Source organism: Glycine max, chromosome 20 (genome assembly GCF_000004515.6).
Source record: "Glycine max cultivar Williams 82 chromosome 20, Glycine_max_v4.0, whole genome shotgun sequence".
Taxonomy (NCBI): domain Eukaryota; kingdom Viridiplantae; phylum Streptophyta; class Magnoliopsida; order Fabales; family Fabaceae; genus Glycine; species Glycine max.
In genome coordinates this window covers 25,778,337-25,922,515 of record NC_038256.2, presented here as the reverse complement: position 1 = coordinate 25,922,515, position 144,179 = coordinate 25,778,337, and the positions used below count along the sequence as shown (strand labels likewise).

Genomic DNA, 144,179 nt, shown 5'->3' with positions numbered 1-144,179 from the left:
CATAAGTCTTGGGATGAGTATCTTCCTCATGTAGAATTTGCCTACAACAGGGGGGTTCATAGAACCACCAAGCAGTCCCCTTTTGAGGTTGTCTATGGGTTCAATCCCCTAACACCGTTAGACCTCATTCCCCTCCCACTGGACACTTCTTTTATACATAAAGAAGGGGAATCTAGGTCAGAATTTGTAAAGAAGATGCATGAGAGGGTTAAGAACCAAATAGAGAACCAAACAAAGGTGTATTCAACTAAAGGCAATAGAGGAAGAAAAGAGCTAGTTCTTAATGAGGGTGACTGGGTTTGGCTCCATCTTAGGAAGGATAGATTCCCTACTAAAAGGAAATCCAAGCTTAGCCCTAGAGGGGATGGACCTTTTCAGGTTTTGGAGAGGATCAATAACAATGCCTATAGGTTGGACCTCCCAGAAGAGTATGGAGTCAGCACCACTTTTAACATTTCTGATTTAACTCCTTTTGCAGGTGGAGCTGATATTGAGGAGGAGGAACTAACAGATTTGAGGTCAAATCCTCTTCAAGGGGAAGGGGATGATGCAATCCTCCCTAGGAAGGGACCAATCACTAGAACCATGAGCAAGAGGCTCCAAGAAGATTGGGCTAGAGCTGCTGAAGAAGGCCCTAGGGTTCTCATGAACCTTAGGGTAGATTTCTGAGCCCATGGGCCAAGGTTGGGTCCAATTATCTTTGTACATATTAGACTAGGATGTCATTATATTTGGTCCTTGTATATAGGGCTCCATATTGTAGGTAGGGTACCCTAGAAATATAGGATTTTTCAGCCCTTGTATTTTTTGGGCACCTAGACTAGTTTTTGTATTAGGGGTAGTTTTGTAATTTCACATGCACTAAGTGGATATTTGATGTGTGTGGTTGGAAATAAATTTAATTGAATTGGTAGAAGCCCAATCCAATTAAATTTTAGAGGGGGAGGTGAGCATTCGCTTACTACACCCCATTGCCACATCATATAGTCACACTTTGTGCATGTCCTTCATGCTTTTCATGCCTCATGACACCTAAGCACACTTAGTGGAGAATCTTGTAATTGATCTTGGATTAGTGGGCTGAACCATAACTAAAATTCACTAATCATAATTAGTGAAATTTTGGCTCCAAAGTTTGGCTCCACAAATTCAATTTCAAATTCAAGTGAAATTTGAATTTCCCTCCAATTTTGTGTGACACTTAGGCTATAAATAGAGGTCATGTGTGCGTATTTTTTTCAACTTTGATCATTTGAATATTAACTTCAGATTTCAGAGCTCCTTTTGAGCACAAAATTTCGTGCTCTTCTCTCCCTCTCCCTTCATTCATCTCCTTCTTCCTCCAAGCTCTTATCCATGGCCTCCTATGGTGGTGAGCTTCTTCTAGACTCATCTTCTCCTTGAAGTGGCGTCTCCTCTCTCTCTTCCTTCTCCATTCCGCTGCCATTTATCTTCCAAGAAGCAAAGGAATCCATTGATGAAGAAGATCCTAGGCCTACAAGCTCCAATGGAGCTTGCATCATAAACTTTGTTATGTTATTGTGTTTGGTGTGTGTCTGTCTATCTATTACATTTGTAGCTAGAATTATTTTTGTTCTAGACACACAAGGCATCTACACCTTTGCACACACATTGAGATATTAGGCCCTATACCCGAGTCTATGTGAGCCATAAGGAGTGGAGGTCGATCTGTGGTCATGATGGGTCTCCGACTCGCTTGATAACAGTGAAGCCTCATCTAGAGTTTTCCTCTTTAGCTGATGCATTGTCACTGATAGTCCCTATCACCATAATGTATTATCTAAGAGGATGATATCTCTAGAGACTGGTAAGGTTACATGAAAGTACCCTTGGGAGATATCACTAGAAGTGGACTTTTGGATCCTTTCCATTAGGTTCCTGAATTAGGGGGCACATAGCAAACTCACTATGGCTTGTTCCTTGATCACATCATGCATCTCTTCATGACATCGTAATGGACATATCATTCTTGCATTTATCATTTATCATATTCATGCATTGCATTTGCATAATTCATTGCATTTTCATACATCTTCATTTAGCATGCTTTTGTTTTGCCAACTGGATACATTCTATTTTCATCGTTCACGTGTTATGTTCACTCATGCATGATCCTTGCATTTTCCTCTGCAAAAAAGAAAATAAACAAAAACAAAAAAGAACAAAAAGAAAGTCACAATGAAGAATGAAAGTTTACACCACATTCTTAGTTACATGTATTGGGTACCATGATGATAGTTATAAACAAACCATGTTGGGATTATACACTCATTTCTCTTAAAAAATGATTGAAAATCATATGAACATGGTACCTAATGCATGGATAGAAGACTCTAAGAAGATTGGGCAAGAGACGGAAGAGAAGGCCCTAGGGTTCTCATAAGCCTTAGGGTAGATTTTGGGCCTATGAGCTAAGTATGAGCCCACTTATCTTTGTACATATTAGATTAGGATTTCATTATTTTTGGGCCTTGTATTTAGGGCTCCATAATGTAGGTAGGGTACCCTAAAAATGTAGGATTTTTCAGCCCTTGTATTTTAGAGCACCTAGACAAGTTTTTGTATTAGGGGTAGTTTTGTAATTTTTCATGCATTTAGTGAATATTTGATGTATGTGTTGGGAAATAAATTTAATTGAATTGGGAGAAGCCCAATCCAATTAAATTTTAGAGGGGGCTACACCCCATTGCCACATCATATAGTCACACTTTGTGCATGTCATTCATGCTTTACATGCCTCATGACACCTAAGCACACTTAGTGGAGAATCTTGGACTTGATCTTGGATTAGTGGGCTGAATCATAGCCAAAATTCACTAATCATAATTAGTGAAATTTTGGCTCCAAAATTTGGCTCCACAAATTCAAGTGAAATTTGAATAAAAATTTTCCCTCCAATTTTGTGTGACACTTAGGCTATAAATAGAGGTCATGTGTGTGTATTTTTTCAACTTTGATCATTTGAGAATTACACTTCAAAGTTTAGACCTCTTTTGAGGCACAAAATTTCTAGCTCCTTCTCTCCCTCTCTCTCCACTCATCTTTTCCTACCTTCAAGCTCTTATCCATGGTTTCCTCTGGTGGTGAGCTTCTTCTTGACTCATCTTCTCCTTGAAGTGGTGTCTCTAATCATCTTTTTCCTTCTTCATTCCACTGCCATTAAACTTCAAGAAGAAAAGCACTTCATTGATGAAGAAGATCCAAGGCCTACAAGCTCCGCATGGAGCTACATCACTTCGGGCTTTTGATGTTGGTCTCATTATTACATTTGTCATGCATAGCATAAGTATGCCCTAATCATTCATCTCTATGATATGTTGTCGAAATATTGACAATCAAAATTTCTATTCCTTGGATTATGGGGTCAAGTATGGAAGTAACCAGCTTACAAAACTTTGGGGCAAAAGATGGATCGACTTAACATAGCTTCTTTGGCTACTGCCAACACATGGTTGAGCTAAAATAATTTACAAAAAAAACTAGGGACTATTGATATCCATGTTTTATTTCCAATTGCACTTTGACTCCGACAAGATGTAATGAACAATGTTGTTTTAATGAAAATCTGAATTGATTCGACCCTATGTTCTACTGAATGTCCTGTGTAAAATTTGCAATACTTCAACAATGTATCATTCACATACATCCATGGTTTTTTCTTTTTGGTTGCATTGCTCAACACATTTTTTCAATGAAATCAGAACTGTAATCATTGTAATCAAAAGGAACGAACGTGCTTTACTGTGCCCTTACCAAACGCATGTTAGAGCTAGAGTAATGAGTGAAATAGAGGAGGTGCAAGAGCAGATGAAGGCTGACATGGAGGCCATAAAAAAGCAAATGACCACAATGATGGAGGCCATGATGAGTATGAGAAAAATGATGGAGGTTAACATGGCTACAGTCGTTGCCGCAAGTACTGCCATTGAGGTGGACCCGACTCACCCATACGGCCTCAATCAAGTAAATCCTCCAATCTCGGATATGGTAGGGTAGGGAGGCGAAGTGTTAGGAAGTACGGGCGGTCCCCATTTTGTGCAAATTCAGAACAAGCATTCCTTGCCACCATATGGCTTTCCTCCCAACTATACGCCACCCAATGTTGCACACACTCCCGATGAGAATGTCGACAACTCCACACCCATGCCCCTTGAAAGCCAACAACCCCAATCTGATCATGCACATGCCTATCAACCCCTGGGGGAGACACATGAAGCACCCCAAGACCCTATTCTAGTTGACTTTGAGCCTCACCTCGGATATGTCACTAAGGGGCAGGCGTTTTGTGGCATACCCCTGCCAAACACTTTGGGGGGACCTCAGTATCGCCCACAACCACAACCCTTGCATTTTGCAATGGGAAAAGTCCCTCTTGCTATGTGGAAAGGTAGAAATTTGATCATATAGAGGAAAGGCTGAGGGTCATTGAAGGAGGCAGAAATTATGCCTTTGCTGACATGGCAGAGTTGTGCCTAGTGCCCAATGTGGTCATTCCTCTGAAGTTCAAGGTGCCGGATTTTGATAAGTACAAGGGGACTACTTTGCCCCAAGAATCACCTAGTACACAAATCTGGAATCCTCCTGAGTCCATTCCTGGAAGGACCTAATGGTTACCTTCACTAGGCAGTATCAGTACAATTCTGATATGGCTCCGGATAGAATGCAGCTACAAAATATGTGTAAGAGGGAGCATGAATCTTTCAAAGAATACGCCCAAAGGTGGAGGGATCTGGTATCTCAAGTAGTGCCCCCAATGATGGAGAAGGAAATGATAACAATGATAGTAAACACGTTACTGGTGTTCTACTATGAGAAGATGGTGGGTTACATGCCTTTAAGCTTTGCCGATTTAGTGTTCACTAGCGAAAGGATCGAAGTGGGTCTGAGAAGAGGCAAATTTGATTATCTTGCTTTGATGAATAGGAAACCTGGGGCAAATGGACAGAATAAGAAGGAGGGAGGAACCCATGTTGTGACTGGCGTTCCTACATGGCCAAATTTCCCACTAGCTCAACAATATCAATACTCAGCCAATATCATCCCTTCTCATTACCCACCACCCTATTAGCCAAGAACACCCAATCATCCACAAGGGCCACCCCTAAATCAGCCACAAAACCCGCCTGCTGCACATCCGATACCAAACACCACCCTTAACACGAACCAAAACACCAACCAAGGAAGGAATTTTCCAGAAAATAAGCTTGTAGAATTCACTCCAATTCCGGTGTCGTATGCTAACTTACTCCCTTATCTATTCAATAATGCAATGGTAGCCATAATCCCAGCAAGGATTCCTCAACCTCCACTTTCCCGAGGATACAACTCGAATGCAACATGTGCCTATCATGGAAGAGTTCAGGGGCATTCCATTGAGCATTGTATGACCCTAAAACATAAGGTGCAAAGTCTAATTGATGCAGGCTGGCTAAAATTCGAGGAAGGCAATTTCTTGTGAATTCTGACATTTGTCAAGTGACACTATGCGTGGGGCAATTTGAAGGTTGTTGTTAGATGTCTCCAATGACTCATTAGGATTTTCAAGTTTATGCCATTACTGTAAACAACAGTCACAATGCTAATGAAATGGATAAATTTGAAGTCCTTGCCTTTCATTCTCTCACAATTACATCTTTGCGTATTTAATTAACATTCACTAGAATGTGAATGTACGTTGTTGGTTTGTTTGCTCAACTGACATGCGCTCGTCAGTTGATCTCCAAGTTTGTTGAATCAGAAATTGCTCATTCTACACATTTGGTAGGGGTGTCGTAAACGACGAGTAAAGTTCAAAACAAAAAGAAAAAAATGTTCAATTGAATGCGTTACAAATAAGGAGTACAGACATTCATGTGACCTCATTTTATCATTCTTAAAGGTTGTCTTTTGAGAGAAAAGTGAGTTGTCAAGAACAAGAGTCATTCAACTTAATCTGTCAATTGAAAATCCTGTAAATATTTCTCGTCCTTGAAAATTCATTTTCGAGTACCTGCACAGTTTCTTTCTTTTTTACTTGCTACAAGGTGATGACAAAGGACACGAATTGATACCTCAGAGCCCTACACTGGGGCAATGAAAGGCATCATGCATAAGCCTCAAGAAAACCTAAGGGTAGATCAGTAGTTCTCACTTGGTAGGTTGAAAACCCAAAAGGGCAGCCTAAGCAAAAGTTAGGGTTAACAAAAAAAATATATGATAAAAAGGATAAAAAAATAAAAAGAAGAAAGAATAAGGAGCGTGTTTATCAAAGATTTTGTCCCAAAACCTAAACTACAAAAAGATCTAAGTCAAGATTTGAAATGACACATGGTCGTGCTTCAATATCCCAAACTCTAATTTATCTCTTGCTACCCCCTCCGAGCCAAAGCATGTTTGTTTTCCAAAAGCAACACAAAAAACAACAAAAACAAAATAGAAACCCTGAGTAGGAACCACCACTAAATCGGCGAGAAGAGAAATGCAAACAACACATGCATGAAGTTGGGCAACAATGAAAAGAAAAAGAAAATAAAATCAGCCAAAAGAGAGTGAAGAAAAAGAGAGATAAAGATCTCCAAATTTTACAAGGAAGGCACAAAAGTGCAATAAGGATTAATGTATAAGGCAAAAGGAATAGAGCCCAACCCAAGAGTAGAAATGAACAAAAGTACAAGAAAGACTCTCAAGGTACCTACTCAATATAACCCTCAAACACTCTTTGAGCCTCTCTAATCCTTTCTTTCATAGCCCTCTTACCCCTGACCATGTTACAAGCCCAATAAAGCCCATGTGGATCAAGGAATGACTAATTTTGCTTTTAAGTTAGGATTCTAGAATGAAACCTGCACACGCTTTTGATTGTTGAGAAAAGTATATATATAAGAATCCTCGAGGTTTCGCACTTGCACATTTGAGAAGAAAACTCATTCAACCAAGAGCTTGTGGAAAATACCCAAAGACAATTTTGATAGTAGGGTACATCTGACTGATGTTAGACGCTCGTGCAGACTCCTTAGGATTCCTTTTGAATCCAAGGGTAGCTTTGTTATATAAATTCTTTTGGGATCAGCCCAGGTCATCTAGTTTCAGCGGGACCGACAGACCCTTGTCATCACTCTACGATCTTAAATCAGGAAAGTTTCACTTGGTCACATACCAAACTGTGACAAACGGCTCCATTTCCATCACTCCAAAATTGTCAAGTTACTAAATCAAACAAAACATATACTCTGAGGGAGTCCCCAAAGAGATTGCAAAAAGATAGGATGAGGTCTCATGAGTTATCACGTCTTTTAGAAATAGACAGTCAATCTGTGTTTTCCACAAAAAAAAAATAAAAATCAAAATCACAAAAATAGGAAAGAATGTCATGAGCATTACACAATTTTCATGATTCAAAACCTTTTGCATTACTAGCATTTCAAGGTGAAGGTTGCATGCATCTACATCCCAAAACTCATGTTCATATTAGGCTATAAGTGCGTAGATTTCTCTTTATATACCAATTTCCCAAATCTAATCCTTTAAGTTTAGGATGAGAGGCCCTCTCAAAGAATCAATCTCTTGCTTTCTCATAAGGTTGAGCCTGTGGCGTCCCTAAATTAATGACTGGTTTAATAGTAATAATTTAAATAACAAAAACCATGGTAAATTTTTTTTCTTCTTTTTCTTTTTCATTTCTTTCTCTTTTCACCATAACTAGGTTTAGAAGGAAAATCCTCACTACAGAGTCCTGAATGGCCAGTTCACAACTCTATTCGGAGTCATTTCTTTCTTACCGCTCATAATCTCTAAACTATTTTGCTGTTTCAAAAGGAAGAATGTACCAGCCATTACTTTAGGTCGTCACATGAAAATAAAAGAATAAAATACGGTCGATAAACTCTTTTACAAATAAAGTTGCTAATGCTTTCTTTTCAAATAACAAGATCGATCATAAATGCATTCATCATTTAAAGCTGTCCAAAATATGGGAGTTTTACAAAATACATAGTGTCATCCAGAGCAAAGGTGTTCATAGTGGTGGCTTCAGCCACATGTATACAATCATCAAATTCCTATACATCAGGTCTACCCATACTGATGCAAGCTCCATTGGAGCTTGTAGGCCTAGGATCTTCTTCATCAATGGATTCCTTTGCTTCTTGGAAGATAAATGGCAGCGGAATGGAGAAGGAAGAGAGAGAGGAGACGCCACTTCAAGGAGAAGATGAGTCTAGAAGAAGCTCACCACCATAGGAGGCCATGGATAAGAGCTTGGAGGAAGAAGGAGATGAATGAAGGGAGAGAGAGAGAGAAGAGCACGAAATTTTGTGCTCAAAAGGAGCTCTGAAAAATCTGAAGTTAATATTCAAATGATCAAAGTTGAAAAAAATACACACACATGACCTCTATTTATAGCCTAAGTGTCACACAAAATTGGAGGGAAATTCAAATTTCACTTGAATTTGAAATTGAATTTGTGGAGCCAAACTTTGGAGCCAAAATTTCACTAATTATGATTAGTGAATTTTAGTTATGGTTCAGCCCACTAATCCAAGATCAATTACAAGATTCTCCACTAAGTGTGCTTAGGTGTCATGAGGCATGAAAAGCATGAAGGACATGCACAAAGTGTGACTATATGATGTGGCAATGGGGTGTAGTAAGCAAATGCTCACCTCCCCCTCTAAAATTTAATTGGATTGGGCTTCTACCAATTCAATTAAATTTATTTCCAACCACACACATCAAATATCCACTTAGTGCATGTGAAATTACAAAACTACCCCCAATACAAAAACTAGTCTAGGTGCCCAAAAATACAAGGGCTGAAAAATCCTATATTTCTAGGGTACCCTACCTACAATATGGAGCCCTATATACAAGGACCAAATATAATGACATCCTAGTCTAATATGTACAAAGATAATTGGACCCAACCTTGGCCCATGGGCTCAGAAATCTACCCTAAGGTTCATGAGAACCCTAGGGCCTTCTTCAGCAGCTCTAGCCCAATCTTCTTGGAGCCTCTTGCTCATGGTTCTAGTGATTGGTCCCTTCCTAGGGAGGATTGCATCATAGAGGTTGCCACATATTTCACCTAGAATACACTTTTTTTATTTAGTTATTATTTTTATGCTTTGTTAGCCTAATTGCTCCATGTAGGCACTAATTCTATTTTATGGCTTTTTGTGAAGTGTCTCAAAGTTTATTTCTTTCATCTCTTTACAGTCTTATATGTTTCCATTGTGTGCAATGTTTTACCTAAAAAAATAAAATTTATTGTTGTATCAATCTTTTTATGCTAATTCTTGGTTAAATTAATTTCCAACTTTTCATTTCCACATCTTTTAGATGTTGTATTTGTTTTTAACTTTTTGTAAAACAAAATTAACTTCATCATTAGTTATTATTATTTTTAAATTTGTTAATCACATGCAATTTTCATTACTAGAACTTCTTTTTCAAGCATTTCTTCTAATTTTCATGCATTCCTTTTTAGAGTAATGACAACGAAGCAAAAACTTACGTCTTGGATATGTATGTCTATTGTCTCCCTCTTTTCTGCTAAACTTTTATATTGACATGTATTCTCAATCTCACCCTCTTTGATAGAATCACAAACTTCCAAGTAAAATAAAATGAGTAAAATATTATTGCTTATAAATTTGGTGTAAAAGTATAAAATTTGAATGTCTCATTAGAAAGCAATAAACCTAATTTATTCAAAACCAATCATAAGAAAAACCACAAACATATAAATAATCCAAAATTGGATATCTAAAGTTTCAAAATGACATAATGATAAGCAACTAAAACCATTACCAACTAATTAAGTTTCAAAATGACATACTAACTTAAACCTTGAAATCCAGTATCTTCTAGTCTCAACATGACCTCAACCTTAAAAACCGTCAAATCCAATACCACATTAAAAAGAATAAACAAAAAATACTAAAAGACCATTAATCTTGAAAGATCAAATTTGGACAAGATTCTTCCTTTTTGCATCAACTGACTCCCAATTCTTAAATGTCTTTTGAACAACTCCATCCTTTATTTCATTGTAAGAATCCAGGACCAAATCAATGGCAGGACACATCCTCATGTTAGGTGTCACAACGTGCCCTTCGCGGGCGATCGAGGCGAGGCTCACGGGTGCGCTTTCCAAAGGAGGAAAGATGCGCGGAGTCGCCACCAACGTTTATTTGTGGAAAACGTCGGGAAAACCGAAGGAAACCGGTCAAAATGAAAATTCTAAGTTCGGGAGTTGTATTTACGTTTGAGGAAGGTATTAGCACATCTCACGTTTGTCTCAAAGGACAACAACCTATTTTTTAGAATTGTGGAATTGTGTTATCTTAACTTTTATTTCTTTTTATTTTTTGAGGTCGACAAAAGCGGGGCTTTTGCTCCTACGTACCCTCCATCGAAGAGGAAATCAGACCTACGTAGTTCTTTCTTATGCGTGAATCAAGTGATTCTTTTTACTTGAAGGGTGATCATTTTAAGGCGTTGGACCTTAAAAATGATCCATTTTACTTGGTAAGAAACTGAAATGATAAACTTTCAAAAACCCTATTTTTGCGGACGAGCTTGACTAGGCGAGTTGAATTTAGCCTTAGTTTCACTTTAGTTATTAGTCAATTCAATTAAGAATGACAAATCCCAAAGAGAAAACGTCCGATTGATTTTTCGCTTTATTTTACTAAAAGGAATTTTTTGATTATTTTATTATTATTTTACCTCTTTTTTTATTTCCAACGTGGTTACGGCACGACCGAACGGTCGGAATTCATTTTAACAGAAATTAACGGATGATACAATTCAAATGATCGGTGGAAATTTATTTTATTTTTAGATTAGGCGAGAAATGACTTAAATAAATGGCTGAAGCACGTCAAAAGGGGGTATAGAAAGCGAATGAAAACGAGAATAAAAATACATGAAACAAAATGTGGACCACCGCGGGTACATAGAATGAATTGAAAAGCTCAGTTTGAGGTACTTACCCATTGAAGACTGAAGAAAACGAAAAACGAACGATGAATGTTGAAGAACGGTCGAGAATCTTCGCGTAATTACTCACGGAAACGTTACGGAAGCGCCTCGGCTTGGATTTTCTTCACGGAAATAATTTTCCTCAGCAATTTCGAGAGAATAAGAAGTGCCAAGAAGGCTGAACCCCTTCTCCCTTCACTCCTCCCCCTATTTATAGCAAAATAGGGGAGGAGCTTGCCACCCAGCTCGCCCAGGCGAGCAAGGTTGCTTCCTCCAGAAGCAACAGCCTTCTGGAGGAAGAATCTGGAAGGCCCAAGTGGGCCTAATTGCTATTTGTACCCCCCCTTTTTACTAAATGCACCCCCCTTTACCTTTTTTGGTAATTCTTTTTCCGTAACGTTACGAAACTTTACGAATTTCGTAACGATACTTATTTTCCTTCCGCAAGGTTACGAATCTTCACGGATTATGTATTTACTCTTTTTTAGCTTTCGAAGAAGTTACAAAAACTCACGGATTGCGAAAAACACCTCCTTTCGATTTCCGTCACATTACGGAATTTTCACGGATCGCGTAAGCCTGCTTCCTTTTGATTTTTCGGCACGTCTCGGGACTTCACATATTGTGCAACAAAGGGTGCCCAGTATCTCGAAGCGGCCAATCAAAGGTTGTATATCATCAAATAATAATCCCCAGACGAAATTAGGGTATGACAGTTGCCCCTCTTTACTTACCTCTCATCGGAGATAAGAGGAAAGCAAAGATAGGATACTGATTTCGTCCGTCCTACCCTTTCCGTGATGACGACTCTCGTCTCTACTCCTTTTTTTTTCTTCTGCACAAAACAAAATACAAACAACAACAAGAACAACGAATATAATATACATATACACATATACACATATTTGGCGAAGGAACCGATCCGGAAAATAACAGAAAAACATATTTCCCAGTCACCAAAGGCTCCGTGCTTGATAATGGAGGACACATGAACAGCGCTAGGCAATAACATTCATGGGGCTCCGAAAAAAGTGGAGAATGGAGGATTGCACTAGAGGGTCCACACTTAGGCAATCATGAAGCATAGCTCCAAACTCGAAGGTGGAGGACACATGAACAGCGCTAGGCAACGACATTCATGGGGCTCCAAAAAAAAGGGAGAATGGAGGATTGCACTTGAGGGTCCACACTTAGGCAATCATGAAGCATAGCTCCAAACTCGAAGGTGGAGGACACATGAACAGCGCTAGGCAATGACATTCATGGGGCTCCGAAAAAAAAAAGGGAGAATGGAGGATTGCACTTGAGGGTCCACACTTAGGCAATCATGAAGCATAGCTCCAAACTCGAAGGTGGAGGACACATGAACAGCGCTAGGCAATGACATTCATGGGGCTCCGAAAAAAAGGGAGAATGGAGGATTGCACTTGAGGGTCCACACTTAGGCAATCATGAAGCATAGCTCCAAACTTGAAGGTGGAGGACACATGAACAGCGCTAGGCAATGACATTCATGGGGCTCCGAAAAAAAGGGGAGAATGGAGGATTGCACTTGAGGGTCCACACTTAGGCAATCATGAAGCATAGCTCCAAACTCGAAGGTGGAGGGTGCATGAACAGCGCTAGGCAATGACATTCATGGGGCTCCAAAAAAAAAAGGGGAGAATGGAGGATTGCAATAGAGGGTCCACACTTAGGCAATCATGAAGCATAGCTCCAAACTCGAAGATGGAGGACACATGAACAGCGCTAGGCAATGACATTCATGGGGCTCCGGAAAAAAAAGGGGAGAATGGAGGATTGCACTTGAGGGTCCACACTTAGGCAATCATGAAGCATAGCTCCAAACCCGAAGGTGGAGGACACATGAACAGCGCTAGGCAATGACATTCATGGGGCTCCGAAAAAAGGGGAGAATGGAGGATTGCACTTGAGGGTCCACACTTAGGCAATCATGAAGCATAGCTCCAAACTCGAAGGTGGAGGACACATGAACAGCGCTAGGCAATGACATTCATGGGGCTCCAAAAAAAGTGGTTGGCAGGACCGAACGGTCCACCGGGTTTTTCCACCTGAAAGGCAAACATGCTTTTTGTAAAGAAAAATAAATCATTCGCGAGAGCACCATATCTTAGAGAAACCATATACTTGTGCCAAGGGTAATCTTCCTTGTAACCGAGAATGAAGGGCAGGATGTCAACTTTTAGCTTTTAAATGAACATGCAGGGGAAACATCGGGCTAAGCTGAACATAAATCACTCATAGTGTATAAAACTCACACAGGCAAGTGTTTTATCCTATTCCCAAACCATAACTGCACCATGACTCTATTTTGCACGCGACTTCCTATCGAATCAAAGATCAAACGTACGATCACGGACCAATAGGATTTTCTCGAGGGTAGTGTTTTTTGTAGAGGAAGCTGGGTGTTTCGGTCTTTTCCTCTTTGTTCATGTGGGGTGGGATATCGCTAGTCGAGAATGGCAATCTGAAGGGAAGAGACACCAAAAATGGGTTTTCCTTTGCCGGCAGTCACTTACCTTGCCGAAAATTTATCTGGTCGGAAGGATCTCTGATCTTTTTATTTCATTGATCGAGAATTATTCTGTTTGCCTCCATTCTTTTCCGTTTTTACTTCCTTTCGACCTTTGATCGGGAATCCTTCTTTCCTTTCTTTTGTTCTTTTCTTTATTTTCATCTTTTTCTTTTTCTTTCTTTCCATTTCTTCTTTTTCTTTCTTTTCACTTCTCCTTCCCCATCCCTTTCTTTGGGAAATCGGGTTTTAGCATTCTATTCGCTCTCCCTTGAGGAGATTCCGCTGTCCTTTGTTTCGAGGAAGGAATGAGGATTCTTCTTTTTTTTTTATAGGCCAAGGTTCAAAAAGGTCTAAGGTTGTGTTTCAATGGGGTCTTTTATCGTGTGAACCCAATCTTGATATCTGGGGCGAAACAAATTTGGGTGTCAAGGTGTCGATTTCGGGCCGAACTTCCATATTGTTCCATAAGGTACACGTGACAATGATGATTTGAAAACAACGTGCAAAATTAGTCATGGCTACAGCCAGGTGGGCACTCAAGTAGCCCGTTTATGGCATTGTGATACTACGGTTGGGAATTTACACAAACAGACCCAATGTTTCCAAATTATGTTCTTTCATCAGTTCAATGAATTCATCCATTCTTATCTCGGTTTATTCTGGAAAATAAACTCTTAGCATCAGTCCCTTGTTTCCAGAAGATACGTTTGCTCTTTACGAAGGATTTATACTTCTTAATTATAACATGTCGACCTTCGCGGTCTTTCTTTCTTTTTCCTTTTTGTTTCATTCACAAAATTATACACCTGTGGTCCTTTATGAGGAAAACTTTTCTTTGTACATCTACATTCTTATACATGACAAACTTTTTCTGTACACGCATTGGAACTCTTTCTCTTTACGTCACACGGTCTATACACAAACCCTATTTACGTTCAAAGATTTTTTCATTTTTCCCAACACACACTTATGGTTCATACAAAAGTTTCTTCATATACACTCGTTGCTCACCCACACAAGAATTCCTTTCCACGCATCATTTACACACAAAAATCCTTTTATACACATTTTCATTTTACATATATATAAATAAAAACCTTTTTCTTTTCTTTACGAACATGACTTTTATTCACAACGCTTCTTTCTTTTTATTAGGATTTTTGGTTCATTTTATTTTTTAGGACGACGTTCCTAAATGAAAAACTCTACACGGTTCCGGAATTTCAACAAACATTATTGACAACAACGAAACTAGTACCGACGTAACAACTCAAACGATATGTATGTACAAAACAAAAGTCAATCAACACAAAACAAACATTAGTCCCTTAGTCAAACAAAAATAAGATGATATGTAACAGGAAAAAATGGAAACAAAAAGAAATATGGATCAAGGGATCTCCCAATCATGTGGCCCCGCTCCCTCCTAAGAAATCAAGTAAATCAGTCATCTCCTCGTCCTCGCGGGCCTCATCTGCCTCGTCTGGAGCCTCTGCTGGTGCCTCTCCTGCCCGGGCCTCAGGCCAATCTTCAGGCCATGCGACCTCTGCCCTGAACTGGTCCGGAGTAGGGCATGGAAAAGAAGTAAAACCCTGGCTCTGAAGGCTGAGGCTCAACTGGTAAAGACAATCATGGGTCTGTACATGCGCCCGGTGGTTGGCCGCCTGCTGGCGAACCAAATGCCGCAAATACTGCTCCGTATCAAACGATCCATCTGGGCCAGCTTGATGAGGTGGCGACGCGTCTGCGGCCTACGGAGCATCCCCCTGGGCCTGTCTCTGTGTGCAATACTTCTCAATGAAAGCTCGGGTGATGGGCGGCCGAATCACCTTGCTAGGTGCGACGGGGACTCCGAACGACTGGCAGAGTCCTGTGATCAAAGCAGGAAATCCCAGGGCCCTATTGGACTTATCCGGGTCCAAAGGGTGCCTGGTAGGTGCCATACCTACAAATAGATAGATGGCATCAGCGATTAACTGAGCCACGTGAATGCTCATCCATGTCAGGATGGCGTGCACCAGCTGACACTTCGGCAGGGGGAGGTCGGAATTATGATCGCTGGGCTGGATGTTGTTGAGCAGCAAAGTCATCCAGATCTGAGTCAAGGTGGTCATGTTGGTGCGCATGATCCGCACCCGTCTTCCAGCAGCAGTCCGGGCAAAATCCTGCCCCGGTATACATAGCAATTGGGTGATGGCCTCCTCATCAAACCCATCGGACCGATTCCTCCTCTGGCCATACTCGCATTCCTGGCCCTCCTCCAGCACTAAAGGGTATCCCAGGAACTGGCTGAGAGCATCCGCATCGAACGGGATCCACTGACCCCTCACCCAGGATCGCATAACTCGCACGCCCTCCTCTGTAGGCCAAGCATTAGCATAAAATTCGAGGACTATGTCTGGGTCGAACTTGGCCATGGGGGTAACCAGTGATGCCCAATGCCGGCGAACTATCTCCTCCTGGAAGTCAGTATACTCGTCGTCCCTGAGCTGGACACGTCGCTCCCAGAGAAATGACCATCCCTTGATGGCCTCGAAGCGTTGCTGGTGCTCAGCACTCCTAAAACGGTGGTTGTCATATTCGGGAGCGGAACTGGTTCCTTCAGCTGCTTTATCCTTCCTAGATCTCTTTGTGGCAAGCTTCCTCGGGGCCATTTCCTGCGAGAACAAACATTTAGAATTTATTTTTACAAGATAGTGTTTATCTTAACGCAAAAAATGTCATGCTAATCCCTCCGGTTTAGAACGAACTCATGCGCACGTTTAAAGTATCACATTTATGCACATGTGTATGTGTAGAATATCCTACTATTTATATCAACATAGAGGCCATCCAACACATTCTAATTGTCCTACATATATATGTATTTGAAAAGAACACACATTCTCACGCTCAAGGCATTGCGTCAAAATTTACACTTAACTATGTCCTAAACATTTGCTATCACAAACTACCTACACACACTCGAAATATATATACCATACAAACTTTCATTGTTTCACTCACACTTATGCATATTGGCAAGCTATTTACATTATGCACATACTTGCATTCAAAAGGGAATCCCGTGCTATCATACATTCATTTAGGAAGCGACCTCAATATTCCTTCACCCTTTGCAAAGAATTTCATGCCCCTTATATTTACCTATGTGTACACACTATTGCAAGGTGTTTTCCACGCTACCTCTATGTAAAGTATCAAACATGGGGCAGCCCAAATTTGAGCAAAAACTCTCACAAGCAAGTCCTAATTTTCATGCTTTTCTAATTCTAAAACCAAATTTTGGATTCCTAGCCATAAGCATGTTTCCTTGCATTGAAGCTACAAGTTTGGGTTCCTAAGCTTGGAATTGCATTTGGGCACCTATTTTGAATCTCCTATGCTGTACCTACATATAAGAAACAGTCCCACTCTCCCAATTTTACAAAATCATATTCATATATCATTGGGGCATTTCACCGAGCACTTGGTGGGCGCATGTTTGGACATAAATTGCAAGAGAATGGGGGCAATATGGCATGCCCCATTGCTTCAGAAAACAATACAGGCCTAAGGCTTTCTCACACAAATCCTCAATTCAACAAATCAAGCATCAAAGCAACCCAAAACTGCCTCACAAATATAAGCACGTTCTCACAATTTAGAGCATCAAAAGATGAAGAAAACACATCAATGGGAAGCTAAAAACTTAAGGATTGAATACTTACTTGTTGGAGTGAGTAGAAACACCAAAAATGAAAGCAAAATGCAACCAAAAGTGGCTTAGGGGAGCAAAAACCGCAAGCCTTCGTGAGTCCTCTCTTTTGAATGAGGGGGGGGGAAGTTTTTGGATACAAAAACGTTCCCCTCCCTCGTTTTTATATTTTGAATGCAGGGGTTGCTCGCCCAGGCGAGCTAACCTGCAATTTTTTTTTTAAAAGGGTGCATTAACCATGCCTCCCCCTACTCTTATGGGTTAGCGTTTTGCCTACTTGAACCTACTTAAGTTAGAATTAGGCGTCGATTACTTAAAAAACAAACAATAGTAGTAAAATACTACGAAATCAAAGGATACTGGGCTGCATCGCAGCGATATTCTCCGCTGGCCCAGCGCCGGGAAGAGGTGACGATTGGTCGGTCGCGATCCTATCCTCCATTCGCCTCCCTCCCTAAGTACCTGCAAGTAGGAGACAAACAATATGCGGCCAATCGTGACCGGTCATCGTCTTACCTTGGTTGATTTCTGCCATTGACTTGTCTTGACTTCTGACCGTGGCCTGAAACGATTTTGCTCCTTGCTATCACAAGATATGCATGTGCATGTGCATGTATGAATGTTTCTAATGCGATAATTTTATTTTAGTGAAGACTGGTTAGATTCAATTTTAAATAAGCATTTAGGGCACCCCATACACCGAGCGAAGAGGGCTCAAGCTATAACAAATCTAAAACACAAGGTTTGAAACCAAAGGGAGGACTGAAACCTCGCCCATCTTTTCTTTTCAAAGAAATGAGACAAATACAGTGAATGGGAATCCCTAGAGGAAACCAAGAAGAACGAGAAAAAACTCAGAAATAAAAACATGCAACGGCCCTCTCGATTGCCCCAGACTTCAAGCGTAATATCGTTTAATTACATCGGAGTTCACGGGCGAGGGCAGCTCCTCGCCATCCATGTTGGTGATTATCAGAGCACCCCCAAAAAAAGCTCTTTTCACCACGAAAGGACCTTCATAATTCGGGGCCCACTTGCCTCGATTATCTTTAACATCATGGGACATTTTCTTCAGCACGAGGTCCCCCTCGTTGAACTTGCGCGGGCGTACCTTCTTGTCGAATGCGTTCTTTATCCTTCGTTGATACAAACACCCATGGCTCATGGCGGCCAAACGCTTACCTTCAATAAGGTTGAGTTGGTCGTAGCGTGCCTGAGCCCATTCCGACTCTTCTAGGCCTGACTCTGCTATTATCCTCTGAGAAGGAACCTCTACCTCAAATGGGAGTACTGCTTCCATCCCATAAACCAAGGAATACGGCGTTGCCCCAGTAGAAGTTCGTACTGAGGTTCTATATCCATGCAGGGCGAAAGGCAACATCTCATGCCAATCTTTGTATGACACGGTCATCTTCTGAACAATCTTCTTAATATTTTTATTCGCAGCCTCTACAGCCCCATTCATCTTTGGCCGATAAGGGGTGGAGTTATGATGCTGGATCTTGAAATCTTCGCACATTTCCTGCATCATCTTATTGTTCAGATTGGTGTCAGTGATGATCTTCCTAGGGAGTCCGTATCGACAAATCAACTCCCTCTTTTTGAATCTGACCACCACATTTCTTGTGACATTAGTATAAGAAGCTGCTTCGACCCATTTGGTGAAGTAGTCTATCGCCACAAGAATGAAGCGGTGACCATTCGAAGCCTTGGGTTCGATGGCCCCAATAACATCTATCCCCCACATTGAAAAAGGCCAAGGGGCGGACATAACATTCAGAGGATGTGGCGGAACATTGACATTGTCCGCGTATGCCTGACATTTATGACACTTCCTTACATGGGCACAACAATCACTCTCCATGGTGAGCCAGTAATAACCGGCCCTAAGGATTTTTCTGGCCATAGCATGCCCATTGGCATGTGTCCCAAAGGAACCCTCGTGGATCTCCTCAATCATGAAGTTCACCTCTTTGGCATCTACGCATCGTAGGAGGGTCATGTCGTGGTTTCGTTTGTACAGAATGGTACCACTTACAAAGAAACAGTAGCCAATCTCTTCAACGTCCTTTTGTCATTGTCAGAAATCCCTGGTGGGTATTCTTTGTTCTCGACATATTGTTTGATGTCGAAATACCACGGTTTCCCATCCCGCTCTTCCTCTATTGCATAACAATATGCCGGCCTGCCTTGAGATTTGAATTTGATGTACGGTAGATCCCCGTGTGGGGCAAGTTGAAACATGGATGCCAGGGTGGCTAATGCATTAGCCATTTGATTATCTTCCCGAGGTATGTGGTGGAAGGAAATGTTGTCAAAGTACTTGGCTAACCTCAAGATGTGAGTTTGATAGGGTATCAACTTCGGATCCCTAGTTTCCCATTCTCCTTTCAATTGGCGTATCACCAAAGCTGAGTCTCCATACACCTTGAGTAGTTTTACATCAAAATCAATGGCCGCTTGAACCCCGAGGGCGCATGCTTCGTACTCGGCCATATTGTTGGTACAATCAAAACCTAGCCTAGCCGTGAAAGGAATACACTGATCATCCGGGGATACAAGGACTGCCCCTACTCCGTGGCCCAAAGCGTTAGATGCCCCATCGAAGCAAACGATCCATTTGTCTATGTCCTCGTGCGTCCGCTTCTCTTCAAACAGGGCCATGATATCTTCATCTGGGAACTCGGGGTGCATCGGCCAATAATCCTGGAGGGGTTGCTGGGCCAAATAATCCACTAAGGCACTTCCCTTTACCGCCTTTTGGGTGACGTAAATGATATCGAATTCAGATAATAGTACCTGTCACCTAGCAATTCGTCCCGTGAGGGCCGGTTTCTCAAAGTTGTATTTCACGGGATCCATTTTGGAAATAAGCCATGTGGTATGGCTGAGCATGTACTGCCTAAGCCGATGTGATGCCCATACCAAAGCACAACACGTCCTTTCCAGCATTGAGTAATTCATCTCACATGCGGTAAACTTCTTGCTCAGATAGTAGATGGCTTGCTCCTTTTTCCCAGAATCATCATGCTGACCCAACACGCACCCCATAGACTCATCCAACACGGTCATATACAGGAAAAGAGGTCTTCCTGTTACAGGTGGCATGAGCATCGGGGGATTTGCGAGACTCTGTTTGATCTTCTCGAAGGCCTCTTGGCAGTCACTGTTCCACAGGACCGCCTGGTTCTTACGTAATAGCTTAAAAATGGGCTCACAGGTAGGGGTGAGTTGCAAGATAAATCTCGCGATATAATTCAACCTGCCCAAAAACCCCCGAACCTGCTTCTCCGTGCATGGTTCCGGCATTTCAAGGATGGCCTTCACTTTCTCGGGATCTATCTCTATCCCTTTCTGACTTACGATAAATCCTAGCAACTTCCCCGACTTTACCCCAAAGGTGCATTTGGTTGGGTTTAGTTTTAATTGGTATTTCCGCAACCTTCCAAACAGCTTACGCAGATTGACAAGGTGTTCATCCTCAGTCCGAGACTTGGCAATCATGTCATCTACGTAGACCTCTATTTCCTTATGCATCATATCATGGAACAACGCCACCATGGCACGCTGATAGGTTGCCCCAGTATTTTTCAGCCCGAAAGCCATCACTTTATAACAGAATGTCCCCCATAGGGTGACGAAAGTGGTCTTCTCTACATCTTCGGGTGCCATCTTTATTTGATTATACCCCGAGAAACCATCCATAAATGAGAAAAGGGCGAATTTGGCAGTATTATCTACCAATATATCAATGTGTGGCAGGGGAAAATTGTCTTTAGGATTGGCTCGGTTCAAGTCCCGGTAGTCTACACACATTCGAACCTTGCCGTCCTTTTTCGGGACCGGGACAATGTTGGCCACCCACTCCGGGTACCGCGCCACAGCTAAGAAACCCGCATCAAACTGCTTCCTTACTTCTTCTTTAATTTTTAAAGACATCTCGGGTCTCATTCTTCGTAACTTTTGCTTAACCGGGGAAGACCCAGGATTCAAAGGCAACTTATGTTGCACAATGTCGAAATCCAGACCGGGCATGTCTTGATATGACCACGCAAAGACATCTTGATACTCTTCAAGAAGGGTTATCAAGCCTTGGCGGATAGGCGTGGTCATACCGGTTCCTACCTTTACTTCTTTCTTTTCCTCCGTGGTCCCCAAGTTTACCAATTCGGTTTCTTCTTGGTGAGGCTTCATTTCACGTTCTTCCTGAGCGACCAACCTCTCCAACTCTGGTGAAAGGACGTCCTCTTCTTCTTCCTCGTTTATCGTTTGGCTTATATCTCGATCGAAATCGATTGTCAAACCCTCGTTGTTAGGATCCTCAAAGAATCGACCCTCATATCTATACCAAACAAGACAAAAGAAACAAAAACATGCAAAATGATATGAGAAAAGGTGGAACTGCAAGAACAGATGAAACAAGATCTCTTTGTTTATTTAATAAGGTAGGTTTCACAAAACAAAAGAGAAAGGAAATCTATAGGCTCTAATTACATTGAATCAGCGGTATAGACTTCTGACTGGCTTATCACGCGCCAGTTCCCCACTTGGGAATCGGGGTGGCATGGTTGCACAAAACTTGGTGGGTCATGAGGGAACTCCTCTTCTATTGCGGCCACCTCCTCCTTGGACACCATTCCGGCACTGGTGAAACACTGGCTAATACGGCCGGGCCATACCCTATCCGCCCGAAGTCTTGACGGCACATTCCTCCTCCCCGGCATCCCGGGTTCATACCCTAATCCATATTTGTATGGATTTCCCTTGATATCGACCACGTCGGCATTTCCGAGGCCGTCCTTACCTAGACCCATTCCGGGCTCAAATTCGTTCCTGAGCATAACACACGCCACCATTATGGCCACGTTGGAGAGAGAAGGTAGCAACGGACTTGGTTCCACAGAAGCGCAGCTCACCACTTCGAAGGATTGGAAAGTCGTTTCCAATTATTCTTCTGTCGCTTCTACGTATGGGGCGGAGGAGGGGCAGCTCACTAACATATCCTCTTCACCCGACACTATCACTAAAAGTCCACCCACTGCGAACTTCAATTTCTGGTGAAGCGTTGAAGGGACCACTCCCAGCGCATGAATCCAAGGTCTTCCCAAAAGGCAGCTATAGGCAGGATTTATATCCATTACTTGAAACACCACGTTGCAAGTGTGGGGGCCTATCTGAATAGGAATGTCGATTTCCCCCATCACTTCCCGCCGAGTACCATCAAAGGCTCGCACCACCATTGAGCTCGGTTTTAAACGTGACGCACTAAAAGGAAGCTTTTCCAAAGTGGTTTTTGGCATCACATTCAAACTTGATCCATTGTCGATAAGTACCTTTGTGACAACATGGTCCATACATCTCACCGACACATGTAGAGCCTTGTTGTGTCCTCTCCCCTCAACGGGAATCTCTTATTCCGCAAACGCGATATAATTGTTGGTGGTTATATGATTAACGATGTCTTTGAAACCCTCCACTGAGATATCATGTGCTACATGGGCATCGTTAAGGACCTTTATCAACAGCGCGCGATGAGGCTCGGAATTTATGAGCAGTTCAAGCAGAGAGATCCTTGCTGGAGTTTTATTCAGTTGCTCGACTACCTTAAACTCGCTTTGTTGGATGAGGCGAAGGAACTCATGGGCCTCTTCCAAAGTCACTGTCTTACCTTGAAGACCTTCTTTCTTTTCAGCCCCTCTTACCACTGGAGGATCTACTTCTTTCGAGGGGGTGGCTACGTCTGTGGGCTCTTGGACCATGGGCGCTTTTCCCTTGGAGGGCAACTCCGCCGGGTGAGGGGAAGCGAACACCCAACCACTGCGGGTTATGCCACTGAGGCCGGTGATGTTGGTCACCTTAGCTGACAGGGAGTCAACTTCAGTCGCAACTCTTTCACTGAACGCGGGAGGGGTATACTTCCACGGAACGGCCTTATTACTTTGATATGCAAATGGCGTTGGCTTGGGCGCTGTCTGGGGATACATGGGTGTGGAGCCGGTCCCTTTCCTAGTAAAACATATCACTAGGGCCTTGGGGGTTAGAGGAACCTTCTTCTCTTCCGACTGCATGCAAATTTGTGGTTCTTCCCTCCCTCCTATGGACACTTCAAGCTGCCCGCAATCCATGAACCGCTGAAGCAATTCTTCCACCGCGGGGCAGGTTCCATGTCATGTGACTCCCCGAGGTGAAACAAACATTCATCCCTTTCGTCTCCACCACGGGAGACCATGCACGCCGCTTGCAGTAATTGATAGATGAAGCGTCTAGAAGTAGCCACCTCTCTTAATCTCTTTGCCCGCGATGGCCCATCCTCTTCGGTGGCTTTCACGCTAGCCCCTCCATGACTAGCTAACGGGTTGGTTTTAACATTTTGGCCTTCCTCCTGAAACGATAGCCAGCCGGCACTAATCAGGTGCTGCACCTTATACTTGAACGGGATGCAGGAGTCAATATTGTGTTCGGGAACTCCACTATGGTACGCACACTTGGCACCCGGGTCATACCACTTGGGGTAGGGTGGCTGGAGAACCTTCCCGGGTATGGCCACCACCAAGTAATTCTCCAATAATGAAGGCCATAACTCGGAGTATGCCATGGGAATAGGAGAGAAGTTATCTTTCGGGAGCGGGTGCTGTGCATATTTATAGCTCGCGCCGGGGGCTGTATTATTAACTAGCCGGGGAGCGGCTGGAGTTGTGCGTTGGGCCGGCGCTCTTTCTGCTACGGGTAGTCCTTTTACTTGAGTCGGGAGGGAATTCCTGGCTCGGATTAAAAAATTTGGGGGATTGGGCTGGTATGAGCTTTGGATATTTTGGGGTGCTTTCATCCACGTTAGGACGGGGGTGACCACGTGGGCGTCTCCTTCCTTTTTCCTCGCGCCCACTACTGGGGCTCTTCTGTTGTTGTAGGGGGCCACATTGGAAGCATATTTGAACTTGCCTTTTCGTAGTCCAGATTCAATCCTTTCTCCGGCGAAGATGAGATCCGCAAAGTTAGCTGGCATGTAGCCTATCAGCTTTTCATAGTAGAACGTGGGTAACGTATCTACCATAATTGTGATCATCTCCCTTTCCGTCATGGGCGGTATGACTTGGGCTGCGAGATCTCTCCATCTTTGGGCATATTCCTTAATGGACTCATGCTCTCGCTTAGTCATACTCTGAAGCTGGTTCCGATCGGGAGCCATATCCGTATTGTACTGGTACTGCCTAATGAAGGCAGTTGCCAAGTCCTTCCATGATCGGATCTGGGAAGCTTCCAGATTGGTATACCATGCTACAGCTGCTCCGGCCAAGCTGTCTTGAAAGAAATGGACCAACAACTTTTCGTCCGCAGAATACGCCCCCATTTATCGACAATACATCCGAAGATGCCCTTTCGGACATGTCGTCCCTTTGTACTTATCAAAGTCCGGTACTTTGAACTTGGGAGGAATGACGATATTGGGTACGAGACATAAGTCCGCTAGATCCGAGAATGGGTAATTGCCGAGGCCCTCGACTGCTCTCAACCTCTCTTCAAGCGCCTCAATCTTTCCCTTATCTTCCATGAAGGGAACAGATTCTTTTATGGGTGTGGGTGAAGTCGGGATATGGCGGACTATGTTTGGTTGGGGTAGTTCATGGGGGGACGGATCTTTGAGGTGGAGCAGGGGACCGAGATGGGTATCTCCTTCCTCATCGTCTTGCCCGGGATAGTCGTCATAAGGTGGGAGCTGCCCCTCGAAAGTAGGGGCTTGGCTTAAATCTTCCGGGGTGGCACGGGGAGTGAAGTCCGGAGGCAAGCCATAAGGATAAGCTTGCGGGCTATACCTTCGACCAAACACTGTCGTGTTTCTGTCTCGGCCCGGATTTAAGGCGGGCTGCAGCATCGGCTTCGCTTCCCTAACTGTACTGGAGGCGGTTGTCGTGGCTTTATCCTCTATAGTTTTCTGGAGTTTTAACATGACCTCCGAGATGGAAGCCATTTGATCTTTTAAGGCCGATAGATCGGCCTTCATCTGTTCCTGCACGCCCTCTTCATTATCCATTTTTCTGGATCAAGTGTTATAGGGGTGCCTTGGTGTTTTCTTAGTTATGATGAAATTCCTAAAGAAATAAACAACGGTGAGTATGCCACCAAAACATGAATATGCAAATGAATGATCGGAGCACTTGGATCCACCCCAAGGGTTTTTTAGATAACATGATGAGTTCAGAACTTCCCATTTTATAAAAAGAACAAAGCTTTCATCTAGCCAAGATTATACAAAGGTGTTACAAGAGAACCTAACGGTTTCTAATTATGTGGGCCATCAAATCTATCATGTGTTGACAGTAATTGATTAGCCCATGAATCTCCTCGGGGGCCGTACACACTTCGGCCATGGCTTTTGCTTTGGCTCATAGATGCGGGAGGTCTTGACTTCCATTCAAGGTCAAGGCAAACCTATCCATCCACATAGTCGCCTCTTGATGCAATGCATCAATCACCCTCCCTCTTGCTTCTTTTTCGGCGTACACTTGTGCAAAATCCTCCACTAGCTTTTGTTCATGGGCCACAGACTGGTTCAACTCTTCCTTGTATTGCCCTATAATAGCTAGCATGCTTTTCTCCGTGGCTTCCAAGTGTTGAGCCAAACTCCTCTTGGATCTTGCGCACGCAGCTAACTCTTCTTTTAAGATCATGCCATGCACCCGTGACCGGTCTCTTTCCTCTCTTTGGAGCTTGAGCTCACTGTTGCTACCCCACAATGCTCCTCGGAATTTCTCTCGGCCATATTCCTCCTTGCGGGCCCTTTTAGTTTCTTGTTCAAGGGCTCTTGCAGTGGCCGTGTTTTCCTTTTGTAACTCGGTGCACTTTTTCCGGATGTGTGTATTGGCTGATTTGAACTTCTCCTTGGCGAGTCTCACCTTCCCTAGCTCTAATTTGAGAGCTTGGACTTCTTCATCTTCCTCCGGAGCTTCGAAGTTCTCCACATTGATAACTTTCAATTTGGAGAGCCAATCTAACCCTCGCGTGTGAACTCTTAGCCATCCATGATAACCACCGATGACGCCGTTTCGGATGCCTCTAAGCTCCTTGTCTTTCTTCAACGGACTTCTCCACGCCTTGTGGACTCTTTGTATCACCTTGAGACTTTGCGAGCCTAGATCCCTCACAAGGAAAGGCGAGAGACTTTCTTTGGTTGGCGCTCCCCTCATGGGGTACCCTAGCTGTCTTATGGCGAGTACGGGATTATAATTAATACAACCCCTAGTCCCTATCAATGGAACATTAGGGTAGTCCCCACACGAGAAGAGAACTCCTTCCTTGCCTTCCTTCCAACGAGGAAACCAATTGATTGTGTTGCCTCCTATTCCATCCAAATGTTGGTCCCAATCGACTCTTCCTTTTTCGGCGCATGAGCGATAGCTTTGAAGCGGACACGGGTGTCTTGTGTCTTGTTGGAATAGGTGTGAAAACAACCACACACAGAGAGCGGGTAAACAACATACAATCCGTGCACTGTTTTTCTCACATCTTCGGTCAAAGGTATCAAACAAATCTGCTAAGATAGCCACCACTGGACTCTCTTTGCTGTGGTGATACGCGAGGAAGGCGTCAATGGCGGCTAAGTCCACCAAACCGTCCACGTTCGAAAAGAGGACAACCCCAAAAATCAACAAAGCTAGTATATCCACGAACGGGCCCCACTTCTCTTGGCTCACCATATCCCTTGCCTTGCCTTCCAAGTATTTCCGTGGAAGGCCCACTACGCCATTGCGAGTTTGCTTCATGCGATCCAACTCTCTTGCCGACTCCCCGACCACAATTGCAATCTTGCTCAAGGAGGGAAGAAACCCGGAGAAAAGATACGGTTTTCTCCCCCCAAGAGGGCATCCTAGTATCTCCTCAAACTCTTCAATAGTCGGTACCATTTGGAAGTCCCCAAACATGAAGTACCTCAATGGCTGGTCATAGTATTGGGCGAGGGATATGACAGCCTCCGTAAATACCTCCGCCGCGGTCAAATCTAGAATCTTTCCGTACACTTTGCGAAAGGCTTGCCTTTGGAGAGGTCCCATCGATCGTCCCAATTCCTTGAGGCTGGTGACATCTAGACTTTTAACCTTGACTTGATAAAACCTTTTGCCATTTTGATTTGTCCCCATCATTTACATAAAAAAGGGGTGGATCAAGACTCTGACATGAATGATGCAATGCGTATGCATGAAACGGAAAGAAAACAACACAAAGGGGTAATTCACACATACGAGACTGCAGAGATCCAATTTTAATGCTACATTTTGGGCATGATGGCGCCTCAACGTAGTATTAAAAAGGTTACGTATTCCTCTAAAGAAACCAAACATCACTAGCAAAACTATAAACTGGTGCTATTTACCAAAGAATGCATGAGAACGAATGGTACGGAGCGTGTTTGCTCTTTGCCCCTATTTGGGAACCTATAAGACAATATCTAGGGGTCTCTAATAACTATTCCCCAACAATTCATAACTCACACGGTTGTTTTCTAGAGGTATCATCACTTAAGATAACAATATTGTGGCGGTATGGAATACCAGCGACAACACATTATAAAGAGAGAAAGCTCTAGACGAGTTTTCACTATTATCAAGCAAGTCGGAGACCTAGCATGATAATAGATTCACCTCCACTCCTTAAATTCCCATGAACCCGGGTATAGGGCCCCTTTTTTACTCAAACCCGTGGGTGCTTAGAATGCAGTGTAAAGAATGCGAAATAGACAACACTTATTTACATTTTACACAGTTCAACAAATGCACACACGAAGTTTCACAAATCCACAATTCCTTAAAATAGGCCTAACTCACAAAAATAGTCCCCAGTGGAGTCGCCAACTGTCGCAACGTGCCCTTTGCGGGCGAGCGAGGCGAGGCTCACGGGTGCGCTTTCCAAAGGAGGAAAGATGCGCGGAGTCGCCACCAACGTTTATTTGTGGAAAACGTCGGGAAAACCAAAGGAAACCGGTCAAAATGAAAATTCTAAGTTCGGGAGTTGTATTTACGTTTGAGGAAGGTATTAGCACCTCTCACGTTTGTCTCAAAGGACAACAGCCTATTTTTTAGAATTTTGGAATTGTGTTATCTTAACTTTTATTTCTTTTTATTTTTTGAGGTCGACAAAAGTGGGGCTTTTGCTCCTACGTACCCTCCATCGAAGAGGAAATCAGACCTACGTAGTTCTTTCTTATGCGTGAATCAAGTGATTCTTTTTACTTGAAGGGTGATCATTTTAAGGCGTTGGACCTTAAAAATGATCCATTTTACTTGGTAAGAAACTGAAATGATAAACTTTCAAAAACCCTATTTTTGCGGACGAGCTTGACTAGGCGAGTTGATTTTAGCCTAAGTTTCACTTTAGTTATTAGTCAATTCAATTAAGAATGAGAAATCTCAAAGAGAAAACGTCCGATTGATTTTTCGCTTTATTTTACTAAAAGGAATTTTTTGATTATTATACTATTATTTTACCTCTTTTTTGATTTCCAACGTGGTTACAGCACGACCGAACGGTCGGAATTCATTTTAACAGAAATTAACGGATGATACAATTCAAATGATCGGTGGAAATTTATTTTATTTTTAGATTAGGCGAGAAATGACTTAAATAAATGACTAAAGCACGTCAAAAGGGGGTATAGAAAGCGAATGAAAATGAGAATAAAAATACATGAAACAAAATGTGGACCACCGCGGGTATATAGAGTGAATTGAAAAGCTTGGTTTGAGGTACTTACCCGTTGAAGACTGAAGAAAACGAAGAACGAACAATGAATGTTGAAGAACGGTCGAGAATCTTCGCGTAATTACTCACAGAAACGTTACGGAAGCGCCTCGGCTTGGATTTTCTTCACGGAAATAATTTTCCTCAGCAATTTCGAGAGAATAAGAAGTGCCAAGCAGGCTGAACCCCTTCTCCCTTCACTCATCCCCTTATTTATAGCAAAATAGGGGAGGAGCTTGCCACCCAGCTCGCCCAGGAGAGCTCAGCTCGCCCAGGAGAGCTCAGCTCGCCCAGGCGAGCAAGGTTACTTCCTCCAGAAGCAACAGCCTTCTGGAGGAAGAATCTGGAAGGCCCAAGTGGGCCTGATTACTATTTGTACCCCCCTTTTTACTAAATGCACCCCCCTTTACCTTTTTTGGTAATTCTTTTTCCGTAACGTTACGAAACTTTACGAATTTCGTAACGATACTTATTTTCCTTCCGCAAGGTTACGAATCTTCACGGATTATGTATTTACTCTTTTTTAGCTTTCGAAGAAGTTACGAAAACTCACTGTGAAAAACACCTCCTTTCGATTTCCGTCACATTACGGAATTTTCACGGATCGCGTAAGCCTGCTTCCTTTTGATTTTTCGGCACGTCTCGGGACTTCACATATTGTGCAACAAAGGGTGCCCAGTATCTCGAAGCGGCCAATCAAAGGTTGTATATCATCAAATAATAATCCCCGGACGAAATTAGGGTATGACATCAGGCTTGACCTACAATATCAACATAAGTAATGAATTTTGGTAAACTTCTAAAGAATTTATTTTTAGCAAGATTAACATTTATCCTTACACTAATGTTGGTATAATCATCAATGTATTTGCAACCAGACATCCATTTTGCTACCAACATGTTCCAGTCATTGCTAGCATGGTATATGTAATTATGAAGCATAACTATTATTAGAACAAAAAAAATATTTGATGTCTTAAAAATTAAGAGTTTGTAATCTGACTATCCGTTCAGCTATTGACCAAGTCCTTCAGGTTCAATCAATGGAAAGTTAGAAAGAATAGGCTTAACATCGTTGACAAGGTCATAAAATGAAGGGTCTTGTAAAATTTATTCTAAAAACATAGCTTACACATAATTAACATAATCAAGTATAATTCATTATTCATAACAAAATAATGTTTCTTTCTTTATCAATTTAAGTTACTTACAACTTTTCTAGCCTTTCTCCTCCGGAATTTATTTCTTGTCTCACTTGACAATGAATCTAGTATGATAAGTTTTTTTTTCCAATGATGTCAACGACAAATCTAATTGTTTATCACTTAAATATAAATGACTTCCAACTTTAACAAAAAAAAATTGCACAAAAAAATACCTCATCCAAAATATCAACATTATTCATGAAATCCTTCTTATAGTATCTAATAATAGTTTCAATCATTGTCTTGTTGTTGAATGCATATTGTTGCATTATGTATATCAACAAGAAAATTTAGTTCATATTTTTCATATAGCTGAATGGTAACATTGTATACCAAATGAAAGACAAAATCTATTATACCGCAAAAATTATAGGCAAGAACCAAGCTATCAAATATGTTCTTGCTTTTTCCTCACAACTTAGTTTGCTAGCAAGAAAGTTAAGCACCTACAAAAAATAACATTTTATAAATTCCAGCAAAATATAAAAGTTGTATTGCTTCATTCATATTGTCAAATATTCTTACTTCTTTGTCAACCTCCTTTTATGGCATCAAAGTCAACATCCTTTTCCTTTCCCCTTGAACCCAACATGAGTACTTCATCAAAACATCTTCTCTAAAAATAGAAAAAAAAAATCAGCTATATAAATGAGAACCAAAAGTTGTGGATAATAACAAATTCAATTACAAACCTAAGTGAATTATCAGGTTTGTTTGTTTGAAATATGTATGAAGGAACAACAACCTCCATCTTATTAAGTATAATATTTTTTGGGGGTCTAAAGGATACGAGCATCCACTAAAAATACATAAAAATTATGCAATTGTTAATGTATATAATTACTACCAATACTTTGATTATAAAAAAAAATCATTAAACTTACATTTGGTATCTTAATTCCAGATGTTTTGCCTTCATATTTCCCAATAGCAATTGGGTGGTAAGGAATGTTGTATGTATTACTTAAAATATGAAATATGGAAAGTTTTACAAATTAAAAGTCATTATCAATATGATAATTGAGAATTCTTACTTTGAGGAGATTTTGATGTGTTCACGCTTGCGGATAATCTTTTAGAACATGTCATAGCCTCAACTATTAGTCTATAAGCTCAAGTTTGATTTATCAATTGTTATACTAATATTAGTTGTGGAACATTCCTTATATAGTGAACACAAGAAATACGTAAGAAGATAAATAAAATATAGAAGTGGGGGAGAGAGAGAGAGAGAAGGACACAGATTGGAACATGGGAAACCTGCACCTAAAGTACTTAGAACACTTGTTTGTCTAATACCATATTTTATTGATGCCGAGTAGTTACGGGACAAAGTAACACTTATCCCAATTGAGTTTTTTTTTTTACGAGGTGAATTATTAAGCTACAAATGTGTGTATTTTAATTTATTTTAGTTGGAATAATTTTTATTCACTATATATAATTACCATTCTACTTTATAAGAATAAATCATCTATGTTATAAAAAAACCAACTTCAATAATAATTAATAGTGAGAACTTTTATATTTCATTTTTTTTAGTTATTTTCACCTATTATTCCTTTGTCATGCTTGGTTTTCCTTTTTTCCTATCTTCTTTTTCATGTATTTAATTTTATTTTTAAATTACTCAAATTTTAACATTTCAATTAATACATCAAATAAGGTTTAAATACATTTTTAGTCCTTACAATTTAGTGTTTTTGTATTTTTGTTCATGTAATTTTTTTTTTGTTTTTAGTCATTGCAATTTATGTTGGTTTTTTTTTGTCCTTAAATTACTTTAGATAACATTTTGAACAATGAAAAAAATGTTACCTAAACCATTATAAGAATGAAAAACAAAACAAACAAAATTTGCAAAAACTAAAAACAAAAATGTGTGTAAGACTATGAGTAAATATATTTTCACATTTCGAATATTGTATCAATTTGTTTGCCATTTTGAAGAACTTAATTAGCTTATTATGTTAATTTTATAAACAAATGTATTTGAAACATGCGTCAGAATGACAATGACTTGTGCGAATGCAAGAGTACCGTACTAGTTAAGCAAGAAAATAAACACAACCAAAATATTAGTTAATGTTTTACCCAACTCCACCCTCATTTTTTAGTGTGATTTATAATTCATCCACTGTTTGTCACAATTTTTTGTACATAACTCAATACTTGAGTTCAAAGCATAATTTATAAAAACAGAACAGGTGATTCATCCGATAAGGCACTTGGTCATTGGTCAAACTAGTGAGTCACTAACTCAATCACATGACCCAATTTTTTAGTTTATTTTTCTAATTATGGTTTTTTTAAACAAGTATAGGTAAATGGTCAAACCAATGAGTCACTAATTGAACAACATTACCCATTTCTTTAGTGTATTTGTTATGATGATTTCTTTTTTACTTCTTTAACAAATATTCATATTTAATCTCAACCATTGAAATAATTATTCTTAATCTAATTGCTCATAATGTTGGTTCAGCCATACAATAACTACTAATTTTTTTATAAAAAAAATCAACCACGGCCTTAAGATTACTATTACTATTTAAAATGATTAGGGTTAAAATATATTTTTAGTCCTTCTACTTTTTGTCAAATTTGATTTTAATCCATATACTTTAAAATTGACCATTTTGAACTCAAAATTTGAAAATATGTTGATTTAATCCCTCTCTATAATACAAATGGTCAATTTTAGGGAACAAAACCGCATGATTTTCAAAGTACATGAACTAAATACACATATTTATCTAACCCAATTTTCATTGAAAGTTCAAGGACCAAAATTGTTGATTAGAAATACAAGGACTAAAATAAAAATTTACTGGAAGTAAAGAGATCAAAACCATATTTTGCCAAAAAAATCTTAATAAACAACACAACTTTCATTACATTAGAAAATAGGAAACTATTTTCTGCATTTCCCATTAGCTTCATGGAGGTCTTTTCGGAATGTAATTTTATGTTATAGAAAGACCATCCCATAATATAATTTTCTGGAAAGACATTTCTGGAATGTAAATTTTTACCTTTGCGGAATGTAATTGTAGGTGGTGCTTGGTTTGAGTATTTTCTATTTTCAATTTAAAGAAAATAGAAAATAAGATTGAAAATACATTTGCTTAAAATTTAGAAAACATTTTCCTTTGAAAATATTTTAAAAAATAGGTCCAAAAGTGAAAACAACAAATCAACGTTTCAAGTTTTTTATGGAGAAGTGAAAATGTGGTGATACCTTATAATACTTTTTTCTCAATTCATGTTTTATAAATCTTGAAAAGTTTGAAAATAAAAATTATTTTCAAAAAATGAAAACATAAAATAAACACTCAAATCAAACATCACCTTACATTCAACATTCAATTTAGGTGCTCCGGAAGTTTAAAGCAGTAATAGTAATAATAATAATAATAATAATACAAAACATAAAAATTCATATGTAAATCATATCACATATCAAAATGAAATTCATTTATTGTTAGTGATTATTTTAACAAATATATTTTAACTATATTTGTCATGAGTAATAATTTTAAGATTTTATAATAAAAAAATTAAAAGCTTTAAATCTATAAATGAATAATATTTTGAACTTGAGTATATATATATATATTAATTTATTTCTTCATAAATATTTATATGTAATTAAAGTAAAATGATATCTTTATATGTAAAATTTTAAAAATTATCAAATTAAATTAAACAAATGTTTTTACAACTAACTTATACATATATACTTAGAAATAGAGTCTATTATTGTTAAATGTAAAAATATTATAAAATATTTATTCAAATCATACAAAAAAGAAAGAAAAAAACTTAGAAATTTTTAAAATATATTAAATAATACTTTTCATTTGAAAAATTTATTTAAATGATACTTTAAAAAATTTGTATGTATTATTCAAAAAAAAAAGTTTATGCTTGACATGTCGTGGGGGATTTATTTTTATATAGCAAAGAAGAAAGCTGAATTGTATTTTGAAATCTTAGTTAGGAGAAAATATTAACAAAATTTTTGTGTGCCCAAAAAAGTTAATTTGAAATCAAAAAATTAAAAAAATTCTTAAAAAGTTATCTTATTTATATTTATTATTAATACTTTATATTATATTTTTAATTTTTTTATCATATTTTATTGGTATTATATTTTATCTTTTTATTTTTGTTTTAAATCATAATTTCACCTAATTTTTTAAAATTATAAAGGAGCCTAATCTCACCCATTATTGATGGCCGACCAGGGTGGATTGATTTATATGGTAACCAATCTTAAGTTTACCGAGTAAAAAATTGTTACTAATTGAAAGATAGAAAATCTAAGATACAGATAAAAAAAAGGACAAGTAAAAAAAATTGAGTAACCGAAAATGACAAAAATGGTATGAAATACAGGTGTGAGTTCAATGTCCATATAACAACCTTTTTTTAATAAATGATATAAAAAATATACTCTAAATTACATTATATTTAAAAAAATGTATTTCATTAAGTATAGAATAGCCCTCATTTCTAATGTCTCACATTAACCAAATTGATAAATTTGTAGTTTGATTTTCTTATGTTTTTATAAAAAAAAATAGTTGGTTAAAAATATTATGAATTTTTAAAACTATTTTAGAAAATAATAAATTTATTTTTAAAATGAAAAAGAATTTTAAAAAAGTAAACTAATTTTTTGAAGAAAAAAAATTCAAAAACAAAAATAATTTTAAATTCAAAAACTCATTTTTGATTTATATTTATTAATTTTACAGCTGAAATTGAAAGTGATTTTAAAACTTTGATGATCACCTAAATGTTCAAGAGTGTGTAGTTACAAATTGTGTGGTTACTACACATCCCATCTTTCCAAGAGTGTGCAATTACCCATTAATTGTAGTTAAAAAAATTGTATACATACATGATTTTAGTTTATTTACACAAGAGATTTCACTTTAAAAAAATACTCAACATAAAATGCTAGATTTTTTCCATGTGTTAAGAGTAATTATTTGTCTTTCTTTTTAAAAAAAAAGAGTTTGTCTCAATTTGTATATCTCTATCTTCTTTTTGGTTAAACTAAATTAAAAATGACATTTACTCATAATGAAATCTTCCGTTTTAATTTCTTAGTTATTAAAAAATAAGTTGATAAACCTGTATTTTAAAAATTGGAAAAAGTACTATTTACATATAACTATAAAAAAAAAATAGTGTATATGCAACATTGATACTATTTGCATATCCCCCCAAGTGAGGTTTAGACCCAACAAAATGTTAAAAGACAACTTCCAAACTCCCTACACCAGACATAGATTTGTCCATCCCTTACTTTCCCATGCACAAAGTATGCATAGTTACACCTTGGTATCACCATTGATATTAGATGCAACTTATCATGTGAATCTAGTGAAGCTAGTATCTAGTTGATTTTATACAAACACAAAGTTCGGTGAATTAGATGGAAATTACTAAAATAAAATGAAACGTATAAAATTAGTTGTCTCACATTGCTTCACAACAAAAGTAAACATCCCTTCAGTTCAAGAATGAAGGTGAGAACCAAAAACAAAGAAATTAATATTATGCAAAAGAAGTAGACAACAAACCATTGAAGTCTCTGTCCATCATTGACCTCCAAAGTTATACTTTATACCATAATTTATACAATGAAACTTGTAATTCAAAATAGTTGAACTTCATCCCTCCCATGTGTCGATTGTTGTGAGAACAATCAAAATGGTCTTCTTCTTTTTCCTTCAATGCCACATTTTCTTCAATCTTTTCAGTAATTCTTGTTGTGAGGCCTTATTTTGTTCATTATTATAAGAAAATTGAAATATTCGACATGTGAAAAAGTTTTATAATAAAAAGATGAGACATTGCAGCATTTGTTGAATCTGATAAAAAAAAGTGTTATAGGATGATGGAATCCACCTATTCATCCTTTTTCAACATTGACATTGTTATGTTTGTGGTTGCAACACAAATTCCAAAAACAGAAAAGCGAGAGGTCTAGCAAAAGCATGGATTCAAAACAACCAAAATTTAATTAGTAGAGTCACATAGTTTCTGTCATACCCAAATTTCGTCCGAAGACGATCATTTGCACACATTTGGATTCTTGTCAGCTGAATTGAGCTACTTAACACCAATTGTCGCACATTCCGTAAGATTTTTCGATGTTTCGAAGGAAATGTGCAAATAACTCAAAAGGAGGGCAAAAGGGTCACTTTAGGGGCATTTTTCAGCCCCTGAGCCACCTAAATAACTTCATGATGAAGTAACCAGCTTGCCCAAGCGAGCTAAGCTCCTTGGGTGAGCTACCTTCAGCCCAAATGCTTCATTTTGTTATAAATAGGCATGGGAAGGCTGAAGGAAAGGGGCCCTAAGTTCCCTGATGTCCAGAAAGAAGAAGAAAAAAGAGAAAGGAAGAAGAAAGAGGAGAAAACAAGGCCGAAACGCTTCCGAATCACATCCGTGATTGATTCCTACACCGCTTGTCGTTCGTTCTTCGTTCTTCGTCCGGTTAGTGCTTGCTTTAAAGATTTGAATTTGATTTATGGACCCTTAGGGGTCCCCTTTATTGTTTGCGCATCTTCATCTCCTTCTTCAATCATCGGTGATCTTTTTCATTGTTCAAAGTAAGTTTCGATCGATCGTTCATACCGTAATCTAGTTTAATCACCGTTAAAATAAAATTCAACTGATCGTTTGTGTTGTAATATCACTTAATCACTATTTAAATGAATTTCAACTGATCTTTTGTGTTGTAATCTCACTTAATCATTGTTTAAATAAATTTTAACCGATCGTTCGTGTCGTAAACTCTTTTCATCAATGTAAAATAAGTGTTAACCGGTCATTAATGCCGTAAGTTATCTTAAAAAAGGGATTGAAGATTAGTGAGCCAAAACCAAATAAAACCAACTCTAAAACTTCTTCATTTCATCAAAAAATAAAGAGGTCGTTTCAAGGTCCAATGCCTTAACGATTCTACGCCTTTCAAACTTGAGAAGATTATTTCAAGGTCCAACGCCTTAACAATTCTCTCCCCTTTTCAAAAATCAAAAGATCGTTTTAAAGGTCCAACGCCTTAAACGACTTTTGTTCACAACTAAAATCAATCTTTCAAAAAAAATAAAATCAATTTAACCAACAAACCTTTAGTTCTTAAAGAACTACGTAAGTCTGATTTCCTCATCGCACTCAAGGATACGTAGGAGCGAAGAAAACACCCTTGTCGACCCCAAAAAAGTAAAAAAATATAAAAAGGGAAAATAAAGATAAAAGGGAAGATAAACAATATTGAAGTTATGATTTGTACACTCGATTAGAGGCTACCGTCCCTTGTGATGGGCGCGTGGGGTGCTAATACCTTCCCCGTGCGTAAATGACTCCCGAATCCTCATTTTCAAAATATGCAAACCCTTGACCTTTTCCAGTTTGGTTTTTTTAATGTTTTCCTCGAATAAACGTTGGTGGCAACTCTAAGAGTTTCTCCTTTCTTGAAAGACGCACCTGTGAGCCTCGCGTCGCCTTCCTGTCAAAGGGTAAGTTGCGACAGTTTCATTAGGTGCCCATCAAAGTATCACGTTAATTTTGTAATTTTATAAAAATAACTTCTAAATATACTTCAAATCCATTCAATTGTTTCTTCATAGTTAAATATTTCCAACCACACCACCCAAAATCATTTGACCACCGCCAAATTACATAAAATTTTATCATGAAGAAAATTAAATCCTTGAAAATAAAAATATTGTTGTCAAAGTTACCATTTTGTCTTCCACTGGTAATAACTTGTTGAAGAAATCCATTCCAAGATAAGTCATTGTTTTCATTTGGCATTGCACTGTAATACTAGTGGGGGAAATTAAAAATACATTATGTCAATGAAAAATTAAGAAAATTTCATAATAATTATAACCTAAGTAAATGTAAAAAAGAAACATGATTAGCATTAGGCACAAGAACAACAAGAGGTAGTTGAGTGTGAAAAGGAATTTGACCATAGGTTGGAAAAAATGGCACCTCTTGACCATGTGTTGGATAATGCAAAGACAGGCCTTGACCATAGGTTGGAAAAAATGTCACCCCTTGGAGAATGATTGGATTAACAACACTCACTAGAACATTATGTTGAGCAAAATAAAGCAAATTAATAAGGAAACATATTTGATGCAATTAACTTATATATAAGAGCCAAGCATTATTATAAAATTCATTAAATCATAGATATCATAATGATACATTATCGATGACTCCATTCATACTCTAACTGTATTAGCACCACTAGTACATGCACTATTTTGGGTCTTCTATCGAAATACAAATACAAAATATATTCAAACACTATAAAATCTATAATTTATTATCTAAAAACATATTTTCTAAAACAAACAAATCAATATCATACATACTTTGTCCTTCTCTAAAATTGGTTTTGATACTTTGACTTTCTTAGTCAACCATTTTGTAGAAATTTTCTTCTCTTCATGCTTCTACAAAATCAAAAGAAAAAAAAATCCTTACATCCAAAACAGTAAAATCACAAACACATAAATATTAAGTAAAAAGGACAATTACATTATTAATGTTAAAGGTGCTCTCAATAATGTCTTTAGGCAAGGGGTTGTTCATGTGTTCATGGCCTACACTTTCGTCTTCCTTATAAAAACACAAAACATCATTATCTTTATTTGATTTAAAAAATAAATCAACCAAAAAAAATTATATTCAAACATTAAACAAAATTACATTTGCTCTTATATCTGAATCTAACTCATCTTGTTTATCATCAATGTTCAATCTTTGACCTTTGGAAAGAAGCTTTGGACATCTCCTGATGGTGTTTCTAACTTTATTACACCTTCTATATTGTCTACACTTCTAACTCCCAAAGCTTTTCTTTTTTGGTGCTCCTTTGGTCTTCACCACAGTGGGATCCCTAACTTCATCATCACGATTAGTAGGTGTGATGCTTCCATCTACCATGGTGTCATAATTATGAGCAAGATTTAACATATCATTTCTTATTTGAAAAAATAAATCTCTTCTATTTCCAGCAATTAGGCAAAGCTTATTAGCAATGACAAAAATTGCCGCAAAATGTACATCTTTTATGACATGAATTTATTTCATTTAGCCTATCAGACAAAACTATGTTCCTTTCAGCAAACTTTGTCCATTGTTTGCAAATTAAACGGTTTAGAATAGTATCTATGTACTCATTTTTAAAGACAACAAAAGTGTGACCACAAGGAATCCCATGATACTCAAATAGGTGACACTCACATGATAAACCTGAAGTCTTTGTAGCATAAACAACATTGACCTGTTTCTTTCTATTTGAACATAAGCTCATCTTGAATAACAACTCTCCTTCATTTTGTACTCATTCAACAACATTTAATGCCCCCAACAACTATTAATTGTTCTTTGACTTCTTTGAACACCTCCCTGATGTATATTTTGGAAGCCTAGCCTTCAAAACTCTCCAAAGATGTAGTTAAAATAGGTTTACCAGAAGAAGAATCAAAGTTTGCTTTACTCTTATTATTTCTATATTCACATACTACTCAATCAAAATCTTGTATAAACTCACTTATGGTACTTCTATTCTTTATAACCTTCATTATTGAAACAGTTGCTTCACATTGAGACATCATCCTTATACGAGCAAAGAACTTTTCGCACAAGTATACAGTAGTCCACAAGTGTTTAATCTCATAAGTTTTAGACACCTATCTATTTCCTTAAAGGCCATATTTGGAAACAATCTTCTTCCAATAAGCTTCAAAATGATTTAGTGTCAACTTGAAATAGATTGTTTTACTGAAAGCATCTATAAATTCATTTTTCTTCACATTCTCAAATGCATTCTTATACAAATGCCAACCACACAAATGATATATTGCTTTTGGAAACATTTCTTTTATGACCTCCCTCAAAGCTCCATCACCATTAGTCACAAGTGATTTAGGTTACTTGTTGTTCATTGTTTTAAAAAAAAATGTTTGTAATACCCATTTATACGTCTTAGTGGTCTCATTAGCCAAAATAACCACCAATGATAGTGATCTAGGAATAATGATTGCATCCAAAACAAATGACAAGTGGATTATTGTATTTAGTCTTCTTGTAAGTGGTGTCAAAGGCAAGTGCATGACTGAAGCATTCATAATCCACTTTACTGCATCCATCCAACCAAAATAAGGACTTCAATCTACCATCAACTATAGTTACAAATGTTGAATATGACAAGGGATCATCAGCAGACTTGCTTTCCAAATAACTTAATGCAACACAAACATCTCAAACCTTCATCTTATCTTGTTGTTTCTAATGAAAATGATTGTATAAATCCTTTTTGGAAAAACCAACTCCATCATATCCATCGTTGAGCCTTTAAATATCCAATTATTTGGTAAGTTCTAACACCAAATTTATGCAAACTCTCCACCTGACTTTTATCCAAATCAGTCATTACACGGTACTTGGGAATATGATAGATATTAGTGGGTGAAGTCAGTTCATGGTTATGAGTCTTATGGAGTGAATCCACTTTACATCATTATGTCTTATAATCTAAATAAACACGATGCTTGGCTTTACAATTAGTATGAGTGATGAGTCTATGGTATCTTTATCTATCCACCCTCATTAAGTGTTTCTTATTTCTCAAACTTCATATGCTGCATACAAATTGATGTTTTATAACATTCCCATTCAAACCTTGAACTTCCTCATCTTTCCTAACAACAAACCCATGGCATCTAGCATATCTTGTATGGAATTGAAAAGCACTATCTTCATTTTCCCAATGTAGAACCTTTATCCCATTTCAACTCTAACTTCACAGCCAACATCACTATCATCTTTACTCTAATTGTCATCAAATCTAACACCCTCATAATCACTAAGACCTTTATCATCAAATTTATCCATTTTGAATTCATACATACTGAAAACATAGTCCCATATATAAATAAAGCTTTAACTCAAATCTTGCTTCTATACATACAATTTGTGCAAAAAACCTTGTATTAAAACACATAATTTATAGAAACTAGTATCAAATGCTCTAATTGCATATGAAATTAAAAAAAAAAACTTCTTAACAATCATATAGTAAGCATGTATATTAACTCGATTTAGGAAAATTATGCCACAATGAATTACCAGAAATAAGAGATAATTTGCAATTCAATTCTAATCATTTTGAAGTTTTACTAGAAAATTTGACTAAACTTTTCATGTATAATTAGTACAAGGTATGATGCAAGCTCAAGAAGAAAAAAACCTTCATAAAAGGATGATCATGATATGGAAACAAGTCAATGAAGTTCTCCTTTAGAAGCAATGATACCTGAAGGTACAAACCATCATCTAAGATCTTTCACATATTTACTATAAATGCTATATTCATCGCAAGCCAATGAAGGTGTTTCTTTAATTCATGCCTTTCATTTACAAATTTTTATATTATACATAATCTTGTTTTAATTAACTTGAGCATAAGGAAAATGTAGGCATCGATAAAAGAGGCTAAAGGTGACAGATAATTGTAGAGCATTAGATGCATTATCTAAGTAATACACCTAAGCTTATCTAGTTGTCTCTAGATATTGTAGGACTTGGGTCACTCATATCACTAAACTTGAAATTATCACCAACAAAGAACTACTATTAGCAAATTAGTTTGGTTATTGAAAACAATTTCGCTTAGCTTTCTTTGATCAAAGGAAGAATTATAAGTATGAGCTGATTTGAGTATGACATACAAATTAACCATCCCATAATAGGATAATAAGGAATAACCGCATAATATATAGTTAATCCTTTTTTACGGGTATAAATAAGACAAAGTCTAAGTTGCTTCTAAATTACAATTCTCAGTAAAAACAAATATTTTTAGAGAGGTACAAAATAATTGAGATAAATATCAAACTATCTAACTTGATTTGTTGGTGACACTAAAATTCAAACCTTATTGTCATTGGATTGTAGGGTGGTGATTGTGTGAGAACGAATGTTATAGTAAAAAGAGAATCCAAATAAGATCTTAACATTGAAAGAAACCCCTTCGCAACTTCAATTTGTAGGCAAACTAACACACAAGAATACACTTAAGTATGCATGTTTGCAATTGTGTAGCACTTGATTTGCTCAATGTTACAGAATTTTTTTTGAGGTACAATGTTGGGGAATTTAAAAAATAAATTAGTGGCTTTTTGAAATTTGAATTGGATTAAAGCACAAAAAAAGAATATAAAGCACCAAAAAACAAAAATATTTTAAAATAGGGTTTTTTAGTAAACAAGGCAGTTGTAAAATATATCTAGTGAAAACACTTTTTAAAATCATTTTTTAAAAGACTTATATATATATATATATATATATATATATATATATATATATATATATATATATATATATATATATAGTTTTAAAATATCATAGCACCACTTTGTCCATTTTCTTTTGGCTTATCCCCCCTTCTAAATCACCAACAAAACTAATCCTTTTACGCCCCGTCTTTTTATAATAACTTTCAATTCCTAGCTCACTATTGTAGTCTTTCTCTCTCTCTCCCTCTACATTTGACAAAGTTTAACATAGTATTCAATATTTTTTTTATTTAAAAAAAATTATATCAAAATTTATTGGAGAAGAATATAATTATGCTTTTTGTTTTATATATTTTAGCAATTTTCATGAAAACGTCTTGTCAAGGCTCAAGAGTCCATGTTCACACCACAAAATGATAGCAAAACTTCCCCGCTAGGTCATTATAACAAGTGTGATTTGTGTACTTCAATGAGCAAAACCCAATTATTATATACTCAAATTGTCAAAATCTTCAATTTTTGTTCACTCAAATAAACTAAAATATTCCTTAGGTTTATATTGTCTCCAACTATGTATATCATAGTAAGTTATCCTAATTATTATTTTCGTATTTATTATCAAAAACAACCATTCATAATGACATGGAATAATACTAAAGATGAGTGTAGAATTTAACTTATATAGTTATTTATTTGTTTTTTTACCATGAATAAATTTATTTACTAAAGTGTTTCTAGCATAACTCATATAGTATTTGTATTTAAACTATATGAATGATTGACCTCAGAATACTTATTACTTTATTGTGAGCAAAGAAAAAAAATGCAGTTTATTAATCATTACTTATTATCAAAAATGTTTTATAATTCATCTAATTTTATATTTGGTATTATTACTATTAATACTAGGAGGAAAAAACACTTTGCCTTTTAAATTTTTTCAAAAATAAAATAATATTCGATAGTTTTCAGGATGAGTGGGTGTGAGTTGGTTGAAGAAAGTAGTTATAGGGATAAAAAAGAAATTTAAAAAGGTGATTTTAGGGATAAAATGAAAAAAGAAATGTGGACATCAAAACATCTTAATAGTATAGATTATTATTATTACTAGCGAAAACACATGCTTTGTTATGCCTGTGTGTCCGCATTTCTATTTTGATGTTGCATTTTTCGCATTAATTTTTTTTTCAATTTATTGTACTATGCATTGATGTGTGTTACAATAGTCTAAATAAATTAAATTATATACAAAGGTAAAAAAGTTACAAAAATATTGCATTCATAAAGTCAAAGAAAAAAAATAATGTACAATACTACAATAATTGGTAACCATAGATCTTCCTTAATTGGTAAACCAAACAATGCATGCATTTCATGATGATCTTTAGATTTCTTGCAATTTATGAAAATAAATGTCAATATTATTATTATTTTTAGTTAACGTATAAGACAACATATTAATGAACCAATAATATTAAATTTGAATAATTAGTTACCTTTGAATGATTCTTCTTAATTCTTTGTAGAACACATCATCCATAATTTTTTGCCTTTTGAAAAAGTACAAAATAGGTCACACAATGTCATGTATATGTTGGGTGGTGATATTTCATGTAATTTAAAAATATTTAATTAAAGAAGTAATTACAACCTCAAGAATCAAGACATTTTATTTTACATGAAAGTTGTTAATATGACATGTATCACTTGATATTGCATTTTCAAGTCTCCTACTATAGAGAAGAAACTCTCAAGTTAGAATTTATTAAAACTAAAAAAATTAAAAATTAAATATATGCATGTATTAAATTAGAGTGCATTAATATTTTAAAATAATATTTAAGTGCATGATACTTATAGATATTTTTTCTTCTAATATAGCGAAAGGTATAGTAGCACTTGTGTGTCTATATATGTATTTCGTTCTCACATTTTTTGGCGTTAAAATTGATTTTTTTTTTCAATTTATCTTACTATGTATTGATGTGTGTTTGTATTTCGTAGGCATGGCAATGAAACCCGTACTCATGGGTATCTGCCCAATCCTGTCCCGATTTTGATGGAGAATACCCGAGTTGATTGGGTACAAGTTCGGATTCGGGGATTATCCAACTTTTTAACTCAGGGTCGAGGTTGGGGATGTCACTATTTGTCTCATACTCATTCTTGTACCTGTCCCAATGATGAAATTATAAAATTTTATTAATTACTTGTTAATTTTTTTATAATTTTTACATAATTTAAGATTCTTTTCTCAATGATTTTTGTAGAAAAATGATCTGCAAATACAAGTAGTTAAAAATAAATGTGTAACATTCAATTTTGTTTTAAATCAGATTTTCAATATATTTTTTTTACAAATCTAAACCAGGGACAGAATGGGGAGGTGGATACCCAACATGTATAGGGATGGGGTAACAAATTTTAACCCGTTGAGTATCGAGGTCGAGGACTGGGGAGGAAATACCCATCCTCGCCCCGTTACCATGTCTAGTATTTTGCTATCACATTTTTTTAGTTTTAAAATTGATTTTTTTTTCAATTTATCTTACTATGTATTGATGTGTGTGTATGAGTAATATAGAAAACTTTAATTATATACACAGGAAAAAAAGTTAGAAATATTATAAATAAAAAGTCAAAGTAAAAATACTATTTATGCATTATACTTTGATAACTGGTAGAGTATGTGTGTCCACATTTCTATTGTGATATATTTAATATATTATTAATTTATTTTACTATGCATTAATGTGATTATTAGTTTTAGTTTGTATTTTTTTTCATATATATATGTATGTGTGTGTGTGTGTGTGTGTGTGTGTGTGTTTAAATTTGTTCAAAATATTACTAAGACTATGTAATAATTAAAAGGTAGTTAAATTCATGTCCTACGAGAATTGTTAGCTAGCAAGCAAAAAATATGTAATATTTTTTTAACACTAATTCCATAAATAAATAAAAAAACTTCTTAGCATTCCAAAAATTGGAAAGTAAAACAGTTTAAACCTACAAAAGAAAAAATGGGTAGACATGTTTGAATGGAGGTATGGTACTGACTTGTAGTTCTCGATCAATGCCCGTTGAAGCCAATGGAAAGATATACTAATTATCAATGGTCTAATGGTTAATGGTCATAATTTTTTAGAAATGGGAAATATTATGAAATACTAATTATCAAACATTGAAATATAATGAAATCAAATAGAGAGAAGCATACCATATCATACCATAACTTGGATTTGACACGATAGATCTTGAGTAGTTCATCGATTCCTACCATGTAACTCATTGTTGATAGGTTGCATAAGCTCATTGAAATATAATAAAGCCATTTCTCAAACACAGTTAGTACCCTATAGTACAAGAATTCAAAGAGAAAAAATGGGCTAAACCTACATAAAAAAAAACACTACATACAACATGAACCAATTTCAAAGAGAAAATTAATAGCATTTAATCAAAGAGAAAATTGAACAAAAGACATAAACAACAACAAATGCACAATTTGGTTATTTTGTGAAGGCAAAGACATGAACTTGGTAAACACCTTTTCAAAAGAAAAAGGCACATTTAGTTTAATAGATAATGTAGAAACATATGTTATATGAAGTTTTGATGATGCCAAAGATAAGCGCTTCTCAAGTTTAATCCAAGTCAAGAACTCAGAAATTTAAGAAAAATGATGAACTTAGTCCCTAGAATCTTAGAAAGGATTCCTTAATTGATGATGCATAGGTTTAGCCAAAGGATATTTTACAAAAGCTTTTTGTGATTTCAAATATATGATATTTTCTTTCTAGTAATTGATTACGAGAGGATGTAATCAATTACCAGTGACCAAATTCATTTCTGAAATAAATTTGCAAATTTTGAATTTAAAATTTAAAGCCTATAATCGATTACCCAAGGCTTGTAATCGATTACCAGAAGTTTTAAACGTTTTATAACAGCCTTTAGAAATTTGAATTTAAATTTTAAAGCCTATAATTGATTACCAGACATGAAAATTCAAATTATCGATTACAACAGTTATATAATCAATTACTAGTAAGGAATTTTCGAAAATAACTCCCAAGAATCACAACTATTCAAGAAGTTTTTGAATGACCATCAAAGACCTATAAATAGGTGACTTGGGACATGAAATTCCTTAGAGTTTTTTTGAACAACATTGTCTTATCCTTTCAAAACAAAATAGTCTTATAACTCTCAAAATATTCCTTGGCCAAAACAATTGGAAATTCAATAAGGAATCTTGATCGATCTTCAATTGTAATATTCTTCTCTTAAAGAGAGAATTTTTCTTCATCTTATTCTTATTCAAAGAGGTATGTTTAAGAGACTGAAGGTCTCTTAAGTTGTAAGGTTATCTGAACATAAGGAAAGGGTTGTCTCTGTGTGGTTCAGACTTTATAAAAGACTTTTTATAAGATAATGGAAATCTCAAGCGGGTTGCTTGAGGACTGGACGTAGACACAGGGCGTGACCGAACCAGTATAAAAACTAAGTTTGCATTCTCTCTTCCCTTAAACTTCTTTTATTTATTATTGTTTATATTTCGCTTTAAAGAAGTTTGTTTTGAATTGTTCTTAGAGTAATTCATAATAAGGGTTGAATTGTTAAAAAAAATTAATTGGGGGATAGTTTTTGTATCTTAATTCAACCCCATCATTCTTAAGATAATTGAGGCCACTTGTTTAACAGAAAAGGGTGCTTACTTTTAGAGATAAGTGTGGTTACTTGTTGCACAATGTCTTCCTTTTATTGTTCACAATTTCGTTGTATTCTTTAGTGGAAATATATATTTCTTTTGCATTTCAATTCTAACCTGCCAAATGAAATACTACTCAAGGAATTTGTGACCAAAGGAATTGAGAATACACATGCTTGAACATTCATCAAAAGTAATGCATTTAAAAGATAAGGGCGATTACTTAATTTCATAGAGAACATTGCCTTTGAAAACCGAATCTATATAGCAATGGTACATGAGTAGAGAAAGCAACGCCTGAATGTAGAAGAATATATATCTTTCAAAGAAAAAACATGTAGAAGAGTATGCCTATGCAAATAAATAAAAATTTCATTGATAGAAACATGTTTACAACTCACATCATTTTGCGTGCTTGTGACATTATTTAAATCTGTAAATGGCAAATGGTTTTTAAAAATAACCATTTATTTCCGCAAATGAGAGGAAATTGGATTGAAGTGCAAACTAACTATAGAGGCCTAGTTCACCAAATTCTATCGAAAAACATTTCATTTTTGGAATGCAAAGGAAGAAAGAGAACTGTGAAAGTGGTTGCAACACTATGGATCAAGTTATTCATGTTGTGAGTGGTGGGAGTAGAGGTTCATTTTTTTAATAAAATTGGGGTATGCAATATTTTTCTTTCATAGCCAATGACAATGATATCTTATTACATGAGCGGTTGCAAGGCAAGAATAATAGATGATAATTTTCTAATTAATTTAGGGGCATAAGCGTCAAACAAAATGTGTACACCAAAAAGGAATATCCCCTTTATATATTGTAATAGATTATTATTATTATTATTATTATTATTATTATTATTATTATTGTCTAAAAATTAAAACATATTTTCAAATGATATATTAATTAAGCATTATAAGTCATGGCATAACTAAAAAACAATATAAAAGTTTCCACTATTAATTATTATTGAAGTTGTTTTTTTAACATAGATGATTTCTTCTTATACAATAGAATGGTAATTATATATACAATGAATAAAAATTATTCCTAACTAAAAAAAATAAAATACATGCATTTGTAGCTTAATAAAGATATGAAGATTAAAAAATAAAGATAAAACTCAGATAAAAGTATTACTTTGTCCCATAACTGCTTGACATTAATAATATGTAGTATTATGTGAACAAGTGCTCCAAGTATTCTAACTGTACACTCCTCATGTTCCAATTAGAAATTGTATCCATCTCTTTCTCTCTCCTACATTTTATTTATCTTCATACATATTTCTTGTGTTCACTACATAAGGAACATTTCACAACTAATGCCAGTATAACAATTGACCAATCAAACTTGAACTTATAGACTAATAGTCGAGGCTATGGGAGGTTCTAAAAGATCATCCTGCAAATGTGAATGCATCAAAATCTCTTCAAAGTATTCTCAGTTATCATATTGATAATGACTTTTAATTTGTATAACTTTTCATGTTTCATATTTTAAGTAATACAACTTTGCAATGTTAACTTTCCATGTTGAGTAATGCTAGAGAAATTGATATGTTTTAGCTGAATAAAAAAGCGATCCATTCAGCAAGTGCCATTTGTCAACCTCATTTATTATAAAAGATTCAATTGTTTTATGCTTTTGAAAGAAATATCACTTCCTAACTTGCCCTATCTACTCTCTATGAGGATATCAAAAGGCATGCCCTTCCTTTTTTTTTCTTCTATGACAATAACACACAACATTTGCCTGGAACAAAACTTGCAGAACATGCAGCTTTAAAAAATCATTGAAGAACACATTTTTTTCCTATTAGTGAAGAATGAACATGAAAATTTAAAAGAAACACGGAAGACCGCTCTCATTACTTTGTCTTTATTGATACTCCATTTGAACCAAAGGGAAAATTTTCCCTCTTTTTAAGTTTATAAAGTGAAACTTTTGTGTCTATTAATTCCTCAATTAGTTTTGTTGTTTGTATGGTTTAGATATGCTATTGCTTGGCGTTCTCATGTATGTTTTTGGTTGTATGGTGGTATCGTAAACTAAGCTATTTTTGTACAGCATCCAATATGGTCTTAAAGGCCTTTAATTTAATTTGTCTTTTGGTTGTGCAAAATTTACTATTTTCTGGTTAACAAATTATTATTATTGTTGTTGTTGTTGTCGTCGATGTTGTCAAAAATATTTTTTGTTTAATTTATTTATTTTATTTAGTCAATTTTTTAATACGTAATTGTTTTATGAAATTAAATTTTAATTGCAATTTATCTTGTTATATTTGTCTTCAATGTTGTTGTTGTTGTCGATGTGGTCTTAAAGGCATTTCAAGGTTTGAAAATTGTCATGCCTGCATAATTAACATGTACCAAACTTCAACATGACACAATCATTTAGTTTGAAGAAAGAAACAGAATTAGATGTAGTTCTCTATATTGCACAAGCCTTTTATTAACTTTCTACCTATAATTTTTGTATTTCCTATTATTGAATAAATTGAAAAATTTTCATTGTTATTGTTTTGTAATAGATTTTGATGAAGGAATACAAAGTTAGTGCAAAGGTGGTAAGAGTTGTTCTTTATTGATGTAAGTTACTAAAAGCATGAACTATGAAGATTGAAGAGATTAAAATGGATAGAAATTGATATTGAACTACAAGCAAAAAAAGTTGGGCTGGCAACATGGAATGTTGAACTTTAAGTGATGGGACATTTAAAGTGTTAATACCACAACTTATGTTCTTTTATATTTTATAAATATATTCTTAAGCTTTTGCACATATAAAAAATTTGATGTTAGTCTACATTTTCTAATAAAATTACTCTATTGTTGGATAGCTCACAAGGTTGCAACAACAAGGTAGGGATTGTTTAGGCTTAACCCAACATTCAAATTGTTAGTTATCCTTGCTAATGAACTTCCTGATAAGTCATAGGCAAGATTAGCTCTCAGGGTAAGAATTTTAGTTCCTATATGACCAAAGATGTTTGCAACAGAGTTATATCCTTTTTCTGCTTCTCCTGATAATCCAATGCTTGCACTAAACCCACTGAATTTGCTCGAGTGTTGAATTTCCAACTATAATTGAAATCATTTTGATCCCAAAAAGTAGTTAGAAGCAATGAAAATCAATACTTAATTATTAAATATGAAATTCTAAAGCTATTTCAAAGTTCATACATATTCACATTTTTCTTATGATGTAATGTACATATTTGAGGACTAACCAATTCCCTTTATTTATATGTTCAAATAGCATACCAAATTAGGTTGACATGACTTTTGTATACTAAACTAATTAACATATAGATACAAATTTCTTCCTCACAAATTTATTATATTTAAGTGACCATGTGTGTAGTTGTCTTGTAATATGCAACTTTCTGTGCACTAGTTGGACACAAAAATCTCTTCATGAAAAATGTCCATAGTTCCCTAATCCCACCCACCTAATGGAAAAAGAAATGACTAAGTTTAGAATATCTAATGCACCATTCAGTGGACTATAATTACAAGTAGATTAAGAAGAACACATTTTAAAGAAGAAAAAAGAATAGCTAGAGGGTTGAAAAACTGGTACATATTACCTTGACTGGAGAGATAATTTTAATTCAAGAATCTGTAGTTGTAGTGGATTGGTGGTTGTTGAGCATAATCCTCAAGAAGAACATCTAACATAAACCAAAAAGGTAAACAAATAATTTATATGAACCATCATCAATCTTCATCATACCATATAAGGAAACTTGACACCACACTCTAACCCAAAACCTTAAGGCTCAACTTTATGGGTCTTCTCCTCACTTATATGATGCTCAACTTTTCCACTTCCACCCGATGTGGGACTTCACCTTACACTTGTACTCTAACAATTTCCATGGTTACCCCACCACTTTCACTCTTGAAGAAATAAAAAAGAGAAAAGATGTTCAAGATAGAATCAAGAACATTTCAAGATTCAAGAAGAAAGTTGATTTCAAGAATCAAGATTCAAGGATCAAGTTTCCAAGAATCAAGATCAAGATTCAAGACTCAAGATTCAAGAATCAAGAGAAGACTTAATCAAGATAAGTATGAAAAGGTTTTTTCAAAAACTAAGTAACACATGCATTTTCTCAAAACATGTTTACCAAAGAGTTTTTACTCTCTGATAATCGATTACCAAATTATTGTAATCGATTACCAGTAGCAAAATGAATTTGAAAAAGTTTTCAAATGAATTTACAACGTTCCAATTGATTTCAAAAAACCTGTAATCGATTACAATGTTTTGGTAATCGATTATCAGTGCCTTTGAACGTTGAAATTCAAATTCAAATGTGAAGAGTCACATCCTTTCACATAAAAGCTTTGTGTAATCGATTACACTGATTTGATAATCGATTATCAGTAATAGTTTCTGAACAAATCAAAAGATGTAACTCTTCAAATAGTTTTTGACTTTTTCAAATTGGTTTTAAGTTTTTTCTAAAAGTTATAACTCTTCTAATGGTTCTCTTGACCAGACATGAAGAGTCTATAAAAGCAAGACTTTGTTTTGCATTTAAATTATCTTGAACAACCTTTACATTACAATCCTTTACAAGCCTTGAATCTCTTTGAACTTCTTCTTCTTCTTTGTGCCAAAAGCTTTCCAAAGTTTTCTGGTTTTATAAACCTTGAAAACTTGTGCTATTCATTCTTTTCATCTCTTCTCCCTTTGCCAAAAAGAATTTGCCAAGGACTAACCGCCTGAATTATTTTTGTGTCTCTCTTCTCCCTTTTCCAAAAGAACAAAGGACTAATTGTCTGAATTCTTTTGTGTCTCCCTTCTCCCTTGTCAAAGAATTCAAAATGACACAGTCTGAGAATTCTTTTGATTCTTCCCTTTCCCATTTACAAAAGACTTCAAAGGACTAACCGCCTGAGAATTCTTTTGTATCCCCATTCACAAAGTTTCAAAGGTTTAACCGCCTGAGATCTTTGTCTTAACACATTGGAGGGTACATCTACTTGGGTTTGATTGAGAACAAGAGAGGGTACATCTCTTGTGGATCAGTTCTAGTGGAGGGTACATCCACTAGGTTCAAAGAGAATAAGGGAGGGTACATCCCTTGTTGATCTTTGCTTGTAAAAGGATTTTTACAAGGTTGAAAGAAATCTCAAGGACCGCAGGTCGCTTGGGGACTGGATGTAGGCACGGGTTGTTGCCGAACCAGTATAAAAACTCTTGTGTGTTTGTCTCCTTCTTCCCTACTCTTTTACTTTCCGCTGTGCATTTTAATTTCTGCTTTTACTTTTGGTTAAGTTTCTCTTTTACTCCTTATTCTCTTAACAACATAGTAAAAGCCTTAGAAAAGTAATTTTTTAATTAGTAAAGGTTTAGGAATAATTAATTCAACCCCTCCTTCTTAATTATTCTGAGGCCACTTGATCCAACAAGTGGTATCAGAGCAGGTTTCTTGTAGAAAGTCTAACCACTTCAAGATTCATGGCCTCTTCAAATCCCTTATTTCCTGAAGGAAATTCCATTCACAGACCACCCATTTTCAATGGTGAGGGTTACCATTATTGGAAAACCCGTATGCAGATATTCATTGAAGCCATAGATCTAAATATTTGGGAAGCAATAGAAATAGGACCACACATACCCACTATAGTAGATGTAAGCACAAGCACTACAACCCAAAAACCTAGAGATAAGTGGACACAAGAAGATAGGAGAAGAATCCAGTATGATCTCAAAGCCAAAAACATCATCACTTCAGCCCTAGGAATAGATGAGTACTTTAGAGTGTCAAATTGTACTAATACTAAGGAGATGTGGGATACTCTCCAATTAACCCATGAAGGAACCACAAATGTAAAAAGGTTTAGAATCAATACCCTTAACCATGAATATGAATTATTTAGGATGAACCCTAATGAAAATATCCATAGTTTGCAGAAAAGATTTATACAAATAGTAAATCACCTTGCATCTTTAGGAAAAATCTTTCCTAATGAAGATTTAATTAATAAAGTCTTAAGATGTTTAAGTAGGGAATGACAACCCAAGGTAACTGCTATTTCTGAAAGTAAAGATCTATCTTCCATGTCTCTTGCTACTTTATTTGGTAAATTGCAGGAACACGAGATGAAATTTCAACGCCTTAATCAGAATGAAGAAAATGACAAAAAGAAGAGAAGTATAGCCCTTAAAGCCTCATCATCAATACAAGAAGAAAACAAAGAAGAAGATTCAAATGATGAAGAAGATTTTTCTTTCTTTGTTAAGAAATTTCAGAAATTCATCAAGAAAAGAAGAATTGGCAGGCGTTAGAATTTCAATAATGGAAGAAAATCACAAGATGATTCTCAAGTCCTTAGGTGTTACAAATGCAACCAAATTGGTCACATCAAGGCCAATTGTCCTTCAAATGAAGAATGGTCGGAGAAAAGTGAAAAGAAAAGATTTGATGAAAGAAGAACTAAGAAAGCCTACATTGCATGGGATGACAATGATTCATCCGATGATTCAGAAAAAGAGATTAATCTTCTAATCAAAGATTATGAAAGTGATGAGAACATCTCTCAAGAATGAAAAACAAGGATGATTGAGAATTACATGTTTTGAGAATTACATGATTGAGAATTATTCATAAAGTATTTTTAGTATATTTTTCTTTAAAAAGTATTTTTGATAACCACTCAAAATTTCTTTTCTCCTAGAAAGTCTTTTGATTTTTGTTTTCTGGCTAAAGAGAATAAAAAGAGAGAAGAAAGAAAAAAAGGGAAGTTGTTGCTTTTAGTGTTATGGCTTTTGGTAATGGTGAATGTGGGATCCGACCTGGATTTCTCTTGTCCATGGATCTCTAACGGGATTGTAGATCCCACGTGCAAACACTTTATGGCATAGAATCGAACAATCTTCCAATTGCACTAGCTAGCAATCACAACATTGATTCAACATGTAAAGGGTTCCCTGGTGCATAGAATCGAATGACCCTACAAGATGGATCACAATTCCGCAAACATTGATCATCCAAAAATTGCCAACCAACATCTCGAAGAAGAAGAAGATTTTAGTGCACCCAATGGTATCCAAAATCCTACGAAATACAAAGGATCTGTAGATGCTATGCGTCTCTATCCGTTCAGTAAACTAGGAAGAACATATTTTCTTTATTTTTTTTTAAATTAAGTTAAAATAGAATTTAACTATAAGAGGGACTAAAATGCAAAAGCTTCATATTTATTAACTTATCATGACGTGGAATTGATATTTTAGGTGGCTATAATATATTGGTTTACATAGACCAGGGTTCCAAAACCCATTAAAATGTGAATGTTCCATAAAAACCACCTTGTTTTTTAGGTCACCATAACATTGATATAAAGTATCAAATAACTTTGTTTATGACTAATCTTCAGCAAATAGCCTTACTATGGGGGTCTTTTATCCGAATCACGTCTTTTCATCCATGAGACTTGAATTCGAAACTTTACTTTAGAAGATCGTGACTAGCTCCACTTAGTCTAACAATATGTTTGCAGACATCTTTATTGTTTATGATTTCATAAAGGAATATATATTTTAAAAAATATGATATTAGCAATTTAAAAAAAAAATTAAGGAATGATATTATGAAGTATCCAATAGCTTTATTTATGACCAATTTTCAACGAAGAACCTAACTAGTGGGTCTCCCATCCCAATCACGTTTTTTTTTCATTTACAAGACTTAGACTAGAAGAAATCTTGCCTTAGAAGATCGAGGCTAGTTTCACTCAGTCCAATAATATGTTGGTAATAATTTTACAAATTAATAAATATTTTTTAAAATATGATATTAACAATTTTAAAAATATTTAAGAAATGATATTGACAATTTTTTTATGCATCTTGGCATTCAAAAGTAGGATAAGGAAAATAGAAGTGTGTAGTCAGAAAAAAAAAAGTGTGTAAATACAACAATGAAGAAAGAATAATACAAAGGCAGATTTATTTTTAAAAAAATTTGGTATATTTAAATTAATTCAGTTTTTTTTATCCGGTTGCCATTTTTTAACTTAATATATATTATTTTATTCTATCAGCAAAAATAATTATTAATTTATTCTTAACGTATATTTTATTTATTTAATTATCACTTTTAACATAATGATTAATTGATTGTTGTCACAGCTATACATGCAAAAAACCTAGTACTCAAAAAATTCAATTTTGATTTGTTTAGGAAATCTCCAAATTTGATCTTACACATATATATTTTTCTAATACTTATTTAGCTTTCATTTGGTATATTAGTGAAGATTAAATTATTAATTATATTTATTTTCCTAAAATGGACATTTGCGAAGTTAAATTAAATATTAAATGTAATTTTAAGTTTTAATTTTTAAACTATAATAATAACTAAAATACATTTTTTAAACTAAATTATTTTGAATAATATAATAATTTTAAAAAATCAATGTACTTTGAAGATAGAAGACACAAGAGAAGGAAGACAAGGAGGCGCGGGAACTCACTTTACTTTCTCTCTCTCCATTTGACAGTTCCATTCACCGCAATGTTCAGGCTAGCCACTAGAAACGTCGCCCTTTTCTTGCCCCGTTGGTGCTCCCTTGCTCGCTTCTCTCCTTCTCCTCCGTTTCCCTTTCTCATTTCATCACTTCCTTCTCGCTTCCTTCGGTAATCAATATCACCCATAATCTTTAATGCTTTTTTTTTTCATAATCTTTTTGTTTGGCTTTGAGGTGCAATGGCTAGAATTGCCCGCTTGCTATAATATTTTTTGTAAGGGGATGCTTTTATTGCTTCATTTTTTTCTTAAAAAAGATATTGTTTGGCTTTATTGAGAAAAAATATGTTAATAATATTTGATTCTGATCTATGTTGAATGCATTGATGAACGTTTGAATTTTTTTTAAGATATGCATGCTTCCATAGCCTATAAATGTTAATTTGTTGGGGAAGCAAGTTAGCATTTTGTTAGATTTGTTTGTGAGTGGTCATGGTAACATATGCCATCTGCATATTTAAATTTCATTTGCATGTGAACAAATGAGGCAAATAGTCTTGGTGAAATTCAGTTTGGAGTAGTGTTGTCAAATGGTGGCGCCATGGCAGAATGACATGGTGGATTTTTTGCCAACTGCCATAGGCAATTTGTGAAGGGAGGCCCACTATAGTGGTGCCATAGGCCACAATAGTTATATGGCGGATATTTTGGCCTTCCACTATGTTCTGCTGTCCGCCATTGATAACACTGGTTTAGAGACATTGTATGAATCATAGACATCTTGTCTGAGATTTTTGTGCTTGAACAACAATATCTGGTTAGTCGGCATGAGTTATTCATGCTAATAGTAGTATTTTACCTTGATTTCATTCTAGCTACATCTTGCTTGCTTTACCTGTTATTGTGATAAAATGCAATCAGCTATATTATCGTGTCTAATTAGAAACTTTGCTAACTTATTCAATATGCAAGAATCATGATTACGAAGTTAAGATATGTCTGTCATGTGTGTATTGAAATAGGTTGAACTTGAATGTGAATGATGTACTTGGATGCATATCTATTATTATAGTGTTAGATGTCAAGCTAAACACATTGTGAAGTTGTCATTCCAAATTGAGAAAAAATAGCTCTAATTTGTTTGATTTGATATTTTCTAGCCATGGTGAAATCCTAATGATGTAAGTATCTATTCTTTTGCGGTATGTCATCTAATCTAAGTTGTGAAACTTGTTGATGAACAGAATAAATGGACATGTTAAAAATGTAACAAGTTATGCGGAAAAGAAGGTTTCAAGGGGGAGTACTAAGGCCACCAAGAAGCCCAAAGTGCCAAATAATAATGGTTTAGATGATAAAGACCTTCCTCACATATTGTGGTGGAAGGAGGTAGGTCCATCTATTTTTTTGCCTCTAGTTAAATTGCAAAATTAGTTATTGATTTTTGTTGTTTTGATTATAAACCATGGGATCTTTATAGAAAACTTTTCATTCTCGCTCTTGTTTCCTTTTCAAATTATGACAGAGGTTGCAGATGTGCCGAAAGCTTTCAACTGTCCAACTAATTGAAAGACTTGAATTTTCTAATTTGCTTGGCCTGAATTCCAACTTGAAAAATGGAAGGTGAGTTTGTATGAAATTTAGTTTATTACTTTATGTGCGTTCTCTTTATTTTTGTAACAAAAAAATATGAAAACATTAATTGTGGTTTCTTTTTACCTACAGATTTATTAGGACTTTATAGGGTACAAGTTTACATTCAAAACTGTTAGCATGCTTTTTTTTTCACTTTTATTCTATTCTCATTTATTTTCCCCTGCATAAGTTGCAATACAGGTAAGTTCTTTTTTGTTCAAATACAAACTCACAACAAATGAGCCGATGTCAACAAGAATGCCATTTATGATTTAAGATCGGATATAATTGATAATCCTCTATTGTTAACCATTTACATTGGCTATTGTTCCATAAACTTGCACATAAATACTTCAAATCCCTTATTCTCTATTTCAAGGGATGGTATTATTATGGAAAGTTGATGTAGGAATCAATTTTCATTTGTGTAGTCTGAAGGAAGGAACACTCAACTGGGAAATGTTGCAATTCAAGTCAAAATTTCCACGTCAAGTATTGCTTTGCAGAGTAAGTAATAGCTATATCATTCATAGACAGATTTGTCAATTTAGTATGAAGAGAGCATGATTACGTATTCTCAATACAATTTGGTTTGTTCATTAGCTGGTTCACTAACATTCTATTTCTACCTTTCATGAAGTAAGCTTTTTCTTGGTATCATTTTAAATTTTTTTTTTTCTCAGGTTGGGGAATTCTATGAAGCTTGGGGAATAGATGCTTGTATTCTTGTTGAATATGTGGGTTTAAATCCCATTGGTGGTCTGCGATCAGATAGTATCCCAAGAGCTGGTTGTCCTGTCGTGGTATTTTTATTTTTGTTGACAAACTTTTATATTGATGCTGTGATTTGTTTTGGTTATTTCCTTTCTCATGAAATTTAATTTTTATATTGGAAATTGTGAGTGAACTTCTAGATGTATAACAATTACTTTCTTCTTTTCTTTGGTCAAAGAATCTTCGACAGACTTTAGATGATCTGACAACAAATGGTTATTCAGTGGTGAGTATAACAATTTAACAATGCTCTACCATTTTTTTACTTTACTCCCTCCTGTCTTTTTATTATAAGACACTTTGGACATAAATCACACAAACACATAAAAGTAATTAATTCAGTTGATTTTATTGAATTTTTAAAAAATATTACTAATGTACCAATGTTACCCTTATTAATAATCATTGACTTGTTATGGGTGATGTGAAAACATTGAAGTCCTAGAGTAATATGAACCTCTATCAATAAAAAATCACAAATATTTAGAGTATTTAATAAGGGCAACTAATGAAAAAAATGATTAAATGCTTCATAGGAATTCTAAAATGCCTTATAAAAAGGACCATCATTTCCTTCTAATCTATGCCTTATAATAAGGATCACAGGGAGGATTTAAATTTTTATCCCTCCATAACTGAACTTATGCTATCTTTTGTTGTGCATCTGATTGTAGCATTCTTCAAAATGAAACCCAAAGTGACTAACCCCTATTTAGTTGTTTGTAAATTCTTATAATGCTTGCCATCTTATCTATGAATACATGCTGCTAATAAATTTTGGTCTCAATAGTGCATTGTGGAGGAGGCTCAGGGCCCAAGTCAAGCTCGATCCAGGAAACGTCGCTTTATATCTGGGTAAGTACAACATTCTCTATATTTCAGTGGTCTCTGTGTGGGGGTGTGTCATCTATTGATAGAGCTTTTTGTGGTTATCAGTGAGGAAAAAAAACTTGTCTTTTTTGCTAGTGTTTGTCTTATTTGTGAGTTAAAAGTGATGATTTGTGGATTTAATAGATAGAAAGAAGGAAGGGGTATATGGACAGTAGTTAAGGCATCATCCTTAACAGACAAAAATCCAACTTGAAATTGAAAATAAGCAATATGGTTATTGGAGTAATTGTCAAATTACAACTCTGAACTACAATGTTTTGTTTATATAGCTTCTCTACAGTTTCTACAGTTCGTTCCAGTTACTTCAGACCTTTCTATGGTTATTGCTTAGCTGTAATTGAGTCAGCTTATCTACCTTACAATACATATAACTGAATTCTAAAGAGAGTATATTTGAGAGAAAAGAGAAGATGAAAATGTTATTAGGCACTGAACTGAAGATTACAGTTTAGATTATATAGACTAATCAGTTAGTTATGACAGCTGTCAACAACTGTCATTAACTAACTCTAACTAATTCTCTAACTCAGCCAACTAACATACTAGTATTAACTAGAGTAAACGAAGAGTGCAGTTGAATAACTGCAACTCTATTACAATACTATAATTCCCCCCCAAACTCAAGGTGGTTGAGACTTTGAAGAGGCCTCAAGCACATTGAGTTTGGCTCTCAGAAAAATAAATCTGTTTGGAGAAAGAGGATTGGTGAGAGCATCTGCTCACTGATCAAGGACTGGAACATGTGGACAATTAGTTACTTGGTCAGGATTTTTTCACAAACAAAAAGGACATCAATTTCCGTATGTTTTGTTCTTGCATGAAGGACTGGATTGTGAGCAATGGCAACTGCACTTTGGTTATCACAGAAGATAATAGGAGTGCTGAATGAGACTCTTAATTCAGTTAATAAGGTCTGAATCCAGGATATTTCTGCAGTAGTCTGAGCTAAACTTATATATTCTGCTTCTGTGGTTGATCTAGCAACAACTTGCTGCTTGCCAGACCACCAGGATATTAGATTAGGACCAAAATAGATGGCTGCACCTGAAGTAGACCTTCTGTCATCTATATCAGATTCCCAGTCTGCATCACAAAGCCCCAAATAGCTGTCTTAAGATGAAGACCATGAAGTATCCAAAGGATTTGCCATGAATTGGCAAACCTTGTTCACTGCAAAGCATATCTCAGGTCTAGTAATAGTCAAATATTGCAAAGCACCCACTACAGACCTATACATAGTAGGATCAGAAAACAAATTAGAACCTATTTTAGTAAGCTTGCAACTTGAAGCCATAGGAGAAGAAATATATTGAGCTTTTGCAATATTTGTTTTCTGCAACGACATTACTTTGGGAATCTTAAATCTTTTAAAAAATGGCAGCAACATACCATTTTTTCTTTCTATGAAAGAATCATACAAATAGAAGGTTAATTCCTGCGGCTACACTTTTGATCAAAACAGTTTTACAAATTCCAACCATTTTTTCTGAACCTTGCTCAAATTGGATCCTTTCTATTTTTCTATCAAAAATATAATTAGGATTCTTTTAACTTATTAATTTTCACTAAGTTTTGTTTGCTCTGAGTAAGCAGTAATGACTTATCAGGAAGAGCTTTTACTTCAATTCCAAGAAAGTAGTCCAGTAGACCAAGTTGTTTGAGAGAAAATTTTGAATTGAGCTGAGATGTGAGATGCTGAATCAGTTGATCAGAACTACCAGTAATTATAATGTCATCTTCGTATACTAGGAGATAAATGGTATGAGAGGTAGTCTTGTAGATGAACAAAGAAGGATCACATTTACTTGCAACAAAACCAAACTGAATAAGGGTAGACTGAAGTCTTTCAAACCACTGTTGAAGAGCTTGTTTGAGACCATACAAAGCTCTATTCACTTTGCACACTATAGAAGAATTGGAGCTTTGAAAACCAGGTGGTTGAGACATATATACAGTCTCATTAAGCAGTCCATCCAGAAAAGAATTGTTTACATCTAACTGAGTAAGTTTCCACTGATTGGTGAGAGCCAATGTAAGAATAAGTCTAATAGTAACAGGTTTCACCACAGGAGAGAAAGTTGCAGAAAAATCAAAACCACAAACTTGATTAATTCCTTTTGCAACCAATCTAGCTTTGAATTTTTTAATAGAACCATCTGCATTTTCTTTTACTCTAAAAACTCATTTACAGCCAATTGCTTTTCTGTTTGGTGGAAGAGGCACTAAATCCCTAGTGTGATTATTCATCAATGCTTCATATTCTTGTTTCATGGCTGAAAAGCAATTGGGATCTGTCAAAGCTTGTTTCACACTCTTTGGTTCACAATGAGCCAAAAGAAGTAAAGGATCAATCCTGGGTAAGTGCATACCAGATTTAGATCTGGTTTGCATAGGGTGAATATTGGATGATCTAGGAGGAGGAGAGGAGAGGAGTTACTGGATGAAGATGAGGATTCTGAATTTGATGATATGACAGTATTAGAAACAATAGGTTGATCTGTCTGTTCAGGATTAGAGGACTGAACAGAAACAGACTGAGGTAAGTCTGACTGAACAGGAGGATCAGACTGAGATGAGGAAGAACTGCCAACAGAGGTTTGTGTGTGCAGAGGAGACACAGGTGGCCGATTAGTAGCAATGATAGGAATGGAGGGGAAATTAAAATTAGTAGGGGATAAAGAAGGCTGACTAAGAGAAGGAGATGACTCAAATTAGTAGGGGATAAAGAAGGCTCTTCATTGCATTTGCCTCCTTCGTCATAGCCTCCACCAGTCAATCTTGTATTTCTGTAGTGTGTGTTTCAGACAGTTTTCTTATTATTGTCTCCTCCTTTTGATAATCCCTAGTTGTGTACTTTATTCCGTCCATCTCCGAATCTACCATTGCTGTGACATATACAGTGTGTCCTAGCTAGCACCTATGTTTCTCTCCATTCTAATCTAACCTGCCATTAATCTCAATAGCGTGTTTGAGTCTCTTGCCACCATTATCAATCTACCACGGCCATGTCATCATTTTACTAGATCTACCTTCTTTGGTCTGAATCATGTACTGTGAGATTAGAGTTGTTAGTTTGGCCCCAATACGTTCTCAGTGATATTAGCCTGGCAACATAGCCTTCCCAAAGAAATCATAGTGGCATTGTGGCTTTATTTTAGTATTGGCTGGTCTGTGGCTCCTCCAGAGACATAAGCTTGCCTTTGATGCTTTCCTAGAGATGAATCTATCCCTATGGCTTTCCCAAAGAAATTAGCCTGACCTTGTTGCTCTACTTGAACTATGAGCTGGCCACATGATAGTCCAAGAAATCATCCTAATCCTTCCATTCAACAATTTTAATTTTTTTTGGGGGTCTATTTGTTGTGTTTTGATCCTTACTAGCTGAACCAACTCTTGTTGGCATGCTTGTGCATAATAGTGAGTGTATTTTTTGATAACCATATAGAAATCATGGAAATGAATTTTTTCTTTTCCATATAATTTTTATCACTTAATATATTTGTATTTTCCAAGTTGTCATGAGATTGATTTAATGTTTTAACTTTCAGGCATGCTCATCCTGGAAATCCCTATGTATATGGACTTGCTACAGTTGATCATGATCTTAACTTTCCAGAACCAATGCCTGTAGTAGGTATTGTTTTTTTTTTTTGACTTAAATACCTTTTTAGTCCTTGCAATTTAGTGCCTTTTTGCTTTTCGTCCTAGTATTTTTTTTTTGTGTTTAGTCCTTGCAAATTATGTTTCTTCCTTAAAACACTTTAGATAGCGCTTTGAGCAATGAAGAATGTGTTATCTAAAGAACCCTGATTGTAGTAGCTTAAGTCTCGATTATGTAAATTCTGTATTTTTCAGAAAATCAATGAGGATTTCTTTCTAAAGCCTTTGTTCAGATCATAGTTTGGGTTGTGAAATAAAGGCATTTTTATTAAAGTAGGTCAACCATTACTGATCCATGTTGCAATTTGGAAGGATTTCTCATTTGAATGTCATTGCAAAGGTGGTTGGACTAGATAATAACTATCATGAGCAGTCTTGTATTATTTAATTTATGTGTAATAATAACTATCATGTTGGCAGTTATGGGGATCTAGTAGATCTATTTGACTACTTATGTACTACATATAATATTCCATATCTTTGTAATTAGTACCTCTGGTACTTTATTTCAATATAATATATTTATCTTTGCTGATAAAAAAAAATGTTGGCAGTTATGGGGATATTGTAGTAATGGTCAATTTTCGCAATACTCATTTATGGTTATTTGCAATTCTCTATTAACACTATCTTTTTATTGCATTGGAATGATAAGTTTGAGTGATATCTTTTTATTGCAGGAATATCTCATTCTGCAAGGGGCTATTGCATCAATATGGTGCTAGAGACCATGAAGACTTATTCTTCTGAAGATTGTTTGACAGAAGAAGCAGTTGTTACAAAGCTTCGTACTTGTCAATATCATCACTTATTTCTGCATACATCTATAAGGCAGAATTCTAGTGGTTTGTACTTTCTCATTCTTTAATTTTTTTTATTGAATGAATTGGGTAAAAATTTGGGCCTAACTTTGGAGCCCAAGGTGACTTTATATGGAGCACATGTTGAAGATCATACTTTTAGATTTTCATGTTCCATGTTGTAACTAGACTTTTCTGTTTTGGTTGATGCTATCCTTAGTTGTATTTCTCCCTTGTTCGTAATAATATTTATTATAAAATTTGTGCTATAAAAATGAAATTTTCCCATTGTTATTATAATTTGTGCTGTTTAAGTAAATTGTAAATGGTCTTTGTGCAAAAGAGTATGCACAAAAATCCTTGTTAGATATAAATATTTGTTTTCTTCATCTTATGCATCTGAATATTGTTGGGAGGACAATTGGGTTAGTGGGGAGGAAACATTATCCGCAAAATATCCTAGATTATACCTAATTTCTTGCCAGCAAAATCAGCTCATTAGGCAGATGGGAGATCACAAGGGAACAGGATGGGAGTGAGAGTTCACATGGAGGAGGCCCCTTTTTGACAATGAGATTGTTTCGGCTATTAGTTTCCTAAGAGAGGTTGAAGACATGACAATACAGCAACATAGAAGTGATGAGTGGGTGTGGAAGGCAGATCCAAGTGGCAACTATTCCGTACAAAGTGCTTACAATATGTTAAGGGGAGAATCAGCTGCGGGAAGTCACAATGAATGTTTTCAGGAGCTATGGAAAATAAAGATTCCAAGCAAAATTTCAGTTTTTGCCTGGAGATTACTTAGAGACAGATTGCCAACAAGAACAAACTTACAAAGGCAGCAGGTGCAGATCAATGACTTGTCTTGTCCATTCTCCGGATGCATGGAGGAGGATGCAGCCCACTTATTCATCCACTGCAGCAAGATCCAACCTATCTGGTGGGAATCCCTGTCTTGGCTGAATATACAAGGTGCTTTCCCGCACACCCCAAGGCAACATTTTCTCCAACATGCATCTGGTTTGGCTGAGGGCATAAGGGTCAATAGGTGGCAGTGCTGGTGGTTGGCTTTGATATGGTCCATATGGCAGCACAGGAACAACATACTGTTTTCCAATGCAATGTTTAATGGCAACAAAGTCTTTGAAGATGCAGCATTCATACTTTGGACTTGGCTCTGAAGTTTGGAGAAAAATTTTACAATACATTTTAACCCATGGTCAAGTAATCTTAGGAATGGTTTTGTTTATTAGCTGAGGACAGCAACATAAGATAACAGTAGATAAAGACCTTGTTTCACAGCCATCGTTTGGTTCCTATCGAGACTGTGCTAAGTCTGATTTACGGAACCAATTGTATGGTCTATCTCAATTATGTAATCTTTGTACCTCTGGTACTTCGACATATATATATATATATTATATTATTTTTGCTGATAAAATATTGTTTTTCTAGGAACCTGCGACTGGGGAGAATTTGGTGAGGGGGGACTTTTGTGGGGAGAATGTTCTTCTAGACATTTTGAATGGTTTGATGGAAACCCTATCTCTGATCTTTTGGCCAAGGTATGATTTTAAAATAAATATATATAATTATTTCATTTTTATTTTATTTTGTATGTATTGCATATAAATATATATGAATCATTTAAGTTGTTACGTGGGTATTTCACTTTGAACATAGGTAAAGGAGCTTTACAGTCTTGATGAGGAGGTTACATTTCGGAACGCAACTGTGTATTCAGGGAATAGGGCTCAACCTTTAACTCTTGGAACATCTACTCAAATTGGTTGGTGCATCAACATTGATGAATGCTCAATTGTTCACTTGTCATTTTCTTTTTATCTAAATCTGCTTCTCTTGCATTTTTAGGTGCCATTCCAACTGAAGGAATACCTTCTTTGTTGAAGGTCTTACTTTCACGAAACTGCAATGGATTACCAGCATTGTGAGTAAAGGATTCTTTTTATTTTTGGTTACATGGTGTATTTAGAAATTATCCCATGCTAATTATTTGACCAATTCACCCTTTAAATTTTGTGTTTATCCATATCATGGTATATCAACTCGCACGTTCTACCCGACTCTATGCTTTGTGCAATTAGCATTGCTTTCTTTATTATGAATGACTACTAGGAAAAAGGTAGTGGGTGAGAGTAGGATCCCAGCGGAACCATGCTGGAAATGGATATGGCCAGCAGGTGGAAAGGCGAAAAACAAATTGGAGGGATGCATCTGATATTCATTCCTTCTTTTTCACAAGATTCCCTGAGGAGATGAATGAATCAGACTTATGGTATGAGTTTAAAAAATGGGGGGATGTCCGAGAGGTTTTTATTGCAAGAAACCGTAATAGGTGGGGTAAGAGATATGGCTTCGTGAGATTCAAGGGGGTGAAAGATGTAACAAGGTTGGAGAGAAAACTGGATAGCCTGGTAGTAAGGGTATTAAAAATGCATGTCAATATGTCAAAGCATGGAAGAGAGAGGGTGACACTGGAAGAAGTTAGTCGGGGAGGACGAGAGAAAAAAGGACAGGAAGAAGCCAACGGGAAAGACAAGCACAAGATGGAAGGCAACCATGTAGATACAAAGACAAAACAATTCCAACAGAAGAAAGAGGCAACCTCGTATGCAAAGATCTTGATGACGGAAGGCAACCATGTAGATACAAAGACAAAACAATTCCAACAGAAGAAAGAGGCAACCTCGTATGCAAAGATCTTGATGACGGAAGGAAGAAACACGACACCCGGAAGATTTCTTAGAAACTCGAGCCTAACTGGTGCTGTATCTCACTCGTCAGTGCAGCTGAACATAAATGTGGAAGAAAAGACATGGCTAAGAAACACATGGGTGGGAAGACTGAAGAACCTTGCGCTGTTTGATAGAATGGTAGACGATTTCATGTGGAATGGAGGTGAAGACATCACGCTAAAATATATTGGTGATGACATGATATTGCTAATGGGACTTACAAAGACCAGAGCTACACAAATGGCTAAGGAAGCAAATTAGCAAGGCTCATCCTTGTTCTACTCACTAGAAAAGTGAACCCCTCAGCTAAGAATTGGCTATCGCCTAGTCTGGCTGCTGTCCTGGGGTATACCTCTGCATGCCTGGGATATGGAGCATATTAGACAGATTATGATGGCGATAGGAGAAGTGGTGGAGGTGGATGACGAAATGGATGAACTCCATAGGCTGGACAGGGCGCGGATATTAGTGAAGACACCATGGCAGCCATTAATTCAGCACAAGGTTTCCGCATGGATTAATGGGTTGAATACATTGTGCATATAGCTGAAGAAACATGTTACAATCTGGATAGATGCAAATATCTGGGAAGAAGCTTCATAGGCTCGTTGGAGGAAATAAGTTCTGACGATAATGAGAGTGAAATAGGGACGCAAATGGCGATCGAAGGTATAATGCTAGAACAGACCCGTTGGCAGAGGAGGACATTCCTCCGAGCACTGACGGTGACGAGCAGAGTCAACGAAACACGGAGGAGCGACAGACTGAAGGTCAAAATCGCCACAAAGAACCACAGGTTAATAACCAGGAGTCACTGACACGAGCTCAGGAATGGGTCACATTCGATACCTGCAGCGGACAAAAACAAGTTGACCGAAGCAACCATAGGCCTGATAAAAGTGAACAAACATAGGCACAAAGGACAACAACTGAGCCTAAGAAAAAGAGACCAAAAGCAACAAGTAGAGGTTAGAAGAGGAGTCAATAAAGGAGTTACAAAATCTGGCAGGAGCATGCACAGGAACAGGAAAATAGCAGAGAGGACAGAGACAAAGAGGTGGGCTCAATGACGCAAGAAAATTTTGAATTTGAACACAGAGCCACATGATGGGATAAATAATATTGGATGTGATGGGCCCTTAATGTGCCTCTCAAAAAACACCCTTCATGACAAAAATGAAGGTGCAGAAGGCAATGTAAAATGTGAACAAAAAAACCCAAAACATGTGGAGAAGGTATACTCCAGAAGCAGAAGGTGTAGAAAGCAAATGGAGCATGGATACACCGTTGGGCTTCTAAAAAAATCAAACATAAAGGCCCACAAGGAGGTCAGCAACGTAATTGACAAACGTGATGAATACTCATTGGAAATGAAAGGCAGTGGGCTGGAAAAATTGACAGAGATGAAAGAAATGGACAAAGTGGAACATCCAGCACAGGATCCACTACAAAATAATAGTCTGGAAATGTGTGATCAAACAATGGAAGCAAAATCACAATGGAACATGGTGCAGAATTTGGGAGTTACAAGTGGGCAAGGATATACATCAGTACTCACAAAGTTACTGTGTATGGAGGAAAGGGGTAAGGAGGAGGCCGACAAGATGGGAAATAGGGGAGCTGGATAATGAAGATCATCACATATAATACAATGGAGTTAGGAAGGGGGGTAAAATGGGCAACAATTAGAAGAATGGTACAAAAGGAAAGAATTGACATGTTATGTATACAAGAAACTAAGGAGCAGCTAGATAAATATGTCTGTCATGCACTGTGGGGAGATACAGAAGTTAAGTGGGAATTGCAACCAACCATCAATAGAGCAGGAGGACTACTATGTTTGGGGAATGAAAACTCTTTCCGACTGGACAGGAAGATAAGTGGTCAAGGTTTTATTTATATAGAGGGTATATGGGTCCTTTATGGGTAGAAGGTGTCTATTATCAACGTATATGTACCATGCGACATGACGTAGAAGAGAAACTTGTGGGAGAAAATCAGACAGCTGCGAGATTTAAGCCCTGGAGTGTTGTGGTGCATACTTGGGGATTTCAACAGTATCATGAGACAAGAGGAGAGAGTAGGGCTGTCTCAAAGGGGGGAAATTGATAGTAATATGGAAGATTTCAATGAATGGATAGAGGACCTTCAAGTTGAAGATGTACCTAGTGTGGGGAGGAAATTCACATGGTACAAACCTAATGTGACAACAAAGAGCAGGTTGGACAGATTTATTGTAAGTGCTGAATGGCTTCGGAAATGGCAGGGTACAACACAATTTATTTTGGAAAGAAATTTCTCGGATCATTGCCCAGTTGTGCTGAAATCTGAAGTTGTTGACTGGGGACCCCAACCTTTCAAGATAAGATAAAAGGAGTCAAGGCTAGGCTGAAAATCTGGAATAAGGAGCAATTTGGAGATACCCATCAGAAGGTAGCAACCATTGAGAAGGAGCTAAACATACTTGAATTTGAAGGTGATGATAGACAGCTATTTGACCAAGAGTTGCTGGTTAGCAAAAAGCTTTCAAGACGAGCTATGGGCAACTGCACAATCGCACGAGTCCCTATTGAGGCAGAAAGCAAAAACAAGATGGATCAAAGAAGGGGACTATATTTCAAAGTTTTTCCATAGAGTTGTAAACTTAAATCGCAGATCCAACACTTTGAGGGGAGTGTTTGTAAATGGTGTTTGGATTGATGAACCTAGAAGGGTGAAGGAGGAGACATGTTTGTTCTTCAAGAAAAGATTTCAGGAGGAAGAGTGGGTGAGACCCAAACTAGATGGGGTCAGCTTTAAAGCCATTGGACAACATTAAAATGACAGACTATCGAAGCCTTTCATTGAAAAGGAAATTAAGGATGTTGTGTGGGAGTGACAAGACCCCTGGCCCAGACGGTCTTAACTTCAAATTCATTAAGGAATTTTGGGAAATTATCAAGGTTGATGTGCTTTGATTCATGGATGAATTTTTTTTCATGGAACTCTCCCGAAGGGCTGCAATACCTCCCTTCATTGCGCTCATTCCCAAGGTATTTGTTCCACAAAATTTAAATGAACATAGGCCTATTTCTCTAATAGGTAGCATATACAAAATTGTGTTAAAGGTGTTAGCATGGAGGTTGAAGGAGGTGTTGCCAGCACTAATAGATGATAGACAAACAACATTCACAGAAGGCCGTCATTTGCTACACAACACCCTCATTGCAAATGAAGTAATCCATGAAGCAAAGTCAAGGAATAGGTCGTGTTTGATTTTCAAAGCTGATTTTGAAAAGGCTTACGATTCAGTCTCTTGGGATTTTCTGCTATATATGTTGAGGAGAATGAATTTTTGTGAAAAATGGATATTATGGATTGAGGGCTGCCTAAAATCAGCTTCTATGTCCATATGGAAATGAAGCTTTTTCCATAACAAAGGAGAATTATGGGCTAGAATATTGGACTCAAAATATGGCGATTGGAGAAATTTGGAGGAAGCAACAAGGGGCAGTAGAGTATCAACATGGTGGAAGGATATAAATATCATAGATCCTTTAGGTGCAGATGGCAGCGTTTTCGATAAAGGGATAAAATGGAAAGTGGGGTGTGGAGAAAAGACTAAATTTTGGGAGTATGGATGGATGGAGGATGGAGTACCATTTAAGTTGAAATACCCCACACTTTTCTTCATTTCCAAACAGCAACATCTCATAAAGATGATGGGCAAAAAAATCTGAATAAAGACTTTGACGTGTCGTTTCATCACTGGTTCAACAATATGAAGGAGACATTTATGTGATTAGGGTGGGACTCTATGTATTTTGGGTAGCTGTGGGCCAAGCAAACTGTCAGAATTATGGTTTCCTAATTCAATTTAGATATTCTGTATTAGGGAACCATAGTCCTGCTAAATTTGACCCAATGTGTAATTTCAACAGTACAACTTGTACTGATTAACATATAGTACAATATTATTTTCACTGAGTAAAAAAATAAATGAATGACTACTAGGAATTTTCTTTTTTCTTTTGTAGGGTATAAAGACTTTAATGGATGCATTTTGCATTGCACTCTTTCTTGTGCAAGATGGTTTATTTGTTTTCCTTTTCCTTTTTATTTTGCAACCAAAAACTTCTACATTCCCCTTAACTCCTGAATGAAGCACAAGTAAGGAAAAATTGTTAAAGTATATTTAAGGCAGCACAAATTTAGCCTTGTTGTAGGATGTGGGAATATTGTCTTTCTGCATTGATTTTTAATTTTTAAACTTGTTTATATTTTGTAGTTTTGGACCATTTTATTGTAAAATTCAGTCTTAGTTGTACTAAAATTTTCATTTTAAATTGTTTATTTCCTTTATTCTGTTTCTTTTTGCCTTTTATTTTAGTTTTAATAATTAAATGTAGCTAAGTGTAGTGTTGTAGCAAGGAATTCTAGATTGAATACCTAATTTATGTCATTGTGGTTCTCAGGTATATAAGGGATCTTCTTTTGAATCCTCCTTCATATGAGATTGCATCCAAAATTCAAGGTTATTTTCAATAGTTATAATTTTGATGTGTCTTTTAATGTTTTTTTGTTGAAGATCAACACAGAATCAACAAATTCTGTTTGTACTGCTCATTAGGATTTTATGTACATATTTATTAGCTGTCATTTTTGTCTTTATCATATTTAGAATTTGCATTTATAGGGAGATCAATTCCCTTGATTTCTAGGCTAGATTATTGCTCTTAGCTTTGCGTTGTGCATTATCTATATATCTCCCTGTACCATTCACGTATTAAAGGGAAAATAAAAGCTCGATCTGAACCATCCCTAAATCTAGTGCCGCCAAGCCATGACTGATGAATTGCTCACAGTGGATACTGGATCATTTTCGACCAGCTCACACGATGGGCTTACTCACTTCATCATTGGCCATAAATTGAATGGTTAGAACTATACCCAATGGGTAAGGTCAGTCCAATGTTGTTAATGGCGGATGGCGGTTCATGGCGGAAAGTAAAAAATCTGCCATAAAAATATGGCGGATGGCGTAGCGGAAAATGGCGGATGTCATGGCGGACCAAAAAAAAAAAAAACATATATATAAACTCATTGAAATTGAAAAAAAACAAAGGATTGCATTCAAATAAACTAAAAAAGTTTCATGAGTTCATACAATAATCAAGTACCAACACCAAATAAACTCATTAAAGAGTTCAAATAAACTCAGCCATTTAAAAGAGGACTGAACAAAAAAAAAAATTGTGGTGTCAAATACGAAAAAAAAAATGGGACTGTTAAAAGTAAAAAGGGGTGTCAAATAGCAAAAGGAAAAAAAAAGCTGCAGACAGAAAACAGGGGGTGTCAAACAGCAAAAATAAAACTAAGAAAACCTGCGTCTTCTTCTTCTTCGCGACAGCTTCGTCTTCTCCGCGAGAACTTCTCGCTGCAGGCCGCCGTTCGTGACAGGTGCGTCGTTGCCGGAGCTCGTCACCGCCGTTTGTGCCGGTGTGTCGCTGCCGGAGGTCGTCGCAGCTGCGTGCGCGTGCGGCTGCGGGTGTCGCGGCTCGTTGCGCGTGTGGGGTGCGGGAGGGACGCGGCTGGTGCAGGGGAGGCTCGCGGTTGGGTTCTCTCTTAGATGGAAGGTTGTTCTGAATCACAGAGCTGTGCTGGAGGGTCTTTTAGCTGAATGAATAACCGGGTAGGGTTGAGTCGGGTCAGCCCAACTCCTACCGCGGACAAAAAGCAAAAAAAAAACGCCATTTTCCGCCACCCCGCCATAACCGCCACGACCGCCATGGCGCCGCCATCCCAAACCCGCCACGCCACCGCTATTCGGTGGCGTTTTTTCGAAAAACCGCCATGAAAATCCGCCATGGCGCCGCCATGGCCGCCATTTAACAACACTGGTCAAGATTTTTCTTCAAGGAAAAGGAAGGAAAGGTTACATGACAAATGAAATTGGTGAAAATTTCATGTTCTGTGACATTGCAAAAGATACATGGGATGCAGTGAAGGAACTGTTCTTAAACATGGACAACACATCTGCTGTTTTTGAGATAAAAAGCATAGTCCATGACCTTCGACAGGGAGAGTCCTCTAGTCCTCTGTTATTGAGTATTTTAACATACTCTACAGACATTGGCAGCAGCTGGACATATATGAAGAAGTTTCATGGTGCTCTACAGAAGATAAGAAGAAGTATAAGGAGCTGGTGGAAAAAGAGAGGATTTATAAGTTCCTATTGGGACTAAATAAGGATCTTGATAAAGTTCATAGAAGGATCCTTGGAACCCAACCACTTCCCAAAATTCGGGAAGTCTTCTCAGAAGTTAGAAGGAAAGAAAGTAGGAGAAACTCATGCTGGGAACATCCATCTTAGTTCCATCCATCCATTGAGAGCTCGGCAATGGCAGCAAGCGAAAACTAGCGTTGACCACCACAAAAGAAAAATCGGCCCTGGTGTGATCATTGCAAGAGGTCAGGCCACACCAAGGAAACATGTTGGATCATTCATGGAAAACCTTCAGAAGCCAGGCAGTTCAAAAGCAAGGAAGGCAGAGGCAACATAGCCTTTAACCATCTACAAGCTGAGGTAAATTCTAATTCATTTCCATTCAGCAGAGAACAAATGAAGGCTCTTCAAAAACTGCTTCAACAGTCTATGGTAACCGTAGAAAAGGGTGGTACTGCTGTAGTGGCTCAAAGAGGTACTTTTTTACATGCCCTAAACACTAGTAAAGAAAGAACAAAGTCATGGATCATTGACTTAGGAGCTTCAGATCACATGACTGGAGATTTTACTTTGTTTAGTAGTTATTCTACAGGTCCCTATAACTATACTGTTTGGATAGCTGATCGGACTCATTCTAAGGTCATGGGTAAAAGATCCATCATTATTTCACAAAATATTACACTTGAATCAGTTCTGTATGTGCCAAAACTTGATTGTAACTTGCTGTCCATTAGCAAGATTACAAGAGATTTGAAATGTGTTACTAAATTCTTCCCAAACCTGTGAATTTCAGATTTTGGAGTCGAGGAAGACAATTGGCAATGTTGAAGAGTGTGCTGGACTCTACCTCCTTCAAGTTGAAAAACCAAAAGAACTCAAGAACCATTCTTATGTAGCAACACCAGTTTCTCGTAGTGATAATTCTGTCATGTTGTGTGTGACGTCCTCTACCCCTCACATATATATACTAATAAAAAAGTAAGAATTAGGGAGGAGGACGCATCCCACATATTTCTTGAATGTAATAAAATATGACCTCTATGGTGGGAATCTCAGACTTGGGTACGATCCTTGGGGGTATCTCCAATTAACACAAGACAACACTTTTTACAGCATGTACATGGGACGCCAGGATCAAAGAGGTATAACAGATGGAAGACTTGGTGGATAGCCCTAACTTGGTCTATATGGAAGCATAGGAATCAGATCATCTTCCAGAATGCACAGTTCAATGGAATCAAGTTGCTGGAGGATGTTGTGTTTTTGCACTGGACGTGGATTAGAGCCATGGAGAAAATTTTTTCTATGAACTATAACCAGTGGTCTAGCAACCTAATAGATGGTTTTTGTAATTAGGAAACAAAAACCTGTGGGGCAAGCTGTTGTACTTGTTGTTGGGAATTCTGGATTGATAAGATTGATACATAGCCTGAATCCTTGTATCCAGTAGCCTATTTATAACTATAATGTATCTTTAGTACCTCTGGTACTTTTATCTAATAAAACTACTTTCGCTGTCCAAAAAAAAAAAAGTAAAATCAAAATTAATTAAAAGTTTTTAAAACACGTTTAAATACAAGTCTTTCAAAAGGGTAAAAGGCCCACATTCACTTTTCTAATATCATAATAAAACTTGTCCAAATAAATAATAAATCATCTTGGCTCAAAACAAGGTCGTCCAAGACTTCATGCAATTAATGTAGAAACCTATACCTCAATGTCATATCCTATCAGAGCATTGTGTTCCCGTGTCCTCTAGCATGAGGTTCTTCATAGTCATCCACCTAATCATCTGCTCCCACAAACACAAGGTTCGAGATCATCACAAGATCCAAACACAAATAGCATACATGGAGTGAGTTATCACATTTCTAACTAATAGAGAGAAACAAGACAATATATATGTATAAATATCATATAAACAAAATACAACTTAAGAATCGCTTACGTTATTTCACCACTTTGTTGCACAACATCACATTACAACACCATACGTCTCATTCGTTTTCACAGCATTCACGTACTCAATGATCAAAACACAATATCATTAAATCAATCAATATTGAACAATACACAAGCGTTATGCAACAAATACACTAAAAATCAATCCTATATGTAATGTGGTATCATGTTAGTGAAAAACCTCGCCAGACGCTTAGGAGTACATGACAAGACAAACCACACACTAGCAAGTCAGGTCACTCCCACTAGATAAAATTATAGGGAGACCAATTAGGGTCATGCTGTTTTGTGAGAATACTCCAATTATATGGGATCAACATAAACTTAAAGGAGCACTCAAATCGGGTGTATTTATCTCCAAGACCTACACTTCGAAGAGTCCGTCATGGCTTCTCCCACTTGATTTAGGTCCAATCCAAAAAATATTTTAGCACATAGACTTTATCTATGAATTGTACAAAACACACGACTCCTCAATTATTCTCAAAATAGTTTTATCTCGTCGCGCTTGTGATTAAATTCGTCGGGTCCCCACAATGGTTCCCATCACAATACTCGTTGCGCATTAACTCGTCGCATTAACTCGTTGCCCTTGAAGGGTCTTATGGTCGTGTGATTGTACAATTCATAGTTCACAACTCAATGCACACAACATCTCAATGCACTAATATATTACGAGTCAATACATACTCAATTTATCACATATATTCGGTCTCAATCACAATGGTATAATTCCAAAATAACATGTTATCACATCTCATGAATTATACACACTTTACCTATGAACTATGCAATACACACAATTTTTCCATTGTTTTCAAAATCATTTTAACTCGTTGCGCTTGTGATTAAACTCGTCGGGTTCCCACAGTCGATCCCATCACAATACTCGTCGCCCTTAAAGGGACTTATCATTGTGTGATTGCATAGTTCATAGCTCATAACTCGATACACACATCTCATCTCAATCTACATGTATTTTACCATTCATCACAGGTTCAATTTATCACATACTCACAATTTGAATCACCATTTCAGAATCTTCACATAATAATTTATACAAAAGTTTTATCACAACATGGGGAGTAAAACCCCTCAAATAATCTCACAATTATATCAAAATCATAGGTCAAAACACAAAACATAAAAAACACTCAAGTTTATCAATCAATTCTCATCAGAACATTAATTGGTACGTAAAACACAACAATATTGTATTTATAATTGTAAAGGAAAAATTATAATTCAATAAACATTCCAAAATAAACCTCAACTTAATCCTCTAAGGATCCCTACACATGTTCATTCTAATCCCAATTGCGATGAACTTATCCCTTACCTCTAAGCGGGCTTACGTGTGTATTGTGACAGCAATAACGACATCTCTAACGGTTTCCTGAGATTTCTCAAGTTTCTTAGAGAGAAGGAGAAGGGATTGAAGCCTTCATTTTGTACTGTTTTCGTGCGATTCAGTTTTCTCCCTCCATGAATATTATTTTGCAAATCCCAACGGTGAAGGTCTGCGGAATTGAATCGCGAACCATATATCAAAATTTCACGACAATCCAACGGTTAACAAGTCCGGGATCATAGTTTTACTGAAACAGTTTTGGGTTTCTGCAGGAAAAGAAAAATCTATGATGCAAAGGGTATTTCTCTCAGCTACGACATGTTTTCGAAATTTCCAACGGTGAGAATGTTCGGAAATGAGTTCCGAACCTGATGCTCAAATTTCACGACGATCTAACGGTGAATGAGTTCAAGATCGTCATTTTTTTGAGATAGGTTTGGTGGTATGCGAAAAAAAGAGAGGGTTTTGGAAAGAGGAGGGGGAAAAACGAAATTGAGTGGAAGATGAGACATTGTCAGTGTGAAAACTGACCTAACACGTCTCTATTTATAGTTAGGGTACTTACAACTTATTATTTATTCTATTTATTTATTTTTATTATTTTATAAAAATGAACTCTATTTTATTTCTTATCAAATGAATAAATAAAATATTTTTTATTTTTTATTTTCTCTCAAACCATTATTTTAGTTAATAAAGATATTTCTCCTTATTTATTTAATTATAAAAACCTCATTATTTTTTTAAAGCTCTATTTATTTATAAATAACAATCCTTTTTAAATTAGTTTACGAAAAATGGAATGTTATATTGTGGCACTATATATTAGGCCACCCAAATTTCATGTACTTGGAAAAGATGTTTCCCTCATTATATAATAGAAGCAAGAAACGTATTCAGTGTGAAATTTGCCAATTGTCTAAACATACATGCAGCCATTATCCACCTCAACCCTCCAAACCTTTCTCACTAATTCATAGTGATGTATGGGAACCATCACAAGTTCACAACATTACTGGCTCAAGATGGTTTGTCACTTTTATTGATGTTCACACATGCATCAGTTGGGTGTTTCTAATGAAGGAAAAATCAGAAGTAGGTAGGATATTTGAAATCTTTCACAATATGGTGCAAACACAATTTCAAAACATGATTCAAGTATTCAAAACTAACAATGGCCGTGAGTATTACAACCTTGCTCTAAATTCCTATCTTTAGAAGGTTGGAATTGTTCACCAAAGTTCTTGTGTGGACATCCCCAACAGAATAGGGTTGCGGAACGGAAGAATGAACACCTTTTGGAAGTGACTAGATCAATCATGCCAGCCTTCAATGTTCCAAAACAATTTTGGGGAGAAACCATCCTTTCAACAACTTACCTCATAAATAGAATGCCTTCCTGTATCCTTGACTTTAAGATCCCTTTTTCCACATTTCAAACCTTCTTCCTAACCAACAAAATATTTTCATCCATTCCATTAAAAATCTTTGGATGTTCAACTTTTGTCCACAACCTAAACCCTCACCATAACAAATTGGACCCCAAATCCATCAAATGCATATTTTTTGGTTACTCTCCTCATCAAAAAGGATACAGGTGTTACTTTCCCCATACTAAAATTTTTTACCACACTATGGATGTAACCTTCTATGAAAATCAACCCTATTACCCCAACGTTGGCATTCAGGGGGAGCAACCAAACACCTATCCAACTGAAAACTCAAAATACCAATCTTTGGCTCTTGAGATAACCGGACCTGCACTACTTCGGCACAAACCTTACTAGACCAAAACCATAACACTCAAACAGCCGAACCTGTACATAAACTAGATGAAAGGACAGCAGAGGTTGTGATAGAACCTGTAGCAGAAACTGAATAGGATGTAGTTAAAGTTTCAACTACATCTCAACATAACCATGGCCCAGAAACACGAGAAGATAATTGGAAGGTTTATAAGAGAAAAAGGAGAATGGATGAAGAGTCAAGCACAACTCTAATGCAAAACCATGAATCCAACCAGGCTTTAGAAAATGAAGTTCCCACAGGTAATATTCTTCCTAACCCTAAACCTGTTGATATAAATACAGCAAATACTGATATTCCTATTGCTAAGAGAAAAGGGGTGAGAACTTGTACTCAACACCCTATTGAGAGATATGTCTCCTATGGAGAATTGTCACAAAATTACAGGTCCTTTGTAGCAGCAGTTGGCAGTTTAGAAATTCCAAGAAATATTCAAGAGGCACTACAAAGACCCGAATGGGCAGCAACTGTAACAGAAGTTCAAGCACTTGTGAAAAATGGTACATGGGAAGTCACCACTATTCCAAAAGGAAAGACAACAGTGGGATGCAAATGGATATTCACAATTAAATGCAATGCTGATTGCAGTATAAACAGGTACAAGGCTCGGTTGGTTGCAAAGGGATTTACACAATCATATAGAGTAGATTATGAAGAGACATTCACACTTGTTGCTAAATTCAATTTTGTTTGGGTCCTATTATCTCTAGCAGTAAATATAGATTGGCCTTTACACCAACTAGACATAAAAAATGCTTTTCTAAATTGGGAGTTAGAAGAGGAGGTATATATGCAAATACCTCCAAGACTTGAATCACCCAACACCTCAAACATGGTGTGCAGGCTTCGTAAATCTCTATATGGCCTCAAACTCCAAGGGCGTGGTTTGACAGGGTAAGTTGTCAAGCAAGATGGTTTTGTTCAATGCCAAACTGACCATACTATGTTTGTTAAGCATTCTCTGGATGGAAAGATAGCTTTGTTTATTGTCAATGTGGATGATATCGTAATTGTAGGAGACAATTATGATCAAATAAATCATCTAAAGAATGTTCCAGCCAAAGAATTTGAAGTTAAGGATCTAGGCCAGCTCAAGTATTTTCTAGGGGTGAAAATTACTCGGACAAAGAATGGTATTTCTGTTTCTCAAAGTACACTCTGGATTTACTTCAAGAAATGAGGATGCTTGGATGCAAAGCAGCCAATACTCCCATAAAACCCGCCAGAAGGAGTGAAGAGGAGAGTGTAGCAGCTGACAAAGATAGATATCAAAGTCTAGTTGGAAAACTAATCTATCTTACTCATACTAGGCTAGACATTGCTTCGCTGTAAGCATGAATAGTCGTATAGTCGTTCTATGTCAAACCCAACTGAAACTGACATGAGAAATGTGAATAGAATCCTCCAATACCTTAAAGGTACACCAGACCGAGGGCTCTATTTCTAGAAGAACTCAAAAAGAGGTATTGAAGTCTATACTGATTTGGATTGGGCTGGATGTCTATCTGACAGGAACTCAACTACAGGATATTGCACATTTGTATGGGGGAACATGGTAACTTGGAGAAGCAAGACACAATCTGTTGTGGCTAGGACTAGTGCAGAAGCAGAATTCAAAGCTATGGCACACGGTATTTGTGAAGGAATATGGCTCAAGCAAATGTTGAATGAAATCAGAATTGCTACCAACTACTCTAAGGATATTTTGTGATAACAAGACTGCTATAAGCATTGCGAAGAATCCGGTTCATCATGATAGAACAAAGCATGTGGAGATTGATAGGCATTTCATTCAGGAGAAGATTGATCATAAGATTATACGTGTCAATCATGTTCCATCATGACAGTAAACAACAAATATTCTAACAAAAGCCCTACCAAAGAATGTATATGAGAAGATCAAATCCAACTTGGGTATGATGGATATCTACCATCAAGATTGAGGGGGAGTGTTGAAGATCCACGCAAATTCTATTTGTACAGCTCATTAGGATTTTATGTACATAATTATCAGCTGTCATTTCTGTCTTTACCTTATTTAGAATTTGCATTTATAGGAAGATCAATTCCTCTGATTTTAGACTAGATTATTGCTCTTATTTCTGTCATGTGCATTCTATATATACCTCACACGAACCATTCACAGATGAAAGGGAAAATAAAACCTCTTTCCGCATTTTTTATTGCAATGTAAATTTTATCTCAGTTATGTACTTTACAGTAGTATAATCTTACCATCAATAATAAACATTTTATACTTAATTTTGGACTCGTTTTCTTCTGCTTTTATTTGGCAGCAACATGCAAACTTATGAGCAGTGTAACATGTTCAATTCCAGAATTCACATGTGTTTCTTCAGCAAAGGTTCTTATTAAGTTACTTTTGTGAATTCTAATTGAGCTTCATATGAAACTTGATGCATGTTACCCTATTTCCTCTTAAGTGTTCTTTTTTTCTTTTGTCAAATAGAGGGAATGGAAAGTTAGTTGTACTTTCTTTACAAACTTCAACATGATGAATTGCAATTTAAATGTGCTCATAATGTGTTGTGAACCCTTTTCAAGCAAGGGGAAGCTCAATAGAAAGAACAACATAGAAAGGAAAATAGACTTAATTCTCATTGATACCCTTCAACGTGAATATGCCATAATATAAAGACAAATATCCAAAATATCTTCTAACAGAATTATAACAAACTACTTCTACAACCTACTTGACTCATTATCTTTATTACTTAATAACAATCTCTTAATACTTCTTTTGTGCCTAACGTTATAACTAGGCCGTATCACAAGGATTGTTTACAAATAATTATTGTTCATGAAATATTCAAGTACTTCCTGTTTTGAAGGCTAGATTTTGAGAATGAGAGAAGTATGGACAAGGGGGATATGGGCCTTAGACCCCCAGGCCCAATCCCTGGCTCTGCTGAGACTAAATTCTATGTTAGAAGAAAAATGCTTAACGGGCATAGAGAACAGGCCCAAATTAACCAGGACTTGTCTGTGGAACCTCTAACACCTCCTACAATGGCGCCTCTTAACAAAGGAACCTTGAAAACAGCCCACATCACTACAGCATCTCACCTAGAATTAAATAGCACAAAACAGGACAATTGTTTCGGGCAACCAAACCCCAATATCCTGGAAAGACAGTGTGCCTCAGAAGAAGAGATGGGTTTGACCCATGGGGAGGATAGTATGAAGCTTCGAGAGATGATGTCAGACATGGAAAAAAGGGACACTAAGTTGGCAGTTGAGATGGGAATTAAACAGGCCCAACCATGAATATTCTCTCCTACAATTCAAGAGGCTTGGGCAGGGGAATTAAGTGGGCTGCCATTAGGAGGATCAACATGAAACATAAGGTGGACCTTGCCTATATTCAAGAGACAAAAAAGGATTCTTTTGATAAGAATATTTGTCAATCCATGTGGGGGGACTCCTTTGTATCTTGGGATTTTGTTCCATCAACCCAAGCATCAGGTGGCTTGCTGTGCATGTGGAATAATTCTGATTTCCAGGTGGAAAGGAGGGTCAAAGGTAGGCATTTCCTAATGTTGGTAGGCAAGTGGATAAAGGAAAATCAGTGGCTGCATATTGTCAATGTTTATGCCCCCTGCGACCAAGATGGGAAAAGGATATTGTGGGATGAATTGAGACACTTAAAAGTCTCTAATCCTAGTGGCCTATGGTGTGTACTTGGAGATTTCAACTCTATTACGAACCAGGATGAGAGAATCAGCTCATCTCAAAGGATAGCTGCCACCTCAGATATCTCAGCTTTCAATGATTGGATATCTGAGATGGAGCTTCATGATATTAGAAGCCTTGGAAGTAGTTTTACCTGGTTTAGGCCCAATGGCAGTGCCAAGAGCCGGCTTGATAGATTTCTGGTGTTTGATCAATGGTTATCTATGTGGCCTAATACCTCTCAGCATGTTCTTCAAAGAGACTTCTCTGATCATTGCCCTCTCATCTTGAAGACAAAAATGGTGGACTGGGGCCCTAAGCCTTTTCGTGTTGTGGATTGGTGGCTGAACCAAAAAGGTTATCATTCTATGGTTAAAGAGGCTTGGACTGCAGATCAGTATGGAGGGTGGGGTGGAATTGCCCTTAAAAATAAGCTGAGGAACTTGAGAAATTCCATAAAACAGTGGAGCAAAGACAGGGGGGACATTAAAGCAAACAAGATCCAGCACTTGAAACAGAAGCTATCTGATTTGGAGACTCTTGCTTCCCATAGAATTTTATCTGCAACTGAAGTTCAGACCAAGAGAGCATTGCAACAAGAGTTGTGGGACACTGCAAATGCCTATGAATCCCTCATGAGACAGAAGTCCAGGGCCAAGTGGATCAAGGAGGGGGATAGTAATTCAGCATATTTTCACAAGGTGATTAATTTCAGAAGATGCTCAAATGCTGTTCATGGAATTTTCATTGATGGTGCATGGGTCCAGCAGCCTCATCTTGTCAAGAATGCAGTGCTTAATTTCTTTCATGAAAGATTCACTGAACAGAATCCATGTAGACCTACCCTGGATGGGGTAAATTTTCCTATGATAGATCATACTCAAAGTGAGGGGCTGGTTGCCCCTTTCTCAGATGCAGAAATCAAAGATGCTATTTGGAGTTGTGATGGTGATAAATGTCCGGGGCCAGATGGTTTTAACTTTAGATTTATCAAGGAGTTTTGGGGGGTGCTCAAACCTGATTTTAGAAGATTTGTGGACGAATTTTATGCTCATGGAAGCTTCCCTAGAGGCAGCAATGCTTCTTTTGTGACTCTTATTCCAAAGATATCTCAACCTCAGTCCTTAAATGACTACAGACCCATTTCTCTCATTGGGTGCATGTATAAAGTAATAGCCAAACTCTTGGCAAATTGGTTGAGGACTCTGCTGGATGGGTTAATTGATGAAAGGTAGACAACTTTCATAAGAAATAGGCACATTCTCCATGGAATTCTCATTCTCAATGAGGTGGTGGATGAAGCTACTCAGAGAAAGAAGCCTGCTATGATTTTTAAAGTGGATTTCGAAAAAGTATATGATTCAATATCTTGGGCTTTCTTGGATTACATGATGGACAGGCTAGGTTTCTGCTTTAAATGGAGATAGTGGATCTCTGCATGTCTTCACTCAGCTACTATCTCAATTTTAGTTAATGGGAGTCCTACAAAGGAAATAGTCCCCTCTAGAGGATTGAGACATGGAGACCCTTTGGCTCCTATGCTCTTTAATATAGTGGCTGAGGGCCTTACTGGCATGATGAGAGAGGCTTTGAATAAAAACCTTTATAGAAGCTTCTTGATTGGGAAGCAAAATGTGCCTATAAACATACTGCAATATGCTGACGACACAGTCTTTGTTGGAGAGGCTTCTTGGGATAATATTCTTATGCTGAAGTCCATGCTTAGGGGCTTTGAAATGGTTTCGGGTTTGAGAATTAATTATGCAAAAAGCCAATTTGGGATTGTCGGTTTTCAGACCAATTGGGCTCATGAAGCAGCCCAATTCCTTAACTGTAGACAGTTGGACACCCCTTTCCATTACTTAGGCATGCCTATTGCTGTTAAAGCCTCCAGTAGGGTGGTTTGGGAGCCTTTGATCAACAAGTTTGAAGCTAAGCTCTCAAAGTGGAATCAGAAAATTCTGTCTATGGGTGGCAAGGTCACCTTGATAAAATCTGTCCTGAATGCACTTCCTATATATCTTCTATCTTTCTTCAAGATTCCTCAAAGAATAGTGGATAAACTGGTGTCCCTTCAAAGGCAGTTCATGTGGGGGGGAAATCAACAACATAACAGAATTTCTTGGGTAAAGTGGGCTGACATATGTACTCCGAAGATTGATGGGGGATTGGGGATCAAAGACCTGTCCAAATTCAATGCAGCCTTAAGGGGAAGATGGATCTGGGACTTAGCTTCCAATCACAAGCAGCTTTGGGCCAGACTTCTAACCTCCAAATATGGAGGATTGTCAGATTTGCAGAATAGTAGAGATAAAGGTTGGCACTCCCCTTGGTGGAAGGATCTTAGAAAGCTTTACCATCAGCCAGATTTTCAGATTATTCACCAAAATATGACCTAGAGGGTTGGATGTGGGGATAGGGTAAGGTTCTGGCAAGATTCATGGCTAGGACAGGGATGTAGCCTTCAACAGAAGTACAATCAACTATTCTTGATTAGCAGACAGCAAAACCTTTCCATCTCCAAGATGGGGAAGTTTTCTCAAAATACATGGAGCTGGGATTTTAAATGGAGAAGGAACCTTTTTGACTATGAGAATGAGCAAGCAATAGCTTTCATGGATGATATATCTGCTTTTTCTATTCATCAGCAGTTGCAGGATACTATGGTATGGAAAGCTGAACCTACTGGGCTTTATTCTACCAAGTCAGCATATAGGCTCTTGATACCTACCAATAGCCCTGGCCAGCACAGTAGGAATTTCCAGATTCTAAGGAAGCTTAAAATCCCCCCAAGGGCTGAGACGTTCTCATGGAGATTGTTTAGGGATAGACTCCCTACCAGGGCTAATTTGCTCAGGAGAAATGTGGTTCTACAGGATACTATGTGTCCTCTTTGTGAAAATCACCAGGAGGAGGCTGGCCATCTCTTTTTCCATTGCAGAATGACTATAGGGCTGTGGTGGGAATTCATGAGTTGGACCCGGATTACAGGAGCTTTCTCAGATGACCCAGCTAGACATTTTATTCAATTCTGTGATGGCTTTGGGGCACAGAGGAGTCACAGTAGATGGTGTGTATGGTGGATTGCTCTAACTAGTACTATTTGGCAGCACAGGAATTCCCTCCTGTTTAAGGTCACCCCTTTTGAACCTCCCAAAGTGATGGATGATGCTTTATTTCATGCTTGGTCTTGGCTTAAAGCTACAGAGAAAGGTTTTAATATTCCATTTAACCATTGGTCTACCAATCTTCTGGAGGCCTTTGGTTAACTTGTAATATTTCCTTTCGTGGTGGGTTTTTTTTGTTGGGTATTGTTTTGGAAGGTGGCATTTTCAGTGCCTTGTATTTGTTATACTCAGTACTTCTGGTACTGTTATGTTTATATATTAATAATACTATACTTTTGCCTTAAAAAAAAACAAACAATTTTGGTATTCTGGGGGAGTATTAGAGGCCTGAGTTTAAATATGTGTATTATTAAAGAATGTGTGACATCTGCAGACATAAAAAATGGCGTGCATAACATTGATACCCAATTTAGACTCAAGAATAAATAAAAGAACATTTTATAACATTCCTGATAATGCTAAGTAATTACCATCTTGGGTTACAGTGACCAAGGAAGAAGCTTGCTGGACTGCTTTATGTTGAAGGTATTCCTTATACTAATTAGCTGAAAACGGATTAGGATTAGCTTCCTCTGACTTAGTTTTTTGTTTAACAATTGGTGCCAGGGACCACATTACATTGGCAATCTTGTTTGGGAATCTATGCTGAGAATAGCACCAATCATGAGGATTGTTCATCTCACTGAAATGAAATGATAATTAGTAAAGGCTTTCCTCTTTTTGTTTTGCTCAACAAAAATAGGTAATATATATATAAAATGAGTACCAGAGGTGCTATAAATACACTCTGAGATTGGGTGCATAGCTGATTACAAGTTTGACTAGGAACCAAGCTATCCCCAATACAAGGATTACAAATGTCCTGCACCTGCTATTAAAAGTCCTGCACCTGCTATTAAAAGTCCTGCACCTTCTATCCTTTCCTAATAAACAAAACCTTCTCTTAGATGGGTGGACCATTGGTTAAAGGGCAGTGCAAAATCTTTCTCCATAGATTTAAGCCATGTCCAGATTAGGAGTACTGCATCATCCAGCAATTTACTTCTGTTGAATGTTTGGTTTGAAAAAACTATCCCATTTCTATGCTGCCAAATAGTCCATGTTGAAGCTACCCACTAGCACTTCCATCTTGTGGCTTTAATTCCATCAGCAATCCCACTGCTGTGTTGCAGAAAATGGTCCTTCACGTTTTGTGGGAAAGCGTCCATTGTATTCACCCAAGACAATGATTCCCACCATAATGGGAGGGTTTTGCTGCAATTAAAGAATAAGTGGGCTGCGTCCTCCTCCTTATTGTTGCACAATGGGCACAATGTGTTAGTTATCTCCACTTGTCTCCTTTGCAAATTGGCCTTCGTTGGTAGTCGATCTCTGATGAGCCTCCATGCAAATATTGCTGCTTTGGGTGGGATCTTAAGTTTCCATAGTTCCACAAAAGTCCCATCCTCATTTTCCCCCATTGTTGCTCCCGATAATAGCTCATACGTGCTTTTTGTTGAATAATTCCCACTCGGATCAGCCTTCTGTACCCACAAATCTACTCTATTTTGGTGTATTGTTAGCTGTGCTGTCTCCTCTAGAAATTCTACAGCCATTGCAACTTCATTATCAAATAGAGGTCTCCTCCAGCTGAAGTTCCATTCCCAACCTACATTGTTGTGGCTCCCCATATGCCTGATGAGTTGCTGTTGTTGGCTTGAAAGTTGGTACAATCTAGGATATTTTGCCATTAATGGTCTGTCTTCGTCTGTCCAGCTGATGTAAATCCATTTGCACAAGGGTTGAAGATGGATCTTCAAAGGTTTTTTTTTTTTTATGAAATTTATTGAACGAGAGAGAAAGTGACAAGTTTATGGAGGGTTGAATTTAAGGTATTTGGTTCAAAGTTTGAATTTGTTTGGATGGAAAATGAAGATAATAACAATGGTGTTCAAGTAGGATTAAAGAATGAAGGTTTAGAAAGATGAAGAAGGAGAATGAAGAAGGGGGTTGGAAGAATCACTCCTCCGGAATTGGTGTCACACACAAGGCGGTGTTCCTTGATAAACCAATTTCTTGAATCACTCAAGTAACTAAGGAGATTCACTCTCACACTTTAGAAGGTGATTAAAACTCAAATTCAAGGTCTGTTTTTTTATTAGAAAATGTGCAGCCTATAAATAGAAAGGACATCAAGTTGGTTACACAAGTGAAATGATCACCAATAACAACAATTGATGGTGTCATTAAACCTAATTAAAACTAGAATTGATAACAACAATTGATGGTGTCATTATACCTAATTAAAACTAGAATTAAGACACATAAACATATGGAAAATTATGCAACTCCTTGATCAGCCAAGAGGTAGCCACAATCCTAGAGTTTTCACCTTATTAAACCTTAATTTATTTAAATTAAAACAAGCCCATAGGTGGTGCAAATCCCAAGAGAATTGTCAGCCACTTAAACACAAGTTTGGGCCTTTATTTCAACTAACAAAATGCTAATAAAACCACTCAACAAAAGTGGCACCCTCTACTCTTCTTGGAACATGGTGCAATTAACAATCCGAAGCTTCTCCACTTGTAACTTGGGCCTAAATTCAAATAGCATGATTAATACTTGTTGAAGAGCTTCCTTGGCCTTCTTTGTTCTAGCCCTTGCCATAGGTCCTCCAAGTCCTTCTAAAGGTTCCTTGCCCTTATTCCTTGCCTTGTCCTCATCACTCTCTCCCTCTTCAAAAGGATTTGTCCTCAAATCGACTTCTCCATCTACATCAAAAAGAGTTAAGTCAGACACATTAAATGTAGTACTCACATTATACTCACCGAACAATTCAATCTTGTACGCATTGTCATTTATCCTTTCAAGTACTTGAAATGGACCTTCCCATCTTGGTTGAAGCTTGAATTTCCTTTGTTCCGGAAACCTCTCCTTTCTCATGTGAACGCAAACCCAATCTCCGGGTTGGAAAACAACCTTTTTGCACCTCTTGTTTGCTTGTTTAGCATAGCTATCATTCCTATTTTCAATTTGGGCCTTGACTCTTTCATGGAGCTTTTTCACATAGTCCGCTTTGGCCTGTCCTTCCTTATGCTTAAAAGCTGAAATATTAGGCATTGACAACAAATCAAGAGGAGTTAGTGGATTGAAACCATAAACAACCTCAAAAGGAGAACAACTAGTGGTGCTATGCACAGTCCTATTATAAGCAAATTCAATGTGAGGTAAGCAAACTTCCCAATTTTTAAGATTCTTTTTCAAAACGGTCCTTAGCAACGTACCCAAAGTCCTATTCACAACCTCTGTTTGTCCATCCGTGTGAGGGTGACAAGTAGTAGAAAATAGTAGTTTAGTACCCAACTTCTCCCATAAGGTCCTCCAAAAATGGTTTAGGAACTTGGAGTCCCTATCACTAACAATGCTTCTTGATAATCCATGGAGTTTCACTACTTCTTTGAAGAACAAATCCGCCACATGATTAGCATCATCAAATTTCCTACAAGGAATAAAATGAGTCATTTTAGAAAACCTATCAACAACAATAAATATGGAATCCTTACCATTACTTGTTCTAGGCAACCCTAAAACAAAGTCCATTGATAAATCAATCCATGGAGAATCCGGAATTGGTAAAGGGGTATACAAACCATGAGGCATTACCTTTGACTTGGTCTTTTTGCAAACAATACAATGCTCACAAAATTTCTGCACATCTTTCTTCATGTTAGGCCAATAAAAATGCTCTTTCAATGTATCTAAAGTCTTTTGGACCCCAAAATGCCCCATCAACCCTCCTTCATGAGCTTCACACACAAGCAAGTTTCTAGTAAAACACTTGGGCACACATAATTTATTTTCTTTGAAAAGATAGCCCTCATATTTATAAAAATCATCTTTAGAAAACTTTTCACAATTTTTGAAGATTTCACCAAAGGTGTCATCTCCTTCATACATTTCTTTCAAGCAATCGAATCCAATCATTTTTGTTTCAAGCATAGAAAGCAAAAAATGTCTCCTTGACAAGGCATCTGCAACAATATTTCCTTTTCCCTTTTTATGTTTAATAACATAAGGAAATTGCTCAAGAAATTCCACCCATTTGGCATGTCTTTTATTTAGTTTACCTTATCCTTTTAAGTATTTTAGGGACTCATGGTCACTATGGATCACAAACTCCTTGGGATAAAGATAGTGTTGTCATGTTTTCAACGCTCTCACTAAGGCATACAACTCCTTATCATAAGTAGAATAGTTAAGGGTAGGACCACATAATTTTTCACTAAAATAAGCAATTGGATGACCTTCTTATAACAATACAGCCCAAATCCCAACATTTGAAGCATCACATTCAATTTCAAAAGATTTTGAAAAATTTGGCAAAGCAAGTATGGGGGCATTGGTTAACTTTTGCTTAAGAGCATTGAAAGCTTCTTCTTGTTTCTCCCCCCATTTGAAAATAACATTTTTCTTAATTACCTCATTCAAAGGTGTTGCCAAGGTACTAAAATCCTTCACAAATCGTCTATAAAAACTTGCTAGGCCATGAAAACTTCTCACCTCGGTCACACTTTTAGGTGTAGGCCACTCTTGGATAGCCTTGACCTTTTCTTCATCAACTTGAACCCCTTTGGAACTCACTACAAAACCAAGAAACACAACATGGTCTTTGCAAAAAATACATTTTTCGAGGTTAGCATACAATTGTTCCTTCCTAAGTACAGACAACACCGATTTTAAGTGTGCAACATGCAAATCAAGGGTTGTGCTATAAACAAGAATATCATCAAAGTACACCACCACAAATTTACCAATGAATTCTCTCAAAACATGGTTCATTAATCTCATGAAAGTGCTTGGTACATTAGTCAAACCGAAAGGCATAACCAACCATTCATATAATCCATATTTAGTTTTGAAAGCAGTTTTCCATTCATCTCCTTCTTTAATCCTTATTTGATTGTAACCACTTTTCAAATCAATTTTGGAAAAGAAACAAGCACCATGCAATTCATCAAACAAATCATTAAGTCTAGGTATTGGATACCTATATTTAATGATAATATTGTTTAAAGCTCTACAATCGGAGCACATCCTCCAAGAACCATCTTTTTTTGGAACCAAAATTACCGGGACAGCACATGGACTCATGCTATCTCTTACCCATTCCTTACCAATGAGTTCCTCCACTTGTCTTTGGATCTCCTTGGCCTCTTGAGAGTTACTCCTATAAGCTGACCTATTAGGCAAAGAAGCTCCCGGCATGAGATCAATTTGATGCTCAATTTCCCTCAATGGTGACAACCTACTTGGAACACTTGATGGAAACACCTCCTCAAATTCCTGCAAAAGAATTTTCACACTAGAAGGCAATTCAAAGTTGTCAAAAGTGTTAGTGGTCAAAACATAATTTTTGCAAATCAACAAGTATATGAGCTGTTTTGAATGAAACAACTCTTTGACCTCTCCTTTTGTAGCTAGAAAATTCTCCCTCACTTCAAGTGTTTCACTCATCTTTTTCCTCTCTTGTGTTTCCCTCTTTTTGTCCTCACTTTTTGAACTCTCAAGTGTTTGACTCTCTTTTTCTTTTTCTCTCTTTTCTTGAAGAATTTTCTCTCTCATTTTTCTTTGATCCTCACACACTTCTTGTGGACTCAATGGTTTGAGCACTATCTTTTTGCCTTGATATGTGAAAGAGATCTTGTTGGTGAAACCATCATGATTAGCTCTCTTATCAAATTGTCATGGTCTTCCCAAGAGTAAGTGGTTGGCCTCCGTAGGAACAACATCACAAAGCACCTTATCATTGTACTTTCCAATGGAAATATCCAACTCTACTTGCTTCCTTACTTGCACCTCTCCATCCTCACTAAGCCATTGAAGCTTATACGGCCTAGGATGTGGTTTTGTGACTAAATTCAATTTAGACACAAGTCTTGCACTTGCCACATTGGTACATTCCCTCCATCAATAATCATCATGCAAACTTTGCCATTGATCAAACATCTAGTGTGGAAAATGTTTTCCCTTTGACTTTCCTCCATAGACTTCAATTGATAGCCAAGTAACTGCCTAATCATCAACAATTCTCCCTCTGGTGTTTTCTCCATTTCCTCCTCATCATCCTCACTCTCTTCTCCCTTTTCAACTTCAGAATCACTAATGTACTCTCCGTCTCTAAGAATCATGACTTTCTTGTTAGGGCACTCATATGCATAATGTCCCAAGCCTTGGCACCGAAAGCACTTCACATCCCGACTTTTTTTTTAGGATTGTTCTCGGAATTTTGGAGGAGTGTTTGATGGTATAGGTGTTGCATTAGAGGTGGCAACCCCTTTACCCTTGTCCTTCCAACTAGAAGAACCATAATTAGCGGAACTCCTTTTGGCCACACCTTTTCTTTTCAATTGTTGTTCTACTCGAATTGTTTTGTGAAGCACATCCTCCATTTCAACAAATTCCTGTAGCTCAACAATATCACGAATATCACTATTTAAACCATTAAGAAATCTAGCCATAGTTACCTCTTCATCCTCTTCTTTCTTGGCTTGAATCATGAACACCTCCATTTCTTTATAGTATTCCTCAACGCCTTTGCTACCTTGGGACAACTTTTGAAGTTTGAATTTTAAGTCCCTATTATAGCTTGCCAGCACATACCGCTTCCTCATGATCCGTTTCATCTCAATCCAAGTTTCCACCAAAGGCTCCTCATTTCTAACTCTCTACCTTTGCAATTTGTTCCACCATACAAGAGCATAATCTGAGAATTCTGCAACTGCTAACTTCAATTTTTGGACCTCCTCATAGGTGTTACATGAGAAGATATGCTCTATCTTGAGCTCCCACTCCAAATATGCCTCTGGATCACTTTTGCCTTTAAAGGGAGAAATGTTGAGCTTGACTCCTTCAATTCGGTTTGGCCTTGGACCACCACCATTTCCTCCTCTCCTTTCTTTCTCATGACGTTCACGATTTTCTAATCTCTCAATTCTTTCATACAACTCCTCGTTGTTCTCCCTCAATAGTCTTTGCATTTGAGCATTGAGAGCATCCAACAAGAATCTTTGTGCCCCATCCAATTGATGTTCACCACCACCTGACATATTCAAAATAAAAATAGTAATAGTTATAAAGAAAATATAAGCTCACCACACTCAAGTGTATCTCTCAAATATGACTTTTTTTTTAAAATTTTTTTTACACTCTTGCCTTTTTTCACTCTAGAATTCTCCTTGAGTTTTAAAGCAATTGAAGATAAAGTTTACACAAAGTTCAACCACCAATTTGTGACAAGGAAAAGGCTTAGGGTTAGGCTAACAAAAGCTTAGAACAAGGATGAAAAATTTCAGCAACTACACAATGGGATTTTTTTTGAAGGAATTAAACTTCATAATTTGGTAATTCAAACCTTCTAACAACCAATTATATTACCTTCAAGAATTTTTGAAAGCTATTATAGCATGAACCATTCAGCCCAAATAATTTTTTTTAATAAGAAATTAAAGGCCTAATTTTTGCAATGGTTCAGCCTCAATAAAAAAAAAAAAAACATGAACAAGGTAATATAAAATGGCAAGGAAGAAATTACAAGGATGTTACCAAGAAATTTCAACCCAAGCACTCTTGAAAAACCGTTGAACCAGAGCTCTGATAACCAAAATGATGTAAACCCATTTGCACAAGGGTTGAAGATGGATCTTCAAAGGTTTTTTTTTTTTTATTTTTTATAAAGTTTATTGAACGAGAGAGAAAGTGACAAGTTTATGGAGGGTTGAATGTAAGGTATTTGGTTCAAAGTTTGAATTTGTTTGGATGGAAAATGAAGATAATAACAATGGTGTTCAAGTAGGATTAAAGAATGAAAGTTTAGAAAGATGAAGAAGGAGAATGAAGAAGGGAGTTGGAAGAATCACTCCTCCGGAATTGGTGTCACACACAAGGTGGTGTTCCTTGATAAACCAATTTCTTGAATCACTCAAGTAACTAAGGAGGTTCACTATCACACTTTAGAAGGTGATTAAAACTCAAATTCAAGGTCTGTTTTTTTATTAGAAAATGTGCAGCCTATAAATAAGAATGACATCAAGTTGGTTACACAAGTGAAATGATCACCAATAACAACAATTGATGGTGTCATTAAACCTAATTAAAACTAGAATTGATAACAACAATTGATGGTGTCATTATACCTAATTAAAACTAGAATTAAGACACATAAATATATGGAAAATTGTACAACTCCTTGGTCAGCCAAGAGGCAGCCACAATCCTAGAGTTTTCACCTTATTAAACCTTAATTTATTTAAATTAAAACAAGCTCATAGGTGGTGCAAATCCCAAGAGAATTGACAGCCACTTAAACACAAGTTTGGGTCTTTATTTCAACTAACAAAATGTTAATAAAACCACTCAACAAAAGTGGCACCCTCTACTCTTCTTGGAACGTGGTGCAATTAACAATCCGAAGCTTCTCCGCTTGTAACTTGGACCTAAATTCAAATAGCATGGTTAATACTTGTTGAAGAGCTTCCTTGGCCTTCTTTGTTCTAGTCCTTGCCTTAGGTCCTCCAAGTCCTTTTAAAGGTTCTTTGCCCTTATTCCTTGCCTTGTCCTCATCACCAACAGTCCTCCCAAAATCTGATCTTGTCTCCACATCCCACCCTCCATTCTGTTTTATTTTGAAGTACATTTGTCCCATGCTGTTGGTTGATCAAGGTCCTTCCACCAAGGAGATTGATATTTGCTTCTTCTTTCATCATCTAGGGATCTCCACCCACCATATTTGGAGAGCAGTATTCTGATCCACATTTCCCCGTGATGCTGGAATAAGTCCCATCTCCATTTTCCAAGTAATGCTATGTTGAGTGTCCGGAGATCTTTTATACCTAGCCCTCCTTTGTCTTTTGGGAGACACACTGTTTCTCAATTGACCCACGCAATCTTCCTTTGCTCCATTCATCCACCCTACAAAAATCTGTGCTGAATGTTGATCAACTTATCTACAATTTTGTTGGGTACCCTGAAAAATGAGAAGAAGTAAAGAAGAAGCGTTGTTAAGACTGCATTAATAAGGGTAACTCTCCCTGCAAAGGTCTTTGTTTCCATCTGGCTAGTTTTCTCTCACACTTCCTAATGATAGGATCCCATATCTTGCTACATCTTTGATTTGCCCCAATTGGGATACCAAGATAGGAAAATGGCATAGACAACATGCTACAGTTTAGGAACTCAGCAGCCTCCTTCCTCTATTTGTCAGATTTCCCAATTGCCCCAAAGCGACTTTTTGCAAAATTGTTAGTTCAAAACATCTGAGAATGATTTTTATAACCTTTACTTTCTGCATTGTAGTCTCCCCGAAGAATATGGTATCATCAGCATATTGTAAAATGCTGACTGACTCCTTATTTTTCCCCACTAAGAAGCTGTTGAACCGCTTTTTATCCACAACTTCTCTCATCAAACCGGTTAGACCTTTGGCAACAATGTTGAACAATAGAGGCGCTAGGAGATCACCATGCCTAAGGCCTCTTTGTGGGGTAAATTCATTAGTGGGACTGCCGTTAATCAGAATGGAGAGCGAGGCTGAATGAAGACATCCTTGAATCCACTGTATCCATTTGGGGCAAAAGCCCAGTCTCCTTAACATGTATGATAGGAACTCCCACGAGACAGAGTCGTATGCTCTTTAATAATCTACTTTAAACACTAGGCATGGTTTTTGGCACCTTTTTGCTTCCTCCACTACTTCATTAGCTATCAGTACACTATGTAGCAAGTGTCTTCCCCTTATGAATTCGGACTGTCTCTCATCTATTGTGTCCAGCATCACCTTCTTTAATCTGTTTGCTAAGAGCTTGGCCACTATCTTATAAACACAGCCTATTAGTGAAATAGGTTTGAATTCATTGAGAGTTTGTGGATCTTTCACCTTGGGGATTAGGGCAATAAAAGAAGCATTGCAACCCTTTGGGAAGATACCATTGGCATGAAATTCATCAAGGAACCGGATGATATCAGGTTTTAGTAACTCCCAAAAATGCTTAATGAACTTGAAGTTTAAACCATCAGGTCCTGAGCTTTTCTCACTGCCACAATCCCATACAGCTGTCTTTATTTCATCCTCCTGGAAACGTCCCACTAGGATATCATTTTGTTGCTGTCCAATTCCACGAAATCTGGTTCCATTAATTTCTGGTCTACCATGGCCAGGTTCACTGAATCTAGTCTGGAAGAAATTACAAACTTCCTCTTTCACTCTATTTGGTTCTTCAACCCATGACCCCTCAATAAGCACACCTTTGACTGCATTATTCCTACGGTTAGAGTTCATCAGCATGTGAAAATATCTTGAATTGCAATCTCCTTCTCTGATCCATTTTGTTCTTGTCTTTTGTCTCAGCAAGGACTCATGTGATTGGGCAGCTGTCCACAAATTTTCCTGTAGTTTTTTACGGGCTGCCAATTCTTGGGGGGACAATTGTCTATCAGTGCTGCCAGCTTCCAGCTTGTTTAGATCAGCCTCAATCTGTTGTACCTTCTTGAGTGTGTCACTAAACTGCTCTTTGATCCATTGCTTCATCCTTTCCTTAAGTCTCTTGATCTTTTCTTTCAATGAAAAACCCCCCCAACCCCTTGGTTGTGTGTTTGTCCAGCTCCCCTTGACTAGATTTTCAAATGTTGTCTTTCAACCAGCAGTCAAGAACCCTAAAAGGTTTGGATCCCCAGTCAACATTTTTAGATTTGAGTAGGATGGGGTATTTTTAGATAGCCACTCATCAGAAACAAAGAATCTGTCCAGTTTGCTCTTTGCAGCCCCATTCGGTCTGAATCATGTAAATTTTCTTCCCACACATGGTAGGTCTTCCACTTCAGTGGCCGCTATCCATTCGTTGAACTCATTGATATTATTGACGTCCACCTCCCTTTGAGTCGCGCTCACTCTCTCTGATGGGTGCTTGATGCTATTAAAATCTCCCAAAATACACCAAAGTCCACTAGGGTCAAGGTTTTTAATCTGCCTGATAGATTCCTATAAAGCGCGCTTATTGACATCACATGGAGCATATATATTAATTATACAAATTTTCTGCATTTCTTGGGTCAACACACCCTCCAGTAGAATGAAACCTATTCCAATGACCCTCTTTTCCACTTTGAAAACTTGCTCGTTCCATATGCACAACAATCCTCCAGCTGTGTTTGTCGCAGGCTGTATTTCCTAGCTCAGTTCAGTATTCCCCCACAGAGCCTGACACATGGTCTTGTCAATTTGCTCTCTCTTAGTCTCTGGGATGCACAACATGTCAGCTTGATGTTTCTTTACCAATCTTCGGATTGTTGTCCACTTCACCCCTCTTCCTAGCCCTCTGACATTGTAAGATATGATATTCATGGGAGGTTAGTCCTGTTTCTTAGTATCTCTGCCTCCTTCCTGTCTCTGTTCTCCATTGCTGTGATTTTGTCAATGATTTTTGCTTGATCTATCTCACATGTCATCCCTATTTCTTTTGTCAGCTCCCATTGAGATGCTGCCTCTTCTATCAAGTTTGTGCTGACTCCATTTTTTATTTGTGATGTCTTCCTGTGTTCTAGTTGTGGCTTGTGACACAATAAGGCTGAATCCATGGAGGCTTTGTATCCTTCGTTGCCTGTATTTGCCGTGTCCAGTTCCATTAAGGGCTGTTGCTGCTTGTGGGTAGTTGTTTTTTCTTTAGGTGAAGTTTCTTTTATACTAATATGGGCCTCCTGCTTTTTGCACCCCCTAATCCTTGAATACACCTTCCATGAACTTTCGGTTTCCGCTTGCTGGTGTTGTAAAGTAATACAATGTTGTTGTGGCTCTTTGACAGTAGTGTGAATAGTAAGGCCCATATTGTTTTTAGGCCGACTATTCTCCACAATCAGGTCACGTGGCTTTTTAAACAGGAGCTCTTGTGACCCGTTGGGGTATTTAATATCATCCCCTTTCTGAGCGTGGGCAGGGTCAACTACTACTGCTTCCTTGCTGCTTTTCGTGCTACCCTTTGTCTACCTCATAGCTTTTTTCCCTTTGTCCCCATGCTTGGCTTTTGTTTGTACATTGTAGGTTTCCTTTTCGCCGCTACATGCAGATGTCTCTGACAATGGCCTTGATTCAAGCTCAGCTTCTTTCCCCATTTCGATTTCTGCCTCACACGTCACATGGATGGGGCAGTGTGCCAAGTTGCCGCGGTCTTTACCCATTGGGTCCACATTGTCTCGATAACCGCTGGGTAATGACAAGTTCTCGTTGATAATGATCCCGTTGTTGGGTTCGCTAGCAATTGTTCTTGGCGAAAAGTTGATCAACCTCAACAATGGTGTGCCGGTGTCGCTGTCGTCGGAAACAATTTCTTCCGACGACCCCGGGGTGCTTCGGCACTGGTGAGTGCACTTACCTTCTGCGCTTGAGTTTTCTTCCACAATGTGAACTGTGTGGATCTCCCCGTCGATGTGAACATCTATCGAATGTTGGATTGTTGGTCTCCATGGGGTCCTGATGAGAACCCTTGCCCTGTCCAGCCTCCGCAATTCTTCTACATCGTCATCGACTTCCACCAAATCTCCCATTGCTGCCACGATTTTGCAAATGTGCCCAATGTCCCATGCAACTATTGGGATGCCCCAACATTGAATCCAGACCAGCCTGTTTCCCGGTTTCATCGCCGGATTCCATTTCTCTAACGAGTAAAACAGGGACGAGCCATGGTTGTTTTCTTCATTGCTCATCTCCTCTGCTTTGATATCTAAGAGCCTAAGAAGGAGGACCATGTAGTCTCCTAGGTACTTAGGCACCACGTTCGAACCTAAGATCCATGGGATTTCGTCGTCGACTCTTTCGAAAATCTCTTGTTTCTTCAACCTTCCCACCCATGCGTCGGTGTACCATTTTTTCTCCCCCGCCAGGATCTTGAGTTGGACCGATGAGTGTGATCCCCCATACCTGGCTAGGGAGATCGTTGTGTTCCTTCGTTGTCCTGTGTTCTCTATGCGTGTAGCCACCGCCTCCGCATATGACATTGTAGGTACCATGTTATGGGGTGCCATTTGTTGAGCTACTGTCATTCCTTCGTTTTCGCCCTCCACCTGCCTCTTGGGTTTGACTATAGCTTGTTCATGCCTCGCCTTTCCTCTCCCATATTTTGTGATGTTCACATACAGCTTAAGACCCCCAACGATGATATTATCTAGCTGTCTTTCCAGTCTACGCTCGTCGGACACTCCTTTGAATCTCACAAAACCATACCTCCTGCCTCCTTTATTTCTCTGTTCGGAGATGAAGATCTCCCTCACATCCCCCCATTTTTTGAACTGGGTCCAAAGCTCCTTCTCTGTTGTATCGTCGGGGAACCTAGTGAAGTAGAGGTGATATCTGTTCTCTCCCTCCAGTTTGCATGTTGGTAATTGAGATTGTTGGTTTTCTAGAGGAAATTATAAAAAACAGAGGAAAGAAGAGAGACAATGCGTATGCAGAGGAAATAGAATTATTCCATTCTAATTCAAATTGTTCTCAGCAGCGATACAATAAATAGCAAAAGATAAACTAATTAGATAACAAGATATTAGCAAAACAGAATATTAAAACTAACTTGCTCCTTAAAGATAAGAGGAACCACTTATTGATTAGGCTAATCCATTAAAACTGACTTACTCCTAAAATATAGGAAATCAACTTATTTACTAAATCCTATTTTAAAAATTGAAAAAGAAAATATTATGCAGTTACAAAAGTATATCTCCAACAGAGATGCTGTCCAAGGAACTGCAAACTCCAATTCTTTGAGTTCAAGTTTGTTGATAGGTAGTGACTTTGTATTCCTCTCCTTCTGGTCCTCACTGTGACCCACTCTCTCTCGCTCTCTCTCTCATCTCTCTCTCTCTATTTTAATTAGGGGGTTAATGTTTCCGATTACACACACAAACTGAGTCTACGACTTGGGTAAAGGCTTTCCTCTACTCTCTCTATTATGATAACCACCATGTTAGTTAGAATATGTACTCTATTTAGTATGTGTGTTGTGGTGTTTAAACTCAGCTGCAACCATGTTAGTTGCTAATCTATCAGTGTGATAGTTATGCTGAGTCAATAAGGTAGTTATAACAAGCGTAAGTTCTGATAGATAACTGGTTGTTTGGTTATCAGTAGCACCCATGTAAATCCCATAATATGTGGAATTTACACAGCCATGTATAAGAATCACACACCCATGTAATATTTTTAGATTTACAATATCACAAACCTGGTAACCAAATTAGAGATAGAAGTTATAGACTCATGTTGTTTGGGAATTAGCTACAAATGAGGTTGTTGAAAAGGAAACTCAGCAAATGATCAGTGACCTTTATTATTGGAATGTAGGGATTTGTGAGGTTTTGATTCCTAATAGATTCAAAGTCTTTGGGGAGACTGTTACAATGTCTCTCATTAGGGAGGATTGGCGTGGTCTTATATGGAATATTTTGGTGATATTCCTAGTCAATGTGGTATGTCTTAACAACAATCAAGTGATCAACTCTATCCACACTGAATATATGTTTAGTATGATTGTATAGGTAAAATAGAGTATGGATGGATACTTACCAGGTATACCTATGGTTGTGAACTTAATTTGTTTGGACTCTTTGGGTTTTGGATGATGAAAGAGATGAGATCAGTAGAGTGAGAAATAAAAGTCACAAGGGAATTTAGGATAGAGTCACCCAAAATTGGTGATAGTAATGTGGAAATTGACATGGAAACAGTTTCCAACAAAAAAGTTGTATGCCATGTTTGTTATTTCGTATTCTGGCTGATACTGATTTTTTCTTTCAACATAGCAGTGAGACTAACACTACTTGATGTAAAAAATCCTATTTTCCATTCTTGTTTATGATACTATATGTCAGTGATTGAGTCTTAATTTTAGGAGATTCATTTAGAGTTTCAGACCTTAATTTTAGGAGATTCATTCAGATTTACAGCACTAAAAAGAATAGTCTATTTGATTGTAATTTGTACAGCCAGGGGAATATTTGTTTTTGTTATTTTAGGGTAAAGCTGTTGGTCTAGATGATATCCCTGTTGAAGTTTGGATGTGGATGGGAGAACAAGGTTTCATTTGGCTCCCTATGCTTTTCAATGAGATTTTGAGATCTAAGAAGATGCCAGATGAGTGGAGGAAGGTACTTTGGTCCCAATTTTTAATAACAAAGGAGATATCCAAAATTGTGCTAACTACAAAGATATAAAACTTATGAGTCACACTATGAAGTTATGGGAAAAGGTGATAGAGCATAGATTAAGAGAAGAAACAACGATTGCCGAGAACGAATTTGGTTTTATGACATGGAGGTCTATGACAGAAGTCATTTTTTTTATATGGAAGTTGATGGAAAAGTACAAAAGTAAGAAAAGAGACTTACATATTGTTAGGAACCAAGAATTGAAATGAGAAAAAAAAGAAAGAATTTTATTGACTAGTAAGAAAAGAACAAAAAATAGGAGAGAAAACTCTCCTTCAAGGGTTTCTCCTTCACAAAGAAGGATTTCTCCTTCACAAAGAACTAATGCTCAATCTACAAATGATAAGATCTCCCTCTCTCATATCCTTCTTCTTCCCCTATTTATATCTAATAAACCCCTCTATAATATCCTAACTATAGTAACTAACTTATTAATAGTCTAATTATGTTAACTAACTTTCCCTTCTCCTTGTATCCTAACAATACACCCCTCCTAAAACTCAACTTTGTCCTCAAGGTTGAAATTTGAAAACTGAAATGACACACTTCCTCAAGTTTTCTCCTTTCCATCTGAAATTTCCTTTGCTTTTCAGTCTTTCGCTGGGCATCCTCAGCCAATGCAACTTGATGAACAAGTTCTTCTCAATGTCGTACTTGCTGCTCTTCATGCTGAGCTGAGCTGAGCTGAGACGACCTAAGCTGTTTCAAGATGAACTTTAGTAGCCGAAAGTAAGTGATTGCTGTATCCAACATGAGTGTCAATTTTCTTCTCATCAAACACATGAGTATGTAGGTTGGAAGCAGCAAACAATTCACTAAATACACGAACGACATTTTGCAGCTCAGCAACAGTTGCTCTCACCTCGTCTGCAGTCCTTTTTGCCTTTTTTAGTGTCGATGCTGAAAACTTTTGCATTGCAACCCCTGCATCAAACCTTAAAGTATAGTTCGAGGGTGCCAAATGGATGGTTCTTAGTAGAGTTTTTATACAATCTTGCCACTGATCAACATCATAATGTGTACAAGCTAAATATAGAAGTATTTGAGAGTCTGTGTTATAATAAAAATTCTGCAAGCAGTTTTGATATATTTTCACAGCCAAAGTAAAATTACCCTGAGAAAAATAAACATGCGCCAAATTTATCCTCACATCAGGCATCTAGACATAAACACTACCACTGGCAGCTTCTTGAACCTGTGTAACGATCTCCTTTGCACATCAAAATGGTCGTTTTCCACTAAGACTACCTCATTACCATTGGTAACATATAAATTAGAACAATGCTGAATCAGAACTCTGGTATAAAGTTCTTTGGCCTTTTCCAAATGAGTAGCGTCTAGCTTTGGATTTCTCTTCTCATTGTGAACTACTGCAAAGTAGTTTTAGTTTCCTTGTAGTGACTCTATTGCCCTTAGCATCTCACACGATGATTTACTAGTTGTTGCAAGTGGGTTGGTGTCTAGTGGTTTGGTTGACATGCCAAGATTCCTTAGCTTTGTCAACAAAGAAGACCCATACCTCTCATTGAGAAGATGTAGCTCTGCTGATGACAACCCATTAAGGGTCATATGTGAGCTTGCATCCGGCGGGTTTGGTGCTGGTGTAGGTGCAATCAGTCTCCATACAATCCCAATTTCCATGGTTGTGGGTTTCATAATGAAGCCATTACCACCCTCAATTTCTATGATATTTACTACCCAAGATTGAGATTCTTTGATGATAATTGAGAAAACCCTTCTTGTTCTTGCATTTTTTGCTGCAAATTCACAGCCTCTTCCACCCTGATCTCCTTCACTACCTCAACATCAATGGTTTTCAAGTCTTTGTCTTTGACACCAAGCTGCTCCCCACAGTGGGTGCCAATTCTCTCATTGGAAGAACCCTCAAGGGCTTTTGCTGAATCATATTCTTGCTGTGACTTTGTTACCCACACACCCAATTGCAAAGACAGTACTGTCTGCATGGGTTGTTTGTCCTCTTTTTCGAACTCAAGCCTGATGCCCTTTTTCTAGATCAGCAATAGTAGCATCTGCTTGATCTCTTTAATTTCCTCAATGGTTTTCTTGATCTTGATTTTAGAGGGCTCCTCCTCCTCCTCCATGTTTTCCTCCCTTTTAACCTTAATAATGTTTTCTGAACTTTTTAGTTGTCCATGCTTCAACTCTGAAATGCTGATTTTTTAAGAATGATGGTGCAGCCCACAATAGTTGGGTTCCTCGTTCTCATTGTCCTCGCTAGACCCGTTATTGTCACTATTCTCCCCTTCCGGCTTCTTGTCATTGTTGATCGAGTATTCCCCACCATCTGAAGGCGTCTTTCCTTTCTTGAATTCAAGAAGTAATTCCTTGATTTGCCTCATGTCCAACAATATTTCTTGTATGAGATCCATGCCTGTTTATAGGTCTATAATCGCCTTTCCATGCTTGCTGGCCAATTTCTCCAAAAAGCTCACTTTGCTCTCCATTGTGAAACTCGGATTTGGCAGGTCGGACCAATTGTCAGGAACCAATAATTGAAATGAGAAAGAAAATAAAGGATTTTATTGACTAGTAAGAAAAAAATAGAAAATAACAGCAAACTCTTGTCCAAGGGTTTTCCCTTCACAAAAAATTTCTCCTTTCACAAAGAGCTAATGCTCAATCTACCAATGATAAGATCTCCCATTCTCCTATCTTTCTTCCCCTATTTATATCTAACAAACCCCTCCATCTAACTAACTAACCACTTAACCAACTAATCAATATCCTAACTGTAGTAACTAACTTATTAATAGTCTAACTATGCTAATTGACTTTCCCTTCTACTTATATCCTAACGCATGGTTTCTCTTGACTTGGAAAAAGCTTATGATCGTGTCCCAAGAGATACGTTGTGGAAGACTTTGGAGAAAAAAGACGTACACATGGCTTATATCCAAGCTATACAAGACATGTATGATGGGGTGACTACTAATGTGAGAACTCCTTGAGGTGAAATAAGGACTTTCCAATTGTGATTGGATTACATCAAGGCTCAGCTTTAAGTCCTTACTTGTTTCACCTAGTCTTGGATGTACTTATCAAGGACATACAAAAGATTATCCCATATTGCATGCTTTTTGCGGATGATATAGTCTTAATCAAGGGAAGCAATTAACAAGCTTGAACTATGGAGGAAGACTTTGGAAACTAAGGGTTTTCGCTTAAGTAGGAGTAAGATAGAGTATATGCACTGCACTTTTAGCAAGAGACAAGAGGATTTTGGCTTGGAAGTAAAATTGAGAGAAGATGTCATACCACAGGTTTCTAAGTTTAAATACCAGAGATCAATCATACAAGATGATGGTGAAATTAACGAGGATGTCCCTCATAGGATACAAGGGGGATGACTTAAATGGAGTAAAGCATTGGGAGTTATTTGTGATCGCAAAGTGTTTACCAAACTCAAAGGCAAGTTTTATCGTACAACTATATGCCTAACTATACTATATAGTAGTGAATGTTGTGCTTTAAAGGGACAACATGAGAGAAGAGTAGAGTAGTATAAATGAGAATGTTAAGATGGATGCGTGGTCATACAAGAAAAGATAGAATACGAAATGACGTTATACGAGAGAAGATTGGTGTAGCACACCAACTAAGGAAAAAATGAGAAAATCGGTTAAGGTGGTTTGTGCATGTACAAAGAAGGCCACAAAAGGCACCAATTAAAAGAGTAGTTTGCATGATTTTTATCTTGGGGAGAAGGAGAAGGGGAGACCGAAAAGGACTTTGGAGGAAATCATCAAGGTAGATCTTAGACTTAATAATATTTCAGTGACTTTGGTTTTTAACTGTGCCAAATGGTAGCGTGTGATCCATGTAGCCGACCTCACCTAGTAGGATAAGGCTTTGTTGTTGTACTCCCGCTAGTCCTTTGTATAAGAAACAAATAACCAATTCATCAAGACCAATAAAAGTAGGTAAGTTAGTTAATTTAATTAATAATATCATAAATTTAATTTTTATTCCAGAAACACCCATAGAAAGTAGGGTAATATTTAATGACACTACTCATAATTCCAAGGGTGATGTTTTTTCCACCTATGAATGTGCTTGTTTTGTTAATAGGTCAATAAATGCATCCACTTGCATGGAGAATGAATGAACATCTTTCACAATAAATGAAGGGTTTAAAAGAAATTTAGCAAGTAATTCATCTTAAAATGGGTCGATGTTTCTTATTATTAAGACCAAAGTAATAGACTCATTTGTTTCTTATAAAAAGGACAAGATGGAGTATTATTTTAGGATCCTTCGTGTATTCTTTCCTTTTTTTTAGTTCATTGCCAATTAATAGAATATCTCGAGTTTTAGTTCTAGATTGGTGTACACCTATTGAATTTTTTTTTTGGAAGGCTGAAAATATATATTATTAATAATAAAACCAGTACCAGTGGTACACCTATTGAATTAATCCTTATTTCTATCTCTTACATATAGTCAAATATTCATAGTGGGACAAAAATTTTCTACTCTATATTTTCAATATCTTTGTCATTTTAGACTTTTTTTGACATTAATCATTTGGTTGTTTTCTTATGCACTTGCATTTTCCTGTCTGATTATTCACTGTATTTGTGCAGCTTGTAAAGCTACTTGAATGGAGGGAGGTCAATCATATGGAATTTTGTAGAATAAAGAATGTACTTGATGAAATTTTGCTGATGAACAAAACCTCTGAGCTCAATGACATATTAAAACATTTAATTGACCCCACATGGGTGGCAACGGGGCTAGAAATTGACTTTGAAACCTTGGTGAGTGCCAAGTTGGCCCTTCTGCATGCACACTTAAACTTGATGCATTCCGAGGACTGTTAAATCATGAAGCAGTATTCTAATGAAATAGAATGTCTAGGCTTGTGCACCTATCTCTTATAGATATTCACTAGCTAATTTACTGCTATCATATAAATATAGTTGGCTAACTTTACATGTCCTAATTATGCCCAGTTTCTAACACAAATGTAAACGTGTAACATGATGTTTTGTAACTTTGTCTGTACAACTTGTAGTTTTTATTCTCCTTGGGTTTTTTTTAAAGTACATTTACAGTTAGTTTTAAATCTGTTGATTTAATGTATTTTGATATTGCATTTTTCTGGAGTTCCCTTAGAATTTCAGGCACTATTGAAATAATAATGCTTCAGTCATTTCTCTTTTGGTTGTAGATGTCCTTAATGCTATTTATTTTTCAGGTTGCTGGATGTGAAGTTGCATCTACTAAGATTGGTGATATAATCTCTCTGGATGGTGGGAATGATCAGAAAATCAACTCTTTCTCTCTTATTCCTCATGAATTTTTTGAGGATATAGAGTCTAAATGGAAAGGCCGAATAAAAAGAATCCACATAGATGATGTATTTACTGCTGTGGAAAAAGCAGCTGAAGCCTTGCATATAGCAGTAGGTCTCTGTATCCAAACCTTGCCTACAGTTGTTTGCATGTGAAGTATGTTTAGAGAGACTTCTTTATGTTTCATTAATGCTGTCCCAACATTGCAGGTCACTGAAGATTTTGTTCCTATTCTTTCTAGAATAAAGGCTACTGTATCCCCACTTGGAGGTCCTAAGGGAGAGATATCTTATGCTCGGGAGCATGAGGCAGTTTGGTTCAAAGGCAAACGCTTTACTCCGAATTTGTGGGCTGGTAGCCCTGGAGAGGAACAAATTAAACAGCTTAGCCATGCTTTAGATTCTAAAGGAAAAAAGGCAGGGGAGGAATGGTTTACCACACTAAAGGTGGAGGCTGCATTAACAAGGTGTGTTTTTTATAAAACCTGTGCAATACTATGTTGTCGTTGTTCGTCAAACACTTGTCTTTCTCTTTTCTTATTCATGTATGTTGATAAATTTATTTGTTTCAGGTACCATGAAGCAAATGGCAAGGCAAAAGAAAGAGTTTTGGAAATTTTAAGGGGACTTGCTGCTGAATTGCAATACAATATAAACATCCTTGTCTTTTCTTCCACGTTGCTTGTTATTGCCAAAGCTTTATTTGCTCATGCAAGGTTTGTAAACATCTGTAATTGTTTATTTTTATGGATAAAATGCAGTGATATTTATTTTGCGGTTCATTGATTTTTTTACTACCTTGTATGGTTTTGTTTAAGCTACAAGTTGTTATCTTTGCCATCGATTTGTCAATTAAATTTTAATTTGATTAGATATTTTTTAATGGCTATTCGCTTATTTGCTTTGTAGTGCCTTTGGTTGAAACATGGTTTTGTGATTGATTTTAAGTTATTGGAAAACTTGAATCAGAATAATGAGAATTATGTATTGTGTTACATGATTTTTATAATATATATACACATGGACAGCAGAATCAATCCCTAAAGTTTGGGGATTTGGATAAGCTATCTATGGAAGCTAGTGAACGGATGGGTGAGACTCAATACACACCATTATCCTCCCTAATTTTTTAGCAGATACAAGGTTCTTGTTGATTGAAAGTACTAGCAGTAAATTATTGAAAGTGAATACAATGTGAAAGTCAAAAGGTAAAGACAAGTGTGAAGAACCAACAAATGCGATTGATAGACCTTGGTGGTTTCCCATTAACATGCAATCTGAACCATTCAGAGGAACTCTTTGGACTAAATTGTGAGGATCAGCAGTGTATGGTGCAAAGTACCAGAGTCAGGGAACCATGGTTGTGGGGTCAAAGGACCATGATGCTGCTAGATATTGTTGGCCAGATCTAGATGATGGATATTGAGTTGCCAAGAAAGCCAGTGGAGGCACACTATTGACTGGTGTAGTTGAATGATATGTTGAACAAACACCGTAGGATGGTAATGGTGGTCTAGTAAAGTGCCAAGGTAAAGTAACTAGAAGTAGTGAGGTGAGATTGTGTTTGCATCTTGCTACTTATAGAAGTGATTAGACACAAAGTGCTGATCAAAGCGATGAAAACAATATTAAACTGTGTCCATACGCGTGCACAATTGACACATAGGATGGAAGCGCCATATATAAAGCTAGTAATTGGTTCCCACACATCTTAATGAACTAGGTCAAAAGATTCAAGACTCTTATTATTACTAAGAAGAAATGTTGCATGATGGTGCTTTGCAAATTGACAAATATTACAATAAAAAGTCTCACCTACACTTTTGTAAACAAGTGAGAAATTTGGGGTTGTAGAATGTCACATCAATGTTTTATCTTACTGAAATGATGAAATCATTTATGTTCTCTTGCGGTCTTGGAAGTTGTATTATACTAATTTTGTTTGTTGATGTCTTGCAGTGAAGGGAGAAGAAGGAGATGGGTCTTTCCCACACTTGTAGAATCCCATGGGTTTGAGGTAATATATAATAACGTAATAGTGCTGTTTATATTTTGATCAACGAGTAATGCTTATGTTGGAAGTTATTGTCTATTGTTTCATTATTTCCATTTTTATTTTGTACTAATCTGTTATTTTAATTTATTAGGACAGATTGTTGCCTACCTATAGCTCTTAAACTGGGCAAGTAGTTACTGTTGAAAGGAAGAGAAAACAAGGCATAATTGAATCTGTTGTCAATTACACTATGGAGCATATTATTATATGTGTAATAAGAAATAACATGTTCAATATTCCTAGTCTCATGAAGGAAGGCATTTTAAACATCAAATTGTTGGAACTCCTTGCCTGGCTTTATATCAAACGAGTGTACCATTAGTCCGATATATCAAGTGTATATCCATCTACACATGACTGACCTTTTGCCACCTAGTATTTCAATAACCTCCCATGTCCATTCTTCTCCAATGCTTATGTTCTTATTCATGGCTTGAACTCGATTCTTATCTTTTAATGCCTCTTTGATAGTGCTAGACTCTTAGTGTTAGAGTAGTAAATAAACTTGAATCTCCAATAATGTGATGACTACATGTTAAATTGTTGTTGCAGGATGTGAAGTCATTGAACAAAATCCATGGGATGAAGATAGTTGGTTTATTACCTTATTGGCTCCACGTAGCAGAAGGTGTTGTGCGTAACGATGTTGATATGCAATCATTATTTCTTTTGACAGGACCAAATGGTGGTGGGAAATCAAGTTTACTGCGGTCAATTTGTGCTGCTGCACTACTTGGAATTTGTGGACTCATGGTTCCTGCCGAATCAGCCCATATTCCTTATTTTGACTCCATCATGCTACATATGAATTCATATGATAGTCCAGCCGATAAAAAGAGTTCCTTTCAGGTTTCCTATTAGTTCATTCTTTTCTATTATGTTCATCCATAGTGAGATATTATATAATATTGATTACACCCAAACACATGACACTAAAGAGTGTTCATAATTTGGACAAAAGGAAAGAACGGGGCCATAACCTGAACGAAACTAATTCCATTAAGTACACAAGTGGGTAACCTGCTTATTAAGCATGCAACAACTAAAGCTTCTTCCCAATAGAACTTGGGAACTTAGATTTTAAAGAGGATTGCTTTGTGACTTCCAAGACATGGTGGCCTTTCTTTCTGCAATACAAATTAATTTTTCTTTCCTTCTCTCTTGGTTTCTTGTCACATTATTTTTGCTGATACCTATCAGAATAGTTGCCTGTGGCTTTATGGAATTAACAAGCCCTAGGTAGGGGAGTTAACATAATTGTCCATAAAATTAAATATTTGTCAATTGCTTTATAAATTACAATTTTATTAATTGCCTTGAATATTTCATCCTTCTTAATATTTGTTTCAGGTGGAAATGTCAGAACTTCGATCCATCATTGGTGGAACCACCAAAAAGAGCCTTGTACTTATTGATGAAATTTGTCGAGGAACAGAAACAGCCAAGGGCACTTGTATTGCTGGTAGTATCATTGAAACTCTTGATAGAATTGGGTGTTTGGGTATCGTATCCACTCACTTACATGGAATATTTACTTTACCCCTAAACATAAACAACACTGTGCACAAAGCAATGGGCACAACATCCATTGATGGACAAACAATTCCTACCTGGAAGCTAACGGATGGAGTTTGTAGAGAAAGTCTTGCTTTTGAAACTGCCAGGAGAGAAGGAGTTCCTGAGCTTATTATCAGAAGAGCTGAATATATTTATCAGTCAGTTTATGCTAAGGAAAAGGAACTGCTTTCTGCAGAAAAATCCTCAAATGAAAAAAAGTATTCTACTTATATCAATGTCAGTAATTTGAATGGAACACATCTTCCTTCAAAGAGGTTCTTATCAGGAGCTAATCAAACGGAAGTTTTACGCGAGGAAGTTGAGAGTGCTGTCACTGTGATATGCCAGGACCACATAATGGAACAAAAAAGCAAAAACATTGCATTAGAGCTTACTGGGATAAAATGTCTCCAAATCAGGACAAGGGAGCAGCCACCTCCGTCAGTTGTAGGTTCTTCAAGTGTCTATGTGATGTTCAGACCAGATAAAAAACTCTATGTTGGAGAGGTAAATCTCAACTTTTAGTATGTTTTCATAATTTGAATTAATCTACATACATCTGTATATATAATATATTTATAATAAATACACATAAATGTAATTGCTGATTCTATGCCTAATCAGTTACTAATTAGGGATTCTACCACTAATTCCAACAATTTTATTTCTTTCATTATATTGGAGTGATAGTACAAAGCAAGACAAAAAAACATGACACAACGTAGACAAAATTTACTTATATTTAATGTTGATTATTGAATAAGACAAAGGGGTAGAGATCCCTAATTAATACAGGAATAAATAATAATGCCAACGCATTTTGTTTCCAATTCTATCAATTTGGTAGATAACATAATTGGTTCAACACCAAGTTGGGACGCCTAAAGGCTAAAAGTAACTGTTTTAGGCCTAAAAGCAGTATTTAATAGATACTCCATGGTAATTCATGTGTCAATGAATTAGCTTCATATTTCTACTTGTTAGGATGAAATCTGGGTTCTCTCACATGAGTATCTCACTTGAGAGATCATTTAAAAACACGGATGATCAAATAAAATGGGACCCACATTTTTCTATCCTCTTCATGATGTGCTTGTATCTTGATTTTTCATAACATTTTATTTGTCATGCCTTTTAGCACAATAATGGGAACCTATATGCTATGATGATTTTATGCAGTCCTTTGTTTGTGAATGATTGTCAATTGATTGATCTCTTTCTTGTTGGGATGAACTATTAATAGACTGATGATCTTGAGGGTCGTGTCCGAGCACATCGATTGAAGGAAGGAATGCATGATGCATCGTTTCTTTATTTTCTTGTCCCTGGAAAAAGCTTGGCATGCCAATTAGAATCTTTGCTCATCAACCAGCTTTCTAGTCGAGGCTTCCAACTGACCAATACAGCTGATGGTAAACATAGGAATTTTGGCACTTCCAACCTGTATGCATAACTAGTTAATAGACATTGATGATTTCTACCTTAACTTTGTTTTTGTCCAGTTTTGTACAGCTTAATGACTTTAATTGTCTTCATGCGCACACGTGCGCATATTGATTGATGATAATGAAGTTTAGGAAGTAACGTCTGCAGCATTTTTGTTAGAATTAGTTGCTGCAGCTGCGTTGTGTCTACATCTGTAAATGTGCAAATGATTGTTCATTAGCTTGCAAATAAAAAAGCTCTATGTTCTATTCTTAAAGTGGACTCCCCTCCCCATCCAACATACTCAAAATGATATTCCCCAATACAGCTTGCTAGTATCGAGCACTCATGGTAAAAATGTCAGTTCATGTGGTTTCTTTCAAATGTTAGAACACATTTGGACTCTTTAATTGGACTGCACTGTGGCTCCTATTGAGAGAATATACAAGTATAAAACAAATATACTACTAGTAATGCACCGGACTATCTTCACATTATTGAGTTGCTAATAATCGGTTTTTAAGTGGAGTTTGATCATGTTTTGCACTTGCTTCTGAAAAATACATAGCATTGTGGTTAGTTGACCTGGACATTCATGCTAGATTATGTTAAGTCTTCCAGCAATGGCTATGTGGATATTATTTTGAGAAGGTTTATTTTAACAAGGAATCATGGCTCACATGTACATTTGATTAAAGATTATATGAATATGTTGATCTTTACTGATTTTGATTTTATTTCACATTAAGAACTTGTATTCTATGTTCTTAGACTTTAAATTTAAAAAACTTATGTCCTTTTGTTTGAAAATTTAAAAGCGCAACACGGAAGTATGAAAAACATGGCCAGCATATTGCCTTCGGTCCTTGATAGATATTATGTTTTAGGTCCTTGATAAATTAGTAAATATTATGTTTGTATTGAGTTCCTAAGAACAATCTTAATGGTAGATTTTAAATTAGGATTTTAGACCATTTTTTGATGGATCTCACAATGTCATATAGGATTGAAGATATCTCTTATTTTTCCTTTAGTGGTAGATCTTGTTTTAGGATCTTAGATAACTTTTAGTAGGTCTTACATGGACCTCACTTTTTAATATTTTATTTAAATTTTTATTAAATTAAATATACTTAATTATGTAATTAAATTTAATTAATAAAACATGTAAGAAAAAAATTATATACATTAAGAAATAGAAAAATGAGCATAAATTTAATTTTTATTTATGACAAAATATTAAACAAATGAAAAATACATAAATTTGATAATAAAAAAAGTGTAGCACATTAGAGCCCAAGAAAAAATAAATTTCATTATTGTTGTGACTATAACGTTCTCAAATATGTTTCGCTAAGTTTGCTTAAAGTTGTTGATGAATTTTTCTTGTATGTATAATGTGTCTTGTTTGTAAGTATGTAGCAAAATCGGGATGAACATAACGAGATACTTTAACATTTGAAATGTTATTGTTTACGCGATCATAATCAACATCAGCATTACCATTAAATGTATCGCGTTCTTCTTTGACATCATGTTATGCAACATAATGCATGCCAGCATTCAATCCTTTATTGTATCCATGTTTTAGGCATATGATGGATAACATATAATTGCGAATTGAGATTTGAACACATCAAATACTCGTTTCGCATCCTTTCTCGATGCTTCTTGACATTTTGTAAATAATTTTCTTTTGGGACCTTGTGGCATTGGATTGTTCTTCACAAATATGACCCAATCAGGATAAATACCATATACAAGATAGTACCACATATTATATGGAGTCCCATTAATTGTAAATTGTACTGGAGGAGCTCGACCTTGCAAAACATCATCAAACATAGGTGATTGGTTTAACACATTGATGTCACTGTTTGAACCTACAATTCCAAAATAAGCATGTCAAATCCACAAGTCTTGTGAAGCAACAACTTCAAGTATTATTGTCAGTTTGTGATGATCACCTCTATGATATTGACCCCATAATGCAACAAGACAATTTTTCCACTCCCAATACATGCAATCAATAGAACCTAACATACCTGGAAACCCTCGTGCATCTCCAATTTGTAGTACGCGATTGATGTCATTGTTGTTGGGCCTTCTCAAATGCTCAGACCAAATATCTCATTGACACCTCTTACAAATTTTTGTAAGCATTGAGTTGTAGTACATTCACCAATTCTAATGTACTCATCCACACAATCGACAAGTGATTTGTATGCCAATATACGAATAGCTGCAGTGCACTTTTGCAATGGTGAGAGACCCATTCTACCAATAGCAATAGGTCTCATTTGGAAATACTCATCGTGATTACTAAGAGCGTTGAAAATTCGAATGAACGATTGTCGCCACATTCGAAACCTACATTGGAATTGAGTCTCTGTGTATATCGAATTTTCTGAGAAGTAGTCAATCATCAACCGTAGATGTTCATCTTCACAATTGCGATTAATCACTCTTCTAGGCCTTCTTTGTTGACTGTTGTTGCCTTGTTGTTGCATCGCACGTAAGTAGCTCATGATTTGTTCATCACTATTTTCATCAAATGTTTCATAAACAATTTATTTTCAAACTTTTTTTAAGTCATTATTTGGATCCATTGTATGAATGATTGATTGCATAAACGAGTGAAAGAACAAAATTGTTGAAGAAGACATATAAGAATGAATGAAAATAAAACAATTAAATAACAAGTTATCCAACAATTAGTTTTGCAACAACTATTTTTATAACGACTACTTATGCAACGACTGGTTTCATAACACAATTAAAAATTTTAAAGTTGAACAAACAAAAAGACGGTTAAAATTTTTTATCAAAAAAAAAATTAAACACGATTCTTAAAAATAAAAATTAAAAGATGATTACAACAAATTAAAACTACCTAATAAATTAATACCAAATACTTGGTTTACGCCTAACTATTTTACAAAAGGCATGATGGTCTTGGAGTTGACTTTCAAACATTGTAGATGTGTCCTTCATTAGAATCTCGTAGTACTCATTTTTCAATTCTTTCTCTCTTAAGATTGCTAGGCTAGCATTGAGAACATTACTTTCTCTCATTGCTTCCTCCACACCAGTAAAGTCCACATGATTGGTAGATGTTCCTACTCCTTTCCCCTTGCTCTTCCTTTTGGTTGTCTTTTGACCCGTTAGATGGACAATTGGAAACGATGTGTCATCTTCATAATCTTCTACTAGTGTTTCTAGATTAGATGACGATGAATATGCCCAGATGTGGAATTCTTCGTCCTTTTAGAGTCATTTTTAGTAAACTGGTCTAACCATTTCAGTCAATATTTCATAAGTCTCCAAGCAAGCTACAAACCAAAATTGCTTCCTTCGTCTTCCTTCCAAATGGCATATGCATGAAGCATGACATCATTATCCGTGTAACCACTTTTCTTCAATGATATTGCTTGCTTGTAATGACCCTTGAACTTTTGCACGCCCATATTATTTTTTTGCCATCGTGATTTTAATTGATTCATTGCTCTTTCGTGTAGTTCCCCTAGAAAGTTGTTGTAATTTTTTGTTACTCTCATCCAAAAATAATTTCTTGCTTGACCATCACCAACAATTGGATCCATTGAAACATTAAGTCACAAACCAATAAGATGTGTATCCTCTTCAATAGAAAAGAAAACTTGTGACTTTTTTTTGTAGAATACTCTCCTCATTCCAATGTGATGTTTTCTAGCCCAATTTGAGTATAAAATTGTGGAAATTGTGTTTCATTGTCATCATTGGAAGGAGTTTGTGGACCACTAGAACTATTGAGAGGCTTACAAACATGTAAGAATTGTGTTTGTAGCATTGAAGGAAAAGTTTGAGAGGAATTTAATTTTCAGTGAAAGGGTTTGGTTATTTTGCATAAAATTCATTGGTGGTGGTGATGACAAGTAGGGGAAAAATGGAGGAGGATTTTGAGAATTTTCAATGGAAGGGGTTTCATTATTTTGCATAAAATTCATTGGTGGTGATGGTGGCGAGTAAGGTAAAAATGAAGCAGGATTTTGAGAATTTTTGTTCAAATGAGAAAATTATATTGATTTGGATCTATTAATAATGAAACTAAAACAAGAGATTGAGATTGCAAATAAGAGATTGAGAAATAAAGGATAATAAGGAGAATTGGTGTGCACAATATGAACAACATGTGTTCAATTTATAGGTTGCAAAATATATATTTTTTTAAAATATAGTCCATTGTAAATAGACTGAAAGGAAACAACAATTTTTTTGAACCCTAATGCTCAGTGCTCCAACGTTCATTTCAACGTTCAATTTTACTTTTTAATTTTTTTTCTTCACCCTTATCCTCACCTTTTTCCCCAATCAGACTATTGGCTTCCCCTCTCCCCTTCCCTTTTTTCTCTTCCCCTCTTGGGGTGACCTTTCCTCTTCCCCTCTTCCCTTTCTATTTTTTCTCTTCCTCTCTTTGCGGACCATTCCTCTTCCCCTCTCCCTTTCCTTTTTTTTTTCTCTTCCCTCCCCTTCCCTTCCTCTCTCCTTTTGCTCGTCATTTGTGCCTCCCCTTACTCTTCCCCAGGGTGAAGCATGATGCAACATTGCTACCAAATCGACACACCTTCGTCGGTGCAACGAATCCATATACTGAACAAGGTCATCCTTTCTAGTGGTTCCTCAGATTGTGGAATGCAACCCGTTTTGGGTATTTTTCTGTTGTTTTATTTATTATTTTGATTCAATCTTTTTAGATGAACTAATCTTGTTTTTTGAGTGGATTTGATCTGTTGTTCTTGTTTTATTTTGATTCATTCTAGTGCTTTATTCTTCTTTTGCATCTTTTTCTTGTTGCTTCCCTCCCAAATCTGTTAAGTGTGGTTATCAAACTATAGTTTTAAATCGTAAAATCACACAATTTTACAAGCTTGTAGATCCCTTATGAGTTGAATCGCACATAGAATCGTTTTTTTGGTAGGCTCGGAGTAAACTCTTTACAATCATAGTTTTGTTACTGTGCCGACGATTCTACTCCACACCATAGACAACACCGTAATAGTATGTCACGACAGTGGCTGGGAGAGGCGGCATGGCGAAGTCCGTGAACGAGGGTTTCACTAGTGAGGTTGGTCGAAAATGGCGGACATGCAACAGAAAAGGATGCATGAAGAAGAGAAAGAATATATTTATATCATTGTGGCAAAATTAGTTCTATGATGTGGCGTGCCAGCGACGATGGATGACGGTGGCACTGATTATGTGAAGCTTCATGCTAAGCATAGTGTCGCAATCACTATTGGAACGAGGGCGTCGTGTGAGATAAAAATGATTATGCTTGTGTCCGGATTAGAAGTAAAAAATAAAGTCAAGTAAATAATAAATGAATAAAACAACTATGTCAATTGTGAAATGAAGAGGCAAGGATTAGAATATTAGAATAAATGAATTGAAAAAGTTATTATGTTTCTTTGTTAGAAGGGAGATGGAGTAATGAATGAAAGGGTTTTGTTTGTGTTTCTGGTGAGATGGGGTGGCAGAGAAAGAAAAAAAAAGAAAGTGAAGTGTAGACGTAAATGAAAGTAGAAAAACTGTTGGAGTTGGATACCTTGGCTAAAAGTTTTTAAATATGAATGAAAAAGGTTAGTTGAGTGTCCTGATCTACGATCATGATTGAGCTTCTCACACACCTTTTTCTCTTTGTGGATTGTGGGGGTAATGATTGTTTGTGTCGAGGATAGATGGGATAAGATGTCCACGGCTCCATCAACACGTGACATGTGGGGTGATGCCATGATGCCATGTGGAAGCTGTTGAGTGGCAAAATGTCTTTTAGTATTGGAGTATGGCTTCCAGGTTTTGGACGGAATTAAATTCAGATTTAGATAATAGAAACACGGAGATACTATTGTTGCATCTTTGTGAGGAAACTCAAATCTAACCTCATGTGTATATTGAGTAAACTCTTATGAGTTTATGAGTCGATTCCACGAGTCGAGTTTATGAGGCCTCCACGAGTTTACGTAGAATCGTGAGTTTGACAACCTTACCGTTAAGCAAGTCACATCTTTTGGGATCTTGAGGGTTCTTGTGCAAGACCCATCGTTCCATCGTGGAGATCCTAACTCTCTCTACTGTTGGATCTTGACAAAAAATGGATCTTGAGTGCAAGAACCCACTCAAATTGTCATACACTGAAGAAGGTCATCCTTTTCGGTGGTTCCTCAAATTGTGGCATGCGACCTGTTTCAAGTATTTTTTGTTGTTGTTTTATTTATTATTTTGATTCAATCTTGTTGGATGAACTAATCTTGTTTTTTGAGTGGATTTGATATGTTGTTCTTGTTTTACGCTGTGATTATCTCATTATTTTGATGTTTAAAGTGTGTTTAATTAGCTACAACATGCATATCACACACTATCATTGTAATTATGATTCATCTAAGAAGTGAAAATTATCAAAGCATTACATCAAAAGGAAATATTTTGACTTGCACTCTTCATTCTTGGATCCATGAATTGAATAAAAAAATTCCAATGACCGGTCATGTTCTTTGGACACTATGACACCCTCTACCTCATACATATATGTACTAATAAAAGGAAAAGAAAATTATTATTAATTAAAAAATTTTAAAACACATTTTAAAAAAATCATTTCAACAGGGTAAAAGGTTCACATTCACTTTCTTTTACATCATATTCAAACATGTTCAAATAAATAATAAAGTCATCCCGGCACAAACAAGGTCGTCTAAGACTTCATACAATTAATATAGAAACCTATACCCCAATGTCACATCCTATCATAGCATTGTGTCCCGACGTCCTTTAGCACAAGGTTCCTTAAAGCAATTCACCTAGTCATCTGCTCCCCCAAACACAAAGTTCAAGATCATCACAAGATCCAAACACAAACAACACACAGGGAGTGAGTTATCATATTCCTAACTAATGGAGAGAAACAAGATAACATGTAGGTATAAATATCATATAAACAAAAAAAAACATACTTAAATATAGCTCACATCATTTCACCATTTTGTCGCCCAACATCACATCACAACACAACACATCTCATTCATTTTCACAACATTCACGTACTCAAGGGTCAAAACACAATATCACCAAGTCAATCAATATAGATCAATACACAAGCGTTATGCAATATCTACACTAAGACTCAATCCTATATGCAATGTGATACCATGTTAGTGAAAAATCTCGTTGGGCGCCTAAAAGTACATGACAAGACAAACCACACACTAGCAAGTCAGGTCACTCTCACTAGGTAAAATCATAGGGAGACCAGTCAGGGTCACGCTATTTTACGAGAATACTCCAATCATATGGGATCAACATAGGCTTAAAGGAGCACTCAAACCGGGTGTATTTATCCCCAAGGCCTACACTCCGAAGAGTCCGCCAGGGCCTCTCCCTCCTGATTCAGGTCCAACCTAGAAAACATTTTTGCACACAAACTCAATCTTTGAACTGTACAAAACACACGACTTGTCAGTTGTTCTCAAAATAGTTTTAATTCGTCGCCCTTTAAGGGTCTTAGCACTAACTCGTCGCCCTTAAAGGGTCTTAGTATTAACTCGTCACCCTTAAAAGGGTCTTATAGTCGTGTGATTGTACAATTCATAGTTCACAACTCAATGTACACATATGTCTCAATCACATACATACTCAATTTATCACATACACTCGATCTCAATCACAATTTAATAGGTTATTACACCTCATGAATTATATACACTTTACCTATGAACTATGCAATATACATAACAACTCAATTGTTTTCAGAATCATTTTAACTCGTCGGGTTCCCATAATGGATCCCATCACAATACTCGTCACCCTTAAAGGGTCTTACAATTCTGTGATTGCACAGTTCATAGCTCACAACTCAACACACATGTATTTTACCTTTAATCACAGGTTCAATTTATCACATACTCACAATTTGAATCACAATTTCATAATATCAATATAATAATTCATACAAATGGTTTATTACAACATGGGGAGTAAAACCCTTCAAATAATTTCACACAATTATATCAAAATCATAGGTCAAAACATAAAAGCATCAAGAACACTCAAATTTATCACTCAATTCTCATAAGAACATCAATTGGTACGTAAAACATAACAATATTGTATTTATAATCTTAAAGGAAAAATTATAATTCAATAAACATTCCAAAATAAACCCCAATTTAATCCTCTAAGGATCCCTACACATGTTCATTCTAACCCCAATTGCGATAAGCTCATCCCTTACCTCTAACCTCTAAGCGAGCTCACATGTGCATTGTGACAGCAATAGCGGCATCTCTAGCGGTTTCTTGAGATTCCTCCAGTTTTTCCTCCGAATGCTCTGATAGGATTCCCAAACGTCAAAGAAAAGGAGAAGAGATTGAAGCCTCCATTTTGTATTGTCTTTGTGTGATTCTGTTTTCTCTCTCCTTGAATATTATTTCAAAAATTCCAATGGTGAAGCTGTGCAAAATTGAATCGCGAACTACATATAAAAATTTCACAACAATCCAACGATTAATGAGTCCTGGTTCGTAGTTTTACTGTGGCAATTTTGGGTTTTTGCGGGAAAATAAAAAGTTGCGATAAAAAGGGGTTTTTCTATAGGATTCGAAATATTTTCAAAATTCCCAACTGTGAGAATGTTCAAAATGAGTTGTGAATCGGGTGCTCAAATTTCACGATGATCCAACGGTGAATGAGTTTGAGATCATCATTCTTCTAAAACAGGCAGATCTAAAATATTTTCAAAATTCTCAACGATGAGAATGTTTGGAATTGAGTTGCGAACTTGGTGCTCAAATTTCACGACGATCCAACAGTGAATGAGTCTGAGATCGTCATTTTTATGAAATAGGCAAATCTGAAATACTTTCAAAATTCCAAACGGTGAGAATGTTTGGAATTGAGTTGCGAACTTGGTGCTCAAATTTCATGAAGATCTAACGGTGAATGAGTCTGAGATCGTCATTTTTCTGAAACAAGTTTGATGATATGTGAGAAAATGAGAGGGTTTTGAGAGAAGGAGATGAGAAAATGAAATTGAGAGAAAGAGGAGGCATCGTCAATATGAAAACTGACCTAATGCATGCTATTTATAGCTAGGGTACCTACAACTTATCATTTACTCTATTTATTTATTTTTATCATTTTATAAAAACAAACTCTATTTTATTCCCTATCAAATGAATAAATAAAATATCTTTTTTATTTTCTCTCAAACCATTATTTTAATTAATAAAGTTATTTCTCCTTATTTATTTGATTAAAAAAAAACTTATCATTTTTCTAAAACTCTATTTATTTACAAATAACAATCCTTTTTAAATTAATTTATGAAAAATGGGATGTTACAATTCCACCCCCCTTAAAAGAAGTTTTGTCCCCAAAACTTTGCCAAAAGATCAAGAAGAAGGAGATTACACATCTGGTCCTCAATACCAAGCGATGTGCCTAGTTGAAGCCCATTACCGTGACTTCGATCACAAGACTCCTATGCACTTAGCAACTAAATCCGAAGATCCTCATTTATTGAATGATAGTATTTCATAAGTTAGGTATTTTCACGAGAGTGACATCTCAACAATAATAGAATGTGAATGACATACTATTTGGAGTAGGATAATATCATAAGAGACACTGATGACAATCTGAAACGAACTAACAGATATAAGGAAACATGATTAACCACAGGACAGACTTTTTCTCAAACATGAGATGATTAAAAAAAAGAAAGTATATGTTTCAAGACTTCAACATTCTACCAATCCTAGTCCACAAATGGCTATCGAGAATACATGATTTGCCTACCTCGGGTCTAAGCCTCTTCCTTTAACACGATCTTCCTCACTTTCGTATACTTGACTCATAACTCTCACTTAGGTTCAAGAAATTGTAACGATTCCACTTTAAGGTTTCCTCCTGATATTAACTGGGTGCTAACTGAATAAGCAAAACAGATCACTTCTTACTTCTGTAAACTTGTTCAAACTTAAGGTCTACTCCCTACAGAAATTTCACCAGAAAACTTAAACTTACTCAAGTCATATTTACAAGGGTTAAGGTTAATTCAAGGAATCCTAAAATAACTTTCTGGTTCGACTACTAGTTAAGGGCATCTCATCTTAATCTTAGGTTTCTTTTTCATCTCAAAACAACTTTTGCCCAAAAAGGATTTAAAGTTATCTCTCATTTAGACATAGCATACTCTAAGGGTCATCATCATCTAACTAAAATGCATACAAAACTCTTAGCACGAAACATGATTCCCAAGGGCCTATAACAACCTTAAGATACACCCCATAATTCAACTTAGCTAGAAACATACTAAACACTAATCATCGAAACCACAACAAGAGCTAACTCAGGGTGGGAGATCCTGTCACGCATTCCACGAACACACAGGCATTGATCTTGTTAAGATATGGCCAGGTACATGTAGAGGCCACGATAGGTACTAGGTAGTTATCAGAGCATCCTCAAACTTTTCCCATATTAAGGTAAAGAGAACTAAGATTTATCTCGCTAATCATACAACTATCATCACTAATACTTTAGGTCACCTACCTTACGCAAGAACACTCACTCTCGAACCCTTCCATGCTTAACAATTAAAATCCTACTAACTACCTTACACTCTTCTTAAGGTTTCACACTAAACCTCTTAACTATTCTTCACAACTTTTTGAACTACTCTATATTCTTAAACAACTCTATACTAGACATCTCCTAGGAACTAGGATTACAATTTTTTATGGGTATTACACTTATAAGATTCTCAATCTCGTCCATAAGTGGTAACTAAGCATATCCTCAAGGAACACAAGTACATGACTTACTAAGTTTAACTTTCGTCTACAGGTAACAAGGATCATGCCTACTCAAGTATTTCCTCTCGAAACATCTTAACGTGATTGACAAGGGCAAAGTCTCTCTCTATTAGTAATATAAGTAACAACAAGACATATTATCAAGCAGTTTAACAAGACATGATTGAAAGATGAGAAACCCGTAACAAGATGAACACTCAATTGATTAGGAGACGATAATTTTTTTAAATCAAGAAGGGCCACTCATTCAGAATTAACAACATACATTTCAAATGAATTCTAGAAACGAAAACATGATCACAATGTACACACATATGGAGAAATCAACAATCGCTTGATTGTGATAGAAACATCAATAATCCAAATGTTTGATGTAGGCTTATAACACAAAGAATGAATTATACTCAAGTTTGCAAGTATAATCAAATTACTTGACTTAAGCATGCAACACAAAGAATAGGTTGAACTAGAATCAGAAGGTACGATAAAAAAAATTATTATTTATGAAATATATCTCGATATGAGTCATCAAAATATAGAGTATCAACATCACTAAGAACAAGAAATCACAAACAACCATACTATCTATGCAATTAAGGCAGAACACCATACTACAAGCATGCATAGAATTATAAGGTTCCTATAACAAGTATATAACATACACATAAGAATAAAGAATTGAACAGTCACTAAGGGTGTATTTTAAGGAATCACAAGCTTCAACAATCATGCTTATGGTCACACACAAAGAAGAAAAAAAAAAGAATTAGTCAACACATGTTAACACATTGATTAAACACACTCATTTGCAACACACCTGCAAGTTCAAGGTTTTTGACAACGTTAATACACACATCAAGTTTTCAAGACCCCTTGTATCACCTAACGGCTTGCCATGACATCCTACCGCACTTCATGAATTATAGAGATGGCTAGTCTTATAACTCATGACTCAACAGTGGATTTATGGTATAACAAACATTAAGGATGCAAGACACATACAAGCATTATTATCAAGTCTCATTTGCTCATGCAAAAGAAAGCACAAATAATAATTCAAGCATGCTCAACAAAGTAATCATAAGTAACCACACAGAGTGTACACCAGAATATGATAAGCACATAACACACTAGCCGAAAAATTCGACCTGCTCTGATACCACTAAATGTGACACCCTCTACCCCATACATATATACTAATAAAAGGAAAAATATCATAATTAATTAAAAAAAATTTAAAACACATTTTAAAAAAATCCTTTCAACAGGGTAAAAAACTCACATTGACTTTCTTTTACATCATATTCAAACTTGTCCAAATAAATAATAAAGTCATCTAAGCTCAAACAAGGTTGTCTAAGATTTCATACAATTAATATAGAAACCTATACCCCAATGTCACATCCTATCAGAACATTGTGTCCCGACGTCCTTCAGCACAAGGTTACTTAAAGCAATTCACCTAGTCATCTGCTCCCCCGAACATAAAGTTCAAGATTGTAACATCCCATTTTTCATAGACTAAATTAAAAAAGATTATTATTTATAAATAAATAGAGTTTTATAGGATGACAATATTTTTTTATAATTAAATAAATAAGGAGAAATAACTTTATTAATTAAAATAATGATTTTAGAGAAAATAAAGAGTGTATTTTATTTACTTATTTGATAGAGAATAAAATATAGTTTGTTTTTATAAAATTATAAAAATAAATAAATAGAGTAAATAATAAGTTGTGAGTACCCTAGGTATAAATAACGATGTTAGGTCAGTTTTCACACCCTCTTCTCCTCATTTTCGTTTTCCCCCCTTCTCCTCCCAAAACCCTCTCTTTTTCCCGTAGACCACCAAACCTATTTATGAAAAACAACGATCTCGAACTCATTCACCGTTGGATCGTCATGAAATTTAACCACAGGTTTGCAACTCAATTTCAAGGCTTTTCATTGTTGGGAATTACGAGAAAATGTCGGAGCTGAGAGAAATACACTTCGCATCGTAGCCTTTTCTTTTCCCGTAGAAACCCAAAACTGTCTCGGTAAAATTACGATCCCGGATTCGTTTACCGTTGCATTGTCGTAAAGTTTTGATATGTTGTTCGAGATTCAATTCCGCACATCTCCACCGTTGGGATTTGCAAGATCATATTCTTGGAGGGAGATAATGGAATCACACGAAGACAGTATAAATAGAGGCTTCAATCCCTTCTCCTTCTCCCTAATGTTTGGAAACCCTATCAGAGCAATCAGAGGAAAAAATTGAGGAATCTTAGAAAATTGCTAGAGATGTCGCTATCGTTGTCGAAAGACACGTGAGCCCGCTTAGAGGTAAGGGATGAGTTATTCAAAATTGGGGATTAGTGAGAACATATATAGGGATACTTAGAGGATTAAATTGGGGTTTATTTTGGGGTGTTTATTAAATTATAATTTTTCCTTTACAATTATAAATACAATATTATTGTCCTTACGTACCAATTGATGTTTTGATAAGAATTAATTGATAAACTTGAGTGCTCTTGATGTTTTGTGTTTTGACCTATGATTTTGATATAATTGTGTTAAATTATTTGAGGGGTTTTACTGCCCATGTTGCGATAAATCTTTTGTATAATTTGTTATAGTGACATTATGAAATGGTGATTCAAATTGTGAGTATGTAATAAATTAAACCTGTGATGAATGGTGAAATAAATGTGTATTGAGATGTGTGTATTGATTTGTGAGCTATGAACTATGCAACCACACAATTGTAAGACCCTTTAAGGGCGACGAGTATTGTGATGGAATCCACTGTGGGAACCCGACGAGATAAAATGATTTTGAAAAACAATTGAGTAGTTTTGTGTATTACATAGTTCATAGGTAAAGTGTATATGATTCATGAGGTGTGACAACGTGTTAAATTGAGATTATACCATTGTGATTGAGATTGAGTGTAAGTGATAAATTGAGTATGTATATGATTGATATATATATATGTGCATTGAGATGTTGTGTGCATTGAGTTGTGAACTATGAATTGTACAATCACACGACCACAAGACCCTTTAAGGGTGACAAGTTAATGCTAAGACCCTTTAAGGGTGACGAGTTAATGCTAAGTCCCTTTAAGGGCAACGAGTTAATGCTAAGTCTCTTTTAGGGTGACAAGTTAATGCTAAGACCCTTTAAGGGCGATGAGTTAATGCTAAGACCCTTAAAGGGTGATGAGTTAAAACTATTTTGAGAACAACTGAGGAGTTGTGTGTTTTGTACAGTTCATAGATATAGTCTGTGTGCTAAAATGTTTTCTGGGTTGGACCTGAATCAGGAGGGAGAGGCCCTGATGGAATCTTCGGAGTGTAGGCCTTGGGGGTCACCCGATTTGAGTGCTTCTTTAAGCCTATGTTAATCCCATATGGTTGGAGCATTCTCGCAAAACACTGTGACCCTGACAGGTCTCCCTATGATCTTACCTAGTGAGAGTGACCTGACTTGCTAATGTGTGGTTTGTCTTGTCATGTACTCCAAGGCGCCCGACGAGGTTTTTCACTGATATGGTACCACATTGCATATAGGATTGAGTCTTAGTGTATATGTTGCATAATGCTTGTGTATTGATCGATATTGATTGACTTGGTGATATTGTGTGTTGATCCTTGAGTTGTGAATGTTGTGAAAATGAATGAGACGTGTTGTGTTATGATGTGATGTTGGGTGACAAAGTGGTGAAATGATGTGAGGTATGTTTAAGTAAGTTTTATTTTGTTTTTATGATATTTATACCTACATGTTGTCTCGTTACTCTTCATTAGTTAGGAATGTGATAACTCACTCCCGGTGTGCTATTTGTGTTTGGATCCTGTGATGATCTTGAAGCTTATGTTCGTGAGAGCAGATGAATAGGTGGATGATTATGAAGAACCTGATGCTAGAAGACACGGGAACACAATGCTCTGAGAGGATGTGACATTAGGGTATAGGTTCTATATTAATTGTATGAAGTTTTAGACGGTCTTGTTTTGAGCAGAAGTGAATTTATTATTTATTTGGACAGTTTTTATTATTATGTTAGAAAGGTGAATGTGAGCCTTCTACCCTCTTGAAATGCTTATATTCAAATGTGTTTTTAAATTTTTTTAATTAAGTTTGATTTCTTATTTATTTTATTATTAGTACATATATGTATGGGGTACAGGGTGTCACAAGGATCATCACAGGATCCAAACACAAACAATACACAGGGAGTGAGTTATCACATTCGTAACTAATGGAGAGAAACAAGATAACATGTCGATATAAATATCATATAAAAAAAATAAAGCTTACTTAAATATAACTTACATCATTTCACCATTTTGTCGCCCAACATCACATCCCAACACAACACATCTCATTCATTTTCACAATATTCACATACTCAAGGGTCAAAACACAATATCACCAAGTCAATCAATATCGATCAATATACAAGCGTTATGCAGCATCTACATTAAGACTCAATCCTATATACAATGTGGTACCATGTTAGTGAAAAATCTCGTTGGGCGCCTAACAGTACATGACAAGACAAATCACATACTAGCAAGTCAGGTCACTCTCACTAGGTAAAATTATTGTTAATGAGACTTAATCTCTTCATTCATGGCACTTAGCCATTTTCCTTTCTCCTTACTAGCTAAGACAACTTTAACAGTTTTTGGATCTTCCTCCAAAACTTCACTAGCAGCTACCAGAGCAAATGCTATTAGATCAACATATCCATACCTCTTAGGTTGTTTGATTTCCCTTCTGATTCTATCTCGAGCCAGCACAGTGCAGTTTTTCTGTTCATCCTTTTTCCTGCATTTTGCTTATTCTTGTTCATACAAGAAACTCATTCTTTTGTGAATTATAATCTGATCTTGGCACAACAAATTGGTGCGGTGAGCGTGGAGCGATTTTGAGTTCGATTCAAGAAATGGGCTCGGCCATGTATGAGGTTGAAAAATTCACAGGGCAAAATGATTTTGGGCTATGGCGAATGAAGATGAGAGCTCTTCTTGTTCAGCAGGGCCTGGTGGAAGCACTTGATGGAGAAGCCAAACTTGAAAAGATGATGGCTGATGGGGATAAGAAAGCACTACTGCAGAAGGCACACAGTGCAATTATCCTCAGTCTCGGAGACAAGGTGCTGAGGCAAGTCTCTAAGGAAACAACTGCTGCTGGGGTTTGGTCAAAGCTTAAAGGTTTGTACATGACCAAATCTTTAGTTAATCGTCTTTACCTAATGCAGTCTTTGTATTCGTTTAAAATGCATGAAGATAGATCAGTAGGAGAACAATTGGATTTGTTTAATAAACTGATTCTAGATCTTGAAAATATTGATGTCACTATTGATGATGAGGATCAAGCTTTGTTATTGTTGTGCTCTTTGCCTAAGAGTTACTCTCATTTCAAAGAGACTTTATTGTTTGGAAGAGATTCTGTTTCTCTTGATGAAGTGCAGGCTGCTCTGAATTCAAAGGAATGGAATGAAAGAAAGGAAAAGAAGTCCTCTGCAAGTGGTGAAGGGCTGACGGCAAGAGGCAAGACCTTCAAGAAAGATAGTAAATTTGATAAGAAGAAGCAAAAGCCAGAAAATCAGAAGAATGGTGAAGGAAACATCTTCAAAATCAGATGTTATCATTGTAAAAAGGAAGGTCATACAAGGAAAGTTTGTCCTGAAAGGCAGAAAAATGGTGGCAGTAACAATAGGAAGAAGGACTCAGGAAATGCTGCAATTGTTCAAGATGATGGCTATGAATCTGCAGAGACACTTATGGTGTCTGAAAAGAATCCAGAAACTAAATGGATAATGGATTCAAGGTGTTCATGGCATATGACACCAAACAGATCATGGTTTGAACAATTTTCTGATCAAGCAGATGGGTTAGTACTCCTTGGAGATAACAAGCCTTGCAAAATTGAAGGAATTGGATCTATAAGGTTCAAGTTTCATGATGGGGCTGAAAGAATTCTCACAGAGGTCAGATATGTACCTGAGTTGAAGAGAAATTTAATCTCTCTTGGTGAATTTGATAAAAGAGGGTATGTGTTCAAGGGTGAAAAAGGAATACTGAATGTAGTTAAAGACTCCATGGTTGTCATGAGGGGAATTATAGGGAATGGCCTCTATTCTTTTGATGGTGAAGTTGTAATTGGCTCTGCAGCCACTGCAACCGGAAGAGTTTTTATCAAAAATAGAGTTATGGCACATGAGGTTGGGCCATGTAAGTGAGAAGGGATTGATTGAATTGGCAAAACAGGAGCTGTTATGTAGGGACAGAATGGAAAGATTAAAGTTCTGTGAACATTGTGTCTATGGCAAAGCCTGTAGAGCCAAATTCAATGCTGGACAACAATGAACAAAAGGTACTCTTGATTATGTTCATGCTGATTTTTGGGGTCCAACCAAGACTCCCTCGCATTCTGGAGCAAGGTATTTCTTGAGCATTGTGGATGACTACTCAAGGAAGTTGTGGATCTACATTTAGAAAACAAAAGATGAGGATTTTGATAATTTCAAAGGCTGGAAAACACTTGTGGAAAACCACAGGCAGAAAGATCAAGAGGCTCTGTACTGATAATGGTCTTGAGTTCTATTCTAAACCTTTCAATGATTTCTGCAAAGAGAATGACATTGCAAGGCACAGGACAGTTGCGGGCACTCCTCAACAAAATGGCTTAGCTGAAAGATTCAACAGGACCATTTTGGAGAGAGTGAGATGTATGTTGCTGAGTGCAGGATTACCTAAGATTTTTTGGGCTGAAGCAGCAATGAATGTTGTATATCTCATCAACAAGTGTCCTTCAACAACTCTGAATTTTAAAACCCCTGAGGAGATTTGGTTTGGCCATCCACCGAGTCTAAAACAACTAAAGGTATTTGGTTGTGTTGCCTATGCTCACATCAAGCAAGATAAATTGGAACCTAGAGCTGTCAAGTGTATTTTTCTAGGATATCCTGAAGGAGTGAAAGGGTATAAGTTGTGGTGTTTGGAGGTTGGTTTTAAGAGGTGTTTGGTGAGTCGTGATGTTGTCTTCAATGAAGCTGAAATGGCCTACAAGACTAAGCCCAACATGGTTCAGTCCAGCACTGATCAGAGTAAGGAAATTGATTCTGAAAAATTAAATTTTGAGGTGGAGACTGAGGATAAACATGCTGAAACACAAGTTGTTAATTGGCCTCTTGATGAAGAAAAATCTGAAGAAGAGGAACAAGAAGAAGCTGACTATGTGCTGGCTCGAGATAGAATCAGAAGGGAAATCAAACAACCTAAGAAGTATGGATATGCTGATCTAATAGCATTTGCTCTGGTAGCTGCTAGTGAAGTTTTGGAGGAAGATCCAAAAACTGTTAAAGCTGTCTTAGCTAGTAAGCAGAAAGAAAAATGGCTAAGTGCCATGAATGAAGAGATTAAGTCTCTCCATGACAACCATACATGGGAATTAATTAAAAAACCACCTGGTTCTAGAGTGGTCAACTGCAAATGGATCTTCAAGAAAAAGGAAGGCATCCAAGGAGTTGAACCAGACAGATTTAAAGCTAGACTTGTTGCTCGAGGATTCACTCAAAAGGAGGGAATTGATTTCAATGAAGTTTTCTCTCCTGTAGTGAAACACAGGTCAATCAGAATTCTTATGGCTATGGTGGCAGAATTTGATCTTGTGTTAGAACAGATGGATGTGAAGACAACATTTTTGTATGGGAAGCTTGATGAGGTGATATTGATGAAGCAACCCGAGGGGTTTGAAGTCAAAGGTAAAGAGGATTATGTTTGCAAATTAAACAAATCCCTGTATGGTCTAAAGCAGTCCCCCAGACAATGGAATAGGATATTTGATGAATTTATGGCTGACATACAGTTTCATAGAAGTCACTATGATAATTGTGTTTACTTCAAATTTCCTTCTAAAGCTGAGTTTGTGATGTTGCTATTGTATGTTGATGATATTTTGATAGCAAGTAACAGCAAGAGTGAGGTTGAAAAATTGAAATCTGAGTTGAGCAGGGAATTTGAAATGAAGGATTTGGGAGCAGCCAAGAGAATATTGGGAATAGAAATCAAGCGGGACAGAAAAAGGAAATTGTTGTATCTATCCCAGGAGTTATATCTCAGAAAAGTTCTTGAAAGATTTGGAATGTCAAATTCTAAACCTGTAACTACTCCTATGTCACAGCAGTTTAAACTCAATACAAGTCAAGCACCTAAGACACATGATGATATAATTTACATGGAAGGTATTCCATATGTTAATGTTGTAGGGTCACTGATGTATGCTATGGTATGTACTCGCCCTAACATAGCTCATGCAGTGAGCTTAGTAAGTAGGTTCATGGCAAATCCAGGCAAAGCACATTGGCAGGCCCTGAAATGGATACTTAGATATATCAGAGGATCACTTGGAAGAGTTTTGGTTTATGGTGGAGCTAGGAATAGCAGAAGGACAACTGCTATTGAAGGTTTTGTAGACTCTGATTATGCTGGCTGTTTAGATTCAAGGAAATCCCTCACAGGATTTGTGTTCACTGCTTTTGGCACTACAATTAGTTGGAAAGCTATCCTTCAAAAGGTAGTGGCTTTATCAACCACTGAAGCTGAGTATATTGCTCTTATAGAAGCTGTGAAAGAATCTATGTGGCTTGAAGGCATTGCAAAGGAGCTGAAAATACAAAATGAAGTGATCACAGTACACTGTGATAGCCAAAGTGCCATTGATTTATCCAGAAATTTTGTGCATCATGAGAGGACAAAGCACATTGATATTAAGATGCATTTTGTCAGAGAAATTATTGGTCAAGGATCAGTTATAGTCAAGAAGATTTCAACTGATCACAATTCTTCTGATATGATCACAAAGACTCTTCCAAGTAGCAAGTTTTTCCATTGTTTGGACTTAATTCAGCTGAAGGATGATTAAATCCTGTTTCTGCAGCAGCCACTGAGTTTTGCTAATATTTTGTTATTGAACCAAGGTGGAGAATTGTTGTATGTTGGTTCATTAACAACCATTAGTTAGTTCTCTTGCTCTTTACCAACTTGTATTTTTTCTGTTTTCTGTTATTCTGTTATAACATATAACAGTTAATTAGTTTTAAGTTGGTTGGGTTAGTTAGGATTGAAATAGTGCTTTTATTTCTTCTTCTTGTATAGCCTAGATCAAGAGAGTTTTTTTTCTCTGTAACTAGAGAGAGAGTTCTGTACTTAGAAAATTTTGCAGTGATTGAATAAAGTGGCTGCTGTGAGCACATTGCAGTTTTTCTGTTCATCCTTTTTCCTGCATTTTGCTTATTCTTGTTCATACAAGAAACTCATTATTTTGTGAATTATAATATGATCTTGGCACAACAATTATAGGGAGACCAGTCAGGGTAACCCTGTTTTACGAGAATACTCCAACCATATGGGATCAACATAGGCTTAAAGGAGCACTCAAACCAGGTGTATTTACCCCCAAGGCCTACACTCCGAAGAGTCCGCCAGGGCCTCTCCTTCTTGATTCAGGTCCAATCCAGAAAACATTTTTGCACACAGACTCTATCTATGAACTGTACAAAACACACGACTCCTTAGTTGTTCTCAAAATATTTTTAACTCGCCACCCTTTAAGGGTCTTAGCATTAACTCGTCGCCCTTAAAGGGTCTTAGCATTAACTCGTCGCCCTTAAATGGTCTTAACATTAACTCATCGCCCTTAAAGGGTCTTAGTATTAACTCATTGCCCTTAAAAGGGTCTTATTGTCATGTGATTGTACAATTCATAGTTCACAACTCAATGCACACAACATCTCAATGCACACATATATCTCAATCACATACATACTCAATTTATCACATACACTCGATCTCAATCACAATTTAATACGTTATCACACCTCATGAATCATATACTCTTTACCTATGAACTATGCAATACACACAACTACTCAATTGTTTTCAAAATCATTTTAACTCGTCGGGTTCCCATAGTAGATCCCACCATAATACTTGTCGCCCTTAAAGGATCTTACAATTGTGTGATTGCACAATTTATAGCTCATAACTCAATACACATGTATTTTACCTTTAATCATAGGTTCAATTTATCACATACTCACGATTTGAATCACAATTTCATAATCTCAATATAACAATTCATACAAAAGGTTTATCACAACATGGGGGAGTAAAACCCCTTAAATAATTTCACACAATTATATCAAAATCATAGGTCAAAACATAAAAACATCAAAAACACTCAAATTTATCACTCAATTCTCATAAGAACATCAATTGGTATGTAAAACATAACAATATTGTATTTGTAATCTTAAAGGAAAAATTATAATTCAATAAACATCCCAAAATAGACCCCAATTTAATCCTCTAAGGATCCCTACACATGTTCATTTTAACCCCAATTGTACTGTCTTTGTGCGATTCCGTTTTCTCTTTCCTCAAATATTATTTCGGAAAGCCCAACGGTGAAGCTGTGCAGAATTGAATCGCGAACCACATCAAAATTTCATGACTATCCAACGGTTAATGAGTCCGGGATTGTAGTTTTACAGAGACAATTTTGTGTTTCTGTGGGAAAAGGAAAAGTTGCGATAGAAAGGGGTTTTCTCTCGGATCCGAAATATTTTCAAAATTCCCAATGGTGAGAATGTTTGGAATTGAGTTGCGAACCTGGTGTTCAAATTTCACGATGATCCAACGGTGAATGAGTCCGAGATCATCCTTTTTCTGAAACAGGTTGATGGTATGCGAAAAAATGAGAGGATTTTGAGAGGAGGAGAAGGGAAAACGAAATTGAGAAAAAGAGGAGACATTGTATGAAAACTGACGTATTTATAGCTAGGGTACTTACAACTTATCATTTACTCTATTTATTTATTTTTATTATTTTATAAAAACAAACTCTGTTTTATTTCAAATGAATAAATAAAATACCATTTTTATTTTCTCTCAAACCATTATTTTAATTAATAAATTTATTTCTCCTTATTTATTTGATTATAAATTTTTTTTATCATTTTTCTAAAATTCTATTTATTTACAAATAACAATCCTTTTTAAATTAATTTACGAAAAATGGGATGTTACAGACACCCCTCACTCTCAAAATCTCAACTTCTTCATTGATGCACCTTCTACTTCACCACCACTGGTTTGGTTTGAACTAGAACATGGATATGTTTGTTTCAAACCCAAATGCTTGGTTATGTTAGATTAAAAAGTTCAATTTTTTGAATATTTTGATTATACATGGATTAAATTGAAATATATAATAAAATTATCATTAAAAATCAAAATAATGAGATAATAGTGTTAGCTTGATTACTATTGGTTGAAAAATATCTTAGATTCCTAAGAATATTATGCCCAACTTAACCCCAAAAATTAGCTCATGAGGTGATGATTATCTCACTTATATACTCTAACTTAGTTTTATTTTTAGCGGATGTGAGATTTGAGTTTCTTTTAATACACCCCTTCACGCCTAACACTTCTTGGTCTTGGGCTTGGTACGTAGATAACAATGATGTGTGATCCTTTGGATGAATCTTGAATATGCTATGATACCATATTAGATTATTAAAAATGTAGATTATTAAAATTGTGAGTTTAGACTTAATTCAATCTTAAAATTAGTTCATGATACATGAGACTTGAGTTTTTTTCTAATAAAATAATCAGTATCAAAATCCCCCAAATTAACAAGGATACATTAGAAAGTCTATAAACTTCGTACCCCATTGTTCAGAGGCTCCTCGCTATGCGAAGGTATGGGGGAGGGATGTTGTACGCAGCCTTACCCTTGCATATGCAAAGAGGCTGTTTCCGGATTCGAACCCATGACCAACAAGTCACCAAGGCACAACATTAGAAAGTCTATAAATAAATAATTTTAAATGGAGCCTCCTATGTTTGGAAAAACATGGTCAAGGTTTTGCTAGAGCTTTGGGTTAGGTTTGGACCGTGACTTGGATCGGGGTTGGCTGGGTTCTGGACCTTTTGTCGTGAGGTTCCTTACGCAGACATTCATGACCTTCAGTTATGTTATGTGTAGCAGATCTTTGGAATCAGGGGAATTGGAATTTGCATCAGCTTTACACTCTGCTTCCTCAATGCGTGATAGATATTATTCAGAACGTGCTTATTCCCAGAAATCAAACTGGTCACGATGTAATTGCTTGGCTTGGGAATACCCAATGTATTTATACAACTTCATCGACTTATAGCTGGTATCTTCGGAACCCCCCTTCTGTGAACCTGAGATGGAAAAAGCTATGGCAGGTTCTTCTTCTGGCAAGCCTTTCGAGAAACCTTGCCAACTAACAGTATGCGGTTTGCTTGCCATCTTGCTCCAAATGCGTTCTGCATGAGATGCTCAGCACACGAGGAGACAATGCTTCATGCCCCATGGGACTGTCCTCACTCAAAAGAGGTTTGGATCTGCATGGGTGTCAATTCCAGAAGAATTCTTACTTGCAAAAATACTCAAGACTGACTGTTGGCTGCCATCTCGCACAAGGACGTATCTCTTTTCATATCCACAATTTGGTGCCTTTGGAGGTTGAGGAATATCATCGTCATTGTGTTTTCCAGGTAACAAATGGAATATTTAGTATGTTTGTCAACTTATTCGCTCAACGGTCACTGAATTGGATGTATACTGCACCTCTCTCCAGTCAGTGCCTACTACTAAGGTGTGGTCCCCTCCCACTAACCAATTTGTTAAACTGAATTTGGATGAATCTTGGTTACCAAGGATAGATGGAGAGGGGGCGGGCAGGTCCGAGCCTCCCCTACTTCTCATGTATATAGATATGTATTTTCAAGTTTGTAAATATAAAATCGTGTACAAATAATTATTTATGTTATTATTATAATAATTATAGCAATGATTAAGTGTAGATAATGTAAAATTATATAAAATTAGTTATATTTGTTGTTATTATTTTAATAATTAAGGTAATAAAAAATTGCGTAGAACTGAGGTGTGTTTGTTGTTTTTACTGTAACAGTTAAAATTATTAATGTTTAAAATGAAAATTAATTTGAATTTTATTTGTAAAAATATTAAATATTTTTTTAAAGAATATTTCTTATTAAAAGTCAGACATTTTATGTAGCTGATAGATTTGCAAACATGAGAGTTCGTCTTAGAATGAGGAATTTGTGGTTCCCCCCTCTTGTGTATTAGATGTGTTTTTGCATGATCATCTAGCCTCTGTTGGCTAGTGCTTGTAGTTTTTTTATTTTCTCTCTTTACCAAAAAATATATAAATTACATTATAATTAAAATGTATAATGAATAATTTTTTTGAGCATATAAATACTATTTTAGACTTATGATATATAAATTATAATGTGTTATATTGTTATTTTTGTTTATTAATAATTTTTAAAAATATTAAAATTGAAATTAGAACTATAGATATTAATAATGATAGATTGAAATAGATAAGAAAATAAATTAAATCCTTCCGTTGATATTAAAAGCATAAGAAGATATATCAAATTGTATTTGAATTTTAAAATAAAGTGTATATACTCAAAATTAGTTTATGATATTTTATTATAACTTGTTAAATCTTTTAGTTAATATAAAAACATAAGAGAAAATATTTGAATTTTAAAGAGAAAATATATATATTTGAGATTTGTTTATAACATTCAATCGGTATTAAAAACATGAGATGATATACCAAACATGTTGAATAAAAATTAAAATTTATACTATATACATGTTAGGAGAGGGAAATTTCACCCTCTGCTAACAGAATTAGAAGCCTGAGAAGCATATAGTAATTTTAAGATTTAATTTATCTAAAAAATATCTTCAATATGATACAGTACTATATCTAGATTTAAATTAAAATCAATTTCAAATTTAAAATAAATTTAGAAATAGTATTTGAAAACGTAAAAGTTAAAAGTCATATTATAAAATCATCTCTAATATCTCTATTATAATTTTTAATCTTTTTTTACAGCATTATAATTTAAAATCTAATCTTATCGCTTGAAGATTTTCCGTATTTATATTTTTGTTTGCACAGATGAACTATCAACAAATTATATAAAGGTATACACGTTCAGCTGCTGAGCCATTTGCAAAGAGGATGAAGAAGATTAATAAAAAGATGAATAAGATGAAGAGGAAGGTCACTCTACCTTTCGATTTGATCGTAGAAATTCTGTTGAGGTTGTCAGTGAGATCTTTGTTGCGTTTCAAATGCGTCTCTAAGTCATGGTGTGCTCTCATTTCGGATCCTGAATTCGCCAAATCCCATATTGACATGGCTGCCGCACCCACCCACCGATTTCTTTTCACATCATCTAATGCTTCCGAATTGAATGCAATAGACGTAGAGGCAGAGGAACCACTTTGCGACGATTCCGCGAATGTGGTCTTTAAAGTTCCACCATCATCCACTTTCAAATATTATAAACATTCGGTAAGAGTTGTAGGTTCTTGCAGAGGATTTATACTCTTGATGTTTACAGGCTTGGATTCCATTGGTTTCATCGTATGGAACCCATCAACCGGCCTGGGGAAAGAAATTCTGCATAAGCCAATGGAGAGATCATGCGAATATTTGTCTGGTTTTGGGTATGACCCATCAACTGATGACTATGTGATAGTGAATGTTATATTGTCCCGGAGGAAGCACCCGAAGATCGAATGCTTCTCTTTGAGAGCCAATTCATGGAGTTGCACTAAGAGTAAGGCTCCTTATCGTGAGAACCTTACATTTGGGGATGGGGTGTTCTTGAATGGAGCTCTTCATTGGTTGGTTAAACCCAAAGATAAAGTTGCTGTAATTATTGCATTCGATGTGACAAAAAGGACATTATTAGAGATTCCACTGCCACATGATTTAGCCATTATGCTGAAATTTAACTTATTTCGTTTCATGGTGAGACAAGGATGTCTTGTTCTCTGTTCCTTCGGTTGGAAGAATACAAGGCTTATGCCTGAAATGTGGACGATGAAGGAATACAAAGTGCAGTCATCTTGGATCAGATCACTCGTTCCGTACAAAAACTATTATAATCTCTTCGATCTTTTCTTGCCCGTATGCTTCATCCTAAACGGTGAAACTTTGGCATCTAATGCCATTAACACATTAGTGAGACTTAACGACAAAGGCGAACTGCTTGAGCATCGCATGCATGAATCGATTTTAAATAAATTTTATACTTTACTGCATTGTGTTATGTATAGAGAGAGTTTGCTATCACTGCCCAGTGCCCAGGGGATTTGAGGAAGCAGCTGAAGAAAATGAACAAGGACAAAAAGAATTCATGTTTACCTTTTCTGATATTTTCTTACCTTTTATTACTATTCAATATACATAAGGGAAGATGTGAACTTCAATGTGTTGATAGTTCAGTTAATTTGTCTCCCAGACTTATAGTTTTCAACTCCAAAAGATTAATTAGTTTTTCATAGTGACGCTGATAATCCTTCTATATGATCATACCTATAATGATACATGCATGTGCTATGAATGAATAAGTTATAGCTTCAGCAAAACTTTGCTAATATTTCCTTTCGTATTTTCTTTTACCATGTCCAGATTTTCTTTATCTGCATAATCTATATATGATCATGAAACTAGAAACTTTCATAGTTAGCATAATTAATCTTTATGAGGAACACCTGATATATAATTGAAAATTATGAATATTTAATTATGTCTTTTCAATTCTGAACTTGATTTTTCATTATTTCATCCATTATTTCCATCCGAAGATAATATATTCAAACATAGATTAATAGATTAATCTACACAACTTACAACATGCAACATTCAAAACAAAAAAAAATCAAGAACCAATTTATATCACATACTATATATACATACATATATATCTAGGTATTTATCTTTCTGTCTCTATATATGAAGTATTTCTAGTTTCAAAAGGATTACAAATAAATACTTGATAATTTATATCAATCATGCTGATGCTATATTTCTTCCCTTAATTTTTATATTTCACATTTTTTTCCAAATGCATTTTATTTACAATTTCTAAAATCCTAATTTCCATTATAGCCGAACCATGTACTTGTAATGTCACACAAACTGATATAGTTCATTTTGCCTTTTCTAAATAGAAAGAAGTAATAGCTGGATAAAATAACAACGGCCCTTTTCATATTACTCACAATGCATACCAGTGTTTAGCTCAAGTTGTTGACTCACCAAGAAAATTCTGATGTTGTTATGTTCTTCAATCTTAAAATTGCCAATGTCTTCACAACATAAAAATTATGGTATGCCCCTTTTCTAAGAATAACGCCAACAATGGTATATTTTTAGTTTAAAATAAATATTGTATTCTTATGCTACATGTATCGACATTGAACTGGATACTGATGCCATGGCAGTGCTTTTGTGTATGAGTTAAAAAGATGAGAAAAGTCTAAAATTTATTATCCCCTTAATTAGTATGGTATAGCACCACCTTCATCAGTAGCTAAAAGATGCAACAATTTCAAAATTGTGAAAATACTTAATCATCATATCATATCCCTCCACTAATTAAGAAGAAATGACAGAAAGGTTATGGGATCCCCATAATACGGTTAAATAAGAGCCAAATATTTTTACAATTTTACTATATAAAATTATGCATTATTTCCACCAGGCGAGGGGTGGTCCTACTAACCTTGTGTAGGATTGCCTCCTGTAGGAGATATATATGTGGTTTATAAAAAAAAACAAAATGAATTTTTAAAACTAGAGTTAAAGAATTTTTTTTTTACGGATCGTATCATAAACTTCTCACAAATTGAACTCAATCAATGCTTAATCAATTCGTCCTTTGCACATTATCCTTTATTAGAGTTCTTTTTTTCACAAAGATATATCTTGAACCTTAATTTTTTTAAAACTGATTAATACTTGAATGAGAGATAAAGATCAGATCAAGAAAAAAAAATATACAACCTTTTTATACTAGTTCAATCTCTATCATTAGAGAAGTTAATCCAGTTATCTAATCCAAAATTAGAATTAGATTTTCACTATGCATAAAAAATCTTTACAAGCAATCACAACCAATCAACAGTTTGGTAAAAGAGACTTTGGCACTCAACATTAGGATCCTTTGTGAATAAGAGCCTAAGAGAACCTCACTCTTAGCCCAAACTAGAAACACCTATTATAACATGCCATAAGTGATTCATGTACAAACAAAAGGATGTGTAAAACCATACACGAAAATCAAGAGTAAAGATAAACACAACCTGATCAATTCTTTCCGCAAAAGATCTTCACAATAAAATAGTTTTGAAGGTGAGTTACTTCTTCTAAGCACTTTTCTTCTCTTCTTTCTTTAACTAATAACAACATGTGATCTTAGCTTATTCAGAGGCTTATTGTGTTATTTTTGAGATTTTGAGATTGTTTAGAAGAGAACACAAGCTGGTTATTTATAGAGAAAATAGTTATAACCGCCTATAATCGATTAAATATACAAGATAATCGATTAATCCAATGAAGTAATCGATTAGATTATCTTTTTAATCGATTAATCCAATGAAGTAATCGATTAGATTATCTTTTTAATCGATTAAAGTGTTCTTCCCAAAACCTGGAAACAACTCAAGAACAATATAATTGATTAGATACTCAAAGTAATTGATTAAAGTGTTCTTGTTTACTTCTTAACTACTTATAGAAAGAGAAGTAATCGATTATATCACATGGTAATCGATTAAAGCAAAGAATCCTGAATAAATTAGTCATTGTCTAAAAAACAATTGTGTAATCGATTACGAAAAGTATGTAATTGATTAAACCGATATGAGACATAACTCTGCAAGCTTTAAACAACTTGTATAATCGATAACAATAAGGCTGTAATCGATTAAAATAAAGAGTTTTTCCTTCTGAAGAAACTTTTCTAACTTGGAAATATTTCTTCTCACTACTAAAAAAAATGCTTTCAACATCGCTACTTTAACATCGGTTTTATGAAAACCGATGTTAACAAAAGAACAATGGCATTTTTGTAAATAAATTGATTTTGTTAACATCGATTTTTGATAAAATCAATGTTAATCATTTTTTGTTCAAAAACCCCCTTTTCATCTTCAGCCACATCCACTCTCACTTACTCACTCAGTCACTCACTCATTCGTTCTTGTCCAAAAGCCATCTTTCATTTTTTGCCACGTCCACTCCACCATCCTCCTCCCCCTCAACCCTCACCCTCAAGTCCAGTACTGCCTTCAACCTTCCCCTCCTTGCCACCTCTCTTGACGCCCATGACGACATCGTCTACCGCTACAACGTTCATGCCAACCTAATCGAACCGAACCTCTCTCTTGGGAAAGGGTGCTTTGAAGATAACGTTGCGGATTGTGCGTTTTGGGGGAATAGTTTGGTTTGCATCACGAAGGCGAATCAGTTGTTCTATATTGTTGATTTCAGAAACCCTAGCGCGATGAAGCTCTTAGATCCCAAGATCGAGGAAATGCCGCATTATACGACCATGATTAAGTTGCAATACACACTACAGTACACGACCTTCATGCTCAAACTCCAAGAAGATGAGATTGTGGCAGTGAACTCCATCTTCGAGTTTCACAAGCTCCTCCCCCCAGCGTGGTGGAGATAGACCTCTTGGTCGTTTGGCAGATTTGGCTGGAGATCCTCACTGTCGTTGAGCATGAAGAGAACAAAGACGAACTTAAGGAAGCAAATTTGCAACGTGGTGGCATGTGAGGGAATGAATCGCATGGAAAGGCACGAGACCTTGAACTAGTGGCGGAACCGGTTCGGTTCGGCCGGGGTTTTCTCCAGTTCACTTGGGTTCGAACGCGTACAAGTAGGCCAACATGTTGCTCGCACTTTTCGGGGGTGGGGATGGGTATAGAGTTGAAGAGCACAATGGGTGTCTCATGTTGGGATGGCACACTAAGCCCTTGATTTCCACCTTCGTGTGGCAACTCGCGGCAAAACCGGTGATGGCTGCTCATTGAGTCAACTCGCCAATTCCTCAACCAACTTTCTTACGTATTAGTAATCCACTTTGTTTGATCTACCACTGAGTTCCTCGATTGACTTGTTGCAGAATGCATAACAGAAGAAATATTACAAGTGATTTGCATACAAGCCTCACAGGACCCATCATTGTCGAGTTTGCAGAAGGTGTATTCTGAAAATGGTAGGTCAGTTGCATCTCATCAATGGATGTTACTTTGAGCTTCAATTTCACATTTGAGTTCCTGAAGTAAGGATTTATTTTGACCATTTTGTTTGATTGGTAAATATGATGTAGGATCATCACTACTTGTGGATAAATAATTGTGTTGGTTATTGGAATTATAAGGCTTTCTTTGTTTTTGTATTCTATGCCACCATGGTTAGTATTTATTCTATGATATGTTTCCAATCTGGCATCTACTGGTTTCTATAGTGAACAGGATTCCTATTTGACATAAGCTTTTACAATGTGCAGATCATATTTATGAGTTGTGTATTTCAGAAGGACTAAGACCCCATTAAAGGAAGTTCTCTCAAGACCTTTTATGTAAATTGCATGCTATTATTTATAAATGTTCTAATATATGTGCAAAAGATTTGTGCTCCTCTAGTGGGGGAAGTGAAGGCAGTAGCAGACATGCATCAAAGGAAAGCAGAGATGGCAAAGCGTTCTGATGCCTTTATTGCCTTAATCAGTTTGTACTACTGCAACATAACATTTATGCTTCCACCATTATTTCTTCTTTATCTTAATTACATTTCACAATTAACACTACATGTTGTGATTGTGGAGATACAAGGTTAGTTTATTAATAAAAAGAGAAGAAAATGAAGAAGAGGTCACATTTAAAGTTTTCACTAATAAAAACTAATAATATTAATAATTAATATTTATTGATAAAAAATATTGCATGTGACTGTGATTCAATATTATTATCAAAGGTTTGTGTTTGCTAAGAAATTTGTTCCATTAAAAAAATATCATGCTTAAGAATTAAGGTTAAGAATAATTTATAATTACTCTTTTTTAAACCATCTAAATAATTTTAAGGACACTGTCCATGAAAGTAAAAGAGACTGTTGGATCGAGTGGCCTCAGAATAATTAAGAAGAAGGGGTTGAATTAATTATTCCTAAACCTTTACTAATTAAAAATTTACTCTTCTAAGGCTTTTACTATATTGTTAAGTAAATGAAGAATAGAAAAGAAACTTAACCAAAAGTAAAAGTGGAAATTAAAGTGCACAGAGGAAATTAAAAGAGTAGGGAAGAAGGAGACAAACACACAAGAGTTTTTATACTGGTTCGGCAACAACCCGTGCCTACATCCAGTCCCCAAGCGACCTGCGGTTCTTGAGATTTCTTTTCCAACCTTGTAAAAATCCTTTTACAAGCAAAGATCCACAAGGGATGTACCCTCCCTTGTTCTCTTTGAACAACCTAGTGAATGTACCCTCCACTAGAACTGATCCACAAGAGATGTACCCTCTCTTGTTCTCAGTCAAATCCAAGTAGATGTACCCTCTACTTGTACCACAAAGGATGTACCCTCCAATGTGTTAAGACAAAGTTCTCAGGCGGTTAAACCTTTGAAACTTTGTGAATAGGGATACAAAAGAATTCTCAGGCGGTTAGTCCCTTGAAATATTTTGTATATGGGAAAAGGAAGAATCAAAAGAATTCTCAGACTGTGTCGTTTTGAATTCTTTGACAAGGGAGAAGGGTGACACAAAAGAATTCAGGCGGTTAGTCCTTTGTTCTTTTGGAAAAGGGAGAAGAGAGACACAAAAAGAATTCAGGCAGTTAGTCCTTGGCGAATTCTTTTTGGCAAAGGGAGAAGAGATGAAAAGAATAAATAGCACAAGTTTTCAAGGTTTAGAAAACCAGAAAACTTTAGAAAACTTTTGACATAGAAAGAAGAAGAAGAAGTTCAAAGAGACTTAGAAATCAATGTGGAAAAATTGCTTGTGTAAAGAATGAATTGGAAAAGATAGATTTGAAATGCAAAACAAAGCGTTGCTTTTATAGACTCTTCATGTCTGGTCAAGAGAACCATTAGAAGAGTTATGACCTTTAGAAAAACTTAAAACCAATTTGAAAAAGTCAAAAACTATTTGAAGAGTTACATCTTTTGATTAGTTCAGAAACTATCACTGGTAATCGATTACCAAATCAGTGTAATCAATTACACAAAGCTTTTTTGTGAAATGATGTGACTCTTCACATTTGAATTTGAATTTCAACGTTCAAACACACTGGTAATCGATTACCAAAACATTGTAATCGATTACAACATTTTGAAATCAATTGGAATGTTGTAAATTCAGTTGAAAGCCTTTTGAAATCCATTTTGCTACTAGTAATCGATTACAATAATCTGGTAATCGATTACCAGAGAGTAAAAACTCTTTGGTAAAAGGTTTTGAGAAAAATTCATGTGCTACTCAGTTTTTGAAAAAACTTTTTAATACTTATCTTGATTAAGTCTTCTCTTGATTCTTGAATCTTGAGTCTTGAATCTTGATCTTAATTCTTGGAAGCTTGAATCTTGAAACCAAATTTCCTCTTGAACCTTGAAGTGTTCTTGATTCAATCTTAAACTCATCCTTTGATTCTTGAGATCATCATCTTTGTTATCATGAAGTGTTCTTGATCTTTGAGCTTTTTGTCATCACCTTTGTCATCATCAAAACTTCTTTGAATTAATCTTGATTCATCATGAAGCTTGCTTCTATAGAGACAATACCTTAAAATGTGTAAGCCTAATAGTATAAAGGACATAAGGTTAGAACATTGACAGTAGGAAGGCTAAGCCATACATGTGAGCTGTAAGACCCTCTCGCCTCCTTTATGTCTCATGTCTTATAAGAATTGAAGTTAAAAGATTTAAACACCCTTCTTTCTCAATTTATCAAGACATTTTTTAAAGGAAAAATCATTAGATCTGCCTGAGAGCTAATGTAGACAACATGTCACTTGAATGAGATTGTTTCTCTTAGAAAATAAAATAAAACTCTACCAAAAAATATCATGTTTAAATTTATTTTATTTTTTTAATTTTGAACCAGTATTACAAGAATGATTGATAAAACTATTATTCTATCATGTTTAAATTTGTACGTCTGACTAGTTAATTCCAAATCATAGTGTGTTGGAATACGAAAACATTTTCATTGGACCTAAAAAGAAACTTTTTATTTTATTTTATTAGGATAACTTTGCAAGGTCGCAAATCATTCTATTTATTCTAAAAAAATAATTGTTTAATTTTATTAATTTAAAATTATTAACGAACATGTATTAAATCAAATAATCTTGAATCTCATAACATACACTATTATTTTTCTTATTGCAATGGAACCTTACCTAAAATAAAATAAAACTTCTCCATAAATTGGCATATAGAAAAAATCCATACATTATCAATGGATTTTTTTTTTAAAATTTATGCAATGCATTGGCATCGCTTTGATTGTGAATCAGTCATCACATGACAAATTATTGCCATTTTATAAAATATGATTTGTCAGAGAAGCGGGGAAGCATTGACCATAATGGAGAAGGCTATTTTGGAAGATAAGAAAAATCCAATTCCCATGTACCAAAAAGCTAGCATACTCATATGATTAGAAAGAATTGACGAGGCTTTGGATGTCCTAGAGGAGCTGAAAGAGGCACAACCTCATGAAAGTAGTGTCTATGCTTTGATGGGTAATATCTATGGAAGGCGTCACACGCATGAGAGAGCAATGTTTCATTATGGTGTTGCTTTGGATTTGAAACCATCTGTAACAAATGCTGCTACAATTAAGGTGAGTGGCTTATAACAGCTTTACAACAATCCTTTTTGTCTCTAAACTTGTCACCGGTTTTTACAAATAACTGATCTTTCTACTCTTTTGATTGGTTTGGTAAATGTTTATTTAATTTGTATGATCACTATAGTATACGTAGGAACTTATGGTTGCTGTCATTATTTATTTGTTTTCTTATGTGACTTGAAGCTTCTTATTTTTTAAATAGGTTATTGTTGAGAAATTGATTATACCTGATGAGTTCCAAGACAAAGATGATTGTTAGCTCTACCTTTCATTTACAAGCTCAACTAAATGTAGTGTCTAGATTTGGTTCTGATGAGAAAACTATCAAGACAATTTTTGAACAAATGAAGTTGAGGTATAGCAAAGCTTGTATACTATTATGTTTGGATTAATTAAAAGGAAAGGAGTTGAATAATATTAATTATTATTGGAAAAGCCTCAAGTTGATCCTTCAAAGTTAGACGTATCACCACATTAGTTCTTTGGCTTGTTATAGAAAATTCGTTATTGTAGTTATCAAGGTAATTATATTCTACAATATTTTATTTGTTGTTAATAATACTG

At 36.4% G+C, this 144,179-nt stretch overlaps 3 protein-coding genes and 1 pseudogene across 3 annotated transcripts; 3 read left to right on the top strand and 1 right to left on the bottom strand.

Annotated features, from left to right (window-relative positions):
- Positions 1 to 55,690: 55,690 nt before the first annotated feature.
- On the top strand, positions 55,691 to 110,221 carry LOC100798513 (DNA mismatch repair protein MSH1, mitochondrial). Its single transcript, XM_003555649.5, has 22 exons — positions 55,691 to 55,876; positions 56,951 to 57,095; positions 57,232 to 57,329; positions 57,773 to 57,848; positions 58,025 to 58,144; positions 58,294 to 58,341; positions 58,906 to 58,970; positions 62,555 to 62,640; positions 63,347 to 63,511; positions 64,922 to 65,031; positions 65,150 to 65,255; positions 65,339 to 65,414; positions 70,677 to 70,735; positions 79,844 to 79,911; positions 104,197 to 104,370; positions 104,811 to 105,017; positions 105,117 to 105,373; positions 105,479 to 105,622; positions 106,866 to 106,923; positions 107,515 to 107,811; positions 108,313 to 109,026; positions 109,763 to 110,221. The coding sequence occupies exons 1-22, from the start codon at positions 55,755 to 55,757 to the stop codon at positions 109,970 to 109,972; spliced, it is 3,405 nt and encodes a 1,134-aa protein (XP_003555697.1). The 5' UTR covers positions 55,691 to 55,754; the 3' UTR covers positions 109,973 to 110,221.
- A 1,310-nt stretch (positions 110,222 to 111,531) lies between these two features.
- On the bottom strand, positions 111,532 to 112,508 carry LOC100778147 (uncharacterized; annotated as a pseudogene).
- Positions 112,509 to 134,934: 22,426 nt separating this feature from the next.
- LOC102663590 (F-box/kelch-repeat protein At3g06240) lies at positions 134,935 to 139,426 on the top strand. Its single transcript, XM_014772490.2, has 2 exons — positions 134,935 to 135,830; positions 138,904 to 139,426. Exons 1-2 carry the CDS (start codon positions 134,935 to 134,937, stop codon positions 139,424 to 139,426), a joined length of 1,419 nt encoding a protein of 472 aa, XP_014627976.2.
- A 220-nt stretch (positions 139,427 to 139,646) lies between these two features.
- Positions 139,647 to 143,874, top strand: LOC121174343 (cell division cycle protein 27 homolog B-like). The gene is made up of 4 exons (XM_041013533.1): positions 139,647 to 139,772; positions 140,390 to 140,489; positions 143,425 to 143,606; positions 143,818 to 143,874. The coding sequence occupies exons 1-4, from the start codon at positions 139,647 to 139,649 to the stop codon at positions 143,872 to 143,874; spliced, it is 465 nt and encodes a 154-aa protein (XP_040869467.1).
- The last annotated feature ends 305 nt before the right edge of the window (positions 143,875 to 144,179 follow it).

Excerpts from the sequence above, each read along its gene's own strand:
- LOC100798513 (XM_003555649.5), top strand. The coding sequence starts at position 55,755 with ATGTTCAGGCTAGCCACTAGAAACGTCGCCCTTTTCTTGCCCCGTTGG. Across the intron at positions 58,342-58,905 it reads CAACAAATGGTTATTCAGTG|TGCATTGTGGAGGAGGCTCA; the intron begins GTGAGTATAACA and ends TGGTCTCAATAG. Across the intron at positions 65,256-65,338 it reads TGGAACATCTACTCAAATTG|GTGCCATTCCAACTGAAGGA; the intron begins GTTGGTGCATCA and ends TTGCATTTTTAG.
- LOC121174343 (XM_041013533.1), top strand. The coding sequence starts at position 139,647 with ATGTTGCTCGCACTTTTCGGGGGTGGGGATGGGTATAGAGTTGAAGAG. Across the intron at positions 139,773-140,389 it reads GGCAACTCGCGGCAAAACCG|ATTTGTGCTCCTCTAGTGGG; the intron begins GTGATGGCTGCT and ends TATGTGCAAAAG. Across the intron at positions 140,490-143,424 it reads TGCCTTTATTGCCTTAATCA|AAAGAATTGACGAGGCTTTG; the intron begins GTTTGTACTACT and ends TCATATGATTAG.
- LOC102663590 (XM_014772490.2), top strand. The coding sequence starts at position 134,935 with ATGAATAAGATGAAGAGGAAGGTCACTCTACCTTTCGATTTGATCGTA. Across the intron at positions 135,831-138,903 it reads TGGATCAGATCACTCGTTCC|CCACATCCACTCTCACTTAC; the intron begins GTACAAAAACTA and ends TTTCATCTTCAG.